Source organism: Aquila chrysaetos, chromosome 5 (assembly GCF_900496995.4).
Source record: "Aquila chrysaetos chrysaetos chromosome 5, bAquChr1.4, whole genome shotgun sequence".
Classification (NCBI taxonomy): domain Eukaryota; kingdom Metazoa; phylum Chordata; class Aves; order Accipitriformes; family Accipitridae; genus Aquila; species Aquila chrysaetos.
Genome location: NC_044008.1, coordinates 1 through 114,771, shown reverse-complemented (window position 1 = coordinate 114,771; position 114,771 = coordinate 1). Strand labels below are relative to the sequence as shown.

Sequence of the window (114,771 nt, the reverse complement as noted above, 5' to 3'; positions counted from 1 at the left end):
TACTCCAACCCCAAACCACCTCTATGACCTCCACAGGACCTACCCCAGTATGGCAATGTCTGGCTGGTAGAAGGGAGTTGGAAGCTCAGGATACTTGACTATATTGATGTCATAGTAAAGCAGGGTGGTTTACTATAACATCTGTTAAGTAAGTCTGAGTGTTACAACTGTGGTATTTATGAGAAAATCATACAGAACATTGCCCATGGAGATTTTTTAAAAGGGATGTTCAGAGGAAAAAGAGAACACACAGAGCTACAGTTTGTATTAAATCTCTTTGAACTACTGTTTGGATGACATCTGCGGTGGACAGTACAGTTTTAGTACCATCAAAACTGCATCAGTGACAGTCAAAATCACTGAGGGGAAAAACCAGGCCCATTGCAGCCAGCAGGGAGAAACATTGACATTAACAAACCACTAAGCTTCTGAGCCAGATATGGCCACAGAAAGACAGGGCAAATGAGGTTGCCCAGCCAGTAGAAGTGTGTGTAGAAGATTCAGGATGAAAAGTGCATTCAGCTTGCATATGTCCAAGCAACAGCAACATCAATGAAAGCAGTGGTGTAAAACTGGATCGTCAGGTTTAGAGAGTGGTGGTTAACAGGTCATCTCCACCTGGAGGCGAGTGACAAGTAGAGCACCACAGGTATCTGTCCTGGCACCTGTCCTGTTTGACATCTCCATTAGTGATATGAAAGAGATGACAGAGTACCCTCTTGTCAAATTTGCGGGTGACACCAAATCGAGGGGACCAGTCAATATGCTCAACAGCAGGGCTGCCATCCAGAGGGACCTGGCCAGACTGGAAGAATGAGCCAGAAGAAATTCTATGAAATTCAACAAGGACAAATGCCAAGTCCTGCACTTGCGAAGGAAGAGCCCCTGGCAACAAGACTGTCTGGGGATGCCTGGCTGGGCAGCAGCTCTGCAGAAAAGGCCCTAGGCATCCTTGGTAGGCAGCAAGCCAGACATGAGTGAGACGTGCCCTGGCAGCAAAGGTGGCCAAAAGCATCCTGGGTTGTGTGAACAGAACCAAAGAGAGTAGAATGAGGGAAGTGGTTATGGCCCTCAGTACTTCTGAGATCATATCCAGCTACTGCATCCAGTGCTGCATTCCCTGAAACAAGAAATACACCAACAAATTCAGAATTCAGTGGAGAGCCACCAAGATGGTCAGGGCTGGAGCACTTGCACTGTGAGCAGAGGCTGAGGGAGCTGGGCTTGTTCAGCCTGCAGAAAGAATGGCTTTGGGGGGACAAAATAGCAGCCTTCCAGTACCTATGGGGAAGTTACCAAGAAAACAATGCCAGGCTTATCACAATGGGGCATGGAGGGAGAATGAGAGGCAGCAGGCAAAATTCAGACAGGAGGTTTCAAGTTCATAGAATCATAGAATATTTTCAGTTGCAAAGGACCCACAAGGATGATTGAGGACAACTCTCAACTCCACACAGGGCAACCTAAAAGTTAAACCATACATGTAAGTGTTGTCCAAATGCTTCTTGAACACTGACGTGCTTGGAGCCATGACCATTTCCCTGGGAAGCTTGTTCAAGTGCTTGACTGCCCTCTCAGTGAAGAACTTTTGCCTAATTTCCAATCTGAACTTCCCCTGACACAGCTTTAAGCCATTCCCTCGCATTTTATCACCGGACACCAGAGATAAATCAGATCTCCCTCCCCACTGCCCCTCATGAAGAAGTAGATAGCAATGAGGTCACCTCAGTCTCCTCTAAGCTGAACAAACCTAGTATCCTCACCTGCTCCTCCTAAGTCATGCCCTCTAGTCTTTTCACTGCCTTTGTTGCATTCCTTTGGACACATTCTAATATTTCTATATCCTGCTTACATTGCGGAGCCTAAAACTGCACACAGTACTTGAGGTACAGTTAAGTATAGAGGGACAATCACTTCTTTTGACCAGTTAGCTATACTGTGCCTAATGCACCCCAGCATACGGTTGGCCCTTTTGGCCACCAGGACACATTGTTGACTCATATTGAGCTTACCATCAACCAAAACGCCCGGAGGTTTCAGAGTTAGAAGTTCAAGAGGTTTCCTTCCACCTGGGTGTAAGGAACAACAGTCACTCTGAGGCTTATTAAGTAGTGGAGCAGGGTCTCAGAGAGGCTGTGGGATTTCTGGCCTTCAAGGTTTTCCAGACCTGACTGGATATAGCCCAGAGCAACTTTGACATGGAGCTGGCTGTACTTTGGGTAGGGGTTGGATCCAGCAAGCAGCCTGCCACCCTGAACACCATGAATTGCACTGTTTTCCTTGTCTGTGTCCAAAGGAAGCATTTGTGCACATGTGGAGACCATTAACAGTGAGCTGGCAGTATTGCTGTGGTAAGCTGTGATACAAGCGATGGTGGATTTGCTTGAGAAAGAATTCTTGAGCTGGAAGAGTGCATCTCTTAAAACAAGTAGGGAAACATAACTTGGAGAGGTTCCCAGTTCTACATCAGTACACTTGATTTTTTGGAAAGTGCAACACTTATGCTTGAAGAAGTTAAGGGCCCTGCACCCAGTTAAGAGTCTGATTTCCAGAAGTGCTAAGTACTTACAGGAGCTGGGCCCAATCCTTATGGTTACACACCCAAATTTAGGCATTTGGTTTAAAAAAACAACTCCCTTAACACTTTACAAATTCATGGAGATTTTGATTTCTCACTGGACCCCTAAGGCTAGATTTGATATGCCTCAGTAGACCAGAGGAGGACACAAACATTGATATTTCTTCTCATAAAATTTGTCTTGAACATTACCACAGGAAGTGGACATGGATTACCAGAACTGAATACCAAGTTTCTGGCATCTGGCAAGATTTCAGTATATTTTAATATTTGTGCTAAGTGTTGATGGTCTCAGCAAAGCTCTAGTTCAAATATCAGTGTGGGAGGGGGTTTCTCCAAGTGCTGCCAGCATGTGCCTACATCTAAAATCCTGCGAGAGTAGCCAGGTTATATTGGAATGTCATGCCACTGAGTTTCTGTATGAAACAAACAAGGAAATGTTCATCATTGCCAGAAGAGAAAGGTGTAATTTTGTAAACTCAATGCAAATAGCTGTGTCACAAAGTCCTGTTATCGTGGTCCTTCTACCCTGTCAGCCCAGCTTTCCTGAAAACACACTTTTAGACATACAGGCCTCATAATTACTGCTATTCATCCTTTACAACCCGAGACATCCTCTCGGACACGAATTTTCTCCTCATTGAGGTAGTAGCCCCCTCTAGTGTCTATGTTGAATTTGAATACAGCGTATTGCTTCCCGTGTAGGGTTGTTGCCTATGCTTTCCCTACTTTCCAAACGATGCTACTGCTCAGCTCCTCAGCTCTTGAAATTTCAGATACAGAGCTTATTATAGGATCAGCTCCTATTGCCCGACCATCAGGAAAAAGAGGTTGCAAAAAGATTGCAATAAAGCAATACTGTATTCCTGCTGCAGAAAGAATCATGTCTCAGTCTTGATCTCCAGGTGCACTCCCTGTTGCAGTCTTCACACTTCCTGGGTTTCGCACTTTATATTTCCATGGCAGTATGTGGTGAAGTCCAGCTAAACCTGCTGTTTCTATCAGGAATGGCTCCAGGGTCAGAGCAGGCAGCAATCACCCTGTGTAAATCCATGTAATCCTGCCGCCTCACTCTTCAAGAACTCACAGGGTTCTACTTGGTTCCCTAAGTCCAATCAGAGCTGCTCCCAGATCACAGTTCCACAATGGCCATGTTCTCTCCTATTCCCCTGGACCACACTCGCCACTCCAGAGAGCCCTGCACAGCCTGGGCTGAGTGATCATGGTTACTGTAGATGGTGGGAGCATGGATGTGGTGCAGATACCACACAGTCACCTTATGGCTGTGTTGCCCACAGGTTTGTTGCTGCAAGTGTGGCCAATGGCCAACCCTCCTCATTGCTGCCTCTCTCCTGGCACTGGCTGGTGTAGGCACCTCATAGTCCTGCAACAGATAAAACAGGGTCATAAAGAAGGACTTAGGGCATGGGGACTGCAGCTCTCAGCCTCCCCAGCTGGCCACCCTCCTATGGCCCGGGGTGCCTGGCATGGTCAGTGGTGCCGGAGACCAGGCACCCCAAGAGCTGCCACAGGGCTGGAGCAGGAGGCCAGGGCTAGAGAGCTCTGGCTGGTCAGCACTTGGCACAGCCTGGAGCAGAACAGGAGCTCAAGGTGGGTGCTGTGCCAGAATGGCTTTGTCCTGTGGGCTCAGATCCCACTTGTGCAGGCTGATCAGGGGAATGGTCCTCTGCTCCTTGCTCCTGCCACTGAACAAGAGCTACCTCTGGAAGCCTCTCCCACAGGGCCCTTGGAGGGTTAAAAGCCTCTCCTCCGCTCGCAAGCCTTGAGGACACACAGGCTTTTCCTCCTGCAGGTATGACAAACTGGACAGCACTTGGGGACATTGCTAGTTTTTCCCTCTTACCAAGCACTGGATGCCGTCCACTGTTTGCTCTTGGACATCAAGGTAAGGGAGGGCTGGGAGGGCAAGACTGCTGCCCATGGTGGGGCAGGGCCTCACTCATGGTGGGACACTCCCAGGCGTCCCTATCGGCACACTACCTGGGGGCAAACCCAATACTGGCACCCAGAGCTCCTGGGTAGTCTGGGCATGCAAGCAGACTGTGGCTGCCTCAAACAAAACAATCCAGTCCTTGTCAGGAGAAATTAATCCTGTGTTATTGCTGGCTCCCTCAGTCCAGCCATCACCTCAAACTGGGACTGAACCATACCCAAGGCTCAGGACCTTACCTCCCATCGCTATATGCTCCAGGCTATCTAGTCTGCTCACCTGAGTGTAAATAGGATGTGGTGGCTTGGAGAGGAAAGCCACATCCTCCTGCAGGAGCAGCTGGCTTCCCTGGGTGGGCACAGCACACGTATGGCTTCCTGTAGGAGGAACGGTGACCTATTGCACCCCAAAATGCTGGAGCTATGCAGAAGTACACAGTGGTGATGTATGGCACCCTGCTTGAGGGACTGCACCAGAGCTGAGCTGGGTCTCAGATTAGTGCATCACCATCGCACCGGTCAGGGGTACCTTCCTTCTCCTAGGGGAAATGACAGAAACCAGCTGCCTCAGTGGCAGTGGCATCAGTGCTTCCTCTCTGCCACCCTATCCAGCCTTTCTGGACTGGTCAGCGTTGTGCAAAGGTGTAGCTGCACTGGGAAATACTTGGTAAGTCATTAGTTACCATGAGAAATCGCCTTCAGTGCAAGTGAGAGAGAGAGAGGAAAGGAGCTGAGGCAAGGTGGAGACTCGTTCAGGGCTCATTCCTGTGCAGTCCAAGGGAGAAAGGGAGATTTTCCTACCATGTCTTCCTATTTCATTGTGTACAGGATGTCTGAGGACAAAGAGTTTAAATCTGGCATTTCTTGTCATGTGGCTGTGTCCACTGACTGCTACATTGCTCCAGACCATGGTGAAAAATTAGGGTCATTCATCTGCATGACTCCTACAGCTGTACTGTAGCCCGGTAGCTCCATGCCTAATCCAGCCTGAATTTGTCAGCATGGGGAGAGCATCATCTGCAGCTTTCCAGAACTCGCTCTCCCTCCTACAGTGGAACTAACAATTCCTTGCTGCTGCTGCAAATACAATGACTTTCATGTCATTGCTGTGTACCTACATCAAACCAAGGGCTCGTTGGTAGCGTGCGATGGGCTCACACACCTCTTGCTCACCTGCTCTTACTTCCAAGTGTTGAGCCTCAGTTCAGAGTATAAACAGGTGACTAACCCTTACATGCCTAACCCCCTACCATTAAATTTATTCTTATTTTTATCATGCTGATTCCTGAGGTCCCCTATTCCTCCTGTGTAACAGGCAAGTCCCTGCCTTCACTGGTGCTGGCTTCACCGTAACTTGTCAGCAGACTTCTGCCTCTGGCTAACAGATCAGTAGTAAAAGCAGCCAACAAGATCCTGGACAGAGGTTTCCCCTCTCACACTTACACCATGGAGGTACTTGTGCCCTAACAAAACCACTAACTGACTTAGCACTGTGAAAGTTCACACATATATGATTTTGAATTTATACAGATCAACGTGCACATTATGCAGCTTTGCAGACAGGGACAGCTGGAGTCGGGAGGCGATTCCTAGGGAACATTGCTGTGGTCTCTCCCAGCTCTAGCCCCTGCTCCTGCCTGCAATGCTGGGCCAAACAAGTTAGGCTGTTCTTGCACCAAAATGCCCACGGCTTTGGCTGGGAGCTGGCTGCAGGAAGAGCGATGGTTCGAGATTTCCAGAATGTTGGATGATATAGTCCTTAGGTACCTGTCTAATGTATGCAGAATTAGTAATAATAAAAAAAAATATTAAAGAATATGTTGATCTGGGAGACTGCTGGAGAGCTTGCCCAGGCAGTGGTTTCTCAGCCTTGTAGCACCTATGTCCAAGATAGAGTAACAAGTTTGGATGTCATTATGCTATACACAGAAGAATTAATTTTTTGACTGAAAAATTTCCTCTCAATATTAAAAAAAAAAGTTGAAAAACTGGAGAGTAAAAGAGAACTTAATCAGAATTTAGCTCTTCTTCTACTCAGCAAACACTGATATTGATCACAGTGTGCAAGTAGAAGCAAGGAGAAAATACCATTAGATTAGAAGGTCATTTATCTGGAAGAGAAAGACCTGAAAATTATGAATGAGACAGAGCTGACATTTGCGCAATTCCAACAGGAAAAAAAGCACAAAATTTTTAACAGTGCTTTGACAGATTCTTGCGGTAAGTAGCTGTAAAAAAACCCTCCCAACAGAAACAGTGAATTCTCCATTGCTCAACGTTTTAAAATCATGCCTGATACGTAGCTACATGCTTTAGACAGAGACATTAAAAACAGATTAATGGGTGTAAAGCAAGGGTACCAACCTGAATTTAACCATGTTGTTTAATCTCATGAAGAGACATGACAATTAACCTCAGTTGCTAAAAACACATTTTGGTCATGTTTACTTTGGCCTTATATAATGGCAATGGGCCCCTGCATAGCCATCAGGTGACATCTTTAATGTTTAGTAAATGGAGAGTGACATGAATTAATAGCTTGTCTGGGAACGCTGTTGAATCCTGACCACGGGAGTTTTGTCAGTGTTACCCATAAGGAAAAACTGCTCACAGCTGCCCTGTACTGAGGGAGGCAGGCCTTGTTTCAAAGTGTACAATTTCCAAGTCAGAATAGCAGGGAACTAAATACTTCAGTTCAGTGATATGCAATCCTCCCTTGCACCCCAACCATGCCCCAGTGCTGTCAGTGAGAACCGGGCCAGAAGCCAGCACTCGTCCCGCCGCAACTCCCGGCAAACACTTGCTCAGCGATGGCTGGCACCCTGGCCAGTTACCTTATTCTCTGATTCAGGACTAGTTGAGAGCGCTAACGTCTGCTGAGGCAATCAAATGGAGCCAAAGAAAAAGCTGCATAGGGAGAGCATGATTTTGTTATGCACAGCCCCAAGATGACCTGTGGTTCCCCAAGATGCCCTGTATTGTCATGCAGCCACAGTCTGCCCTGGTGTTTTCCAGCCTTGTTTGCCCCCTTATCATCATATATGTGAGATTAAGCCTCTTGGATCCTTTTCCTCACCCAGCCGAGAGTAGCCCCTGGTTTCAGACTGGCTTAGTGCAGTGTGTGCCTGTGTCGAGTGCTGGCTACGACAGATCTGCACCCCATGACAAGGTGATGGCAGGTGGTTTTTAACCTCTCACTCAGCCCCATTTCTTCAGCAGCCTCACAGAGGCTGCTACACCAGGCCGTATTTGCGCATCAAAGCGCTAGCCTACATCTGGCTGTGCTTCGTGGTACTGGCATGGGGGCTCCAGCAGCCCTGGCCGCAAGCACCACCTTCAACAGCCCTTGGCTGAGGTTTATGAGCAATAACTGCTTCCCTATGCCTCGTCCATTGTGTGGACATGGTGATTGTAGCTTCACATGCTGGTAAGCAAAACGCTTGTGTTGGGGTGAAAATTGAAATAGGCTCATGGAAGAAAGGTCAGGAGGCCCAGGACAGTGGAGATCCCTGATGGCTTAGATTTGCCTGTGGCTCAACAAGCACCATGTGGTGAGTCACCCTCAGTTGGAACCCGTGCTTTTTTAAGTGCTGGTTATCACAGAGCAAAGCACTCCAAACATGGCAGAGCAGGAGAAGGATAAAGAAAAAAAAAATTCTTTTAACTGGTGCAGGGTGATGCCACATCACCAACGCAGCAGCTGGGGAAGAGCAAGCTTAGTGGCTGTGGCACCTAAGGAATGATGTGACCATGTCTAGGGGGCAGGGAAGCATGTAGTCGCCATAAGTGCAACCAGGAGGAAGAGAGACGTGCTTGGTATACTCATAAAGACAGGGGTTGGGCTGGCAGGAGAACTCAGGAGGTGTGGGTTAATCCAGATGCACAGCATTCTTGGTTTCTTCTGTGTGATTCTGTTGCAGTCACTTATCCAACTCTGGATAGCAGCTCTCGGGACTCTAAAATCCTCGTCTGTGAAATCTCAACATGGGAAGCTTTCAACCACTATGGAGATAGTGGTTGAAAAGCCATCCTACCAGTGAAACCCTTGCCTTGTGGGTGGTTGTGCTGCAGTCCCATGGCTTATAGTCACCACCTTCTCCTCACAGTACTTGTTTCTGCCCACAGACCAACCCAGCTGGCCCCATGGCAGGTGAGAACCAGACTCATGTGACAGAGTTTATGCTCCTGGGCTTTTCCCATGGCCAGCCCTTCCTCTTTGTTCTTTTCCTGGCTATTTACCTGGCCACGCTGCTGGGGAACTCTGCAATACTCACCCTCGTGTTCCTGGATCCCCATCTCCACAGCCCCGTGTACTTCTTCCTCAGTCACCTGTCCTGCTTGGACATTTGCTACTCATCAGTGACGGTGCCCAAGATCCTGACAAATACCCTGCGCCCGCAGGCCACCATCTCCTACCACGGGTGCCTGGCACAGATGTTCTTCCTGATGGGGTGCGCAGGGGCCGAGTGCGCGCTCCTGGCTGTCATGGCCTACGACCGCTATGCAGCAATATGCCAGCCCCTGCACTATGCCCATGCCATGAGCTGGGGTGTCTGTGTGGCGGCAGCCACCAGCTGCTGGCTCTGGGGGATGCTGGACTCGGCCATTCACACCCTCCTGGCCTCCAGGCTCTCCTTCTGCGGGGCTCCCCAGCTCCAGCACATCTTCTGTGACGTCCCCCCACTGCTGAGGGCCGCGTGTAGCAACACCCGCCCCAGCGAAGTGGCACTCCATGCTGCCAGTGTCTTTGTGGGCCTCAGCCCCTTCCTGCTTGTCGCTATCTCCTACCTCCGCATCCTGGCCACTGTCCTTGGGATGCCTGTGGCCACCAGCCGGCAGAAGGCCTTCTCCACGTGCTCTGCCCACCTGCTCGTGGTCACCCTGTACTTTGCGACAGCCAACCTGAACTACAACCGTCCCAGCTCCGGCTACTCCCCGGCAGCTGACACACTGGTCTCCGCACTGTACTGCATCGTCACCCCGATGCTGAACCCTCTCATCTACAGCCTCCGCAACTGGGAGGTGCGGCGGGCCCTGCGGAAGGCTGTGTGGGGACGGGGCATGCCGGCCTCCCCAGGCAGCAATGCATGAGCAATACCAGGGCTGCGGCAGAGTGCTGGTGTGGCACCGGTGCAGCATGGCCCGTCTGTGGGAAATCTTTGACGGCAGCAGTGGGCTCAGAGCTCCCTGCCCAGGCAGTGGCTGCGTGTGGCGCACTGCCACCACTTGTCTGACCCTCAGCACATCACTGATGGTAGAATGGCAAAATCAAGTTGGGAACAAGGCTACAGTTCCAGGATTACGTCTTTATTTTGCAAGGGTCATGTGTTGAGCTCAGCACAGGACCTGTTGTAGCTACGCTGCTACCGGGCAATTTCCTGTGGTATCAGACAGGTGCTGGCACCGAGCAAGGCCATGAGCTCTGTCTCGGGGCTGCCCAAGGTGCTGAGCCAGGCCCTGCACAGGACGAGGGGCAGTGTCTTGGACTGCAAAATCTGGCCTCTGCAAAGGGGCTGTCACACCATCCTCCTTCCATACATGCTTTGGCACTGAGTCTGGTGTCTGCTGGGTTCCGACAGGCTGCCATAAAAGCTCTGTAGCATTTTGTACATTAGCACAGCAGCCAGCAGTTTAAACAGGCCACCCATTATTCTCAGTGCTTTGGTCAAACAGCAAGTTACCAGCACTGAGCTGTGAGCTGGCATTGCTTAAATCCTCACCACAAAAGCTTGCTTTGCTTTACAGCCATAAAAAAAATCAAAATGCAGTTGTTGTGAGTGGTGTGGCTGTGGATGATAGTAGCTGAGGGCTGGCTGGTGACGTGGGGCAGCCAGCTTCGTCCAGCTGCCACTGCCTCAGCTTAACCTCTTCTTGCAGGAGCTCTGCAACCAGGTCCAAGCTTAAATGATTGCATGGGTGTTGGGGCAATCCCGCTGCTGGCCAAATCTGCAGGCAGGTACACAAGGGCTAGCAGTGTCCAACGCCATGGCACAAGCCAGGAGCAGCCAGCCACCAGTGCAAGGGTCTTCCCCCAGGCAAGGGAAGCTGTCACAGGCTGCGCATGCAGGTGCACACCTGCAGCCACAGAAGCAGTTCTGCAGCTGTGCCACAGAGGTGCGCGTTGGCTGGAAGAGGCCAAAACATGCTTATCCATAGCTCAGTTACCAAGAGATACCCAGCAAAATCCAGTCTGTTCCCAAAGAAACCTACTGGAGAGTCAAAAAATGGGCCTATGAAGCATACAGCTTGTTGGGAGCAGCTTGCCAGCTCTTCTTAGTGGACAACATACATCGATTTTATTCTTCAGGGAAAAAAGTGTCTCTGTAACCCATGTGTAGGGATAGCCTGTTGCTCGTACCGAAACAGGCTGCAAGCCTCTCAGCCAGCTCTACTTGCTATACACTCTTCTTGACTGTAAAAAATTATTGAAACACCCCTAGTTCAGAGTCTCACTAGGACACATAAGAGAGTCTGCCACAATGAGGCCCATTCTGGAAAGCCCCCTGGAAAGGAACATCAGGAAATAAAGGGTGAACTGCATTGGGAAAAAATATTTGGAAAGTTATTTCAGAGAAAAAAAACCCAAAGAAACCAAACCGAAAACCTCCAGCAAATTTACATTAAAATTGATAATTTCTAACCTGAATCACGATGTGTCTTTCCCGTGATTGAAAGACACAGATCGTGATTTTTCTCAGTATAAAACACTGAACAGAGATGCTGTACTACCTTCTAGGTAGTACAGTCTTGTTGAAGTGCAGGATGGTCCAGAACCAATCTGTGAGCCACAGTGAGCTCTAAAGGTGTCACAGTGGGACCAACTGGCACTGCACTGGGATGTGCTCCTGCAGCTTCTCACATGCTGTGCTACTTCGTGTGTCCCTGATTTATTCCTATTGTGATAGTACTTGCATAACACAGAGGAACAACAACCAACTCCTACAGTGGCATGTTGAGCATTTAGTCTGGAATATACTGGTTCAAGGGAGGGCTTCAGTTTGCATTAGATTATTACTGAAAACTGCTTTAAACATTAGAAATAAGAAATTTGCTCTTGTCCTGCTTCCCACCTACTCAGCCTTTCCCCCACATCTGTGATGAAGGAGGGCTAGAATCAGGGGCCCTTTTCACTGTGCAAGGAACTGAGCCTACAACAGACACAGGGGACGTGCTGTCACTGGGACGCAATTTTAGTCAGGCCAGAACAGAAGCAGTTTATTACTATAGCTATGAGGGAGAGCACAGTGCAGTGGAGTGACAGACACTGACTGCTATTATGAAGTCTGCCCAAATGGGGAAGTTACAGAGTTTATATACCTTTAGGTTATGTAATTCATTCTTCACCAAACTGTGTCAGATAAGCAGGATATTGTAAATAACAATAGCATTCTTCAGATAAGGAGGGTCTAGCCAGCACGCCCTTTAAAAAATAATTCTCTCCTCTGTTAATTAAACTGGTGAGACCATTACCTGCAAATATTTCTTAACTAGTGAGGTGTTAACTGTTTTACTGCCACACTGGGGAGGCCTGACCAGCACAGGGACTCAAACCATCCAACAGCAGAGAGAACCAGCTGAACCAAACACTGGATGGAGGAAACTACCTTTAGCACTGACTGCAAAGCACACTGGAGCCCTTAGGCCAGAGGCAAGCTGTGGGACTGCTCTTCCCCTCCCACCTGCATCTGTATGCTTATTTATACTCTCAGAGCAGTTAACAGGGAAAATGGAGCTCTCTTGAAAGTATTCTACTGCCAGTATCAAGCAGGACTTATTCTGATTCATTTGCTAGATTGAAAGGATTTCCCTAGCAGAACATTCCTCTGATGGTCTGCCTGGATGAGGACCAAGACAGTTATTAACGTAGTCTTTGTTAAGTGAAGCCTTTCAGTATTTTTCTCTTGCTCCAAGACAGGTTTTCCAGAAAAATTTTTTCTCAGAAAATAATCTAATTTTTACACATCCTTTTTCAAGGTTTAGCCCAGAAATGACACATCTCCCAACAGCATTCTTGGCACACAGAGGAAAAGCAAGCGAGTAATCTCCTACTTTAGCAAGATCATCCTATATTTTCATTGAGTCAGCACACACTTCTCTTGTTTAATGGAACAGCTCACTACAGCCAAGCTTGTGTCTGTGTGCAGGAACAGTCAGCAGTGTTCACTGTGATGGTCAAATGTTCCCAGGTCCCAGTCCTGAAATCTGCCCAGATAGACCAGGTTTATGTTTCTCTACCCTGTGCTGCAAACACAGTTCATCATGCAAGTGTGATACCGAAAAGCCGGTTGAAGAAACTCTCTAAGACTCATTTTGGAGTTTTAGAAAGCAGGCATTCTTCGTTGCAGCACTGGATGCACGGGGGATAATTCCACCTAGCGTGCATACCACAGCTTTAGCACTAACAGCTTATATAGAATAACTAATTGCATATTAATCAGATTAGTATACATATACATAAAAATAATTGCAACTGATTATCTTAGTACTGCCTACATCCGATCATGCGCAATGAAGGATCCATTACAGTCTAAGGGCTGCTTTTGCGACCACCGGCCCATTTGAAGTTCTTGCTGGCTATCCTTGAAGTCTTTATTCTTGTCCTTGTTCTTTGATCTTGAAGCTTAATGCAGTTTCAATCGCATGTGGTCAGTTTCAGCATTGTTCTCATCTAGCGTACAGGAACATCTAATCATAAGAGCAAAGAACTGCAAAACTTATGAATAATTACTAGTTAGTCACTTGACTAGACTTTGTAATTATCTCCCCGGTTACCCTTTGTCTATTGTTTCAACCATAATGTTAATATATGATCATTTATCAAATCTCACTTGCACAGTCACCTACCAGCAAACCAGTTTTCATAGAAGGTACAAAATATTAAAACCATAAAAGTTTGAACAAACCATACAAAATGTATGGACATATGCTATCAGTTCAGCCTGATCTTCCCTCATTTACCTACCCATCAACACTAGGATCACACAGGGCCTGGGCTCTCTCTGCAGAAGAGAAAGGGGTAGGCAACAAGCTTGGCTGGTCTCTTACACACATCGCGTTAATTCTCTCTTTTCTCCATGTCACAAGGCATCTCACAAAGAAGGTAGTGGAGTCCAAACACCTCAGGGGCATCTTTCTTTGTGGTGGGGAGACAGGCCAGTTGCCCACTGGTCTCTGAGAGCAGGACATTGTAATGAACATCAGGGGCAGACCCCCTCCAAGTCTGTAGGAGAGATAGAGGATGATGAGACAGCTAATTAAGGTCCATGATGTTTTGGCAGCTGCATTCCTCCCTGCTTTCTGTCTAGTCAAGAAGTTTCCCAGGTGCTTTCTCCCAGCCCATCCCTGCTAGTGAAGGAACTCTCCTGACCAGGACAAGAGGAAATCTGTTCAATGCTCAGAGTCAGGGAGGAGTAATCTGAGCTGAAGGTCTAGATTTTGACGTGAAGGCATTTTTTTAAGCCCATTTCCACCACGTCCTGGGGGTAGGTGTTAGGCAGGGTTTTTAAGTGATCCTTGAGGATGTGACATCTCCATGCTGGGTCCTTTCACCATCACCCAACATGGTGGCCTGAGGAAGGGGACACAGGCAAAAGTATTTCAAAGGCTCATGGGACATACCTTCACTCCACACACCCACAATCACAGGGCAAGTCCCCAAACCATAACAACCGCAGGAGGCCTCATCCCCCACCTTTACCACATAAATATCTGCCCATCTGCAGCTCCTACATGCCAGAACCTGGCCCTTGGCCAGGGCCACAGCCTTGGTGCAGGTCTCAGGGCTGCATTACCACACAGCACTGCACCTCCTGGGACAGGACAGTTCAGGAACTGTTCCAGCACCACCAGCTCCACGGTGGACTCTGTAGTCCCAACCAGTGCTGGGACAGCTCCTGCAAACAGCTTCCAGAGCCCTCTCTCCCTCCAGATACATGAAGCACTAACCCGTGAAGTTGAATGATAAACCTGACCCCTAGCCTTTAACTGTACCCCAAACTTCAAATTCTAACCCTCTCTAAATCCTAATCCTAAATCTAACCCCTACCCCCAACCCAAACCAAATCCCTAAACCGTAATCTGAATTTTAATTCCTAACCCTTAAACTACCAACATTAACCCAAATCCCAAACCTGAGCCCAAGTCCAAACCTAAACCCCTAATTCTAACCCCAGCCTGAACCCTAACCCTTGACCCAATTCCAAATGATAGCTTCAACACTTAACATCCTAACCATATTCCTTAATCCTAAACCCCTAACTCCAAACCCTCACCCTAACCCAGAGAAGTTGTAGAGTTCCCATCCTTGGAGATATTTGAAAACCCTAATGTGCTGAATCCAAATCATAGCTCTAGATTCTATCCTCCTCTCAATTCTTCTATTCTTCTATCAAAGAGAACAGTTCCAAGATATGTTTATTCTACATTTTTTTAATCTTAACTGTACAAATAAAGCCAAGTAAGTCAGAAAACAATTATCTCCTCTTTACAGAGATTTCCTCTCCCTCTCCCCAGTCTCCCTTCCCATAGCTTCTGACAAAGGCACATATACTGCCAGATCGGTCTCTCAAAGAACACTCTGGCTGCAGAGCCAAAACCCAGTGAAGTCATTCAGTAACAGAAGAACAGGAACATTAAGAACAAAACACACATCTGCAACTTAGTGTAGTGATAGCATGATGTGGTTTTTTTGTTTATTACAAATGTCATAACTGCATCTTAGCTAGGAAATGTTCCAGCATCATCAGCAATGACAACTAAGGAAGAATCAGTTTTCTGTAACATCTATTAAAACAAAATTAAAAATTAAACTCTGCTTACAAATATTCAGGATTATTATTGAGAATGTACTGTGTACATGCCCTTCTCATTTATATACATCAAGAAGATTCTGTACAGCATGTATAGCAGCTTGCTGCAACACTGCTGGCAGCTACAACTTCTTGGTGATTTAATACATCAGCTGCACTTTAAAAAGTTCTTTACTTTCCTAAGAACTAAAAAGCAGGGGGGTGGTGTATGTCAGATGATAATGAAAATGCAGTTTTACATGTAACTGACCAACGAAACAGCAGGAGACTGAGGACTTGTAACAGGTACAGGACAGGTTCAACAGAGTCTTGAAAAAAAACCCTGCCTTCCTCAGTCCAAAGCAACAGCAGAGTCCAACAGCATATACTCCCTATAATCCTCTGGAGAACTGAGCAATGTTTGCCAATACCCAGGTTGTGACTCCTCTCAGAAGCTCTAAGACTGCAAAATGTGTACATGCCAGTGGGACCTGAAGTATGAGCCCCCCTGGCAAAATGTTGGTGCCTGCTCTAAACGTGATCACTCACTCTCTCAAGATCCAGTGACAATACTGACTAAATCTCCCTTGACTTAGATGAACGCCTAGACACTTTGTTCGGTATACATATGTACATCACAGAAACTTAAATATAAGCAAGGTTAAGTCCACTCTAAAGTATTCTTGTTACAGATCTGCAAGTTCTTCCTCCTGCACAGGGAAAACATGCCCAACTATGGCATAGGCACTCTGCTGAACTTTTCCTGCATTCTTCTTACCTTCTGGTTCTCTCCAGATTCAAAGGAGCTTCTGATTGTGACCTTACCTAATGTTAGTGAACAAGACACAGTTTGCTCAGTTTCTATCCATGCTACATCACTCTTCCCATCACGTACAGAGTCATTTTTAGCAGCACTGATCTGGAGTATCAACTTCACTCCAGTATTCACATGAACAGCAGAATTCACAAGTCACCTTGCTGAGTTGTTTCTTTTGCTTCTTAGATCTTCTCCCCAAGAATAAAAAGAAAGACCAATAAAGGATGTGTGAAGAAACAACACTAGGATCATCTTCACATGCTTCATTTATTCCATTGTATGAGAGGAGAGTAGTAGGACAACAAGTGTAAAAAAGATTTGATCTCTCAGGTAATTCTTCTGCTTTGGGAAACTGAGCAGCGTATTTTCTCTAGTTACAGAAGCTGCTTCTAAACTGTTGACTTGTTTGCTAAAGAGTTCTTTGATCACAGAAAGCTGCAAACAGCAGCATTACTGACAGTGCAGCTGGGAACAGATTTGCCACTATCAGCCTTAAAGACTGATTTTTCTTTCAGCTCTTGAGATCTTATGAATAAAGCTACTTCTGTAGAGACTACCAAATCCAAGCACATCTGGTATGGAAAAACATGCTGGTGTTTATGATCTAACACCATGACAAGAACAGTGGAAGTTACATTCTTTTGATACTTCTCTACATTGATAACAGTTTGAAGCTCTTCTTTTGTACATGTCAGAAATTTTCCACACTCCATCATCCAGTTCTGCTACTGCTCTTCACAAACTTAGCGTTACTTTTAGTCCATTGCAAAGTGACAATCTGGGACACAGAATAAGGAGGAAATTTGTGCCCTTAAACTTGGCCTTTAAATTTTAGGAACTCAAGTCAAATACTGCCACCCAGATCCAGTTTTTCTGAACCCGCCTTGCATGTATGTGGCTGAGCTTCAATATTTGTACAGAAACATGCACTCAGATACACAAATATAGCAGTGTCTTTCTGTTCCCACTTCCATATGTGTGTTTATGGCAATTCTGTTTGTTTTAAAAAATGCTGTCTCTCCTTTCTGGTGTGTGTACACCGTTCAGTCTATTGGCACAGTGTCTTGTCCTAGCTTGATTTATACACTATGCCGACGGTTGTTGATCATGGCCACAATGTGTGACAGGTCCAAGCTTTTCATCATCACCTCCATGAACTCCTTGTCTTTCCTTGCTCCCTCCACAAATTCATCCAGAGAAAGTTCACCTGTGTCAGACACAGACAGAAGGCATCAGAATCATGCAAATCCACATTTAAACAAGAAAAGGAGTACAGTAATCTAACTTTAGAGACCACTTACTATACATGCACTGTTCTAAAGCACCAAGAGGCCTCAGAGAGTCTTTTTAAGCTTATATGAAACTTCCCTGATATCCAGGCAACTCCAGCTTCCTTTTTTTTTTTTTTTTTTCCCCACACAAGGGGAAAGGTCCATAGGAAAGAATAGAGGAATTGCATAGCTAAGGAGTGGGATCATAGATTCCTATAAATAAGGCTGGATTAGGCGCCTCCTTTTTGTACTAATTTGTCATAGTCCTAATCTGCCCCATACTTGCTGGTTTTCATGTTTAAAAGAAGTGACAGAAGGAAGATGTGACAGGCAGAAATAGGTTTTCTGTGCTAGGCCAAAAAGTCCTTGCGCAGGGAAGCAGCTTGGCAGAGTTCTTCTGGAATAACAAAAGGGCACATCAGAAGGTAATGAGCACATGAAGTAGCAAGGAAACAAATATCTGTCAGGGACATACAGTGACTACAGTGGCGTTGACCAGCTTTTGACTTACTGGTCCATAGCATTTCATGTGCTTGCTGTACTGCCTGTAGCAGACCCAGTGAAGAAATTCGGAACTTCAACATTAAATTCCAGTTCTTCCTTTCCCTGCTGCTGAAATATTTAGGAGCAGCTGGGACAACAGATTAATATCTGTTAATATTTCCCACTTCTAACTGACATAAGCTACACAGCAACATACAAAAAGGCAACCCCCCCCCCCCCATTCCAAAACCCCCCCACCAAAGTCGTGGACAGAACACAGGTGAGATGTAGTACAGGGAACAAATCCTGTCATATTGATTATGTATGATGTAAGGAGAAAAATGCCTTAGCAAAATTCACGGAGAATGCATTACTGGGTGAGAATTCATCTAACAAGCAAATATAAAATGAAGAGGCATAAAGTTCAATCAAGAAAGGAAGACATAGATATCTCTCTGTAGCACAGAGACCACCTGAGTTGGATGACTAAGACAGGAATCTTACCATCTCCATTCACATCAATTTTGTTGAAAACTCGGTTGGTGAACTCTTCTGCACTAGTTTCATGGTCACCACCATTAATAGCTCGAATAGCCTAGAAGAAAAAAGCAAGAATAGGAAGCTGCCTAATGGATCCCAAAACAATAGACTGATTCCACTGCAGCCTGTCAGTGTAGATTCAGAACAAGACAATCATGCCTGGTACCTTCCCCATACAAACAAACCAACATCAATAGGAAAACACAGCAGAAATCATCAGGCCTTACAGCTGGCACTGAAGGCTGCAAAGGGAGCATGGGTTTGGAGCACAGAATGAGCAGTGAAACTCAGATGATCATCCTAATTCTGCTTAGGTGGAGGTTAAGCACTGTAGAAATGGCAGAATCAGGATCCACTTAACTGATCCACTTTCTATTACCTTATGGTCCACCAAGCCCAATAAATACTGTCAAACACCCTTGGCATTTGACATTATGAAATTCCTTTCCTATATGTTATGGTCATTTATTTCTATTCTTGCTCTCCCTATTTCCATTTATATACTGCTTCCTGTATGTTCTGCTTCTCCCTAAAGCTCAGTGGAAATTAATTTTCAGCTTGAGAAAGTTTAAGCATTATTCACCACTGTTTACCACTATTCATCTTATTCATAACCATATAGTGCAGGGTTCTCTTTTCTTTCCATGCCTAATTGTTTCCTTTGTTTAAGGATGTCCACAAAATATGTGATTCCAGAGCCTTCATATTGATTGTAAGACTATTCACTTTCTAGTTTTTACCTTCTGATATTTGGTAAGTTTCTTCATTCTTTTTCAAATGCCATTTTACTAAAACTAAGTATCACCTCAGCAACTTCCTAAAGCTGCCAAGAAAGACACTGAACTACATCCACAAAATTCAAAGGGCAGTAAATGGGTTGCCACCAATTATCACCCACAAGACTTGTTTCTCAAGAACTCTGTGTTAAACAATTACTATCTGTTGCTTCACTGTGATGTCTGAGTATTTCTAGTGCAAGTTATTGGTAGGAAGCTGTATATTATTACAGTTACTGATATGGTTTGGTCTCTTCAATGCCCAGCACTAAGATTCATACCCAGGTGAGAATGCATTACTAACATCTTATTAGTGGTTTTATTGGTGGACAGGTCAGGCTTCAAATCTTAATCAAATGCATTTTCTGACTTTTCTTATTCAGAAATGTAAATTATTTAGGGTCATTGAATCTTTCCTGCATCTTTCTAGTTTCCCAGTCTTTACAGAATAATCTGAACTTCCAGCATAATTCATTCTGAGCTATTCATAAGATCATGTTTATGCCTGCAATTCCAACACCTTCCATAATAGCTATTTGCATACAATCTTTTCCATTGCCAGTCATTGTTCTTCAAACTATTTGCTAGAGTCAGAAATGTTTTATTACATTGATGTTTAGGAGCTGGTTCTAGAAAGCAAACTGGACTAACTCTCCAATTACTATTCGCATGGGGAAAAGGACATAGGAAGGACATATTGCAGAGACTGCAACTGACAGTCATGGAGTCTGAAATCTTGGAAAGTGCAATTTAGGTCCTAGGCAGCTAAAACAATTTTATGGAGTTAGCTATGCTGTTACATATGCTGTGGTGGTAAAGAAGAGTCTGTCAAGTCTGCTTACTGGACCATGAGATCGTGAGGAATTCTGCTGAAAGAAAGAATACTGTTAAAGAAGGTCTCATCCATGATCATCCATATGGGGAATAGCGAAAGTCTTACTTGTGTGGTGCCTTTGTCTTTAAGGAAAGAAGAAAGAACACACACCCCTGGAGACTCACCTTAATGATGTTGAGCAATTCATGTCGATCAATGCAGCCATTGCCATCTACATCATAGAGCTTGAAATACCACCGCAATTTCTGCTCCATCTTCCCACGGAGAACAAGGCTGAGGGCAGCCACATACTCCATGAAGTCAATATATCCATCCTGTGGGAAAACAAAAAACAAATTGTGACAGGAAAAAACTGAGGGAGTTATGGCTCTGGAGCTGTTTTGTCTTATTGCTCTTTAGATTCACAGCTAAAAGAGAAAGAAAAACAAATGGCACAGAGACTTGGACTTGGGAAAAAGCTTTAGTGTACACGCACACTATTTCTCTGGCCACCTTCAAGATCTCCTAAATACCTGGATTCCTGAAGTTATGATCTATTACATGTCTAGGCTACTCTGTGCTCACCACCTGCAGAGATGGAACCTGTCACTCCTCATGGCCAGGATGAACGAACCCCTCTCTGTCCACCAGAGCTGACTGCCTATGGCCTGCTGGGAGAGAAAATTGATCCAGAGCCCTGGCTGCAAGAGAAGTAGAAGGTAATTCTACCTTGGGTTTTCTGTACTAGTCTGCTTTGTCTTTGTGGGAAACTACTGCTATTTCAGTAAGCTGTAGATCTCCTCCATTCTCTGACAAAAAAAAGTGATTGAAGATTTTTTTTTAAAAATACATAAAACATGATTTGACAGCTGCAAAAATTGTTCTGTATTTAGGTTTTTAAACGTTCCATTTCTTGAATCTATAAAGAAACCCAAAAAGCTCTTGGTTCCTCTGCAAGAGAAATGCCAGACAGTAAAGGTTCGTAATCCCTAGATTTAACACTGACTAAAATTTGAAGTAGTTAAAAAGAAACAACAAATAAAGTGTGTATCTCTTGTCAAAGATTCTGAATAACTACTTCAACAAATTACAGAGCAAAAAAAAAGAAACTTTCATTTATTGAGGTATTTAAACAAAGTCAGATGCCTTTCTGGAATGGATGATAAATATATGTAAAAGGCAAATGTAGGCGGACTAGCAGAGCACTACTGTTTTACAGCAAGGATCACAATATTTTAAAATATTCATTCAGGATCATTGTAGTACTCCCCTTATGTGAGTTTTTCATAACTTCATTGAGCAAAGTAACAGAAAACAAAGATAACCAGCTCTAAAGCTGGGAAGGAGGGCATGATTGCAATTTGTAAAATAACTCTATTGAAAATTTATCCTCTGTCCTCAGCAGAGTTCTCAGAATCTGAAGGTCCGGAGGGCAGATGATTCCATTCATCATCAGTGTCTGTATTACTACAGGGTGCTTCTTCCTTTGGGTGCTCTTGTTCCTTGCCTTTGTTTATAAAAGGAGCTTAGTGGCTAACTATTAACAGGCTAAGATTAACTGGTGTAGGTCCATCTCCACTAGTTGCCACACTCTTACTTCATTCCCCTTGAGATGACTATCACTTTATTTAGAAGATAGCTTTTTATCTTTGTATGACCAAATTTGATTTTGAGAGTCTTCTTAGAACACTGTTTACTGCATAACGTGGGGCTCACAGGAGAACTTGGGAGTGCGTAACATCCTTGAACAAATTTTAAAGTCCTTAAACATCCCAAGAAATGACAGAGGTAAAGGGAAAGACTGGTGCAAGAACTGTAAATGTGTTGGTTTAGTTTATAAAACTGCTTCTCATCACTATCCTCATCCTGGGTCCAGAGAACTTCAGGATGAGAAAGGATATTCTTTGAGATCTGCGGTCATTTCCAGTCATTACATCCACCACAAGACCTCAGCTACCCTAATGGAGCCTAGCTGCTCCTCTTTTACCCTCAAGAATTTTGTAATATTCCTTATCATTCCTTAACTTCTTATGCCTTCTCACATATTGTCCAAACCAATGTTCTTTGCTCAGTCCCTAGGTTTTCCTTCTTCAAAACTGACGCCGTGATTTCCTACCTGTTTCACATGTATCTGTGACTAGTTCCTCCCTAACTCACAGACATTTGCTCCAGCCATTTCAGAACCTTGGAGCAGAGAGCAAAGCTGAATTTTCCCAGGCTGCCATAAAACCAAATTTCTCTATCATTGAGATTACAGACCCGCAAGCATAGGCTTAATTATATATGGATAAAAAACAGGCAAAAGTGAGGGGCATTGCATGCTTAAAGGAATTATGGGGGCTACTGTTTCCTACCTTAGAGACAGCCACTGATTGCCTGTCACAGTGAGGAATACTACCTACCTGCTAGCTACTGCTGTATGCTATACCTCCTAGAACTGAGGAGAGCCACATAGATCATCTGTCCATGCAGTATTTATTTCAGCTGCCAAATACCTGGAAATTACTTCCTCTGTGAATGCTACAATGATTTCTATTGTGTTTGATTCCTGTAGTCTCTACTATATAATACAGAAATATTTTTTAATAATAAGAATAAGAACATATAAGAATAGGAATTAAATCCTTTCATTAGTATTTTGCTAGTCAAACAAGGCCAAGCCAATTAATACACAATAAGGAATTCTGAAAATTCAAAGATGAACTTGCACAAGGTAGTTAGATAATAAGGTGTTATTACCTGTGGTTATGTTATCTATGTCATTATCTATGCACATTAATTTGCTCCTTGCATTTAGCTACTTTACGTTAGTGTTCCTCAGCAGCTTTCAACACCAATGTTTGTAAGAGGAAACCAAGGACTCTCAAAGTGCTGGAGTTGGTTCACTTTTAAGCAGTATGAGGCAGTTAATTTCCTTGCCAGAGAACTCACCTTGTTCATATCAAACGTGCGGAACATCTGCTCAATGTACTCATTGGCCTCTGGATCCAGCCCTCGAAGCCCAAAGAACTGTTTAAATTCATGCTCTGTCAGCTGTCCAGAAGGACACTCCGTCATGAACTTTTTGTACCAGTGGTGGATCTCGATAGCCTGCAGATCATCCACTGTGGAGCTGCTATTGTTCCCCATGCATATGCGTGGTCAGAAGAATGATGCTATAGGAATGATCTTCTTCCTCCTGTTGCTCTCACAGAACTGCCTGTCTGCTCCTGTCCACGTTTGACATTACTGTCAGTTAGGTGAGGGATCTAACTTTCCAGAAGCCAATTATGAATGTTAATCTGCTTAGAGGCTGATTTACAAACCTGAACGTTTCAATGATACAAACAGTCGTCTTAGAATGGAAAGGAGGTGCAAAATAATCTAGCAAATCACTGCTATTTCAGGAGCCAAATCAGAAAGGGTGAGAAGGTTAATCAGACACTGGCATTAGCAGCTATACTGGTTTGGTATACCCTAGGACACTACCCTATTTTTAACCTTGATATAATTATACATGAAGATAAGAAGAAAAGGCTACAAGATGTGGGATTTGAGGTGAAGTAAAGGTCTGCTCCTCTAACTGGATTTAAGAGTCTTTTTTCTCAAATACAAATGTTGGATAACTTAGCGTATAGGACCAGAAAGTGTTACAGAAGTAGCCTATCATAAATGTTAGGTTATGTGGGAAAAAGCTCATCTCCACACACACAAGGCAGATGGGGGAACCCAAATAATCCCCTGACCTGGCTAATCCCAGAACCACCACAGAAGTGCAATCAACCCATAAAAGGCTCATCTGCACAAACAGGAAGGAGCAAAAAGAGACAACCACGGGCTGGGGAACCCAAATAACCCAGTAAAAGAAATGAAGCCCCTGTTCCAGCTCCTTCTAAGGCTGTCATAGGGGACCCATCAGCCCCATGGGCCTGGAGGTGACACTCATCACAATGAGTCAATGGGAGAGGTTGTCAAAGTACCCTACAGACTGCGTGGGGTTACTGCCTGGGGAAAACATTGTGGGGTGCAGGGGAAGAGCATTTGGGGATTGCACAAGACTTATAATGGGATGTTTAGGGGAGGAACCAAAGGTGGGGAAACGGATGGGTCTAGGTGGTTTAGGGATGACAAGCATGGGAAAATGGAGAGAAAGGGCATACTAGGGGTTGTATGGTCAAAATGGTTGCTGGTCAGTATGAGTGTCTAGCCATGCCCTGTGCCTGATCACCACAGTCTTTCCTGTCTTCTAACACTTCTAACCCTTCTTCTGGCTGTGCAGCTCCGTTCTGTGTGCATGTGTATGCATGGGGATTTAAGTGCCCACAACTGGAGTGGGGACCATGGGTCACAGGAGCCTGCATGTATTTGGTGTCAGCAACTGGAGTCAGTGAGGATCTAAGTGCCAGCAACTGGTGTCAGACCACGGATCACATGGTCCCACATGTCTTGGGTGCTAGCAACTGGAGCGAGTGAAAGTGTGTATGTCAGTATATGATCACTAGTGACTATCAAGCCAGACTAACCAGCAAATAGGTTAAGTGGTTTGGGAACCAGGCGTGTGTATGTCTCAGTGAGAGAACTGGAGAAGTTGACTGACCAGGGGTCCAGCCCAACTGCTGGAGAGACTGTAAGGTGTGGGGTTGAGGAAGACCCACTTGTCTGTGTGTGTTTCTCTGTGCAGGAGACAGAGTAAGACAAAGCAAGGATCCTGAGAGTCTCATCACAGTTACTGAAGGGACCCACAGTGTACATGTCTGTGTCTGCTTTGGTGTGTGCAAGGGGATCTGTACCAGCAACTGTAGTGGGGCCGTGGCCCTTGGGGGTCTGGCATGTCCAGGTGCCAGCAGCTGGGCAGACTGGACATCCAGAGCCAGCTACTGAGTAGATCAAGTGTCTAAGCCCAGCTACTGGAGCTACCTGCATTGTGCATATATGTATATCTCCCACTGATGGATCTTCATCCTTATCTGCCAGAGATGGGGACAGGATGCAGTCACCAGTGCTGTTTGTGTTTGTGTGCATGCTGGGTGCTGCCGTCTGTATTGCTGTGTTGCTGGCTGGTTGCATATGTATATATGTGTTGTATACATGTGTTTGTGTGTGTGTGTGCCTACTAAGAATACATTCTCAGCTTTGCAACTGGTTGGACCTGGGAGAATGGAGCTCTTCCCCAGCCTGGGGTCCCTCCTGTGGGAGACAGTCCTCCACGAACCTCTCCGGCATGGCTCCTTTCCACAGGCTGCAGTCCTTCAGACACAGACTGCTCCAGCACGGGCTTTCCCATGGAGTCACGGCCATCTTCGGGGACATCCACCTGCTCTGGAATGGGGTCCTCCCAGGGCTGCAGGTGGGCATCTCCTCCACCGCTCACCTCCATGGGCTGCAGGGGGACAGCCTGATATCTCACCACGGGCTGCAGAGGCATCCCCTCCTCCGGCGCACCTCCTCCCCCTCCTTCTTCACTGACCTCAGTATCTGCAGAGGTGTTCCTCTCACATCCCACTCCTCTCTCCACTGCAGGTTTCCCTTCTTAAATACGTTCTCCCAGAGGTGCTACCACCATTGCTGATGGGCTTGGCCTTGGCCAGCGGCAGGTCCGACTTGGAGCCGGGGAAGCTTTGAGCAGCTTCTCACAGGAGCCGGCCCTGCAGCCCCTCCCCCGCTACTAAAACCCCACCACACAAACCCAAAACGAGCACAGATGAATCAGAGTCAATCACCATCTTTATTTAGGAATAGCTGTCATTCCAATGTTTTATCTTCACAAACCTGTATCTGTTAAAACGCAGTAATAGTTTATTTTTGTAGCATAACTTACAAAAAAAAAAATCCAAACCCATAAACATTTTATAATAAAATAAAGACAAGCAATTTTAGATGCTGAAACAATGAACAGTGCTAAACAGTGCATGTACTTATCTTTTGTGGCCAGCATCATATAACAATGTAAGTAGTACTGCCTCAAATTCACTTTCTCCAGAGCATATTAAGTCAATGCAACAAGACTATGTATCACAAATGCTTCAGTTACTTATACTGAAGCTGCAGATAAACATTATTAAGACCATTAAAAAACTGTTTGTGTTAATGAAACGTAGTGAGATACTAGTGTAACTGAGCCTTGAAAATTATCACCATTAATCCATTTAAGAGGGACAGTATGTAAAGGAGATGGAGTATTTCTATCATCTCTGTTAGACACCATTACTAAACATTCGTAAACTAAGCACTCAGAGTTACGTTCAAAATCTTGTTTATAGACAAAGAGGAAGTATACCTTACACATAGAATCATAGATAGAATGGTTTGGCCCCCTTTAAGTACTGAAAGGCCGCTATAAGGTCTCCCTGGAGCCTTCTCCTCTCCAGGCTGAACAACCTCAACTCTCTCAGCCTGTCTTTATAGGGGAGGTGCTCCAGCCCTCTGAGCATCTTCATGGCCCCCATGCTCAAGCAGGTCCATGTCTTTCTTATGTTGGGGGCCCCAGAGCTGAACGCAGTACTGCAGGGGAGTCTCACCAGAGTGGAGTAGAGGGACAGAATCACCTCCCTCGACCTGCTGGCCATGCTCCTTTTGATGCAGCCCAGGGTACGGTTGGCTTTCTGGGCTGCGAGTGCACGTTGCTGGCCCATATTCAGTATTTCATCCACCAACACCCCCAAGTCCTTCTCCACAGGGCTGCTCTCAATCCACTCATCGCCCAGCCTGTATTTGTGCTTGGGATTGCCCTGACCCATGTGCAGGACCTTGCACTTGGCCTTGTTTAACTTCATGAGTGTCGCATGGGCCCAACTCTCTAGCCTGTCAAGGTCCCTCTGGATGGCATCCCTTCCTTCTAGAGTACCACACTTAGTTTCTATGATTTTTCTGGTGTTACACTCATCTGACTACTGCTCCTCTGGATATTAAGATCTGTGGTTCACTCTGATGTTTGTGGTGGAGAGGTGTCATGGCAAGTTGTCAGCATCTGGAGTCCTTCACCGGGAGGAATGTGCTGTTCTTGTTAATGGTTTCCTCATCCTCTCTTCTTTTGTTTTCCCTTTCTTCTCTTTCCTTCCACTTAGGCTCATGTATATATGTTTGCTAACATAAATTTATACCTTTCTCTTTCTTTTTACATTTACATTTGAATTTACTCTATATGGTGCCCTGTACATATCTTAGATACATTTACTTTGTTACCCCTAAAACCGGTTTTGTCCAGCACTGGGTCTGCATTTTTTAAACTAATCATTAGTTAGTTCTTTATAGCCATGGGGTCTCCAGCACAAAGCCTGTGCCCCATCTCTTATCATTCCGTTTCTGTTCTCCTCTATGCCAAATCCTGTGTCTCCACTTCTCAAGACCTCAGCTGTTTTACCAGGCCTATATTTCTCTACTCTACATCATTGTGTTAGCGTTGTAAATATCTCCTTCTACCTAGAATAACTGCTTGTTAATACTACCTATATAAAAACGTGGTTGTACCACACAAGGAGAAATAAGTAAAATAAATTAGCCATAGACACCTGATAATTAGAGAAATTGCTCTCACAGCTAAGCGAAGTGAAAGAAAACTGCAGGCAGGTCATGAAAAATCCAGAGCAGGCCTGGTGAGCCTTAGTCCTGAGGCCTTGCGCACTCAGTGCAGAGCCTATGGCAATACCCAATGACAGGACTACACAGTCACATCGGAAGCAGGAATACGAGTGCATTTGAATGTATATGCTAACACATGATGAAGACAGCCGGGAGGCGAGGGAGATTGCGCTGCTTAGACTTCATGAAATCTTCATGAACTTCATGAAGTTCAAAAAAGCCAAGGCAACGCCCCTGGATTGGGGCAATACAGACTAGGAGGTGAAGGGATGGAGAACAGCCCTGTGGAGAAGGACTCGGGGGTACTGATGGATTTAAAACTGAATATGAGCCAGCAAGGTGTGCTCACAGCCCAGAAAGCCAGCCGTATCCTGGGCCTCATAACAAGCATGGCCAGCAACTCGAGGAAGGCGATTCTGCCCCTCTGCTCCGCTCTGGTGAGACCCCACCTGGAGCACTGCATCCAGCTCTGGGGTCTTCAGTATAAGACAGACATGGACCTGTTGGAGCAGGTCGAGGGGGCCACGGACATGACCGCGGGGCTGGGACACCTCTCCCGTGAGGAAAGGCTGAGAGAGTTGGGGTTGCTCAGCCCAGAGAAGGCTCCAAAGAGACCTTACTGCAGCCTTTTGATAGTGATATACAAAGGGGGCTTATAAGAAAGACAGAGAAAGACTTTTTACCAGGGCCTGTAGTGACAGGACAAGGGGCAACAGTTTATCAACTGAATGAGGCCAGGTTTAGATTGGACATCTCTAGAAGCGTTCAAGCTCAGGTTGGACGGGGCTCTGAGCAACCTGATCTAGTGGAAGATGTCCCTGCCCGGGGCAGGGGCGCTGGACCACCGCGTGAGCCTTCAACCTCCCTTCCCACCCGAACCACCTCCAGACTTGGCAGCACGTACGGCGCAGCCCGCGCACGCGCAAAAGAGACACACTACCTCAGCCGCCGTGTCGCCACACCCCTAAATATGCTCCGAGAGCCTTGGCTGATTGGTTGCTTCCTTGTTAGTGGGCGCGTCCCCAAGACCTATTGGGGATTGGTGATTTTGTGCCATGTTGCAGGATAACCACGGCGCCGAGGCGGCTGCTTCGCCGCCATTAGCTGATGATCACGTCGATCTTCCTGTCTCCGTAGCTGACCGGCTATGCTCCTGCTGGGAGGCGGGGCCGCGCTGGAGGCGGAAGCCGCTGCGGAGTGTTCCGGTGCTGAGGTGGCTGGGGGCGGGGTTGACGTTACAGCAGCGGAGCCGTCGCTGGGGTCGTCGGGAGTGGGTCGTCGGCAGGTTAGTGTCTCCCCTCCGCCTGTCGGTGTTCTTTTCTCGCTGTGTGGGCTCGGCGCTGTCGCCCTGCTCTCGGCAGCGGTCCCAGACCGGGCTCCTTCCGCCGTGCAGCTCCGGGACACGGCTGGCAGCCCCGCTGGGAGCGGCCCCGCGGGCCTGCGGGGCCCAACAGGGGCGGGTCCGCAGCTTCTTGGGGTCCAGGGGGGTGAGGAACAGTGGGGCGGGCTGGGCCGGCGACGGCCCTCTCTCTCCCGGGCTCTGTGGTCCGGCGGGCCCCGCCACGCCGGTGCCCACGCTGCGAGCACGCTGCTTTTCGCCGGCGGTCTGACCGCGGTGCCCAGACGTAAGCGGTAGCGGAGCCCGTCCTGGGAAGGTTTCTGCCCTGTGAGGCCCGCCGGAGGCATTGAGGTCAACTAAGCTCTCGTCGATAAATTTGCGGGACTGGCGGGGCAGCAGTGCGTTCCTGTAGCTGTATCGGTGCTGGCTTCCCCTTCCCTTTGTGGAAGGTTGTTCCTAGCTCCTGAGGCCTGGGATTGTGGATGACAGCAGTGGTCAAGATGTGATGCGCTCCTTTGATCCTTGTGTCTTTCAGAGCACCTTTGCACAGTGTGAGAAGTTTGGTCCAGGGCTTGTGTACGGCAGCAGTGCCTTCAATGCCCGTTTGCCTTCAAAAGAAGGGAAATGCAAAGAATTAAACTTAATTTATGTATAATAAACTTATAATAGAATAAATTAGGGCAAAAACACTGTCAAGTCTTTCTTCCCTGTGGCTGATACCTAGGTGCATGGATTTATGCACTGCTTATTACTCTGAGGCAGACAGTGCTGTGACTAGTAATGGACTTAAGCTGTTTGGGTCAGTAAGGGAAGTATATTTCAGAGTAAAGGAGCCTCTTCAAGAACACCACTGGTAGTCCCAGTGTTCAAAGTAAAGTCTCATGAGCAAAAGTTCATTAGTCATAGGAATGCTGAGCGAAACATTATTTTCAACTACAGCCAGAACACAAACTATACCGGCTTACATCATGAACACAGTGCAGGTCTTCTGTGTTCTGCTATTAATTACAAAATTGGAAATCCATACCAAAGTCAGTATGACTCTGGAAGAGCAATAGTCTGTCTTGTCTCCAAGAGCTGTACTGTTTACTTTATTTGGGTGAGGCAGTGGAACAGTGAATAACCTCTGTCCTTTTGTGTTTGTCTACTTCTGTTTATGATGAAATTGGCCAGCATTGTATAATGCTTTCCTGCTATAAGCTCAGAACTAAATACGAAGTGCACACACTAGGGTATTCCTGCCACAAGTCCTTGAGGCTAATTCATATGACAGCTACCACCTTGTGCGTGGACTGTTGGCTTTAGGACAGTATTTAAAGCTATGTTATGCTTGTTCCTGGAATTATTCTCAGGGAGGGTTCAAAGAAGACTGAGCCAGGGTCTTTATAGTGGTGTCCAGTGACCGGATGAGAGGCAATGAGCACAAACTGAAACACAGGAGGTTGCCTTTGAACATCAGGAAATGCTTTTTTTACTGTGTGTGTTACAAAGCACTGGCACAGGTTGACCAGGGAGGTTGTGGAGCCTCCATCTTCGGAGATATTCAAAAGCTGTCTGGACACAATCCTGGGCAACTGGCTGTAGGTGGCCCTGTTTGAGCAGGGATGTTGGACCAGATGACCTCTGGAGGCTTCTTCTAACCTCACCCATTCTGTCATTCTGTGATAAGATCCTCCCTGAGCCTTCTCTTTGTTGTCTTTCACTGAATTTGCTCCAACAAGTTCCCACCTCTCTTGTTCTGGGGAGCCCAGAACTGGACACTACTCCAGATGTAGCCTCACCAGCGCTGAGTAGAGAGGAAGGATCGCCTTCCTCCTGGTAATGTTCCTAATGCAGCCCAGGATGCTGTTGGCCTTTGCTATGAGGGTGCATTGATGGCTGTGGTCGGCTTGTTGCCCACCATGATTCCCAGGTCCTTTTCTGCAGAGCTGCTTTCCAGATGGTCTGCCTCCAGCGTGTACTGGTGCATGGCATTATACTTCCCCAGGTGCAGGAGTTTGCATTTCCCTTTGTTGAACTTCATGAGGTTCCCATTGGCCCATTTCCCCCGCCTGTTCAGGTCCCTCTGGATGGCAGCACACCTGTTTGTGGGGCATCAGCCACTCCTAGTTTTCTGTCAGCTGCAATGTTGCTGAGGGTACACTCTGCAGTGGTATAAGCCAGCTGCCTCTGCACTTCTGGGTGCATCCTGTCAGGCCCGGTGGACTTGTGTATGAGCAGTTTGTGCTCCCTAGCCTGGTCCTTTTCCACATAAGGTAAGTCTTCTTTGCTCCAGACTTTCCATCAGGTGTCGGTGGACTGGGATTCCTGAAGCCTGGTCTTGCTGCTAACAACTGAGGGAAAGAAGACAGTGAGAACCTCAGTCTTTTCTGTGATCAGGGCCACATTTAGCAGTGGGCCTGTGTTTTCCCTGGGCTTCCTTTTGCTGTTATAGAATCACTTTTCATTCCCCTTCACATTCCTTGCCATATTCAGCTCACCTGAGAATACAATTTAGAAGTGATTTCAAAAGACATGGATTTTTAAGCCTTGAGTTCAGGTTATTAAAGTCCATGCCTGTGCAAATAGGTGCAGACAGGCCTCAGTTCCTCTATTTGCATTTTGAGGAGGCCAACTGTGAGCCAAGCCCAGCAAGGCATATTAGCTTGAGCTCAGTATCGGGTTAATATAGCCAGCCTGGACAAAGGCCAGGTAATTTTTTCGCAACATAGTCCATGTACACATGCTTGAAATTGTAATGCCTGTATCATGCAGGTATGTGCTGAGCCCCGTACATATTTCTGGTTACAATGGATGTCTGCAGATGCCTAGATTCTACTTTTTTTCCATATTTCTAATACCACTTCTAATAATTCATCTATTGGTTCTATCAGTCCTGAATCATGTTATCTTATATTACCTTACGTCACATCTCAAGCATATATTGTACATTTGTGACTTTAAGAAGCTGTGGCCTAATGCTCAATAGGAAGATCAGATCTATCCTCTTCAAATATTGGCGACAGTCAGAAAGAGGCATTTTTGCATTTGAATGACTGTTTTCTAAAATGTGCTTTTACCACCGCCAAGACAGCAGGTTCTGTTCCTCCTTGGGGCATTGTGGGAGTGGTGGTTTACAAAACTATAAATACTTTATTATTCTTATAATGAACCAGGGATTCCAGGTCTTTAAATTAGTCTTTTATATTACCAGCTTGGTGAACAGTTGATGTTGACAGAAGGAATTTCTCTAGTAGGAACTGTAAAACTATATTATTCTGGAATTCCATGCCTCAGTCTCACCCAGGACCAGCTGAGAAGTAAGCAAAGTACTAGTACTTTTTTCACTGGCTATTGTATTGATACAGAATGTGGACAGTCCTGGCTTTCTGACAGTATGCTTCTTGAGTAGTTTCATCCTCTGGAACTCTTTGCAAGAGACTTTCTGAGGCCCAGCTTCTTCTCATGTCTTTTTGCTTCACTAACTGCTTCTTGAGCATTTTGTTCTGTAGGCTGAAGAGACTAAGCCCATGCCATAGAGCATAAGAAACCAGGGCATGTCTCTGCAAGAACAGGAAAAATCCGGTTTCCCAAACAGGGAAGACTTTTCACTTTTTATGCTTATTGCAAATGACTGACTGTAATAATCCTAAAGTGTACTGTGTAGGATGAAGAATGGGCTTATTTCTTTACTGTTGGATAAATTATTTTCCTCTGTTTTTTTTTTTTTTTCTCTGTCAAGAGCCTTGGTTCATGCAACCCGTCGGTACCCAAGAGATAAAAAAGAATGACTGAAGGATCTGCGTATGACTGCCCTGCCTTGGAAACCTCTTTACTACTGAATAAGCAGACCTATGAGCTACTGAGTGCATGAAAGAGGTTGGTGTTCACATGCCCTTTTCTGCTATTGATACTCTAATGTGCATTGTGGACATTTTCTACTACTGCAAAATCAGGTGGCTAGAAGGTGTGACTGCTACAGAAAAATAATGCACTACTGTTCTCTCCATTGTCAATATTTCCACAATTACTAAGATAAAGGAGGTCAGGAATGAGTGCGTCATTGTAGCCAGCTTTAGAAGCCTACTTCTAGCTAAACAGAGACATCTTGTCAACAGTAAAAGATTCCATTTGATGGAGATAATTATTGTAATGTAAACCTGATCTTATGGCTAATGTGAGTTTGCCTAGTTTCAGTTTGCACTATTGGTGATTCTTTTAATTTGTACAAATTATTTTGCCATTTACGGGCATGGACTTACAGTTGCGATAGATTTATAGCTTTTCTCTTAAGAGATATGTCAAGTGTCACATGTGACCCTTCTTCATAGAGTACTAGAATGATTTAGGTCTTAAGGGACCTTGGGAGTTCATTTGGCCAAACCCTCTGCTCTTAGCTTGGCTAACTTCAAAGTTAGATCAGGTTGCTATGAGCCTACTCCTATTTTTTATCATCTTCCCTGTGCATACTTCTTTTTTCTGATTGAAATTTCTTATGCTGCAACTTGTGTCCACTGCATCATGTCCATCTGCTGTGCACCTCATAAGAAGTGTCTGGCTCTGTCTTTAGCTACCTAATAGGTGATTATAGGGAAGACAGCAATTATATCCCCCTCCTTACCCACTGTACTCACGGCTGAACAAGCCCAGCATTCTTAGCCTTTCTGTATATCTTATAATCCAATCCCAAACATCCTGGGGGCTTTCTGCTGTACTTGCTTCAGTTTGTCCCTGTTATTTTTGTGTATCAGGGAGCTTGAAAGTGGACCCTGTACTTCAAATGTAGTCTTACAAGTGCTGAATAGAAAGGAATAATTGCTTCCCTCAACCTGCCGGTTGCAGTCTTACTAATACAACTCAGTATATAGCTGACCTTCTCTGCTGTGAGAGCACACTGCTGACCGATGTTGAGTTTATGCACCAGCATCCCTAGGTTGTCTTCTGCAACACAGTTTTACAGCCATTTGGTCCCCAGCATATGTTTGTTCCATCCCAGGTGTATGGCTCTGTATTTGCCTTTTCTGAACTTCATGATGTTTCTATCCATCTGTTTCTCTAGCCTGTTGAGATCCCTCTGGCTGGCAGCTGTCTGCTTAGGCTTATCAAATGCTCATTACAATTTGGTGAACTTACTGAGGTGGATTGCATCCCATTGTCTGGGTTAATAATGGAGAACTTAATCAGCCACTCTCCCCAAAATGTAAAATTACGTATTGCTGGCTGGTACTGCTGCATTTTTCTGGTTCTTCACCTCCACTTGCTGGATCAGTCTGGCTCCTGAATTTCAAGAAAAGCAAAGGTATGCTAAGCAGCAGACGGGGAATATATGCTCTCTCCAGACTATTCCCCTATGTCGAGGTCCTGTCCTGTCACATATGTGACATGCAGACATCTCATCATCTCTCTAATGTGATACACTTGCATCTACTCGGCAATCAGGGGTGAGTTCACCATTCCCACTACTTAGTAACAGAAAGCTTCTTTTATGTATTTACAGGACGTGTTTGGCCTGTAAAAAAGTGACTTCATTTAAGAATCACTTACTCTTCTTTTGAGTAAACTGAACAGATCATGGTTCTGTAATGCCATTGTTAAGAAAGATTAAGAATTATCTATGAGGGTGACTTAAAATCTGGTATAAAAATGTATTTTTCAATCATACATGTAGAGTGGTAAACGTATCTTCATGTGTCTTAACCAGCACATCCTCTGCTTTTATGTTCAGAGTCTGGCTGCTTTTGTTAACATGATCATTTCTTTATTACTGAGGTTTTACTTTTGCTTATCTCTCTTGGCAGAGGAGATTTATTCCCTGTAAGCCTGGTCACCTCTATAACATTAAAGATCAGCATGAAGAGATGCTTATTCTTCTTAGCAATTTTGACTCTGTATTCTGACTTTTTCTTTTGTTTTAGGCTGAAGATGCTGAGCCGTTTGTCGGGTTTAGCAAGTACTGTTTTACAAGAGCTGTCAGGTGATGATGGAGATGCAGTTACTGAATCCTCTATTGCTGTAAGTACAGTGTTATTTAAAGACTTTCAGATCTTACTGAGCGCTAGTTTGGGGAATGTGAATCATTCGACTGCAGTGAGAACTGTTTCCTGCTTCTTCATTGCTGAGCACTAGACTGAGCTGTCATTCCACTCTGCTTCTCCTATATTCCTAACCTCTTAAGTCAGCACTTTTGTGGGGCAGACCATGATCTCCTTAGTTTCCACATCTCAAGATGATCCTAGAAAACAAACTAGAATTAGGGTGAAGAAAGACCGTTATGAGTGCTAATGATTCTGTGTAGCAGAAAGGGGAGCTCTGCATGATTGCGTGACAGTGGAAGGCTTGATCTGTATGTTGCCCTTTGGCACTTGAGATGGTGGATAGTGTGTGAGTGGTAGAGTGTTTCCAGTGCCACTCTCTTCAGATTTGCTCATGTTGTGTTCATCAAAGGTGCTCTCTTTTTGTGTATTGGCTCATGGGTATCCTGAGGTTTCCTCCTGGTATCACCTAATTGTGTATAGTTCTATAGGCTGCATGAAATGCTTGCAAGTAACAGAGTGCAGCATTTGGGAGTATGAAGATATCATCTGGATGCTATGCTGCAGTCTGTTTAGACTTTTTTCCTCCAGAGCACACATTTCACTGTTGCAGGTACAAGCTTTAGAGCCAGAAGCAGAAAGCATGGAGGAGGCACCTGAGGAGCTATTGGAGCGCCTAGCCCAAACAGAAAAACTAGTTGTTCAGCTAAAGGATTTGATCCGAGAAAAGGATGCCCTGCTCCAGCAAAAAGAAACTGTACTCAAGGTATCATTTCTTTCACCGAGGACCTGGGAGCAAGAGTAAAATGCTGCTTCAGCTTTCTGTGCAAGCCAGTCTCTAGTTTCTTTTGAACATCTGAGACACCTGTGCTACTAAATGCATCAATTCCAGAGAAGTATTGGAATCCAAAGAATGGACCCTAACCCAAGAGATGTAGTATAGCATCTGTTCATTTTTCTGAGGGGTAATTCCTTCTAGAGTGGATCAGTTACATCCAAGTTAGGTAGCATTCCGTCTTGGAGCTCCTCAAGGCCCCTGCAGATTCCTGGTGGCTCTAATAAATACTAACATCTTTTGTGTGAGGTTTTTCTTTCCCCACTTCAGAGTGTTTGAGACAAAGAGTAGGCTGTGCTGCAGTCACCCAGCAGTCCAGTGGTTTTATGGCACATAACCAAAGATACATATTGCTTAATTTGAAGTGTGACATGAAAGAAAGTGCAGTTACTTGAGATAGTGTTGAGGGACTGCATATAGTAGAGGAAGTCAGACTGACTTTGTACTAGGTGCTAGGAGAAGTCCCTTGTGGGATCTATTCCTTGAAGAGAAAGTACTAGAGCAGAAGCTAACTATTTTGCTGTGTATAGTGTTTCAGAGCAAATTTGTTTCCTGGATGTGTTTTAATTAGCACTGTTACTGGGGAGGCAGGTTTGGACGAAGAACAGCAGACTGTCAAATTATGTAACTTTTCCAAGTGGTGCTTTCAGGTTGATAGCACTGGAATTTTAAGTGCAGTCAGTTTGTATCCTTCTTTTACAGGAAGAGCGAGAGGCTGCAGATGCTAAGCTGATGAAGCTTAAACTTCAGGCCAAAGCCAGATTGGCCTCTCTGAACAAACGCATTGAGGAGCTGACAGAGAAAGGATCACCATTGCCTGCACAGACCTTGTCAGAAGATCAAGAGTATACCAAGGTTGGGAGAACAGGGCTACTTAAAAGATGTTAGCCTCTACTGATAATCTGGTGCCACCCTACAGTTTAGGTCCCAGTGAGCTAGCAGGTCCTATCTCTCTTGTTAGCAGGACATTTACAACTCATAGTTTCAGCAAGGATGTCTATGCTGTAGGAAGCCAGTCTGTCCAGCTTCCTTGTACTGCAGATGCCCTTGGAGTGCACAACTTGATCTCCTCAAGGGTATGAGCTGGTTTCACTTTGCATACCTTCAGTAATCTGTTGTAGCTAAGTTCTTTCCTGCAGAAATCACATGTCTATCTGAGCTGTAAGTTTCAAAATATTATGTGTCATGTGAGTACAGTGAAGGAGAAGGAAGGTTGGCTGAAATACAAGAACAACGAGGTAAGGAGGTCATTAAAATTGAAAGGCAGGAACTTAAATGTAAATATATATTTTTTTTTTTCCAGCCATTTAGCTTCCTGTGCCGCCACAAAGTTTTATGGTTAACAAGCCATAATTGTGTAAATCTATGTAAAAAAAGAGGGGAAGGTGTCCTGTATGAAGGCATTAAAGAAGCTATTAGCTACTATCTAGAAATTCCCGTTGAGGCTGGTAATTTTTGAAAACTTAAAATTGTTCTGCTGACCACATAGTTTTCTTTAAAAAGTTAGTAATATTAGGCAAGGGAAATGTGAGAGAAGTCCAAACAGATTGCAGGGCATCAGATGATGTTCATTAAAGCAGAGAAGGTAAGGGTTATTTGAAACATTGAAAAAAAAGATTAAAAGATTAAAGGAAACATTAAAGTGTGACTGTGAGAGCTGTCAGGTGAGAGGTGACTACTAATGGAGTAAAGATTGGTTCCGTGACCTGTGCTTACTATTTTTGATTGATGGCATCATAAAATCATAGAAATGTGCTACTGTAATTCACTTTACAATACAATCTTGAGAATCTTTCTCAATGCAAAGCAGCATTTGGTTTTCACACAGGAAGAATTGGATGATCTTGAAGATTGACACAATATAAAAATAAAGGGAAATTTAATAAGTGCAAGATCAAGCACTTGTGGTATCCTGCCACTGTGTACTGCAAGGCCATGAAAAAAAATCCCCCAGCTGCAGAGGACAGTGAAGGCCCTGGAGGCTGTTTAGCTATGTCACTTTGCATTGCTGTCCTGCTGCTGAGGCTTTTTTTTAGCTTATTCAGACGTAGCATGTGTAGAGCTGTGTGCTGTTACATTATTTTGTGTAGACTTGCTGTTAGGGACTAGTGAGTGTTCTTGCTTCAAAATTCAAATTTATCAGTTGAAGAAGGCAAAATGAGACAAAGCTTATCATCAGTTAATCAATGTGATGTAGATTTTAAAAAGAGGCCTACTCTTTTTATGTAAGGCAAACAGTTATCCTTACAACTATTGTACTAAGAGTGGCAAGGCCTTGTGTGGAGTGTTGTCATGTTCTGTTCACCTGAAATTAGGAAAGATAAATTGAGAGCAGCAAAAGAGTTTCCATTCTCTGGTCATGTTAGTAGCTGCTTTTACTAGACACTCAAAATAGCTTGGCTATTTAGTCAACCAAAGGCAGAGAGGAAACATAATTTCTGTCTACAGTTGTATGAGGAAGGTAAGCACCAAGAAAGTGGGAGGACTGTTAAAGTGAAAGGACAGTACTGACAGGTGAATGGATGGAAGTAAATTAGCCATTAAGAAAAATGGCCTTCTAATTAGAGGAATGAGGTCTTGATACAGTCTCCAGTGGAAATGGTGTGGACCAGAGCCTTATTGGTTTTGAGTTAGAACATCATTTAAGAGGTATGATGTTAGGGCAGTTACCTGCAATATTATGTATTTGACCCAGAAAGCACTTTTTAGATACTTTCTTGTAAGGTTAGACCTACTGAGAAGCTATAGATTCCTTTATTTACTTATGATTATTTCCCTAAGTAGATGCTGTCTTGAGTAATGGTGATGTTTCCTAGACAGATACCCTGTCATTTGAAGATGAAAAATTTAGGTTAGGGCTTTTTTTTTTTTTTCTTCTTTTTTTTTCCTCCCTCTCCATGATGGGGTCCCCATGGGAAGGCTGTATTTTAAATATCTAATTGGTACTATTACTTCCTGGGCTTTTAACAGAGTGCCTCATTTTCAGCAGAATCAAAATATCAGCTTATGTCTTTTCATTAAGCAGTTGGTATATGTATACAGAACAATTGAGGCTCCTCTTAAACTTTTAAAGTGGGTAAACACAAATTATGTTCAGATGTAAGAGTTTATACATTTTGGAAAAACATGATATTTGAAAGCTTGGGCTCTGGGAACTTTGTGACTGTGCTACTGTCCTTAATTGTGGTACTCCATGTAGTGGCCAGTGTGCAAGGGCTTTATCAGAAGCTTTTCCAAATCCGACTGTAAATATCAGTCCTGAAAGCTAATCCCAAGTAAGCAAACTAATCCACCCATCCTTCCCCCCTAGCAACTGCTTTGCCCCAGCCTTATAAATTATGAATATCCCTGGCTTCTTAAAGCTTCCTGCACTTCTGTTGTTTCTTTGTTTTTCCTGTCCTACTTCTAAGCTTAAGTGCAATTAAAGCTTTCCTTGTCTGTGTATTCAACCTGCTTCCAAAGACCTTGTCTGTAGGTGACATCTTTTGAGGAACAGTAGCTTTTTACTTATTCTTATTTCACTGACCTGTAAGTCCTTCTAAAAGCCTTCATAAATTTTTCAGAATGGGTTTAAAGGACATAGATACTCTGTAGACTCCATATGTTAATTGGTGATCTTTGATTCAATACCTGTAACAAGGAAAAGGAAAGAGATACATTTTGTATATATTCAGTTAAAAATCCCCAGCACTAAATGCTTGAAGTAGTTAGGAGTGCTGAGGTGGTAACAGTAGAAGGATTCTTTTCTTGCTTCTCAGTGACAGTGTTGATACGCTGGACCTAATATCTGACTCTGTGTTAAGTAGGTGTGCAGCTGTGGCATTAGAGAATTGCCTGCCACACAGACAGTCTTTGAGGGACAAAAAAAGAGTGCAGGCGTAGTGTGATAGTATGTCTGAGTAGACATAGCCTAAGCATATTTTATGGGAAATGTTGTCTGAGTTTAAATTTCATGGTCATAAACGGAGTATTTTAGTGCCTCAGAGTGGAGTAGAACTGATGATAGTTTGCATGTTCCCTTTGCTTATTTCTAACAAGTTTATTACTATAAATCCCTTTAGTCTAAAGAGATTTCCATGAGCATTTTCTGTGGTCTAGAATGTTTAATGTCTGCCCCTTTGTCATGTGGAGAATATTCTTCTATTGCTAATTAAAAAATGTTTCATTTCTGGTATTAGAGAAATCTGTGAAATTAAAAAGCCTCACAAATCAAGGGGGTCATATCGTAGATTATGTGTTATGTTTTATTTAATAATATGATTTACCTTAGTTTATATGGTAAGCATTCATGGATAATTGGCCATTCCAAAGTGATTTGACACTTCCCAATTAAAGATGTCTTGTGCATATCTACAAAGAAATAGGGAAAATAGTTACTTAACATAGGACAACTTCATTTAAAGAAACAAAGAAAATGTAAAGTTAAGAAATTAAGAAATGTAGTAGAAATAAGCATCTGGTTAGGAGTCAAGAGTGCACTAGCGTTCTAATTTTTTTTTTTTAATTGACCAGTAATACTGATCAGTTTACTTTCTTCTGTTTCTTTTCTTCTCACTTCTTTCCTCTTGCAATGTCAGAATAACCAAAATACAAGTGAAGGGCATAGAGATGAAGCCGAAGCACTGAAAGAGCAGCTCAGGGAGCAAGAGGAGACTGTTCAGGATCTGAAGGAACAGCTGGCTCTAGCCAAAGTGAATCTGAAAGGTGCTGAAATCAAGTATGCAACACAGGTACAGAAAAATGTTTCTATTCATCAGTTTGTGTATGTGTCTGTGTTTCTCACCCCACCACTTACACTAGCATGATAGAATAGAATAGTTCAGCTGGAAGGGACCTACAGTGATCATCTAGTCCAACTGCCTGACCACTTCAGGGCTGACCAAAGGTCAAAGCATATTGTTAAGGGCATTGTCCAAATGCCTCTTAAACACTGACAGGCTTGGGGCATTGACCACCTCTTTAGGAAGCTTGTTCCAGTGTGTGACTACCTTATTGTTAAAGATACGTTTCCTAATGTCAAGTCTGAACCTCCCCTGATGCAGCTTTGAACCATTCCCATGCATCTTGTCTCTGGATAATTTGAGAGAGACAGTTGTTCCTGAGGACATGCTGCTGCTAGGGAATATGGCTAAATCCTGCAGCCTGACAGAGGCAAGGTTGCCAAAGCTCCGTGCCCCCCCAGTTCAGCCAGTAGCGTGGCTGAGAATGCGTTCCCAGCACGTATGCATGTACAACTCCTGCATACCTGTATAGATGGCCAGCCACATAGGTAACACAGACAGAAGCACCTAGCACTCCCATGAACACAAACAGCGCCAACAGCCTCATGCTGTTCCCCTCTATGGCAGCTCGGATTAGAGAATAGTAAAAATATATACAAATGTACATTCTGGGTCTTGCCAGCGGCTGTGCTTAGACACAGTCTGCCCATAACTGGCCCCTGGATCCAAGTCTCCCCAGTTGCTGGCATGTAGACACGCAAAGCCCTGGGGCCCACAGCTCCACTCCAGCTGCTGGTACAGACACATTGTTCACACGCATGTGCACAGAGATGGGTGGGACTCCCCTGGTCCTTCCAATGGCCAACCCTCCCGTGCTGCTTGCTTTTAGAAAAATGCGTGCATGAGTCCACACACGCGTGCGCACACACACCGCCACACCTAACCAGGGCTCCCCTGCCCCCTTCAGTAGCCAACCCCCTGTGGTCTTATCCTTAGAGAGACACAGACACACATATGCACCCTGACCAGGACTCTCCTGGTCCCTTCTGGTAGCCAGCCTCCCTGTGTTCTCACTCTGAGACACACAGGCATGCACATGCACGCAGCTGACCAGGACTCCCCTGATCTCTCTGGTAGCCAGCTTCCTTAGAGAGTCACACATACACAAAAGCAGGTCTTGTCTTTAGAGACCCCCCAAGACCCTGTGGTCTCTGGCAGCTGGCCAGAACTCCTCTTGTCCATCTAGTAGGCAAGTCTGCCTGCGGTTTCACCCTTGGGCACCATCCCACCTCTGTCCTGGCTCCCAGGCTACTTCACCCACTTGCCAGCTAGTCCAGCTTCATACTTGCTAGCAATCATACATTCACTTGCACACTTGTACTTGTTTGAGTTTCTGGCACTATGTACACACAGGTCCTCTGAGGTGTGGTTGACTGCAGTTGCTGGCACTGAAGTTCACTTGCTCTAATCTCTCCAGTTGCTGGCACCATGGACACACAGGCCTTTTGACCCACAGTCTCATTCCAGTTACTAGCACTTAGACCCCCCCCCATACACACACAAATGCACACTGAATAGAGACTCTCTCCCACAGTGAAAGAGTTAAAAATGGTGTTCAGTAAAAGGACAGGACAGACTGCTGATCAGGTGCAGGGCATGGCCAGACAAGCATATTGAGCAGCCACTGTTTACACAGGTGGCCTTTTTTAATTCCCTTATCCTCTATTTTTTCGGTTTTGTTCCTCCCCAAATCACCTAGGTCCATCCATTTCCTTGCCTTTGATTCCTCCTCTAAACATTCCAGAAGTCTTTCGCAATCCCAAAATTCTCTTCACCTGCGTCCCATAATATATCCTATACCCTTAGGCAGTAACCACCCTTGGTGCAAAAGGTGCTCTGCTGTTAATTCATCTTAATGGGTTTCACACTTGGACAACGGGACTGGTGGCTCTCTGAGGAGGGGTGGAACAAGCCCCTGGAAGGACCTGGACAGGGTGTCCCTCTGAGTCAGAATTTGGGTTCTTCCCTGCCTGCCATTGCTGTTCTGTGACAGGCTTTGGAATAGCTAGGGCAGAGTGTTCTTTCAGCTCCCAGACCTGCTGTTGCCTCTCTGTGTTCTACTGTGGATGTGCAGAGGGACTTTTTATCACATAATATAACAGCTGTTATGTTACATTGTATTTATTTATGGAAAGATTTTTGTTAATACTCTGAATTGCAGGTTTAGCTTTTGATCTGTGACTTGGGCTGCGTCCTATACAAATAAAAACCCAGAAGTTTTATGAACTTGTAATTATAGTGATCGTATCTTTTATCATGCTGCATATTTGTAGATGAAATTCTATGGTTTTTGCTTTCTGGGATCTGAAATATTATCAGTTAACATATATGTATTAGTAGGACAAAGTTACCATTTGACCAAAGTGACATATAGGATTATCAAGCTGAAGACCTCATCACACACATAATATGCTGGTGCATGTTGAAAGCAAGCCTGCATGTCTGTCAAGCTCATAACCTTGGGTTTTTTTATTTTGTGGCTTATGTTTTCAGCTGAGCTCCTTGCAGGAAGTGATTCGGGAGAAGGAAGCTCTCCTGGAAGAGCAGGTTCACCAGCACCAAGCTGAATTACGCAAGATAGTGGCCCAGTCAGATCTGGAAGTAGAGATGCAGCAGGTATATTTGATATAATAATCTTATTACGGGAGGAGAAAGGGAAACAAATTTTACCAGTCTCAAGACACCCTGAGAGAGCACTTCTCATCAAAGTAACTCAGAAGGGGTGAGAAGAGATACGATTTGATTGTTTGGTGGTTTTTGGGATGCTAGTTTGGACTTTCAGAGTCCTGGCTTCAATCTGCTGATTTGGTATCAGTTGAAAAGAAAGCATAGTTAAAAAGAAGTATTAAATTATTGTGCTCCAGTTCCCTGTTTGTAGAACAATGGTGAGCTCTTCCTACTGCACCAGGGCTCCAGAATAGTGTCAACAAAAATGAAGTTATTCAGGCTATTAAAGTAACTGTGTTATGAAAACTAGGTGTATGGATGAAACCAGGAAATCTAGCCTTCTTATGTGTCGTGGTTTAACCCCAGCCAGCAACTAAGCACCACGCAGCCGCTCACTCACTCCCCCCCCACCCAGTGGGATGGGGGAGAAAATCGGGAAGAAGAAGCAAAACCCACGGGTTGAGATAAGAACAGTTTAATAGAACAGAAAAGAAGAAACGAATAATGATAATGATAACACTAAGAAAATGACAACAGCAATAATGAAAGGATTGGTATGTACAAAAGATGCGCAGTGCAATTGCTCACCACCCGCTGACCGGCACCCAGCTAGTCCCCCGAGCGGCGATTCCCCGCCCCCACTTCCCAGTTCCTATACTAGATGGGACGTCCCATGGTATGGAATACCCTGTTGGCCAGTTTGGGTCAGGTGCCCTGGCTCTGTCCTATGCCAACTTCTTGTGCCCCTCCAGCTTTCTCGCTGGCTGGGCATGAGAAGCTGAAAAATCCTTGACATTAGTCTAAACACTACTAGCAACAACTGAAAACACCAGTGTTATCAACATTCTTCACATACTGAACTCAAAACATAGCACTGTACCAGCTACTAGGAAGACAGTTAACTCTATCCCAGCTGAAACTAGGACATTATGTTAGCCTCCCAGATACTGGTATAGCACTCTCTCTCTTGCAGAACCTGCGTACGCTTCAGAGAAAGCTAGAGGAGCAGGAAGCAGCTCTGCTAGGACGAACTGAGGTGGTAGAATTGCTGCAGCAGGAATTACGTACTGCTGAACAACAAAACCAGGTACCTTTTCATGCTTTGCTTATTGCTTTACTCTCATGTGCAAGTGGTGGATGGGGCTTTTGTCAGTAGCTCAGAAATCACCAGATTAGCTTATTTCTGGCACCAGGTTTCCAGAATGAAATCAGCCAGGGGGCTCCCTCAGGTCAGGTTTTAGAGCTGCAGGTCTGTATGCATAGCTTGTAGTAGGTCCAGCCAAACAATGGGTATAGGGACGCTGTAGCAACCATCTCTAGTAACCCAGATTCTGGGCAGGTGGACAGGGACAAAATCTATCTATACTCCATGCCGCTGACTGATACATTCGAAGCCATCAAATACACGATGCATCGCCTAAGACAGAAGTGCCTAACACAGCACTGCTGTAGCTACACTGTTTCTGGAATGCAGTATCCAGACCAGATCAGAGCATAGACCGATATTCTTTGGTACGTCTTGCCAGAAACTTACTAATATGATGACACAGCTTCTGGAGTGGTATTGGCTCTCACTTAATCATTTTGCAGCGTAAAGAGAATGAGATCAAATCTGTGCATATATGACTATATATACATGTGCCCCTTGAGACAGGGTTTAGTATGCAATCTCTTAAAAGGCTTGTTTGCAGATAAAGGGTGAGTGTATTTTTAATTTTTTCCAATATCTGAACTTCTGAAAATAATTCTCCATCCCTTTAGAAGAGGCTTATACTATATCAGTCTCATGTTAGTAGGCTGCACAATCTCCAGCCAGTCTAGTGCCGAACCTCACTTTGATAACTTTTACGCACTTATGCATCACTCTATTTTCTTTTCCTGTGTGTCCCAGCCAGGCACAGTGGTGGGACTTCTTACCACCAGGAAGAGGTGAAGAACCTCAGTGAGCTGACTTGTACTCACTACTCGTTACATTGCTCACCAGTGTGTTTCATGGAGTGGTGGCATGGATATTTTCATGGCTTGGTTGTTGGGGTCCCCAACTCCTCCCTTGTGTCTTTGACTCCCCTCTTGCACATTATGTGGTCAGAGGGAGACCTTGGTACACATATAAACTTGAGGCCATGTGGCTGAAGCTCTCTTCCTACCTATAAAGGAAAGCGAGCTCCTCATCAGCCACCTGCTGAAACTAGCTATGCTGACCGTCCACAGCTCCAGGAGAAGTTTGACAAAAGGAATTCTGGCAAGTGTAGGGTCTGTTTCTGTTCCTTGGTTGTCTTAAATCTCTGGTCAGTGTCGACCAGCTTTCTGGTATCTTTCTTGAAACAGTGGGTACTGTGTGGAGCACTCTGTTACCTCCAGTTTCCTGTTTCAGCATTTCTGACTCCCTATGACATACATGCTTTGGTTCTGTTTTTTAACTGTACTCTCTAATTGTTGAGTTCCCCCTATTTTGTTGTAGCCCTTCCTCTCCCTTTTGGGAAGCTTTCTTTCCTCCAAAAGAGAACTCATGGCCACTGTTCTATTGTTTTGTTCCTCTGCATTCCCCTGCTCTAAATTAAGACTTATCTTTTCTTTACCAAAATTGAGTTCTTGTTTCACCCAGCATTGCTTTCTTGCAATTTGCAAATAGTAGGGCAGTTTCTTTCTAACAAATTGAGATTTCTGCCATGTTTATTTCCTCCTTTCTGCTACTTAGATGTTTGAAAAGGATTTAATGACAATTTAAAAATATAATTCGGGTACTTTGCTTTGGCAAGGTATTGAACTAGTTGAGAGTTGAGTTCATTTCCATATCCTTTTACAGATACTCCTAGATCAGTGCCAGAAGATGGAAGTGGATCTAAGCTCCCTGAGGGATGTGCTAGATGCAGAGAGACGAGAGTCTCAGGATCTCAGAGAGAAGGTGGAGCTGGAACTAGCTGAGAGGAAGCTGTCCTCCTATCGCTTTCAGGAGGAGGTGCAGTGTCTCTCGGAACAGCTGGAAGAGGCAAGAAGAGCACAAGATGAATTCGAGGTGAAGTATAAAGACCTGGAGGAGAAACAAAGGCTGGAGGTGGAAGAGAAAAACCTGCAGATCCGTTGTCTTAAGGTGGCTGAGCAAGAGCTGCAATCTAGCCATGCTGCCCTTGTAGCTGAAAATGATCAGCTGAAACAGGATGTTGACCGGCTGTTGGTGTTGTCTGGTGAAAACAGTGCTACAATACAGAAACTACAGGGTGAGCAAGCACAGCAGTTTGGTGAAGCACGTTCTTAAGAGCCTAAGGATTATTGGGTTGCCTTCTATTTGGCTTTGTTTTAATAATAGCTCATGAGAAAGTCTTGGTATAACAATTCATAATTGCCTAGGAACATAGGAGTGGTTGTACTGTATCAAACTAAAGGTCTCTAGTGCGATCCCACCTTTCTGTCTTTGGCAGTGACTAAAGCCAGTTACAAGAGGAGGAGCATAAGACTAGGGCAGCATATGTGGTGCTTGCTTTGTGCACTGTCCCAGCCTATAATTTTTTGAGGCTTATGGATTTCTTGAGTCAGATGTATTTTTTAAACTAATTTTAATAACTCATTGGATTTTTTCCATCAACTTATGTAAGTTCTTTTTAGATGTGCCACATTCTTCAGTGTCTGAATTTCTACTGAAATTATAAGTAAAACAGCCAAGGAAAACAAAGTGTACCATTTTCTCTGTAGGCTTGTATTTGAACTAATAACATTGATCTTGCCTCAAGCTATTCTTTCAAATTGATTTTCTTCCAGCTCCTTTACAGCTCAAAACTGAAGCAGTGACTAAGAGATAAGGGATCTCATATACTATTGTGCATATGTGTAAACTGGATATATTTCAGCAAAAAAGGCAAGAACGCACCTTAACTTCCTTTTTTCCCCTCCATTAGATGAACTTGTACAGAAATGTGAAGAATTTGTCTGCTATCAGAATGAGCTGAAATCCCAGTCAGTAGTGCAGGTCTCTGACTTGAAGAAACAGGTACAATCTTTTCTTACGAGTCTCCTGAAGTTTTCTTGTATGTTAAGGAACTGAAACAGAATGGAATGTTTGGAAGTCCTTTTTTATGATGTATTAACAAAGGATTTTATGGGTTCTCTCAGCTGATGGGCAGACATGTTATGACTATGGAAGCCAGGAAAGAGGAGTCAATTTGAGTAATTTAAAAGTTGCCAATTGATTTGTTAAAAGTTTAACTGAAAGATCAAAGACTAATGTGTGTTTATAAACTGTACTGAAATTTATCTTTCTCCCCTCCATCCTGTGTTTAAACAGGATAGAAAAACTTCACAGGAAAAAATAATAGATCAGGAAGATAGGAATGGGACTTCACTCCTACCCACAGAAAACTTGGAAAGACAGAAGACTGAAGGTAGTATGATTATCTTACCTATTTTAATATTCTTCAAATATTTAAGAATTATTCTTGCCTATTTTTAGATAATAAACATACCCATGGTTACTGGTTCATTATGCTTTTGTTGCCAAGATCTTAAAAAATACTATATAATTCTTTCCAGTGGTTAAAGTGGAGTTTAATTCTAAAGGGAAAAGGAACTGTTTGAATCTCAGACAGTGAACAGACTGACAGAAACAAATAAGTAAACTGTCTGGAATTATTAGAAAGACTGGGCTGTGCATCATAGGCCTGCCTCCATGGTGTTGTCTTGTGATATGAAGCAATGGTTGGTGTTTAGGCCATGAGACAAAGTGGGCAGAACTTGTTACCTGTATGGTTCACTTGCTTCATGTTCCTGCATGTATGATCCATAGTGATAGGTGCAAAGAGTGTGGGGAAGACATGAAAAAGCTAGGGTGAAGGCAAGGATGGTAATATGGGATTGCAGGCTTTTCCAGAAAAGGGTGCCAAGGTTAGCTTCATTGTGATAGGGCATATTAAGTTCAAAGAATAGTTTTGGTTTATTGGATTTTTTGTTCCATTAATGTTGGTTATGCTTAAGGATGGTAGAATAAATTTTGTATTCCAGGACACTGTGCACTTGCACATTCTTAGATTGTGGAAAACAAGATATAACTGAAGTAGTAACTCCTCCCTGATACAAAATGCTGACAATCTGCAGGTGGTGCTTCTGGAGGCATTATTTTTGATAGCTTTTGCTGAAACAGTAAAGGGCCCATACATATGCCACATTAAAAAAAAAGACAATTAATTTGGTTTTGAGTGTCTAGGCATGTAGACTGGTAGCAGTAATATCGCCACTCTATCAGAATTATAGTGCAAAAAGAGGGTTCCCACATTTTTTGACTTTAGGGTGTGGTGCGCTATGGCAATAGGCTGTCTTGATTTTTGCAGAAATAAGATTCCTTTTGCTTCCGATCATTCAGAGTTATACCCTCTTCGTAAGAATACTGGTGGGGGAATAATCACCAATAAACCAGATTCCTGCAGTCCTAGAACATCTCCCTTCTCTTTTTTTTTTCCATGAACTCAGAAATGCAGGTCTTTAATGGAGTTCAAGACATCATTCAGACTCATAGAATGGTTTGGGTTGGAAGGGACTTTCAAAGATCATCTAGTCCAACCCCCCTGCCCTGGGCAGGGACATCCTTCACTAGATCAGGTTGCTCAGAGCCCCATCCCACCTGACCTTGAACACTTCCAGGGATGGAGCATCTACAACTTCTCTGGGCAACCCAAAGAGAAGAAGCCCTCTTGAAAGGCTGCAATAAGGCCTCCCTGAAGCCTTCTCTTCTCCAGGCTGACCAACCTCTACTCTCTCAGCCTTTCTTCATTGGAGAGATGTTCCAGCCCTCTGAACATTTTTGTGGCCCTCCTCTGGACTCACTCTAACAGATCCATGTCTGTCTTGTACTGGGGGACCCCAGAACTGGACACAGTACTCCAGGTGGGGTCTGACAAGAGCAGAGTAGAGGGCAAGAATCGTCTCCCTCGACCTGCTGCCCATGCTTCTTTTGATGCAGCCCAGGATATGATTGGCTTTCTTGGCTGCAAGCTCACATTGCCAGCTCCTGTCCAATTTTTTGTTTATCAGTATCCCCAGGTCTTCTCTGCAGGTTGGCTCTCGATCCATTCACCCCCTAGTCTGTATTGCTACTGGGGATTGCCCCAACCCAGGTGCAGGACCTTGCACTTGTTTAAAGCCCTTACCCCTTGTCCTGTCACTACATGCCCTTGTAAAAAGTCCCTCTCCACCTTTCTTGTAGACCCCCTTTAGGTACTCGGAGGCTGCAATAAGGTCTCCCCAGAGCCTTCTCTTCTCCAGGCTGAACAACCCCAACTCTCTCAGCCTGTCTTCATAAGGGAGGTGTTCCAGCCCTCTGATTATCTTCATGGCCCTCCTCTGGACTCGCTCCAACAGGTCCATGTCCTTCTTATGTTGGGGGCCGCAGAGCTGAATGCAGTACTCCAGGTGGGGTCTCACGAGAGCAGAGTAGAGGGGAAGAATCACCTCCCTCAGCCTGCTGGCCACTCTTCTTGTGATGCAGCCCAGGATACAGTTGGCTTTCTGGGCTGTGAGCACACATTGCTGGCTCATACTCAGTTTTTCATCCACCAATACCCCCAAGTCTTTCCCCACAGGGCTGCTATCAACCCACTCATCACCCGGCCTGTATTTGTGCTGGGGATTGCCCCAACCCATGTGCAGGACCTTGCACTTGGCCTTGTTTAACTTCATGAGGTCCGCACGGGCCCACCTCTCAAGCATGTCAAGGTCCCTCTGGATGGCATCCCTCTAGTAAATCAACTGCACCACTCAGTGTGGTGTCATCCGCAAGCCTGCTGAGGGTGCACTCAATCCCACTGTCTATGTTGCAAATGAAGATAGTAAATAGTATTGGTCCCAGTATGGACCCTTGAGGGACACCACTCATTACTGGTTTCCACTTGGACATTGAGCCATTGACTGTAACTCTGCACACAGCCATCCAGCCAGTTCCCTATCCATCTAACAATCCATCCGTCAAACCTGTGTCACTGCAATTTAGTGGTAAGAATGTTGGGGGGACCATATCAAAGGCCTTAGAGAAGTCCAGCTTTTAATCTGATATCATGCCCTGAGTTAAGATTGAGTATATCCAAAATGTACCTGGAAGGCTTTCATCAGCTTTCTTAAAAAGCAGGTCCTTCCTCCACTGAAAGGAATTCCACCTGAAAAATACAGTGACTTTTAGAGCTTCACTGTCGTGTTACTTAAAAAGTCTTTCCCAATGCATGTTTACCTGAATGTTTACTTCAAAACAAGCTTTTTTTGTTGTAATTCTGTTTCCAGTACATGTGTTGAACACTTGGTTACTGACATTTTTTAACATTTTAAACACTGGGAGATGTAATTTCTTAAAAAAAAAAACAACAACAACAAAAAAAAAAAACACCAAAAAAAAAATCATCATCTTTCAAACCTCCTCTGTAGGTTTTTGTAATGGTTTAACTGCAGCCGGGAACTAAGCACCACGCAGCCACTCACTCACTTCCCCCCCACCCAGTGGGATGGGGGAGAGAATCAGAAAAAAAGAGGTAAAGCTCGTGGGTTGAGATAACAACAGTTTAATAGGATAGAAAGGAAGAAAATAATAATTATAATAATAGCAATAATAAAATGACAATAATAATAATAATAATAAAAGGATTGGAATATACAAAACAAGTGATGCACAATACAGTTGCTTGCCACTCGCCAACCGATGCCCAGTTAGTTCCCGAGCAGCGATCTCCCCTCCAGGCCAACTCCCCCCAGTTTATATACTGGGCATGACGTCACGTGGTATGGAATATCCCTTTGGCCAGTTTGGGTCAGCTGTCCTGGCTGTGTCCTCTCCCAACTCCTTGTGCCCCTCCAGCCATCTTGCTGGCTGGGCGTGAGAAGCTGAAAAATCCTTGACTTAGTATAAACACTACTCAGCAACAACTGAAAACATCGGTGTGTTATCCACATTCTTCTCATACTAAATCCAAAACATGACACTATACCAGCTACTAGAAAGAAAATTAACTCTATCCCAGCTGAAACCAGGACAGTTCGAAATACTTTTATACTCCTCTTGATCTCCTGATGACTTTCTAATTTGTTGGTCTTATTTAAAGTGTGATGCCTAAAACTGCCCACAGTACTCCAATCCTAACTTGAGTAGAATGAAATAAGGATTTACATATAGTTACCTTGTATTTTGATTTGCTAAGCAGACCTCAACAAATGCTTCCAAACTACTTAACTATCATTTTCTAAAATATAAGCACTTTTGAAATCTTTGTACGGTCTTTTAATTTTCATGGGCTTAGCAGTACGTTATACCATTATATTTGTCGCTTTCTTTACTAGTCACATGGATTCCTTAAAATTCTCTTGAAGCAGCTCTTTGAGTGATTGAATGTCTCTCCTCCTGCTACATAAGAGACCTTTGGGTTTATCTTTTTTTACTTTGCCCTCTACACTAAGAAGATAGACAAGAATTAGGTTAACAGTTGGACTTGATGATCTGAAGGGTCTTTTCCAACCTAAATGATTCTATGATTGTGTCATCTTCAGGAAAAGCCTATGAAGTTCAGCCAATTTCAAAGAAAGCAAACATCTGGACTGAGAGCTAGAGATTGCTTTTCAGAGTCAATGTACAGATAATTTAACATTAGATATAAGGCTTTCCCTAGTTCACTTAGTGGAAGAAAACGTTGTTCAAAGACTATAGTATGGTATGAATTGATAAAGGAAAGCTGTTATCACAGAAAACGGACAGACTGCTTTTCAGATGTTAGAATTCACAACAACAATTAATCTGAACCTCCTCAAAATACATAATACTTTTAGCTTAGCAAATACCATTTTGTATAGTCGATTGTATATAAAAAAGAGTTTAAAGGGGCACAAAAGAAAACCTTATATCATATGTTAATGCTATGTTCTCTCTGCATACTCAGAATTGGAAAGTACAAAAATTCTTATCAGAGAGACAATTCTAACAGAGCTGTTTAACTTGATCCTGAATTTTATTTTGCATATATATTAACATATGTTTCATATCTATCATTGATAGTTACGCGTTCAGAAAAGTGGGGGCTGTTTTTTAATGCTTCTAGGTAGGTTTATATTTCTGGGGAAGACAGACGTATAAGTTGTTTTACTGGCTCTTATACTAAAAGGCTGAGGCATCATCTCTAATAGAATTAGCTAGAACTGAGATGAGTCACAGGGTAATTTACGTTGGAAGGGATTAAAGGCAGATTTTAGTGCAGCTTCCTCCTAGAAGCAGGATCAACTGTGAGATCAGACTGGGTTGCTCAAGTCTTTATCCAGTCAGGTCTTGAAAACCTCCAATGACGGTGACTGCACAACCTCCCTGGGCAGCCTGTTATGACACTTGACTGTCCTCATGGCAAAAAAAGGTCTTCATTACATCCAGTTGGAACCCATTTTGTTTCAGTATATGTGTGTTGTCTTTCGTCCTCCTGCCTTACACCATTGTAAAAAGCCTGGCTCTGTCTTCTCAATAACCTCTTCATAGTTGGAAGGCTGCTTTTAGGTCTCCCCAAAGCCTTCTATTCTCCAGGGTAAGAAAGCCTTGTTCCCTCAGCCTCTTCACATAGGGCAAGTGCTCCAGCCCTGTGACCATCTTGGTGGTCTTCCGCTGAACTTGCTTCAGATGATCAATGTCTTTCCTATATTGTGGGTCCAAAACTGAATGCAGTACTTGAAATGCAGTCTAATGAGTGCCCAGTAGAAGAGGATAATATCTTTGATCTGCTGGCTAGACTGCTATTGATACAGTCTAGGATGCTGTTGACCTTGTTTGCTGCCAGGCACACTTGCTGGCTGATGTTTAGCCTAATGTCTAGGAGATCATCTTCAACCTGTCTTGCAGAGCTGGTCCCTAGCCTGCATTCCTGGGGTGGAACTTTACGTTTTTCCTTGCTGAATTTCATGAGGTTCCTGTTGCCCCATTCTTCTAGCCTGTCTAGGTTGCTGTAAATGGCAGCCCTGCCAGCAAGGGTATCAGCTGTTTTCCCCCATTGTGCTGTGTTCTCCAAACTTCACTGTGGACTCTGCCACCTACTGCACCACTTGGACAAACACGTCTGTGGGGCGGAATGGGATCCACCCAAGGGTACTGAGGGAGCTGGCAGAAGTTCTCACCAAGCCACTTTCAATTGTTTACCAGGAGTCCTGGCTAACTGGGGAGATCCCAGTTGACCGGAGGTTAGCAAAATGTGACACCCATCTACAAGAAGGGCCAGAAGGAGAATCTGGGGAACTACGGGCCTGTCAGCCTGACCTCGGTGCTGGGGAAGGTTACGGAGCAGATCATCTTGAGTGCCATCATGCGGCACACACAGGACAACCAGGTGATCAGGCCCAGTCAGCACGGGTTTATGAAAGGCAGGTCCTGCTTGCCCAACCTGATCTCCTTCTATGACAAGGTGACCCGCTTAGTGGATGAGGGAAAGACTGTGGATGTTGTCTGCCTAGACTTTAGTTAAGCCTTTGACGCCGTCTCCCACAGCATTCTCCTGGAGAAACTGGCTGCTCATGGCTTGGACAGGTGTACTCTTCACTGGGTAAAAAACTGGCTGGATGGCTGGGCCCAAAGAGTTGTGGTGATTGGGGTTAAATCCAGTTGGTGGCCGGTCACAAGTGGTGTTCCCCAGGGCTCAGTACTGGGGCCAGTTGTCTTTAATATCTTTATCAGTGATCTGGACAAGGGGATCAAATGCACCTTCAGTAACTCTGCAGACGACACCAAGTTCAGCAGGACTGTTGATCTGCTTGAGGGTGGGAAGGCTCTCCAGAGGGATCTGGACAGGCTGGATCGATGGGCTGAGGCCAGTTGTATGAGATTCAACAAGGCTGAGTGCTGGGTCTTGCATTTGGGTCAGAACAAACCCATGCAATGCTACAGGCTTGGGGAAGAGTGGCTGGAAAGCTGCCCGGTGGGAAAGGACCCGGGGGTGCTGGTCGACAGCTGGCTGCGTATGAGCTGGCAGTGTGCCCAGGTGGCCAAGAAGGCCAACGGCATCCTGGCTTGTGTCAGAATTAGTGTGGCCAGCAGGAGCAGGGAAGTGATCATCCCCCTGTACTCGGCACTGGTGAGGCCGCACCTCGAATACTGTCTTCAGTTTTGGGCCCCTCAGTACAAGAGAGACATTGAGGTGCTGGAGCGTCTCCAGAGAAGGGCAACGAAGCTGGTGAGGGGTCTGGAGCACAAGTCTTATGAGGAGCGGCTGAGGGAACTGGGATTGTTTAGCCTGGAGAAAAGGAGGCTGAGAGGAGACCTTATCGCTCTCTACAACTACCTGAAAGGAGGTTGTAGCGAGGTGGGGATCAGTTTCTTCTCCTAAGTAACAAGGGATAGGACGAGAGGAAACGGCCTCAAGTTGTGCCAGGGGAGGTTTAGATTGGATATTAGGAACAATTTCTTTACCAAAAGGGTTGCCAAGCACTGGCACAGGCTGCTCAGGGAAGTGGTTGAGTCACCATGCCTGGAGGCATTTAAAAGACATGTAGATGTGGCACTTGGGACCATGGCTTAGTGGTGGACTTGGCAGTGTTAGGTTAATGGTTGGACTTGGTAATCTTAAGGGTCTTTTCCAACCTAAATGATTCTATAATTCTACAAAACTATTCTGAGTCAAACAGCAGCTCAATTCTTGTACCAATCTTGACTTGGACCGTAGCCTTTGAGTGTTTTATTCTTCTCTAATTTTAACAATTTCTCATTTCATTTTTATCCAAATGAAAATTGAAACATTTTGCTACAATATTTCCTTCTCTTCCCTCCTTTATAAAATGTTTCTTAAAACTTGAAACTATCAGCTGTCCTTTAATTTTAGTCTGTATAACAACATTTGTTCTTTTCTAAAAGGTGCTTAAAACAGCATGTTGTTTTGGTGGTTTGCCTCTTAAAAAAAAAAAAGAAAATACATTATCCAATGACAATGTTAGATATCTCCACTATATAAGTGTTACTAACAGTCATGTGCCCTGTTCTCTAAAGCTCCTGGAAGAATATCCTGTTACTTTCTAAATTAGAGTTTTAATTTTCAAAGAAATTGTTTGTGTTTGAATATTTCAGAAATACCACACTTGCAACTTGTTCTCCAGGAGCCTCAGCAGGAAGCTGTGGTGGTCGCAGAAAATGTAAAGCAGGTAATGATTAAGTAGCTGAAATAAGCTAAAACTAAAATAGGTCAAGGACTGGCCTTAAAACAGCTAAGCTGTTATGGTCTTTTTTAATAATCCTCTTTGGAAGGTTATTATTAACTGGATTAATGGTGAAAGACAGAAATAGCTTCCAAATACTGCTTGTACTGTGTTCTTATCAGGCTGTATTTCCCTTTGCTGGCTGTGTGGAATTCTTGTGTCCGTCATCCACCCAATCCATATTTGTGCTATTTTCTGCCTCTTGTGAGTTAGTTCTTCAGCAAAACCATAGGCTAAACTGGGGCAAGACTCAGGAAATACAATTCCAAAGGCCCAGCTGTCATTATAGGATGCCTTTCAAACCAACCCTATTCATTCCCCCTGCCCTGATGGAGATCTGGCAGACTGACTGGAGGAAGCTGTGTTCTCCTTGTTAGGTGGAAGACAAGTAGATTCTATCCTTACACTCTTTCACTGTGAACAACTGCAGGTACAACTGCAGTCAGTCTATTGGTGAGAAGAGTGCAGGATTAGATACCTGCTGCTTTGCTTTATACTCGGTCAGCAAGGTGATGGAGATGACTGCCTCTGTATATCTGTACTAAGAATTTGTTGTAGAATTGTTTGTTAGCTTAGAGCAAGGTCTGGGCTCTTTCCAGGCTGCTCCACACTGTTCCAACCTGCCAGGAGGGGGAAGAAGATGATGATGTGTTTTGTCTAATACATTCCTCTCCAACAGAGAGTTACTTGGATGCATGCTATACATTCCATTTCAGTGCTTGGAGCTTGCAAAGGCAAAGTGCTCTAGAACTTGGGGCTGGAGATTGTTACCTTATGATTGTGAGACTCGTTAGTGCCCTGTACTTACGTTTAGGTAGCTACAGAAAATGTTAATTCTGAACACTTCATTTTGTTTTCAGTCTTTAAATTGTTGGGTTGGGGGTTTTTTACTTGCTTTTTTGGGGATGGGAAAGAGTAGCTTTTTTAAGAGACACTTAGTTCTGACTCATAGTCTCTTTGTACTCTAGTTCAAACCTTCTTCCACAACAGTAGTACTAACAGTGCCAGTTGTTTCTTGAGGTGATGGACAACATGTGTTGGGAACTAGCCAGAAATATTGGCATTAATTTTAGGTGCATGTTAACTTATAAGTGGACTTAAGAAATTAGTAGATGAAGTCTTAGTTCTTGTATGGATGTCAACAGCAAACTAACCAATTTCCTGGGCTTTATTCAGCATCTGTGTGTGGGCAAAAAGGACTGCTGTGAAATAGCAAAATCTCTTCTCTCTTTCTGATGTGTTCCATCTTCTTCAACAGTCAGGTTCAGTCCTGTCTGACAGAGAAGCGGGAGACCTATAGCAGTTAGTAGATTGTTGTGGGGTGGTTTGTTTGTCTGTGTGGTAGGGCCTAGTGTAACTTTCCTGGGAAGACTGCACATTCTTTATCTGCTGCAGTAGTGAGGCATACAGTGACCAGCACATGACTTCTCGCCTTCTCTGCTTGGGTGGTTCGGTGAAAGGTTATGAATCTGTAGTTAGTCCCTTTGAAGCAGTGAAGACAGAAGAGGAAGCATCTCAAGGTGGGAAAGAAGTTGTTAGAATCATTGCATTCATTGATATCCTAATCTGCTGAGATATGTCTTAGTCTCTTGCTTAATATCAAAACCAATCTATTTTTTTTTTACTTTTTCATTAGGCATCAGAGTTGTGTCTAAAGTTTGGACTGATAGTTTTTACTTAAAGCATGGCAGAGCAGCAGGCAGCTAAGATAGCTGTCTTCTAATGCAAAGATCATGGCTCAAAACCAAGTATTTTTTCTTCAACCAATAGAATAAGAATGTTGGACCTGAGGTGAAATTGCAAGACTTGCAGACTCTGGAAGCTCCAGCCTCTTATGTAGACTGCTGTTCTACAGGTGAGGATACAGAATAAGGCATGTGACAAGAAAATTGTTGAAATTTGAGAAGTCTCTGGGTCAAATCTAAGGTGATTTGGAAAGAGGAGCTTTGAGGTCAGAATCTGAAGATGTACAGGAGATCGAAAGGGTGCACATGACGTAGGAGAGAACATTCTAATGTGGGACAGATAGGATATATCAGAAGAGAAGAAAGAAGTGGTTCCTAAGATGAGAAAGAGAGAAGGATTGGAAGGAGAGTGTGTTTGTAGATGCAAAGGCTGATGTGTAAGACACAGAAGAGAGTTAAGATAAGATGAAGAATTGGGTTCCTCTCCACAAGCTAGTAAATTTCTTTTTGTGTCTGGAATTACCACCACCACCCCTGCCCCCAAATTATTAGAAAAAAAAAAAAAAAAACCAAAAACAAAACCAAACCAAAACAACCTGCTACCTAGTTCACTTGTCTCTTTGCCTCTTCATTCTTCCGTAGAGGTTAGATATAGTGTAGACTTAGGGGATGTCGGCATGCAGCAAATGCAGGAGGTTTTGCATGTGAAGAGCTATTGGGGATGTCTAGGTGCAATGCATAAAATGCATAGGCTCAAACTTTTTTTGTTGTTTTTCTTTCTCACCTTGGAAACTAGAGAAGCTCCAGTCCCATATATTGTCTCTCCACTTACCTGCTGACTTTACATGCAACTCCTTATGCTGATGGTGACAAGTGTACCTTTTATCACTAGGTGTGTCAGGAAAGCTGGTGAATTCTGAAGTGCAAAAGCCTTTTGACGACACTTCGGTGCTCTCTGAGGTACAAATTTAGTCTAGAACTTTTTTTCCTCTCAGTATTGTATGCATCTGTGGATATGAAAACTTTTAATTTAGTTTAAAAGCCCCAAAGTTGTTTTTTTAACATCCTGTAACTTAAAGTGGTTGTTGCAACTCTGCAACAGGCTTTAAGAGATAGCTGTCTTTTAATGGTTCCCCATAAATTGTTTCTGCCCTCCAAACTGATGAACAGACAGCCTTTAAGACATAAGATGTTGACTTATTTGTGGGCTGCTGATCCATGCTTTCTGGGAACGATTTGTGACTGCTTTTCTTTTGTAATCTGTTTTTGGGGGTGGGAGGAAACCTTAAGACAGTTATTTGGAAAAAGCCAAGCGCTTTGGTCCAGATGCTTTGTCTAGTGCTGTCACTTTGGAGATGGACACAGACTGGAATATGGGCTTCTACACTGTTTCTTTGCTGTGTTAAATGGACAGATAGAATAGGGGACAAAACCTCCTCATTCAGAGACTATGGATAGGATGCCAGGAAAGTGCGGCTGGATAAGTACACTGGAGGGCTTGTGAGAATCGCAGGAGAACTGAAACATTTCAGAATCGTACTATCTTGTAATCAAGAGAGAATGGGAAATAAGGGAATAGGAAGTTACATGTATGGTCTAATCCTAAAGCCAGAATCATTCATGCTGCAACTTCAGAAACTGAAATGAACAGAAATGACCTGAGGAGTCCTCCTGTAATTAATGAGGCTACTGTTTATTGCAATAGCCAGCTGAAGAAAGGGTATCCTTACAGTACAAAATGTGGAAAGCAGATACTTCCAAAAGTGACCCTTTCCCAGGATTCAAAGGAAAATTGAAACCTATTATTTTCTTTTAGGCAAGAGCAGATGGCTTTCCCAATGGAAGCGAGGAGTTTACTGAGGAAAGTTGTCCGCCTGGAATTCTAGAATATCTTGCTGCAGAGAAACAGAAGGAGCTGTCAGTTTTGCTGCTGGAACTAAAAGAAGCCCAAGAAGAAATAACTTTTCTGAAAAGGCAGCTAAAGGGCCCAAACGGCCAAACTTCTACAGGTAACCAAACAGGAGAAGCAGCTAATCAGCTGGAAGATAATTCCCAGATATGGTTTCTTGAGAGGGAAGAGCAAAAGGCTTCAGATACACAAAATGAATTGGGCAGTAGCTCATTACTGAGAGAAATAGAAATGCAGCAAATTGGTGTGCTTCAGGAAAACAGAATCAGTCTTCGGGAAGTGCCCCAGGGGACCACTGTCCCCTGCAGAGGGGAGATGGAGGCAATGCAGGAAGTCTCTACAGCAGATCCAGAGCCTGGCACCTCTGAATCTCAAGAACTGATAAAGTTACAAAACCAAATTATAGAACTGCAAGTAATTCTGCAGAAATCAGAAGAATCCTATAAGAAAGATCTAGGAGAAAAAGGTGCAGAAATAAATAGGCTAAGCCAGTTGGCTGAGGAATACAGAAAAAAAATAGAGGATTCTGACAGTGCATTTTGTGTTTTGACTGAAGAACGTGATCAGCTCCTGTGTCAGATGAAGGAACTTTCTACCATAACAGAACTGAAAAAGCAACTGAAGCAACTTGAGGAAAATTTAGCTCTTTCAGAAAAGCAGAGACTGTCGGACAGTGAAAGCAGTCTTCTGAGAGAACAAATCCAGAGCCTTAAAAATGAATTTAAATCCAAGGAGATAAAAATCGAAGCTTTGCAAAAAGACTTGGATGAAGCACAATTTCAGCTTTCTGACCAGGACATGCAACTAAAAGATCTGAGAAGCCAAATCAAGAAGAAGGAGTGTGAAGTACTTGATCTGGAACAACTCTTGAGGAAGAATACAGCTGAGATAGAAGAGCTTTCTCAAAACTTAGCCTCAAAGAGACACGAAGCAGCAAGCCTAGAACAGCTTGTTGCTGAACACACCAGGTCTATAGAGAGCCTGCAACAAACCTTACTGGAGAAAGACCAACAGATGACAGAGATCAGTGTCAGCATGTCTGAGAAAATGGTCCTGCTGAATGAAGAGAAATTTTCTCTAGGAAATGAGCTGAAGAGTCTTAAAGAGCAAACAAGTCTATTATTAAAAGCCCAGGAAGAAAAAGACCAAAACATTGAAGCAAATCATATATACCTGAAATGTGAGGCATCTGAGCAGCAGTATGAGACAGATGCAGCACATAAAGAAAGTGAGGTATTAGTAAATAAACTTGAACTTCTGAAAAAAGAAAACGAGCAAGTAAAGCGGAAGCTGCAAGCAGCACTTGTTAACAGGAAGGAGCTTCTGAAGAAGGTTAGCAAATTGGAGAATGAATTAGTAGAATTGAGAAGAGAACATGAATCAGAAACCTCAGTGGCTCAAGAAGCTGAAGGGGAAGAAAATATGACAAGCATGATAAGCAGACAAGGGAAACTTGAAAGCCAGCCCAGTGAGGAGTATCTAATACAACTGCTTTCTGAAAAGGAATCTGAGTTGCAGAGCATCCGGAAGGACCTGCTGGATAAAGAAACTACTGAAGCACAATTGCAGGCAGTGATTGAGGAAATGAGGCAAAGTTTGCAAGGTAAGACAAACATTGTTTCAAGTAGAGACGAAATCATGGAGAGTCAGCCAACTGCTGACAAAGTAACTGAAACCAATAAAAGCCCAAAAGATTATGAAGAAAAGAAAGAAAGTAGTTCAGCAGCTACAGATCTCGAAGAAAACCAAAAGTCTGCTCTGAAAGAGAGGATTTCAACTCTTGAACAAGAAAAAGAACAACTTCAAAAAAAACTTCAGGAAGCCCTGTTATCTCGCAAAGACACTATAAAAAAGGCTCAAGAAAAAGACAGGCATCACAGAGAACAGCTGAAACAGCACAAAGATGATTACAACATCCTACAAGAACAATTTGATAAGCAAAGCAAAGAGAAGGAGAGCATCCAAGCTCAGCTCAGGCAGCTCCAAGAACAGAAAGGATCAACGGAGAGTGTTCTTGGGAATCAAGGTGGGTTGGATTCTTCATGCATGGAAGCAGAAAATACAACAAATAACAAGCTTGTACAAGTTGCAGATGTTTCTGGGGAAGAGTTTGAGAAAAAACTTGAAAAATTGCAGATGGAGAAAGAGGAATTGGAATATAATGTTAGCCATATGCAAAGTGAACTTGCTTGCAAATCAGAATTAGTCTTTCATTTGCAAGAGCATATAGCACAGCTGTTTCTGGAGATAGAAGGGCTGAAGAGAACCTCTGACCAAGCTGAAGCTAAGGCAGTAAGTCTTCAGACAGAATTGGAGGAGAGTCGAGCAAAAATTTCTAGAGAGGGCAGTCTGGAAGACCTGAAAACACTTATGCACCAAAAGGATGAAGAAATGGAGTTTCTTAACTTGCAGTTAAGGGAGAAAAGTGAAGCTCTCAATAATGTGCAGGCACAGTTGCTGGAAAAAGAGAATTCAGTCAAGAGACTATGTAGTCAGTTGGAAACTCAAGCTCAGGTACATGAGGAACAAAGCAAGCGACTGCAAACAGAGTTGCTTGAAATTCAGGAGAAGCAAGATGAGGGTGCAGAAGCAGCTAAACAGAAGAATCAAATGCAGAGAAAGTTGCAAGCTGCACTTATCTCTAGAAAAGAGGCGCTAAAGGAGAGCAAATCTCTAAAAGAGGAGCTGGCTAATGCTAAAACTACTATTGAAGACCTTTGTGTCAAGTTGACAAATATGGAAAGCCAAATATGTGGCCATGTTAAAGAAACAGATACTTTAACAGAAAAGTTAGCACGCCTCACTGAAGAGCGAGAAAAACTTATTGCAGAAGTCGATAAAGTACTTACAGAAAATCAGAATCTTGATGGATGCTGTAAAAACCTGACATTTACTCTAGATAGGGTTGTTCTAGAGAAGGAGAAGCTGGAGAAGGAGATCGAATCCTTGAAATGCTTTCAAGCTGCTGAGAGTTCTGAGTGGCATGAGAAATACAGGGAGCTTCAAAAAGAATATGAAACTCTCCTGCAGTCATACGAGAATGTGAGTAATGAGGCTGAGCGGATTCAGCGTGTTTTGGAAACTGTTAGGCAGGAAAAGCAGGAAATTTTCATTAAGCTGAAAAGTGTTGAAGCAAAAAAAGAGGAAATAGATAAGCAGCTACAGGAAGCTGGACAGGAAATTGATGGAATGAAGGAGAAAATGAGGAAATTTGCAAAATCAAAGCAACAAAAGATCCTGGAACTAGAGGAGGAGAATGAGAAGCTTAGAGCAGAAATGCGTTTTACACATGGAGAGCTGCACAGGACTGAAGATGTCTTTACAAATACTAGCCTGAAAGAAGATCTGGAGAGCTCTAGAAGGGATTACCAGTCTCTTTCTACTCAGCTTGAGACAGTAATGGCTGAAAAGGAGTCTCTTAATCAAGAGATCACAGACTTAAAGTGTCATTTGCAGTTAACAAAATCTAAGCTTAAGGAAAGCAGAGAACTGGTAGACAGGTATGTTGCTCAGAAGACAACAGGGGAAGAAGCAAATCAGGCAGTTGCCGCACCACCACCAATGGAGAGGACTGAAAACCAAGTGGACATAAGTTTTAGACCAGAGTCTCCTACTGCAGAGCTGGAACAAAAAGCATTTAAAGGTAGTAGCCCTTGTGAAGACCTTGGTACCTATATACAGCAGATAGCTGAGCTCACAAAGCGAATCACAGAACTAGAAAGTAATAGGAGGGCTTCAGAGCAACAGCTGGGTGACATCCGCATGTGTGTTGAGACTTTAGCAGGTGAGAAAAGGGCTTTAGAGACCCAAATGGAAGATAAAGTCCATGAATTGAATGCTCTTCAGGACACAGTAGCAAAGATGGAACAAACAGTCCAAAAAACCAAAGATGACCTTGTCAGGATGACAGAACTGAAGGACACACTAGAGGCTGAGAAGGATGATTTGGAAGAAAGGCTCATGAATCAGCTGGCAGAACTTAATGGGAGTATTGGAAACTATCAGCAAGATGCAACAGACTTCCAGATCAAAAATGAGCAACTAAAACATGAGCTTCAGAGTTTGCAGAGAATGATGCATGAACTTGAGGAGGAGAAATGTCAGATGGCAAAGGTGAAAAGTAAAGAAAGTTCAGAAAAGCAAAAGGAGTTTGTAGAAAAGCTAAAATGTAGTTGGAGGGCAGACAGCAGCACACATGTAAAGGAGCTTCAGGAACTGCTGAAGCAGAAACAGCAGGAGATTAAGCAGCTGCAGAAGGACTGTATTAAAAGCCAGGAAAAGAACAGTAGTTTAGAAAGAACTGTTAAAGCTCTGGAATTTCTGCAGAGTGAGTCTCAGAAAGAGGTAGATGCAGCCAAAGAGACTTTAGCTAAAGCAGTTGAAGACACCAAGAAAGCCCAAGCAGAGCTTGCTCTCTGCAGAGTAGTATTGGATGACACCCAGAGTGAGGCAGCAAGGGTTCTAGCAGAGAGTGTCAAAGTGAAAGAAGAGTTGCAGGCAAACAAAGAGAATATTAAAATTCAAATGAAGAAAAAAGATGAGGACTTTGAGAGAAGACTGGAACAGGAAAAAGATAAGCACTCAAAGGAAATTAAAAACCTGGAAGAAAAGCTGGCAACTTTGCAGAGGGAGAAAGACCGTATGGAAACAGCTGTTGGCAATCTTCAAGACTCCTTGAAGACAAAGGATCAAGAAGCTGAGCAATTGGAAGGCAGCCTAAACAAAACACTAGCCCAGCTTGCAGCCTTCACCAGGAGCATGTCTTCCCTTCAGGATGACAGGGATAGAGTAATAGGTGAATCAAAAACATGGGAGAAGAAATTCACTGAAACTATTCAAAAGAAGGAAGAAGAAATACGTTCAAAAGAGGAAACTTGTGTTGTGCTAAAGGACCAGATGAAGCACATGACCATACGTGTGGAAGAACTTCAGACTCATATATTCAGGTAAAGAAGATGATAATGACTCAGCTGGTATTCTTGTATTTCCTTTTGACAAGGCAGCAGCCAGAGGTGAGGTAGGATTCCCCTTTCCTTTTGCAGTATACCAGAAAGAAAGAATTGTGAGTATGTAAATATGCTAAATGTGACATGTGATTGGAAAAACTAATGAATGCCTAAGACGGAGAGCAGAATTAGTCTTCCTAATAAAGCCATAAACATAAGGCTCATCTCCTGGTTTGCTTATGTTTGGATAGAAAAGAGGTTTGGAGTTATGTTGCTGGGAGTTACTATGTACTTGTCTGCACAAGGAGATCAACACTGTAAAATATTCCTTCTCATCATTAGAGTACTCGTGTTAAATCTGTTCTCTGTGACAAGCAGTAGCCATCTGAGTACTATCTACAGTCTTTATTAATCTGAAATTTGAAATAGATTTCTTTGCATAGAGTTGTTGCATTCAGAGATTAAACTTGGCATGTCAAGAGAACATTGGGATACATAATTCCAATTTAATCCCAAAATAGATTTTGATGGAAAGATGAAGCTATGGAAACGTACCAAAATGTAGATCTGGGAATTTCCAAAACCAAACTGTTCTTACATGAGTAAAAAATAATGTTTGTGATCAAAATGCTATATCTTTGCATGCTAGAACATAAAATGAACATCAAGCATATGAGAACAGTGATTTCACTGATTTTTTTTTTTTTTTTTTTTTTTTAGCTACAAAGGGTGAGAGAAGGAATTATTTTAATGAAAAGGAGGTGATAACATTCAATGCTTAACCTCCTCCATTTTTTCAATATTGACAGAAAGATTTATCTCATTGGACAACTTTTAAAAAATATTCCCCCAGCACCACCCCCTTCAGACAGTAGTGCAGTCAGAACTTTAAAAGATGCCTTGAATTTTAAATTGAGGGAAAACTAATCATCTGGATATTTCTAGCTTGCTTTCTTAAAGTAAAACTAATTTTGTGGCTTTTCTAAATTAGTATAATCAATGAAAACTATTACTGTGGTTTTGGATACTGTGATACTTCATTGATTTGTGACTGACTTTCTCTTCTCTGTTTTCAGGCTGGAACGCAACAAGAAAGACTGGGAGTCTGAATCCAGGAAGGAGATTCAGCATCATCAAAAGACATGTGAAATGTTGCAAGAGGAAAAAAAGGAGCTTCTGATGCAGCTTGAAGGGTCTCAGAAACTGTACAGCAAGTCTCAGAATGAACAGCAGAAACTGGAGTCAGAAATCAGCAGCCTGAGAGACCAGCTTGCTGACTTACAGAATTCCTTCACCAAATGTGAAATGGTCAGAGAAAAGCTGGGGAGTGTGGTCAAACAACAAGAGACCACTATCCAGAATTTTAAATTCAGCTATGAACAGCTTGAGGCTGATCTGCAAGCTTCCAAGGACCTAACAAATAAGCTGCATGAAGAAACTAGTGCCAAGGATCAAAAGATCATTAGTTTGTTATCTGCCAAGGAAGAAGCAGTTATGGCTGCTCTATCTGAATTACAGCAGCAACATTCTGAAGAGATGAAAGAGTTGGAGCATAGGCTAAGTAAGGAGGAAGAAGATAAAAAAGCCTTGGAAAATGAGAAGAACAAATTTCTTGACAAACTTGATCGTCTCACTGAAAAGATGAAGATAAGCAGAGAAGAAAGTAAGCAGCAGAAGGCACAGCTGGACTCCTTCACAAAGTCCATGTCATCTTTGCAAGATGACAGAGACCGCATACTGAGAGACTACAAGCAACTTGAGGAACGTCATCTTGTTGTAATCTTGGAAAAAGACCAGTTAATTCAAGAGGCTGCTGCTGAAAACAATAAGCTCAAGGAAGAAATCAGGAGTTTTCATAGCCAGATGGATGACCTCAACTCTGAGAATGCCAAGCTGAATGCAGAGTTGGTGCGGTATAGAGAAGACCTGAACCAAGTGATTTCAATAAAGGACTCCCAACAGAAACAACTTCTCAAAACACAGCTTCAGCGGATCCAAACTCTGGAAAAGGAGAAGGCAATCATAGAAACACAGCTGAAGGAGTCCAGGCATACTCAGGATGATCTCAGGAAGTGCATGGAAGCCTTGAGAGAGGATAAAGTCAGTATGTCTCAAGAGATTGAAACCCTTACGTCCTCTCTGTCTCGTGTGCAGAGTGAGATGACAGCATTACGTGACGGGGGTCCTATCATGGAGTGTCAAGCACAGCTAAGGGCCCGAGAGGAAGAGGCACAAGAACTGAGTCATAAGCTTTCCCTCTCACAGGAAAGGATAACAGAACTTGAGGGGGAGCTAGTATGTGTTCAAAGGGATGCAGCCAAGAGAGTGGGAGAGGCTGAGGACAGGCTTCGAAAGGAACTGAAGCACCTACATCATGATGCAGGGATAATGAGGAATGAAACAGAAACAGCGGAAGAGAGAGTAGCAGAATTGGCACAGGACTTGATGGAAATGGAACAGAAATTTCTTGCAGTCACAGATGAAAACAAAGATCTCAGAGCTCAAATTCAGTCTTTTGGGAAGTCCATGAGCTCTCTTCAGGATAGCCGAGACCAGGCCAATGAAGAACTTCATGTTTTGAAACAGAAATACTCTGCAGACTTAGAGGAACAGAAGAGTCTAGTGCAGAATCTTCAGAAACAGATGGTTCAGCTACAAGAGGAGCAACATTCTACTGCCAGGGACCGAGATACAGTGCGGTCTGAGCTGACAGAACTGCGGAAAGCCACTGATGAAAGAGGTCTCTTGGCCCAGATTGAGAAACTTAATCAGAAGCTCAGAGCCAAAGATGATGAGCTTCTCCATTTGTCTTCGGAACTGGAAGGCTCTTCCAACCAAGTCAAATCTTTCTCCAAAGCTATGGCAAGCCTGCAGAACGAGCGAGACCATCTGCTGAATGAATTGGGCAAAACACGTAAGGTTGAAGAAGTGAAGCAACAAGCGGAAGGGAGCACTTCCACAATTCCTTCAGAAGTGCAGAGTCTTAAGAAGGCACTGTCCTCCTTGCAGAATGACAGAGACAGAGTAGTAAGTCCTTGTTCTCTCTTCCTGCTCTTACTTAAAGCCCCACAGGAGATTTGGATCTTCAAATCTTAAAATTCAGCACACTTAGATCTGGTATTTGCAATGTGAAACACAGATAATTGTCTTCACAGAATCACAGAATAGTTGAGGTTGGAAGGGACTTCTGGAGGTCTAGTCCAACCCCCCTGCTCAAACAAGGTCAGCTGGAATAGGTTGCCCAAGGCAGTGTCCAGTTGGATTTTAATGTCTCTATTGGTAAATATTCCACTTCTCTGGGCAACCTGTTTTTTCATGTATCTGGAAATGGTTTCTGTAATTAGTTGCTCCATCACCTTCCCAGGGATGGAGATGAGGCTGACCAGCCTGCAGTTCCCCAGTTCCTCGCCCTTTTTGTAGGTAGGGATGACATTTGCTTTCTTCCAGTCTTCAGGAACCTCTCCCAGTCACCATGACCTTTCAAAGGTAATTGAGTTGCCTCCCAATGACCTTAGCACTTGTGGGCGCATTCCATCAGATCCCATGGATTTAGTATGTGCCATCTATGTTATCTTCTCTGACATACGGAAGCTGTGATTTCATTGTTAATTTTGGAGTGTGGTTTTTCTTGTTAGCTTGATTTAAAATATGGAATCATAGAAATAAGATATGGGTTCCCTGTTAACCTGCTTAGTCCACAACTGTGGAAGCTTGTGCATTTGATTTGTCTTAGATTTCTAGAAGAGACTAGAGCAGACTTGGGTCTGTTTCTCCTCTTGGCAGCGGATTGTCAAGACAGGTACAAGGCATTGCAGCTTCATTTTGACATCCTTGCTTGCATACATAATGTGTTTCTTTGTAGTCTCTGGCACAACGCAGCTCAGCAAGTTTCAGAGTTCTAGTTGCTGGTCAGACTTTTACAATCGCTTTCCACTGTCACTTTGTCTTAGTTTTCCCTTCTGTGAATTCACAACAGACTTTGTGATACTGTCTTAAACACATCTTCCGTCTTGTCCGTTTTTTATCTCAGTTATTTGTAGATTTATGTCTCCTCTACTGCTGTTTTTTTGAACTTGCATATCTGTGTAGCGGTGCTAATACTAAGATAGATCCTCAGTAGAGGGGTCTACTGACTGTCTCCAGAGTCAATCACGTTGTCTTGTCTTCAAAAACTGATTGCAGTGATGGATGTGTAATGACAACTTATTTCTAATTCCAGTCTGAGTAGACTGTCAAAAGGATTTTAGTTCCTTAGTTCCCTGGTTTACAGCAAGTATCAACTTCAGGAGTTATTCTTACCCAGCTCCTTCTGTCTCACTTTGTCTTCCTCTGAATAAGGGAATTAATACTGTAGTCTGGCATCTTTTTGTTACTGTATGTCAAATCTTCATGGAAGGTCTCAAAACTCACTACTCTCATTAACAATAGAATTCTCTGAGGTTTTTTTTCTGAGCAGTTTTTAGTAGACTGTTGTAATCACCGATTCAATTTCTAGTTTCTCTGTCATCTGAATGTGACTTTTTCTCCAGATGGCCACAGTGAGAAATGCTCTTAAACACTTTAAAGTAATAAACCTAGCTGCTTGCTCAGTTGTCACACACTCTGATATTTCCCTTTAATTAAAGGTAAGAGAGCTGAAGAATCTGCAGCAGCAATACATACTAGTCGGGGTAGAATCAGCTGAAAATTCTCGCTTAAAGGAACAACTGCAGGAATATCGGCAAGATGCAGATAAACAGCACCGTCTCCAAGAACAGCTGAAGCAAGAAAGTATTTTCTACCAGGAGGAGCTCCAGCAGCTTAGGTGAGAATTGTCTGTCTTCTCACTGCCTCAGAGGTGCAAATGTGCTGTTTCTTTCCTTCAAAGAGCAGTTGTGGGCAGAAGGCAAAGAAGGCATTGAGAACCTCAGCCTTAGCTGTTTCAGCTATCACTAAATCACTTTGCCCTGTTCAGGAGTGGCCACACGTTTGCCTTGGACTTAGGGTAAAGGATTACAGCCCGACATATTGGAAGGAAATGACTGTGTGAAATAGATCAATGAGCTTTTAATTTTTATTTCCTTCATCCAGTGGTGGCCAGCATCATCTGTTTGAGAGGAAACTTAGGCTGTTTCTTGTATTGGAGCTTATGTATATAATTACAGAACTCTCCATTCCAAGCTGATGATGAACACCCTTTATTATCACACTGATTTCGTTGTTTAGAAAATACTCATTTTGTATGACTGTCTAATCCTTTGTTTCATTTGCTTTATGTCTTCTATTTTTAAAAAAGTCTGTAATTCAAGTCTAGTAAATTGTCATCTCCAACTGGACTAAAACTAGTCAGCCAAATATGCTCTGTTCTAAAAATGGGGGGAAAACCCTTTCGGGTACTTCTAAGAATGGCTGAACCTGGAGTGAAAGGGGTGGAATTTTTTTGTGGAAAGATATATGGCTTATCTTTGTCCAAAGTGATATAAAAACTTGTAGTCTCCTTCCCCCTCCCCTTGCCTCCAGTCTGACCCTCAAACTAACTTCAGATCTCGTACAGTTTGAAGCAGCTTACAAATTCTATTTATCTCCTGATAAAAGAAAAGGAGATTTATTTCCTGTCTAGCTTCTACAATGTAAATAAGTTAAGGCCTTAAGTTTCTGTGTTGGGAGCAATGCTATGGTTCTGGTGCGTATTTGACTGAGGCAGTCATAATGTTATGATGACAAGTGGCATTGTCAATTACTTACTTGACAAAACTCTCTGTACAGCAAGATCAAAACAATGTCCAGGAATACCAAAAGTGTGAGCATTGAACAATCTGCAGTGTTGAGCCTAATACTGAATACTTCCTTAAACCTGCTTTTAAGGTTCCTGTACTTAAGTGGGTTGTTTTGGTTTGGTTTAATTATAAAACTTTTCTGGCGTGGAGTAATGATAGGAAATAGAGTCATCCTCAGTTCATTCTGAGATGGATACCTGGATATCATAAGTGATACTGATTACTTCCTGGTAATTTCCTTTGTGTCATATTGGGCAGACAAGAGAAAACTACCTGGGAAAAGCAGAACAGCAGCATAAAGGAGCAGTACCTGATGGTCATAGCAGAAAAAGACAAACAACTGAGCCATTTACAAAGGATCATGCAAGAAACAAGACTGCCCCTCAGCAAGTCTCAAATTGTAGAGGAGCAGTACCAAATGAAGGTGGGTAGAAATACACAGATTTTTTGTTGCATGGAAATGTGAGGTTTGAAATTCAGCCAAAGTAGCCTGTGTTGCTTGTATTCAGCTTGTACAGACTGCAGTATCAGATTTTGTTGTATAGCCTCCAAGGACTATAGCAACATTGCAACTTGGATCATTGAAAACCTTTAGAAAACTCTGGCATACCCTTATGTGCTCTTCCCTTAGTTCATGGTTCCTAATGTTTCAAAAAAGAGTAAGAGACAGAGTTTCCTAGGCACCTTAGGTCCTTCTAAGCAGTATGGAACTTCTCAGGTCTTTCTGCCTATTTTAGAATTGCCTCTTGCACTGTGTTTGAATCTAAGATCTTCTGATTTAGTTGTCCTTTTAATGTCATGTTCTAATTTTTTTAAGTTTCCTGTTGAATTTTTCTTCCTGTTTTTACCGTGACAGGGATCTACAATCCTGACCCAAGCCCCAAGAGGCTGAGAATTGAACATGACACTTTCTGCGTTCTTTCCCCTGTATCACAGTCCTAAATGTGGAGTGAAATACGTTGAGTATTTTGCTTGGTCTAGGGAAGGATGCTTGCCTGCTGTATGTACAATACCATTACATTATGAGCAAGGAAAGAACTCTTCTGCCCACATCTGTAATGTTCCAGTGGGAAGCTTTTATGTCGGTGGAGGAGGGAGGAAATCTCCCCTTATCCCTTTGACACACACACACACATATATGCAAAGAAAAAGCTAGAACAATGTGCATGTGATGCTTTCCAGGAGAATGCTTCAGTGCTAACCTTTCAGTCTGTGTTGAATAAGAGCAGTGTGGACATTGCTTTGGTTTTTTGTTTGTTTTTCTTGTTCTCATTCATACGCTTTTTTTTCCTTCCTGTATTGTAGACAGCTTTAAGACAACTTTTGAGAAGCACTCATCGTATGTGCAAGTTCAGTGATCTTTCATAATTGTTTGGATTTTCAGATGGCTTTTAGGATATTCTTGCTCATTCCCTATTTGCTGTTTTGCTTGAGCAGATCAAGTTCCAGGCCTAGGAATAATGTTGGGTTTGACCTTGGAATAGTAAACAGAGAGGACTAATACGAGAGTGGGTTGTCACATGTGCAGTATATTTTTCATTGTTGTTTCCCTGGCAGATTTCTTCAGAACTTCTGAGAGGGGACTTTTCAAGCCTAGAAACAGAGACAAAACATCTCCAGGACCAGCTAAGTGACAGCCTGAAAGAACTTCACCAAAAAGAGCTCAGAATTCAGCAGTTAAACAGCAAGGTACTGATTATATCTTATACTTGCTTGCAGAGTCTGGGATGAGGAATGTGGGGAAGAGGGTAGGCTTGAATAGGGCTCAGGGAGCAGGAATGAATCTTTCTGTTCTTGTGGACATTCAGTGAAGTAACACAAATTCAGAAATATTAGTTAGAAGAGACTTCTGGAGATGATCTAGTACATCCTTCTGCTGCTCAAAGCAGTACTGTCTCCAACATTTGATCAGGTCAGCCATGACTTTACCTAGCTAAGTGGTGAAAGAATAGAGATTCCAAAACCTCTCTGGGCCTTTGTCCAATGTTGCTCTACACTTTCCATGCAAATTTTTTTCTTAATGTCTAGTCTTGCTCTTCCAAGCCACAGTCTGTGTGGCTATGGCACCTTATTACATTTTCTGCCCCTATAAAAAAGAGTTTGGCTCTGTCTACTTTATTAGTCCTTTTAATTTAATTGTAAGCTATTGTAAAATGACTATTTAGCCTCCTATTTCGCAGGCTAAAGCAGCCCAACTCTCATAGGCATCATCTGCTCCAATCCCTTGACAATCTCAGCAGCCTTTTCCTGGACTCCTTCCCATTTCTCTATCCATTTTAGAATCATTTAGGTTGGAAAAGACCCTTAAGATTACCAAGTCCAACCATTAACCTAACACTGCCAAGTCCACCACTAAGCCATGGTCCCAAGTGCCACATCTACATGTCTTTTAAATGCCTCCAGGCATGGTGACTCAACCACTTCCCTGAGCAGCCTGTGCCAGTGCTTGGCAACCCTTTTGGTAAAGAAATTGTTCCTAATATCCAATCTAAACCTCCCCTGGCACAACTTGAGGCCGTTTCCTCTCGTCCTATCCCTTGTTACTTAGGAGAAGAAACTGATCCCCACCTCGCTACAACCTCCTTTCAGGTAGTTGTAGAGAGCGATAAGGTCTCCCCTCAGCCTCCTTTTCTCCAGGCTAAACAATCCCAGTTCCCTCAGCCGCTCCTCATAAGACTTGTGCTCCAGACCCCTCACCAGCTTCGTTGCCCTTCTCTGGAGACGCTCCAGCACCTCAATGTCTCTCTTGTACTGAGGGGCCCAAAACTGAAGACAGTATTCGAGGTGCGGCCTCACCAGTGCCGAGTACAGGGGGATGATCACTTCCCTGCTCCTGCTGGCCACACTAATTCTGACACAAGCCAGGATGCCGTTGGCCTTCTTGGCCACCTGGGCACACTGCCAGCTCATACGCAGCCAGCTGTCGACCAGCACCCCCGGGTCCTTTCCCACCGGGCAGCTTTCCAGCCACTCTTCCCCAAGCCTGTAGCATTGCATGGGTTTGTTCTGACCCAAATGCAAGACCCAGCACTCAGCCTTGTTGAATCTCATACAACTGGCCTCAGCCCATCGATCCAGCCTGTCCAGATCCCTCTGGAGAGCCTTCCCACCCTCAAGCAGATCAACAGTCCTGCTGAACTTGGTGTCGTCTGCAGAGTTACTGAAGGTGCATTTGATCCCCTTGTCCAGATCACTGATAAAGATATTAAAGACAACTGGCCCCAGTACTGAGCCCTGGGGAACACCACTTGTGACCGGCCACCAACTGGATTTAACCCCAATCACCACAACTCTTTGGGCCCAGCCATCCAGCCAGTTTTTTACCCAGTGAAGAGTACACCTGTCCAAGCCATGAGCAGCCAGTTTCTCCAGGAGAATGCTGTGGGAGACGGCGTCAAAGGCTTAACTAAAGTCTAGGCAGACAACATCCACAGTCTTTCCCTCATCCACTAAGCGGGTCACCTTGTCATAGAAGGAGATCAGGTTGGGCAAGCAGGACCTGCCTTTCATAAACCCGTGCTGACTGGGCCTGATCACCTGGTTGTCCTGTGTGTGCCGCATGATGGCACTCAAGATGATCTGCTCCGTAACCTTCCCCAGCACCGAGGTCAGGCTGACAGGCCCGTAGTTCCCCAGATTCTCCTTCTGGCCCTTCTTGTAGATGGGTGTCACATTTTGCTAACCTCCAGTCAACTGGGACCTCCCGGCTGTAAATGAGTGACCTAAAACCAGTCCCAGTATTCGAGTTACCGTCTTTTTGGTACCATGCAGAACAGGTTATGACTTCCCTCAATCTGCTGGCCTTGCTTCTCCTAATGTAGCCCAGTAGACAGTTTGTCTTGCTCACAATGAGGATGTACTTTTGGCTTTTATTCAGCCTGGCAGCTGCTGTAACTCGCCAGTCCTTTACAGCAGAGCTGTTACCTCGGCAGTCTCTTCCCATCCTGTATTGATGCATGGGTTTTGCCTCAGGTGCAGAAGTTTACACTTCTCCTTATTGAACTTGTGATTTCTGTTAGCCCGGTCCTCAAGCTTCTCAAAGTCCCTCCAGATTGAAGTTTTGTCTTTGTCATGTCAGCCACTCCCGAAAATTCAATATTGGCTGCAAATTTGCTGATGCTATACTCTATGTCATAACTTATATTGCTGTCAATGTTGAGCAATATGTGCGCCAGGTAGGCTCCAGGAGTATTCTGCTCATTGCTGGCTGTCAAGCCATTGATCATTGCCTTTGAGTCCAGTGGTCCAGCCAATTTTTGACTATGTAGCAGTTCATTTGTCTAGTTTCAGACATTGGAATAGGCTGCCCAGGGAAGTGGTTGAGTCACCATCCCTGGAAGTATTCAAAAAGCGAGTAGACAGGGTACTCCAGAACATGGTTTAGTGGGCATGGTTGATAGTTGGACTTGATGATCTTGAAGGTCTTTTCCAACCTAAATGATTCTATGATTCTATGATTCATAGCTCCTTCTTTTCCAAATGCAAATACTGTGAGTGATGATGTTAAAGCTTTGTCTACTGGAGCTGGCTGGGACGGAGTTAATTTTCTTCATAGCAGGCCCTAGGGTGCTGTGTTATAGATTTGTGACTAAAGCAGTGTTGATAACACACCAATGTATTAGCTATTGCTGAACAGTGCTTGCACAGCGTTAAGGCCTTCTCCATTTCTCACTCTGCTCTCCCTGCAGTGAGTAGGCTGGGAGTGGGCAAGAGCTTGCGAAAAGTCACAACTGGGACAGCTGATCTGAATGGACCAGGGGGATATTCCAGGCTGTATATAGATCACATTCAGGAGGATCAGTGACAGTAGTGTCTGAATCAGCAACTTTTCTGCCACTGAATTTTAGTGCCTTTTCTCTAAAGTGACCAGAGGGAGAAAGGAGGAGGGAGGAGGGAAGAGGACAGAAGAGGGGAGGGAAGAAAGAGAGGAGAGAGGGGGAGAGGGAAGAGAGAGGACAGATTTGGGGCGGGGGGGGGACGATGACAATGGGGGAAGGATGAAGGAGAGAGAGGGAGACCAGACAAAGGGACCAGAGAGCGAGATTATGTGAAGAAAGTTGTTTCCAGGTTCCATTTCTACTGTCTGGAGTTCTTTCTAGCCTCCTGCTTTCTAGGCTCCTGAAGGAAGTCCCTCCTTCAGAAGGCATGCTTGTGATCTTCAGTGCTGCCTGCGATCTTGAAAAAGTTTCTGCATTTCAGTACAGAATCACAAGCAGTCCGATTCCCACATTGAAATGGAAGACTCAGAATTTAGCAAACTTCAGAAAGAGAGCTGAATTCAAGGAGAAAGCAAGAATATAAAATCATAATTTATTGATGATGTTTCTGAAAGGTTTAAGTCAATCTCAGCACTTACAGAAATCTTGTTTTGGAAGCGTGTTATTCTGTACGTTGTGTGGATATTTTGGGACTCTGTTCTGGAAACCTTAGCAGTCTGGAAACCTGTTGGAGATTATCACTGATGTTTGGACCTTAGTAATGTGCAGTGTGGCAGTTCCCATGTTCTCAATAGAATTCTTACCCTCAATTACACAGAGAACAATTTTGCTTTCACAAAAATATTAGTTCTTTACTTAGCAGTTGTGTTCTCTTCTCAGCTATCTCAGGTCTTTGAAGAGAAAAATGCCCTCTCCCTCCAGCTGCGTGGTAACAGTCGGAATATCTGTGAGAGCCATCAGCACTACAATGAGGTTCTGAACCGCTGCTTGGTGCTTGAGAGGCAGCTCCAGGAGCTGCAGTCTGCAGACAAGGGCATGGTAAGGGTGGGTGTCTTGGTGCAGGGGAGGGGAAAGCTTATTGCAGGTGGCTCCACTTAACTGTGCAGCATTGTAGCTACTTTCTGTCCTCTTCATTCATTGCTATCTGCTATACATTCATGCTTTCTTTCAGGAGTTGTTTGCAACAGATGCTGCACCAGGAGCACCCCAAGAAAAGAATGAGCCTCAGAGAGGCAGTTACACACCAGAACTGCAGGAGTTGCAGCTGAGGTAAAGAAAGCCTGAGAAAACAGGGGTGGTGATGTTAGTCGTGATGGAGGTCTTTGGGCTGGTGATGAGCCTATTTCTGTTACTCTCTGTCAGAGTGTTGGAAAAACTCAGTTCCACACTAGGACCTTGTGGAAGTGGAGGAACTGTTATATGCACTTGACAGCTGTCGTTAGTTATCTCTTTGGATAGAACTTCAAAAAATGAAGAGGCAACATGCAGCAGCAATTCCAGTTGACCATCACCAGCCAAACTAGCATCTTTCATTTGATAGGCTGGGTCCTCAGTAACTGCTTAAGTATATCAATAGTCTGGGTCTCAAGGCTGTTAGCCTGAGAGTGTCTGGAATTGAGACCTAGCACATGATTCCTTGTAACCTTCTGGAACTAAGATCTAGCACGTGATTCCTCATACCCTTTCAAAATAATTTTCAGAAGGTGGGGCCACGGGTGACAGAGCCAAGGAACAACTTCCTGATGTGACACAAGCTTCAAGAGATTTATCTTCTCTCTTGCTTTCCAAATAATTTAAATCCATTAATAAAAGATAACTAAGTCTTCTCTGTGAAGTGGAAGGATATTGGAGTCTGTTCACATACTGCATCAGTGAATACAACAGAAACAGAATAGTCCATGAATTAGCCCTTTTCTTGGCATATGCTTTGTTATTTTCTGACAGGTTGTCCGAAACAGAACATTTACATAGCAGCACAAAGCAGGATCTGAGATACTTAGAGGAGCAGCTGGAGGAAGAACGGGACCGTCGTCTTGCTGTAGAGGAGGCACTTTCTGCAGCACAGGATCAGATCAGGAGGTGAGTGAGCTTGAGCAAACAGGCAGTATCACCATAAAAGTATGGTGATCCTAGATCTGTGTTCATCTGCACTTCACTACATTCTTCTGTAGAATGTCACTGGGGGCATAGAAACGCCTATACCATGTCTGTCACAGAATGGTTGAGGTTAGAAGGGACCTCTGGAGGTCATCTGGTCCGACGCCCCTGCTCAAGCAGGGCTACCTAGAGCAAGTTGCCCAGGACCATGTCCAGCTGGCTTTTGAGTATCTTCAAGGATGGAGACTTCACAACCTCCCTGGGCAACCTGTGCCAGAGCTCAGTCACCCTTACAGTAAAAAAGTGTTTCCTGACATTCAGGCTATCCTTCAATTGTAGACAAAGATAGAATGAGACAACTGAGTAGACTTTAAGACAAATTCTGACTAGAAATGAGATGCCAGCTTTCTCAATGAGTTAAATTAACTACCGGAAAATATAATTTGGAGACTGGGAATTGGGTGAAGGCAGAAGAGGAGTTTTCATACTTCCAGGGGATTTGTCTCCTCAGTAAGCACCTATCTGTCATGGCCAAAACAGTCTTGACTTGAAGAGTGTCACTCAAGTTTAATGTATTGCCAATTAACATAAACTTTTAATTACTTTGGGTATTGAGAGACAATTAAACACTTAGCGAAAACACTTCCCCCCGCCTTTCCCAGGCTCAACTTCAGTCTAGACACCTCTCCTCCCTGCTTCCTACTATCCAGTCCCATTGTTTGCACTGTACATTACACTCAGTCCCTTTGGTGAGGCAAAGGGCAGCGTAGGAGGCTGGGGTTAGTATGTAGTGATTTCTCTCTGCTGTTTCTTGTTTCTTACTCATTTCTTCCTTCCCCTAGCAGCTACCACCCTTTGTTAAATGTTTCAGCAGAGGCACCATACGCTCCTCTAGTTGTAGTTGTGGCACACAGTGAGGCATCATCCATTGCCAAGCCAGCTGGAACCAGCTGTGACCTGGTACAGGGCACTTCATGGCCTCCTGCCACACAGCTCTCCCTTGCAACTCCCTGTTACCAAAACCTTGCCGTTTATACCCAATACACTGTGTATCTTGGGTTACTTGACAGAAGTCCTTATAGTCAGCAGAGAAAAGGAGGCTGACCTAGACTAGATGTTAGGATTAGGATGCATGTTAGAAATGCCTGTTTCTCCTCATTGACTACAGAAGTGGGTTTTGTCACTACTTGATTGTAGGCACTTGTGCTGTGCATTTCCTGGCAGTTAAAATAAACCTCACTATTGGAGTCTTTTACGTGAAAACAATGGCTTTCTTCTGACACGTTTGCTGATTCAGCCAAAAAAATAATGGTCTGTATGGAAGAATTCTGGATGAAGTTCCCTGGTAATTGCTACACAACTCAGACAACTGTATCACCTTCTAGCATTAAAGTCTATGAAAGCCTCCTACAACTGATTTCACTTCACTAACTAATGCTAGCCTGAAGATTTGACAGTGCTGCTTCTGCATTTTATCCTGTAATAGCATCTTACCAATCTTGGATATCTGTCACTAGAAAACAGTTAGCAAGAACCAGCACTATTGGGACCAGAGTTGGCTTCCAAAATAATTTCAGAGAATTTAAAATATACAGTTAAATCATTTGCCCTGGCTTCTTTCAAGTCACACACGATGAAATTTCACTCGAAAGACCCCATGTAGAACACAGAGACCTCAGTTAAGGTAAAGAGTTTGAAATTCCTGAAAGACAAAATGAAAAAAACAGCACCAAAAAAAATCATGAGTTTTGAAGTGGCAGGATATAAAGTAGGTAAGAAAGGACTCCACTGCCAGCAGCTGAATTGTCCTCTCTACTGGAGCGGAATGGTAATCTGCACATCATGCAGTATGGAAGTTTTACTTTTCTCTCTGTGGCTATGGGCACAGGAAGTGGCTGGCACAGAGCAAGTATAACTTGTGTAGAGAGCACAATATGCCTGCTCAGTTACAGTTTCACCAGTCTCCTGGTGGAGGAAGGGAGGACTACTGCTAGTTGAATCACCCAGTCCTTCTGCTGAGCTTGAGCTCAGGAGGCACTACAGTTGTAGTTGAAACCAGTTCTTGTCAAGTGAGGCCATGGCTTGCTTGCAATGGTTGATTACTTTTTGAAGAAATACCTCCTTTCCTAAGCTTGTCTACAGTGTTGGTTTGGGGCATCATAAGAAACTGAATTTAACTTCATGTTTTTTTGTGGCAGGTTGCAGTCAAGTGAGTGGACGTCTTCCTTAAGTGCTAGCATTGATATGACTCCAGGTCATGAGCATTCCTTGCTGATTGACTCCATGGATAATAATTTCATCAAAGTAAGAATTCACATTCACGGCTGTCAATGATGTGAGCCCTGGCTGATGCAAGAAAATGTGAACTGAAAACTGTGAACCTATAGCAGCTAAATCCTCCTGTAGGCACATTTAAATCTGTTTGGATTTTTGTAGGTTTCTGCTCTTGTCTTGCTCTGTTTTCTATGCCAAAAGCCACATATTGTTCAGCTGCAAGGGTGAAAGAAGGCAACAAATAAGTAAGAATTTTCTTCTTCTAGGCCAGAGAGTGAATCAGGATTCCTAGTAGCTCGAGGCTCTAGCAGAAAAGTACCATTGATCCATTTGTTTATATTTCACTCGGGGAGGCTAGAAATTCATAGGGACCAAATGTTAGGGAGAAATGTTCTGCATTCTGTTGCCCTTTTTCAAGCAGAATTGGTTAACGAGAAACCTGCAGAGAGTCGGGGAAGGGGAATGTTTCACTGAGGATTGGCTCTAGAGGTCAAATCTGACAGTGGAATGGGTTTGGGAAGGTTCATGCTGATTAGCTTAAACAAACTTACCTTCACGGTCTGGAGAGCTCTGGGTGAAGGCAGCTGGGGACATACCCACTCCTGGTACTGACTGGTCTCTCTTTTACTCTTCCAGACTCGGAATATCCTTGGACTACGACGCCTGTTACGCTCTGTCTTCTGTTCTCGGACTCACTTGCCTCTGCTAGTGGCCATGTATTTGCTTGCTCTCCATGTCCTGCTCTTCCTGTGCTTTACAGGCCACCTGTGAACAGGAATAACAGCCTTTTTTTGAGCCACAGCCCTCTGTGTAATGAGGGCCTGCATTCCCTATGACAGGGTAGCACCTTCACCCAGCTGCTGCCTTTTTCCTAATCAGCCCTTAAAGAGCACCCGGCAACTTGCACCTAGGTTGCTTGCTGTCTAAGTATGCAGCAGCCAGTGCTGATGCTTGGGATCTGTTTCCAGGACATCTGCCATTGCTTTGGTGTTTTTAAATGAGTGGTACATTTTCTGAGCTAGGGTCCTCATGCTACAAGCTTCAAGGACAGCATCTGTTCCTGTACCTGGAGGTAGCACCACTCATTTTATATAGTATTGTGCTGGTAGGAATAAGAAAAATATTCTTGAGTTACTGCAGTACTTCAACACTTCTAGGAACTGCAGGAACTTCCCCCTCTTAGACTGAATCAGTGAATTGGGCTGGGGAAACCCTGTAGCTAGATATGAAAAAGAGAAGCTTCTTCCCTTTCTTCCATTCCTTAGATTTGCTCCATGGCTCAGTGCTGTTTGAAATGCATATCCTAAGGAAGTTGTGGACACTTCAAAGAACATTAATTGAATTTCAAAATCGTGTTTCCTGCTCAGTTGTATCTCCTATTGAAGAAAGGCCAAAATTAGTATATCTGGACCTGCTGAGCATTCCATGTAAAAACAGTCATATGTCTGCCCTGACAAGCCTGTAAAATAATGTCAGTAATTTAGTTATTGAAAAGGAATTGGAAACAAGAAACTTTTTAGCTATAAGATAATAACCTTGCTCTTTACAGCATTTGTGCACCTCTCACAATGGAAGGTGCTTGCATATCTCTTGAAATGAGAGCAGCCATGCTCCTGCATTCTTGTCCACTGAACCCTTGTCACAAGATTAAACCTGTGCAGACTGTGTTGAAGGGTTCCATAATGTGGTATGTGGGCCCAAATCAAAGGCAGAAGCTCCAGAAATAAACTGTTCCCCCCTATGGTGAGAAAAGGACTAGAGTTCTGAAACGTTCTGGCATCTCTGCTTTAGGAAAAGCCTGTTGTAGAAAGCTAGTGCTGGTCATTGGACTTTTTGAATCTAAAACAAACTGATGCAAATGGACTTGATCTTACAGGACATATGGAAAGCTGTGTTTTCTAAAGAACTGAATATGTCCTGGAATTGACACTGCCCTTTTGCAAAGGGAGAATGCTGAATGCAAAGAAGATAGTTCCAGTCAAGTTCCCTGTCAGAGACCAAGTGGTCGTTCTGTTCAGAGTACTTGTCAGGATTGTATCTGCCTTTTGCTAGAGTATTAACAGTCACATTTTTCCTGTGGGAAAGAGGTAGTAGTTCTTTTGATATTGCTGGTAAACTAAGATTCTCTAGCCAGTGAACAAAGCCTGTTTGAGGATGGATTGATTTCATCATGGTAGCTAAAATAACTGGATCTCTGGCAGGTCCAGAATATTGGCGCTATATATTCATTTGTGCGGTACCCTTGATTACCTGTGTGGACTTCCTCAACTATATAAAATTCAGTGACCAAATACTTTGCCTATAGCTTCCTGGGGCATGTGCTTCTGTATATATAATAAAGATTATTTTTCAGATGGAATTTGTGTAATGTTGTCATGTAAATGTCAGAGGTCTCTTGAGGGCATAGTACTGCTGAATCATACCTTTTACAGGACCACCATGGGACTGTAGGTCACTTTTGTGTACGCGTCCTTGTATGTTGATTGCAGAAGCTCTGTTTCTTCATATTTTTTGAATGCCTATGGAGATGACCTTTTTCCACTATCTCACCTCTCTCAGCCTTTTCCAGCTTTTGCTGCAATGACAAAAGAAGGAAATAGCACTTTAATAGTGAAATCAATTCCAATAAAACTAGATCTACTTGGGTTTACTTTTCTTTGCATTTAGGCACATTTGACTGAACACTGCATGCTGTTAAGTGTTGTGCAACCCCAGGAAAGACACAGGAGTTAGCAACAGCAAGCTGGAAGCACACTACTAACTTAGATGGGGCTAGTTAAAACATACTGTCCTCTTCCAACTTTCTGTAGCCAAAGATGGGTACCTTTGTTCATATTCACTACTACAATCCACCACCACCATTAGAACAAAAGCTAGTAATGGGGTATTGTAAGACTGAAGATAATGTTTCCACTGTATTTCATGGGAGCAAGAATTACTGTCGTGGTTTCAGCCCAGCCGGTAACAAAGGACCACGCAGCCGCTCGCTCACTCCTCCCGCCCCCCTCCGATGGGATAGGGGGGAGACGGAGGAGAGAAAAGAAAAAAAAAAAAAAAAAAAAAAAAAAAAAACAAAAAAAACCCAAAAAACCTGGAACCTCGAGGGTTGAGATAAGGGCAGTTTACTGGGACAACGCAAAAAAAGTTACAACAACAACGACGGTACTAATGAAAGAGTATACAGAAAAGAGTGATGCACAGTGCAACTGCTCACTACCCGGGACCCGACGCTCCGCCACTTCCCCCACCGAAAGTCGAGAGCAGGAGAGCCCTCCCCCCGGCCCACTCCCCATGTATATACTGAGCATGATGTCACATGGTATGGAATAGCTCCTTGGCTAGCTCAGGTCAGCTGCCCCGGCTATGCCCCCCCACCTCCCAGGTTCCTGTAAAAATTAACTCTATCCCAGCTGAACCCAGGACAAATTATGAACAACGTATGTTTTCTTAAAGTCCGTGATGCAGGTTTTCTTCAGCTGAAATAAGACAAGCTTCTGCTGGTTCAGATACATTTAAATATTTCATACTTTCAGATGGAACAATTACAGTTTAGATTAAATATATAAATAAATAAAATAAAACCTCAGAAGGAACTCCTGATCTGATAATCATAGTCTAACCTAACAGCTTTGTGGTTTGACCTAATGAAAGATGTGGCATTGTAGCTGATGTTTCCTGTTTGAAACATGTCGCCTTTTTGTTTCTTCTCTGATGGACCTGTCTTGCCTAGTTTTTTGATCTATCTGCAATAGAGTCTGAGAAGGAGATTGAACAATGGAGCTGTGCTCTGCCATCTCAGGTACACACAAGCCAATTCAGCATGGCCACTACTGAGGCAGGTCCAGGATCTGTTTCTGTGTCAGGAGGAAGGCAGCGTTACAAGGGATAGGGAGGAGTGGAAGCAGGTTACTGCACGGAACTGTAAGGGGAACCCCTCCTTACCTTCTCAGCTACCTTTACAGAATAGGTATGAGGCTCTGGGTATGGTAGACAAAGCGCGTGATGAGATAGAAGAGGAGGAACCTATGCAAGTACTCTCACCAAAGTCAGATCAACTGACCCCTTGCAACAAGAGCCGCATTATGACCAGTGCTGAGAAGAAACAACAGTGAATTACGGTCACAGGTGACTCCCTCCTGAGGCACCCATTCACAGACCACACCCTCTTTTCAGGGAAGTTTGCTGCCTCCCTAGGGCCCAAATCAGGGATGTCACCAGATGACTGACAAGCTTACTACAGCCTTCGGACTATTACCCACACCGGCTCTTTCATGTGGGTACTAATAATGTTGTAACAAGAACATTATTAGTTGGTCATGTTTTCCTTAATCCTCCCAGCAATGGAGAGAGATGTTGGAAGAAACAGGTGTGCCCAAGACATCAATACTTGGCTCCAGCACTGATGCCTACACCAGAACTTCATTTTTTATAACCATGGGAGAGTCTTTAAAACACAAGGTATGCTGGGGCCTGATGGGATCCACCTGTCCTGATGTGGGGAAACACATCTTTGCTTGTAAACTGGTGGGACTCATTGAGAGGGCTTTAAACTAAAATCAAAGAGGGGAAGGGGATACCAACAGGAGAGCTGAAGGTAAGCCAAGGGTGAGCATGGCATCACCTGAAGGTGGCAATGCTAATGGGAGCATCTACACTGCTCCAGGGAGCACTGAGGGCTTAGGAGCACATCTGAAATACTTGTACACCAACACATGCAGTATGAGAAACAAGCAGGATGAACTGGAAGCATTGGTCAGTTCCCAGAGCTACGTTATCATTGGTATTAGTGAGACCTGGTGAAATGAGTTCCACAACGGGAGTGCTGGGATGGAGGGCTACAGGCTGTTCAGGAGGGCTAGGCAGGGCAGGCGAGGTGGAGGAGTCACACTATATGTAAGGGAGAGGTTTGACTGTACAGCCCCTACAGTTAGGGATGACGTGGTTGAGAGCCTCTGGGTGAGGATTAGGGGGATGGAAAACAAAGCAGATGTCATACTGGGTGTATACTATCAATTGCCCAGCCAGGATAGCACTGATAGCACTAATTCTCTAGGCAATTAGGAGAAATCTCTGGATCAGTAGCCCTTGTCCTTATGGGAGATTTCAACTTCCCAGACATCAACTGGGAAGTCTGTATTGCTGTGATGAGCAAGTCTGGGAAATTCCTGAAGTTTGTGGAAGATAACTTCTTGTCACAAATACTCAGTGAGCCAACTAGGAAAGATGCCCTCCTGGACTTGTTTGTCAATAGAGGAGGGCTCACAGAAGATGTGATGGTAAGTGTCCGTCTTGGCCACAGTGATCATGAAATGGCTGAGTTTAAAATTTTTGAGGTAATGAGAAAAGAGGTCTGCAGAGTTGCTAGCCTGGATTTCAAGAGAGCAAACTTTAAGCTATTCAGCGAACTACTTAGCAGTGTCCCCAGGGAATCTGCTTTTGAGGGCCTAGGAGTCAGCAAGTGCTGGTCAGTTTTTAAGCACCTTTTAGAAGCACAGGAGCAGGCAATTCCACTGTGTCGAAAGTCAAGCAAGCAGGGCAGAAGACCAGCTTAGCTGAACACAGAACTCCTCGTGGAGCTCCAGAGGAAAAAGGAATTGTACGATCTCTGGAAGCGAGGACAGGCTTTGCAAGAATAGTAGAGACGTGGTTCACATATGCAGGGAGAAGACGTGAAACACCAAATCTCAGAGTTGAAACTGGTTAGTGTTGTGTCAGACAACCAGAAAGGTTTTTTTAAGTACGCTAATAGCAAGAGAAGGTCTAAAGAAAGCATTGGAGTGATCCTTGTTGAAGATGGTCACCTGACTAATAGGGATGAAGAAAAAGCAGAGGCGCTCGATGCTTTTTTTGCCTCAGTCTTCAATTATATTGATAGACATTGGGCTGCCCAGTTCCCTGAGTCAGAGGACCATGAGTGCAGGAGAAGTGATTTTCCATTTATGGACACTGAAATTGTAAGGGACCAGCTATAGCAGCTGAATGTTCACAAGCCCATGGGGCCTGATGAGATTCACCCCAGAGTACTGAAGGAGCTAGCGGATGTTATGGCAGGACCCCTCTCGATCATGTACCAAAGGTCTTGGGGATCTGGGGAGGTGCCCCCTGACTGGAAGCTAGCCAGTATTATTCCAATTTACAAAAAGGGTGTGAGGGAAGACCCAGGAAACTACAGACCTGTTAGTCTAACCTCAGTTCCTGGAAAAAACTATGGAGATCATAGTGGGTACTATTGAAAGACATTTAAAGAACAATGCAATCCCTAGGCACAGTCAACATGGGTTCACAAAGGGAAAGTCCTGTTTAACTAAGTTGATAACCTTCTGTGATAAGGTCACCCACCTAGTGGATCAAGGGAAGGAGGTGGATGTAGTTTTTCTGGATTTTAATAAGGCTTTTGATACTGTCCCTCACAGCATCCAACAGGTCCATGTCCTTCTTATGTTGGGGGCCCCAGAGCTGAATGCAGTACTCCAGGTGGGGTCTCACGAGAGCAGAATAGAGGGGAAGAATCACCTCCCTCAGCCTGCTGGCCACTCTTCTTGTGATGCAGCCCAGGATACAGTTGGCTTTCTGGGCTGTGAGCACACATTGCTGGCTCATACTCAGTTTTTCATCCACCAACACCCCCAAGTCCTTCCCCACAGGGCTGCTATCAATCCACTCATCGCCCAGCCTGTATTTGTGCTTGGGATTGCCCCAACCCATGTGCAGGACCTTGCACTTGGCCTTGTTGAATTTAATGAAGTTTGCACGGGACCACCTCTCAAGCCTGTCAAGGTCCCTCTGGATGGCATCCCTTCCCTCTAGTGTGTCGACCACACCACACAACTTGGTGTCGTTGGCAGACTTGCTGAGGGTGCGCTCAATCCCACTGTCCATGTCACTGACAAAGATGTTAAACAGCACCAGTCCCAGTACTGACCCCTGAGGAACACCACTCGTCACTGCCCTCCACTTGGACATTGAGCTGTTGACCACAAGTCCTTGAGTGCGACCATCCAGCCAATTCCTTATCCACCAAGTAGTCCATCCATCCAATCCATGTCTCTCCAATTTAGAGATGAGGATGTCATGTGGGACAAGTGTGGAAACATTTCTTTACCAAGGGGGTGGTCACACACTGGAAGAGGATTCCTGGAGAGGTGGTCGATGCCCCATGCCTGTCAGTGTTTAAGAGGCATTTGGACAATGCCCTTAACAACATGCTTTAACTTTTGGTCAGCCCTGAAGTGGTCAGGCAGTTGGACTAGGTGATCGTTGTAGGCCCCTTCTAACTGAACTATTCTACTCTATTCTATTCTAAGCCCTATATACCTTGTCATTATGTCAAATGGAAGTGACTACTCTAGGAGCTTTTCTTGCTTCACTTGACTCATTCAGAAAGGAAGTTATTTTGGTTTGAGATGTTTATCTAGTGTCAAACTAGTGTGAGTCATGCTACTTATTCCAAAGTTGTGCACTTCCCACCAGTAAGCAGTGTACCAATGTACTCTTGCAGCAAAGAGTTTGATCTGTAAGTGCTTAGGATTCTTTAACTACATGCTTTCCATCTTCCTAGTTCAAGCTATTTGCCCTTTTTTTTTTTTTTAATGGAAGAGTTTTCATGTATGTATGTGTATATATATGTGTGTGTATGTCTGTGTGTTTATAAACATTTTTAATTGTGCTGTAAAGCACTGAGTCAAATTTCACAGCAATTTCTGTAAGCAGTAGCTTGCCTTCTTCGGATCTCATTGTAATGGTCAAGCCCAGGAGCTTCAGCCTTTTAACTTTTTTTGTACTTTTATGGCATAATGGGTTTTTGGAAGAGATGAAAATGGCAATCACAATCTGGCTTTGCACATGAAGAAATGTAACTGCGCCCCATCAAGCGCTATTCACAGAGTCCACAATTTGTATCCTGGGTACACACCTTGTCCGTGTCCCAGAGCACCGGCAGCATGCAAGGGAACTGCAGCACACTAGGGCACGTTCTGGGACTCAGGACTTGAGCAGTGAGCTGGGGGCTGGGACAGAGGAAGTGAAGATAGCTGCACTTAAAACAGGAACTCGGAGCACACAGCAGTCCACAAGCTGCCGCTAGCAACAGGTGCCTGAGCAAAAAGCAGCCAGTTTGCCAGCAGGAGCTGTTGAGCCCTTTAAGGTAAGAAAACTGAGTGGGTTTGGGGAGTGGAAAGTGAGAAACAACAACAACAAAATGTCGGGTTTTGGTGGGCAGACAACTCCTTCCTGACCCAGTTTGTGTGAGTTGATAGCGCTGGGCATTGGCTTCTCGGTCTGTTCTTTGGTCATTGTTGTTGCTTTTGTATTTGAGGCTCTGAAGAACGATGTTTCCAAATCAACTAGCATGACTGTGCTAAGTGTAGTAGGCCCATATTTGTGCTGTAGTGGATGTTTTCAAGGGGGGAAAAATGGGACAAACTAAAGGGTTGAGATCCTACTCTGGCTGATATTCGTCTTTATAGAGGGTGTCTGGAGCCTTGTGGTGTGATTACAGTCTGTGCTTTGTCATGGGTCCCAAGTTGCATGGTGGATGGCTTTGGAGAGTAGGTGGTCAAGAACCATTTACAGCAGTATTTAAAACCCTGAACAACTTGCATTTGAGCTAGCTGCTCAAATCAGCTGCCCTGTTGAACAGCCCTGAGATAGCTAGTTATTGCTGCTGTCTTATCATTAACAAAAATGAGGCACAAACTTCAAAAATCTTTGGAGTGAGAGATGCTAATAAATTAGGGAGGGGAAAAGGAGATTAAAGGTATTGTTAGATTGTGCTATGTTGTTCCACATGTGTCTTCCTGCTTCCCCTGCTTCTATTTGCAGTTAGCTATATTGAGTTTGTCATAGGATTACCGTCAGTGCATACAAGCACAGCAGAGTATGTCACAGACCTGCTGTGTTCCGGAGTATGACAATTTTTTTTTTTTTTTTCCCTTCCCCCTGAGACATCCTGGGGAAGGCCTAAAGCCAGATCTTCACAGTAAATCTGCCTTGGTCCTAAATCCTCTCCCTTAGCTAACTATCTGGCTTTTGTTTAACAAAAGAAAGACTCATCCCTTCTATGCTCTTTCAGTTTCTGTAGTCTTTGCTCCCTGGTCTTACAGTGCTGATTCTCTAGACAATTGGTAAGGGCAGCATGAGGCTGAACTGAACACTGCACTGTGCTGAACTGGAAGGTTATTATTCACTTAACAGCTTTTTGTGTTGTACAATTAATTACTTGTTCAGCATAAACATTTTGCTTGCACAGAAAGCAACTCTCCTGGGCACTTGGGGCGAGTTTGTAGGCTACTGTATGGTTGTGGGATTGTGGGGTTAGTGCTGTTGAGAAGCATATAATAGAAGTGTGCTGTTAAATGAGGATCCACCACAAAGCCGTTCTCTTCCCTCCTGTTGGTTTGTTCACAGGTTTATGTGATGTTTGCAGTAGTGTGAAACATGGCCCAGCAGCCCAGTCTTTGCTGCACATTCTGTTCAGTCTTTCTGCCCCAGTGAAAAGCTGCTTTGGGCGACAGTAAGAACAATTTCGGGCTCCTCAACACCACAGGCAGTATTACTGGTGGTGGGACGTGAGAGCTCTGCTGAGAATGATTGCTCTGTTGTGTAGGGGCACGCAAGCCATGTAATCTTTCTTCTGTCTCTCATTTTGTAGAAACTGTGTTGTTTGGGAGGCGCTTTTTCGTCACCTTTTTTCACAGTCACCTTGAAAATGAAATGCAGGAGTTTTAGATTTCACATTACTTTAACTTCCTCTTCCTGGGCCCATCACTTCCTCCAGGCCTCTTTGGACAGCCTGTACAAGCCATACTACCGCAGCTTCAGCCTTTTCAGCCCTGCACACTTAATTATTTTAGCTCCATTTCCTGTTTTTACCATGTAACAGACCTAAACACCACACAGTGTACTGTACCAGCACTGTCAGACCAGCGTACAGCTTTTCTGTGAAACTTCTCTAGCACACTAGGCAGTGATTAAAAGGTTGGAAAACAGACAAGAGAATTGAGGAGTCCGACCTCAGGTAGATAAGCATTGTATCATGGTGGCAGAGCAAGCCACAGCCTCTGGTGGTGTGCCGTGACTGTGCTTAACAGAAGGGAGCTTAAAGCAGGGAACAGTCTCCCACAGCACAGAAAATTAATCTATGTTGGAAAAGCAGAATCTGGAAGTTGGATGCTAGCACTAATTTACATTAAAATAAGGTGTGCATTTTAACTGCGGAATCTATGTGCATGAAGACTGTGGTTTACACTTAAAATTCCTGTGTGTTTTGCTGAAAGAGGTGCTGGGGCTCAAGAGCAGCTATTCTGGGATGCCCTGTGCTGTATGAGGGACAGAGAGTTCAGCAGGGCAGATGGCCTGCAAGGGTCCCTTCCAGCCCAAGTTATGCTTATGACTGCTGTGGTCTGATGTGCCCATGGCCGTGAGCCAGTAGTACCCACATGCCAAGCTCTGGGTGATACCGTGTCCTCCTTCTGCAGATGTGGAAAGCAGTCGTGGGACATGACGTGTCTGTGAAGGTTGAGGCTCAGGGAGATGACTGGGACACTGACCCTGATTTCGTGGTGAGTGTCTGGTGTGGTAATCCGTAATACTGGTGGTGGTGCTGTAAAGGGTTCACTGGCCCTAGGCAAATGCTGGTCAACCCGACCAGGGCTCGGGGTGAGGCATGGCATGCAGCACCGCTGGCTGTGCAGGATCAGCCAAGTCTCACCAACCCCTCACAGGTACTGCCAGGTCATCTGTCTAAGCCATTTCTGACCCATATCTATGTCTCCAGAACTTCCTACATCAGTGTACCCCACATCTGACTACAAGTAGTAGCACTTAAGGAGTATAGAATATTCAGTTTCTTTTAAACCTGCTCCCTGGTAACTTCACTGAGTCCTCCCCATGACTTATGTTACAAGAGATAGCAAAGACTTGCATTTTCTCTTTCCCACACTGTTTGGAATTTACAGGATTCCAGCATTGTCTTCATTTTTTCCAGACGGAAGAATCCCACTCTATTTATGGTCACCCTGTGCAGATGCACCTCCATGCCTCTGAATAGTCTTGTTTTCTATGCAGTCCAGTTCTCTAGGTGAGGTGTGGGAACCCCATGCATTCACACAGTGTCATGATTTTCATTTTCTATTTGATTCTCTATTCTTTTCCTAGTTAAGTCACACACTTCGGCTTTTTGGCCAATTCTGTATTTGCTACTCTTCCACATAATCGCACATAATTCCGTATTTTGTACTCCTTCCTGAATGGTAAATATTTTGGAACCATTGTTGTGCAGATATAATTCAGTGTATTTTTTTTTTCCATATGCCTTCCTTTTGTACTTATTAACACTAACCTTCATTTACAATTTTATCACCCACTGATTTGGCATCACAAGACTTTCCTGCACTGCTTTGTCTCCTGTATTTGGTTAACCTAGACAGTCCTTTACTATCTCAAGACTTTGACATCTCATTCTTCGCACCCTTTTTCTAAACCTCTTAGGAGCACATAGCACAGCAAAAGTCCTGCTTCTTCTGGTGCCAAGGAGCGGCAGCCATGCTTTACAGCCACAGGTCTCTCTGAGCTCTGCTGAGATTCTGGTTTCCTTTGCAAGACACATTTCTTGCTGGACAGCCTCTTCCATTACACAAGAGTCCTATGTTTTTGAGGTTCACTCTTGCCTAGTTATTTCCAGTAACAAATTCTAGTTTGGGACTGAAAAGCAAGTCCCCTCCTCAAAGTTCCAAATTATTAATGCTTAAAGAAAATCCTAGGCTGTCAAAATTATTTTTTTGTTTTTTACTTCATTTCTTCTCTTTGTGGAAGCATTTAAAATAACCCTCAACAGAATAAGGCTTTGTATTAATTTTTTAAATTCTGTTTTGTATGTACATATTTTTAGCTTTACCTTCTACTAGGTAAGCGTTTATCGATCCTTCAATTTATCGAATACACGTTCAGACCTTCCAAAAAGAAGACAGAACAAGTGCTGTCGGAACAAAGCTGAGGCAGAGCAGTGGACCTTGGGCAAAGCGCTCGCTTCAGCGCTCTTCCAGTCTTTTCCCAAACGACGGGTTTCCGCAGCATTTCTGTTCGCTAGCTTCTCCCTGAGGAGGAGGGACGGGGCTCCCCGCAGCCCCGCGCCCTGTCCCCGCGGACCCGCCGGCCCCGGGCGCCCGGCCCTGCAGGCCGCCGCCGGTCGCCGCCGGGGATGGGGCGCCCGGGCCCCCGGCCGTCCCCGCTGGGCCTTGCCGGCCGTCCCCGCTGGGCCTTGCCCGCCGCCCGCTTCCCGCCCGCGCTCGGGAGCCGTCCTCGTCTCTTCGCTCGGCCCGGGACGCCCGGGCTCGCTCGGGGCCCGGCCTGGCCCGGCGGAGCTGCACCGAGCGCCGTCCTCCGGGAGCGCGGCGCCCGGGGCGGGGGGGCAGAGCCCCGTTTCTGCGGGGCGGGCGGGCCCCGCCGGCCGCTGACGGCTGCGGTTCGCTCTGCAGAACGACATCTCCGAGAAGGAGCAGCGCTGGGGAGCCAAAACCGTCGAGGGCTCCGGACGCGCCGAGCACATCGAGTGAGTGCGGCCCAGCGGGGCGCGAGGGGCGCTGGGCGGGCGGGAGGGCGGGCGGCCCGGGCCGCGCCGCGGCTCCGACGGGCGTCTGGGGACCGGGACGTGCGGGCGGGCCGTTACCGCGGCCGGGTCCCGGTCCCGTGCGGGGGAAGCGGCAGCGCCGGCCGAACCCAGCCAAATAAGGCGCTCGTTGCGCAGCGGGGCCGCGGCGGGGGCGGAGCGGCCCGGGGTGGGGGGGGGGGGGCCTGGGCCGCCCTCCCGTGGGGCGCGGGGAGAGAGCTTTGCGGGCGGCGCGGGCTGCCTGGCGGCTGCCCTCGGGCTCGTCCCCCGCGGCCCCTCTTCTGGGGCTCCCCGCGTGGGGTGCTCCTCCGTCCCGGCAGGCAGCGGGGCGGCAGGGGAGTGGAGACCTCACGCCGGGCGAGGAGCGCCTCGGGGCCGCGCTGCCCCCCACCGCGGGGCTGCGGGCTGCCCGGCAGGGCTCTGCCGGCTGCGTGCAGGCTCTGGGCTTGGGCTGCGGGTGTTGCACCAGAGGCAAAATTCGCAGGCCGCCTGTGATGCTGCGAGGGGTTAGCTTTCAAGTACCTCCAGAGGGCGGCTGTCCCTGTGGCAAAGACTTTCTGCTCCTTCCCTGTCTGAAGCTGACCCTATCCAGCAGCTCCCTCGGTACATCCCAGTACTGCCCTGCACAGTGGGGCTAGTGCAGCGCACACAAAAAGGAGAGCGTGGGCTCCTGTTGAGGATGGGGTATAGCCCTGAGTGGGGGCCTGCGCGATCCCACGGGGACTTGCCCTGACTCTCTGTCTCACCAGCATCCATCAGCTGAGGACCAAGGTGTCAGAGGAGCATGACGTCATCAAGAAGAAGGAGCTGGAGACTGGCCCCAGGGCCTCCTATGGCTATGGGGGCAAATTTGGAACAGAGCGGGACCGAATGGATAAGGTAACAGTTGTAGAGGGCTTCCTTGGGCCTCAGTGGAAAAGGCTTTTTCTCATAAAGGAAGGAGCATCCCTGTTTCCTGGTCTGACCCTAGAGGGATAGAATGGAGAGCTGGCAGGGCTGCACAGATTCACACATACCTAGCCAGCCCATAATCTGTCTCCAGGATCTCTTTGAACCCATTTGTATAACTTGTCTCTGCAACTTCCTTGCAACACTCCTCTTAGCTGTGAAGAAGGACTTTCTGTGGCTTGTTTCAAACCTGCTGCATAAGAATTAAATTAGGTGCCTCCCTGCTTGTGCTTGGAGAACTAATGAATAATAATTCCCTCCTCACATTCTCCATTACAGACCTCTGTCTCATCTCCCCAGGATGAAGCCCTAGTTCATATTCTCTGTTCTCACATCAAACCTGGTTTATGTTTTCTGATAATCATCATCACGCTTCTTCCTGTACCTTTCAGCATTTGATACTTCTTTTTTTTCAGAAGTGAGATGGTAAGATTGCAGTAGTATTCAATATATGGGGTCACTGTGGGTGTGCCTGATACCAGGATGGCAGGGGGAGAAACAGACATTTCCAGGAGGCCAAAATGGAGCAGCCATGCTCAGACCCTTCTGCCAGAGCAGAGTGAGGATGTTTTTGTTGAGCAACTCTTCCGCCTTCATCCAGTCTTACCAGGATGTTGCAAGCATTCAGCCTCTGGCCCTTCTCCTGAGGAGTGTGTGCAATACCTGGCCACACTGCCTCCAGCAGGGAGCAGCGGGACCCTGGCCTGGCCTGTAGTAGGCATAAAGGGTGATCCCAGCCAGGTCTGCTGACCCTCACTCTCAGACACAGAAAATAGGGAGCAGGTGCCGGACCTGCTGCCTGTGGGTTTTCAGTTGTGCATGTCTATCCGTCCTTTTCTCCTCAGTTTCCTCGTGTGAGTATCCACCACTCCACTGGCATTCAGGAGCAGCAGGTATTCAGCATCCCACAGTTTGCAGGATGAGCTGGCAGTGGGGCCGGTTATGTCAGGTAGCTGCCCTTGAAGCTGCATCACAGGTCTCATAGCAGAGCTGGTACTGGCAAAGGCTCTGCGGAAGGCATCGCCACCACCAGCACAGTCAGTGTGGACCTGTCACCTCACGGCCGCAAGCATCTCGGCCGCGGGGCAGAGCAGCTGTGTGGTGCCTATATGCCTCTGTCCACCCTGCCAGTTTGACTGCGGGTGCTCATGTCATGCTGTCTCTCTTTTCAGTGCGCAGTGGGCCACGAGTACGTTGCTGATGTTGGGAAGCACTCCTCACAGACGGATGCAGCCCACGGCTTTGGGGGGAAGTACGGAGTCCAGCGGGACCGAGCTGACAAGGTGTGTTGGACAGGGCGACTGAAATATGTGCTTGCGGCCTGTGCTCAGTGCTGCCTGTAAAATACTGTGCTATCTTAGGATTGTGGCTGCAGTTTTCAAAGTGCTGGTGGGTGCAGGTCTAGGTATGGCATGCACCACGGTCTCCACTGAAGCACGTGTGCAGGATGATGACTGATGACAAATTGCAGGGCACTTGTGAAGGTTAAGTCTCTGCATGCTTGCACTGTCCTGTGTTTGTTTTGGGGCCTGTGGTGTTTTACATCTCCAAACCCCCAAGCTGTGCCATGCACAGTGACTGGCCCTGGCAGGACTGGATGGGGACAGCAGGATGCCATCCCTCCTATGCACATCCTGGTGTGAGATGCTGCCCAGCTGCCTTGCATCATGACAGGGTGTGGGCTCAGGATTGTGGCCCTCTTACCTGGAGTGCATGGGCTTTTTTGAGGGCCCATTCCTGGGCACGCTGCCACGTGGACAGCAGGGGTGGTATGAGAGGCTGAGGAGGCCTGTACCAGCCGAGGAGGGGCCAGGCACCTGCATGTTGCAGCACAAGGCAGGGAGCAGGGTCCCAGCCCAGACCCTGGGGGAGGGAGGGTGGGTGAGACCTGGCTTGGCCCTCAGGACAACTGACATTCCTCCCCTTTTTTTTCCAGTCAGCACTGGGCTTTGAATACAAGGGTGAGGTGGAGAAACACTCGTCCCAGAAAGGCAAGTCCATGTGTACACGTGGCCCCTTGACACTTTGCCCAGCTGCTCTTCTGCTCCCAATATCCTGTGCTGTCTGCTGTGGCACAGTCTCCTTTGTTATCCCCCTCCTGTCACTTGTTTCAGATTCCTGTTCCCAGTCAGTCACCCTTGCGGCCCCATTCTCTGCTGTCCTATCACCACCCTTCTGTTGTAAATTCCTCTTGTCTCTATGTTTTGCTTTGATGGAAACCACGTCATGGCTGAGCAGAGAAGACACCCCCCACACACACGCACCCCCATGTATATCCTCTAAAAGTCCTTCTGAGCAACTGCTCCAGAGGGTACCCAAGCACTGTAGGACGTAAGAAGTGATTTCTGAAAAAGCAGCATAGAAGAGAAGGTACAACAATGGATATGGAAACAAAAGCCTATACAGCACCCAAACTTTTGCAGAATTCTGGAGATGATTCAACCAAACTTTGACATGTACATGCAAGCAGCAATATTCATTAAGAACATTGCAAGAACTGAAACTAAAGATATTTTAAATATTTTGCAACCAAGAGAAGGTGAGAGGGCAAGGTCTGTTACTGTTTCAGATAAATGTGAGGAATACTGCATTACCAAGAAAAGAACTGAATCGTGTTCATTTCAGAGGAAACTATAAAAGAAGGAAGATGTTTTGAGGCATTCTTGCTTTGCCTTGAATTAATGAATCACATGCAGTTGTGCTACATTAACATATTCCTGTATAAGAGATTATATACTAGATCGTAGTCATAGAAATTCATCAGGCTGTGTAAAACCACAGAAATCTCTCAGGACAAAATGAAAATATTAGAAATAGGGTAAGGTGTTTGCATTGTTTTTCATAAAAATGTGTCCATAGTGGAATCTCCAGCATCAAGGTAACAGTCATAAAATCTATAATTGCTGAAAACAGCATCCTAAAAGGTCCGTTTCGTAATGGCCTAATGGGTAAATAATAGTTTAATCAAGATAAGTTTAAGAAATTTCTAGGACTTACAGACTCATTCTTAAGTGACTGAGCTTCTATGAAACAGAGAGCCATTCTTCAATACAAAATGTTTTCATGCATATTTCTCTAGATCACAATCTTCATGGATTGATAAGGCTGAAGTTGCTGGAGAAGCCCCACCTCATTCCTGTGAAATGCAGACCTGTAACAATAGGGTCAGGGAACAAAGAGAGGTAACTGTGATTTACTCCTTCTGAAGGGTAGGATTTGGAGCTGGCAGAGCTGGCAGACCAGGTCCTTGAAAGGAAAGTGTCTCTCTACGGCCAGCGGCTAGGATAGAGGCTGAAATTTCTTAGGACATCAGTCAATAATAGCAAGGTAGTCCTTAGAGAATAACTGAACACAGTTGAAGTGGTTAATACATTACTAGTTTAGAAGATGGATAAAAGGGAGGCATAAGGAAGATGTGCTGTGCCTCTATCACATTAATGATCGAGCGTGCCAGACACAGGCTGGGGGGAGAGCTGGAGCAGGTCTCTAGAAATGTGGGTTTCAGCCTTTGCAGCACCAAGAATCAGTGGCTTCCTTGTAGAAGTTGAGATTCCGTTACAGCAAATGTAAGCTGTACAACAAAAGTTTGCCATTTCTTCTGTACTTTCAAGGGCTCAATATACTTAGAGACCTTTTCAGAGACTGGCAGACCACAGGCTGAAATCCTTGCTCTGGAGATGCGTGAGTGGGTGGATGCCCAGGCTGTCGGTGCCCAAGTCTTGCCTTGGCTTTGCATCCTTGGGTGGCTGAGCTCACACTGCCTGCCCAGCTGCCCTTGGCATGTCACTTTTCTTCCTTTCTGTCATGGTTTAACCCCAGCCAGCAACTAAGCACCACGCAGCTGCTCTATCACTTCCCCTCTCAGCTAGACAGGGGAGAGAAAATATAACAAAAGGATCGTGGGTCAAGATAAGGACACGGAGAGATCACTCAGCAATTACCGTCACGGGCAAAACAGGCTCAACTTGAGGAAAATTAACTTAATTTATTGCCAATCAAACCAGAGCAGGGTAATGAGAAATAAAACCAAATCTTAAAACATATTCCCCCCACCCCTCCCTTCTTCCCACGCACAGCTTCACTCCTGAATTCTCTACCTATCGCACCCAGCAGTGCAGGGGGAGAGGGAACGGGGGTTGTGGTCAGTTCATCACGTTGTCTCTGCTGCGCCTTCGTCTTCAGGGGGCAGGACTCCTCACATTCTTCCCCTGCTCCACCGTGGGGTCCCTCCCACAGGAGACAGTCCTCCATTAACTTCTCCAACGTGAGTCCTTCCCATGGGCTGCAGTTCTTCATGAACTGCTCCAGCATGGGTCCCTTCCACAGGCTGCAGTCCTTCAGGCACAGACTGCTCCAGCATGGGTCCCCCGCAGGGTCACAAGTCCTGCCAGCAAACCTGCTCCGTGGACTCCTTTCTCCACAGATCTGCAGGTCCTGCCAGGAGCCTGCTCCAGCGTGGGCTTCCCATGGGGTCACAGCCTCCTTCGGGCATCCCCCTGCTCCGGCATGGGGTCCTCCACGGGCTGCAGGTGGATATCTGCTCCACCGTGGACCTCCATGGGCTGCAGGGGGACAGCCTGCCTCACCATGGTCTTCAGCAGGGGCTGCAGGGGAATCCCTGCTCCAGCGCCTGGAGCACCTCCTCGCCCTCCTTTGCTGACCTTGGGGTCTGCAGGGTTGTTTCTCTCATATGGTCTCACTTCTCTCTCCAGCTGCAGTTGCTGTGCCCCAGCAACATTTTTTTTCCCTTCTTAAATACATTATCCCAGAGGCGCTACCACTGTCACTGATGGGCTCGGCCTTGGCCAGCGGTGGGTCTGTCTTGGAGCTGGCTGGCATTGGCTCTGTCGGACATAGGGGAAGCTTCTAGCAGCTTCTCACAGAAGCCACCCCTGTTGCCCCCCCCAGCTACCAAAACCTTGCCATGCAAACCCAAGACACTTGCCCTCTCAGCCTGCTGTGTCTCCTGCAGCCCATGGCCTTCAGGTTCTCTTGTTGCCATGACCCATGCGCACCCATTCCCATGGGCCCTCATCCTCAGTGGCCCTCATGGTGCTCCCTGACATCCACTCTGTCCCCTCCAAACCCCTTGCTTTTTCTAGTGTTTTCGATTGTCACTGCTGCTCTTCTTCCTCCCTGGTGCTGCTCCCCATCTTTACCCCCTCCCCTCACCAGCCCCATGCTCAGGGCAGCATTTCACTCCATGCATCATCTCAGATTACTCCAAGGGCTTTGGTGGCCGTTATGGTGTGGAGAAGGATAAGGTGGACAAAGCGGCAGTGGGATTTGACTACAAGAGCCAGGCAGAGAAGCACGACTCTCAGAAAGGTGAGCTGGGGGGGGCCAATGCAGCAGGCAGTGTCAGGACTGGAGCTTGGGACTATACCCACTGGGACTGTGGGGCACTGTGCTTGGTTTTTTGCAACCTGCTGCATGAATCGTGGAAAAGCTATGGGGAGCTGTTGGGTGCCCACTGCTTGCAGCAAGGGAATGGGTCAGGTGAGGAAAGCCATTGCACGATGCATGACTGCTGGAGAAAGTTCAGGCTAAATGAAGAGGAGCAGCAGATTTCTATGGGCATAGGGATCTCCTGGGCACATGGCACCAAAGGAAGGGTACAGGGGAAGCCCAGGCAGGTGCTAATAGCAGGTGGACTGTCCCAGGGAGGAGGGAGGGCTATTGCTGCTGCCACCAGTGGGGAAATCTGGCCTTGCTCCATGTCTTCCTCCAAGTCCTGGGAAGGGAAATCTGTTGCCCCTGTGAGGACAACCTGAGCTCACGGCGCTGCCACTTTTCTCTTTCCCTCCCTTGTCTGTTCTCTTCCATGCCATGATCTGGATCCCTGTGGCTGAAGACTATTCTGTGGGCTTTGGTGGGAAGTTTGGGGTGCAGAGGGATCGTCAAGACAAGAGTGCCCTTGGCTGGGACCATCAGGAGGAAATGCAACCCCATGCATCCCAAACAGGTACAGCAATGCTGCCAGACGTGGCAGCACAATTTCCATGGAGCACACATGGACCTAGAGCTAGTGGTTCATACTTGACAGAGATCCAGCTGCAGAAAACTGAATGCATATGGCACGTTGTGGAGCAGCTGGGACATTGTGAACCCCCAAAGCGCAAGGGTAAACTCTGCCAGAGTAGGTGCATGCTTGGATCAGTGGGGTACATTGAATGCAAGTCCCTGAATCAGCTTCCCAGATTATACTGTGCTTTCTCTGTGAGGTACATTCCTGATCATAAGCTCATTTAAAAGGTGAGCACATGGGGATGAGGCAAAGCAGATTCCAGGAATGGCTTGACTACTGTATGTTTTACTTCAGTGAACAAGGCCACATTGCACTCAAATGGCATAACTGGCTTCTCACCCCAGTGCCTTGGAAGCAGATTTGCCAGCATATAGCACTGAACACCTGTGCGCTTCGCTGAAAGGGGTGAAGGATTAGTCTTGAAAGCTACTGTCCAGAGCATTCTGCATGTATTTTTCTCCATTTATTTCCATATGTGATAAGAGGCAGACAAAGCTAACTCATTTCACTGGTCATAGCATACTGAAGTTGGAGGTGCACGCAGAATATAAAACATCATAAAATAGCCTCATTTTTTTCCATACAGACTATGCCAAGGGGTTTGGAGGCCGTTACGGAGTCCAGAAGGACAGAGTAGATAAGGTAAGACTGCATGCTGCAGCCTGCAATTGCTTCTTGCTAATCACTGCTCTGCACTGCTGCAAGAGAAGAGACTTCCCAGATGGAGATGAGGTCCCACTGCTCAGTGCATAACTATTGCAAGGGTGAGGGAACTGGCCCAGTGTAAATACCAGAGGGTGCAGAGGAATGCAGCCTGGGGTGACCATAATGCAAGGAAGAAAAGGTTTTTTCCGTTCTCAGCTGCTTTTGAATCATTCCACTCTTGGACTGAACAGTCATGCACCTGCTTTCTTTTGGGGCAGAATTTAATAGCAGAGCCAGTGAAGAGCTTTCTAGGGACATCACACTGTGCCCTCCTGGATATCTAGTACCATTTGAGATACTGGGATTGTTCTGTGTGGCTGCTTGCCATCACTCCTACAGGCCCTGTGTGTACCAGTACCATCAGGATGAGCAGTGATAGCTCCTTGGAGATGAAATTTTGTGAGAGTGCAGCCTTGTGAGAAGTCTGAGAGGCCACAGGCTATTGCACCATGCAGGAACTGTCTCTTACACAGGGGAGGTGCTGGATCAGACTGAAGGCCCATCTGGTGTCAGGTCCCCGGCACTGACTGGTAGGTGATAATAGTGCAGAAAGCAGTATGCATACAGAGTGGTTGTTGCCTTGGACTGCCTCCAGCGGGAAGGTGGTATCGCTGTGGCTGCCATTCCTCTAGCTGTTCTTACTCAAGGCATAAGGTTTGTTAGCTGTCACACCCACACACAAACAAGGCTTCCCAGAAGCTGGCTTAAATCTTTGGTCCCTCAAGTAGCCAACTTGCAGACCTCCCTGGTCTCTCCAGTATCTGATGCAGATCTATGGCCTCTCTGGTAGCTGGCTCCTTGTCCTTTTATACTACTCACCAGCTGGTATGGCTTTGTGTATGAATGACTGGCCCCATATCATTCGCCCTTAACTACTGGTGAAATCGGGCCATTCCTCATGGCGCTGTCTGTAACCTTGTTTGTTAACCTTCTGCAGGTTTTTCTGTCCTGTCCAGGAGTTTCTTATGGTCTGTTCACTTAGCTAAATCTCAGGCCAGAGCCTAGTCATCTGCCTGCAAACCTTAACAAAACCCAGCAGGGATGGGATTGGCAGGGATCAACCTTGCATGAGAAGAGGTCATCCAGTTGGCTGGTTCAAGTTTTCTGTCTGGGCTGAAACCAGGCAAAGGCTCATCTACAGTCAAAATGCAGAGCGTCTCAGACACTCAAATCAACATTGTGCTTTGGCAGGCTACCCTGCAAGCTTGATCAGGAGAGGGGGTCTTGCCAGTGGATGATGGTCTGCATGGATGGGGAAAACCTAAAAGATGAGAATCCTGGATAGTGGTGGGGCTTTGCGGCATTTGGAGGAGGAAGTGAGGGTGCCTTCCCTGAACCACACTTTTTCTGCTGTTGGGCACAGTGCTAGGGGCACAGTGTTGTGCCTGGTACAGTACCAACATCGCCATACTCTGGAGCTGGAGGAAGCAGATAAGGACCTTTCTGCAGGGCCCTGAGCCAAGGAAGGACATAAACACATACCTGTAACCACCAAGCATGTTCCTTTCTATGCTGCACGTGTAGGCTGGGCCAGTAGCAGAGTGGGAATGGCATTCTGCCCATGGAAGAGATTAGCATGGTCTATGAATTTAACAACAGCAAATGGAGGTGCATGGTCAAAAGGCAAGGCATCATGTATGTGGCAGAAAAAGCATGCAAAATCAGATGAGCAGCTGTACAAAAGTCAGGGCTGTGGGTCATTGGAGGAGCAGGGTGCAGAGAGGGGCTAAGCAGTTCTTATCAGCTCAAAGTAGAACATGAATTTGTGCATTTTGAGAATATTGAAGCATAATCAAAGATGGTAAAAATAAGAGTATTTGGGCAAGTACCTAAGTTCTTGATTGCCTGGTTTTCAGACACTGGAGTAGTGCTGAATTCATTGCTCCTGAGTAGAGCGCAATATACCACCAGGCAATCTTAACTCCCCTTTGATAAAGTTTTGAATGCGAAGTGTAGGATTCAGCTCTCACACTAAGACTCCTAAATTTAAATGCTGTCGCATAAACAACATGTCCAAGTCTCTGCTGTGGTCTGTGTAGACCTGGTTCTGAGCCTGTAGTGCTGTTTGCCTGCTCAGCTGTGTTTTCTTTAAGGAGAGCAGAGCTGCTCTCTGGGCTCCACTGACTGTAGTAGGAGCTCGGGCACCCAGCCCATTGGTGACACCTGCAGGTAGAACCCTAGAAGTAGCTGTATTAGTCTGAAAGCTGGATCCTACCTGCAGTTTAGTTTCCTTTTGGTATGAAATAGTTTTCTCATGAAAGTAGATGAACCCACTCTATCTCACTTTCTTTCTGCTGCAAACATCCCATCGATGCTATTACCAGTTCAGCCATCTCTTCACACTTCATAAAGCTAGCGGTATCTCACATGTTCACACATGTTTTCACTTTGATGCTTTCTAGTCTAGGCTACTGTATACACATACTGCAGGCAACAACCTGCTGAAGGGACACACGTTGTTAGTGGTTAGGCAGCTGCAGCTGTGCATCCAATAAGGAAGTGCTTCCATGCCTCATACCACTGGGAGTGCAGGGGACGGATGTATTGGGCCCCTGCACCTCAGGAAGTGATAAGACTGCCGGGCATCCACTCAGCTATTTGTTGTGTTACCAGTGAGCGCTTCTGCCTTGAATGCCCAGCCTTGCTGTCCCATGCAGAAGTTGCCTTGCCACTGTGCAGCCTCCTCCGCTTGGCTCCATGTAACCTTTTCAGCCCTCGGAGCACCGCTCCTCTAACAGCAGCAGCCCTTGCCTTTGGCTGGAGGGCAGCAGGCACTCCCACAGCGCAGGGAGGCATCAGGAGAACAGGGCTGCAGCCAGCAGCCTCCACAGGGCTGTGGCAGTTGTACAGATGAGGACAGACACAGCTGGGAACAAAGCCTGCAGTCACCAGTAGCCAAACCTAGCAAGGGATCTCAGCACTGGCCTTGCCTAACAAGCTGGACACTTCATTCACTTTCTCTTGCAGAGTGCTGCTGGCTTTGATGAGATGGCAGCTCCCACCTCCTCGTATGAAAAAACAAGACCACTGGAGGCAGGTGAGACAACTGAGTACCAGCCCTGGGCTTAGTGGGAAGCTGTAGGACACATGGTCCCTCTGTGGCAGCACACTGGCAGGCACGTGCTGTGGTGGGATGTGGATTTAACCTGTGTTGAGGGGCAGGAGAAGGTGGCTGAACTGCAGGTTCCTCTGGGAGAGGCAGAGGTCTGGGTTTCTCCTGGATGCTTGGGGTGGTAGAAGGGAGCCATTGGGCAGGCTTGATCAGCTCTCTTCTCTGCAGGAGCTTCCAGTGGCACCAGCAGCCTGCGGTCACAATTTGAAAACATGGCTAAGTCAGCAGAGGAGGAGAGCAGAAGGCAGGCAGAGGAGGACCGGGTGAGGCGGCAGGCTCGGGAGTGCCAGGCGGCTCGGCAGAAGGTGAGCCATGGCCATCTTGCCATGTCCTCCAAGGCTTGCGAAGCAGACTTTTCCTCAGGGCCATGCAGCTCCATGTCCTTCTATCTGATCTCTTTACAGTAACGTCTTGCCTAAACTGCTTCCCTGCAACTGCCAGGGATTGCCATTGAACTTCACAGCTATCACTGGATTTTCCCTTTCGGCACACTGATCAGGACATGCCTGCACCCAGCCATGACCCCCTGTGGTTTGGCCTAGGCTCCTTCTTGCCTCTAGTGCCTGGCAAACACAGTGCAATCACAGCTCCCCAGTATCACCATCCCAGCAGTCTGCATTCAGGGTTTTCCAAACGGGAGATTACACCCAAACCCTCACGTTTACAAGACGTCCTTCTACATTGTGCTGTTTCTGCATTCAATGTGCAGATAACGTTTCACCAATAAAGCACTCCCTGAAACATTCCCTCCTTGAGGCTACTTTCTGCAGACCCTGTAGTCACTACAGGCCTGGTAGTGTCCAGTCCCTAGGGCAGGTTTATGGGAGCTGGAACAGATTTCAGCTGGAGGAAGACAGAGTTGCTCTGTGAGCTGGCACAGATTTCAGCTGAAAGAAAATTTTCTGAGTTGCTCTGTTTGGAATGGGAATGGACATTGCTCTGGATCACATTCAAAGGGATTGAGGGGATCTGATGACTTTTTTCCAGCAATGATGGGACCAGTGATGCACTGCACAGCACCTTACACCATGAGATGGGCTCTCGGAGTGGGTCAATTCAGTGGCAGTACAGTGAGCTGTAGCTAAGTATGTGAGAGAGGTTCAAATACATGAGCCACGAGGGTCTTCACAGCAATCCCAGGTACCAGTTCAGCACAGACCTAATGGCTAAGCTGTTTCCCCATTGTGCAGAGGATGATGCTCCATTTGTGTCATAGTAGCACTAAAGGCACCTGCAGTGGAGGGGGCTCCCTTGTGTTGGGTGCTGTGCAGTCATGGGAACGCTCCCTGCAGTGGATACTTTGCAAGTGACTTTCGTGTCACTTTCTCACTTCATGGCAGGAAGCAAAAAGGGAGGATGAGGAAACGCCACCCACTTTGCCACCGAGGCCGGCAGATCTGGGCGAAGAGCTGTGCAAGATCCCCAGCCAGGATCAGCCCACCTACAGTGAAAGTTTGGATGTTGGTGGAGACTATGAGGAGCTGCCAGAGCCCTCTGATTACTGTGACAGTACCAATGGAGGTGCTGACTATGAGGAGCTGCCAGCACCCTTGGGAAAGCTGGATACCAACTATGACCATGGAGGAGATGGAGGTGAGGACTATGAGGAGATCCTTCCTGAGGAGCCCAGCCAGAGCCAGCCCCACCTGGGTGAGTACTGTTGGAAAAGCCCATGTCTTGGGGAGCTCGTATCTGTCCACTCACCTCACTGGATGTATGGGACCGACTCCAGAGGGAATTTGTATCCTGAAGGCTACTGTGTTCACAGTAGCAGCCCATGATGACAGAGACTTGGTTGTCTCCCACTCCCTTGCCTGGCTCTAAGGTGTGAGATCAGCTGCATGGGATGCTGGGCCAGGCAGCAAGTATTCTGCTGGAGCAGGACTGAGGCAGGAGGACCAGAGGGCTGCCCTGGGCTCTGAGGAAGCTGGACCTGGACTGATGTTCTTGGTGCACTGCTTCTGGGCAAGCAACTGCCAGTGCTGCACTGCGGCCTGGGGGGTGCCCTCTTAATTCAGCCTGTTGCTCAAACAGCTGGTGCTCACAAGACCTGATCTGGTGGTGTCTCCTGGGTGTGAGGAGTGCAGGGTAGTCTTCCTCCAAGCGCATAAGCAAACTGCATGGGCTGCTGTTGATGTTTCTGTCATAGCTTCGCTGGTACTGGAGATGGTAAGTGGAGAGGCTGGAGTTATGTTGGGAGAGGAGTATGAAGAATCAAGACCCCACCTCTCTCTTTGCAGAAGGGGAGAGAAGTCATGCCTTGCTTTGAGCCATGGTACACCTCTCCCTGTTGATAGGGTTTGGATGTGATTCACCCCAAAGCTGACAGCTGGGTGGAGGGTGGCACTGACCAGATCTATATGGCTGCTTTCAGCCTCTTTCTCATCTGCTTGTCCTGTCTTCTGCAGGGGAACCGGGCAATGTTTATGAGGTGGAGAGCCCTGGGACCTGTGCAGTGGCTCTCTATGATTACCAAGGAGGTGGGTCTGCCATCCAGGCTGCGGGGAGAGGCACTGGGAGCTGTCCGGGGTGGTGCGACAGGGAGGTGGTGGCTTATACCATCAGCAGCAGTGAAAAGGTTTCGACTTGGTGGTTTAAATTTCTTCCTCTTGGAAAGCAGAATGAGACCTGACTTGGGAACAGAGAAGCTTCATATTTCATCTGTGAAGTCTTGCTCTTTCTCTGCTTTATCTGTGTTGTTTGATGGGGGTTGGATGAGAGGAACTCTGAGGGGAGGGTTATCAGAATACTTGTTCTATGTTCTCCTCCTGGGGGGGTGGGAGGAGGGATGTAAAACCAGCTCTCTCTGGGGTTATCTTTGCATTGTGACTATCTTTTCTGAACAATTTTTGCAGATGGAGATGATGAGATTTCTTTTGACCCTGACGACACAATCACGCACATTGAGATGGTCGATGAAGGCTGGTGGCGGGGGCAGTGCCGGGGCAAAGTAGGCCTCTTTCCAGCAAATTATGTGAAGCTTCTGCAGTGAAACCAGCATTATCCAAGCTGCTTCCTTCCAAACTTTTGCCCCTCTGCTTCAGTCTTTTACATGTTACTAGCTTAATTTGGCTCAGCGTGGCGTGTCTACATGCAAGAAATACCAAGAGGCAAACTGGCAGTGTCTGAGGGAATGTTTTGTCCTGTGCCCAAGAGGACTTTGGTTCCTGTTGACTTCCAGATGGGAAAGGTGGGATGGTTTAACAGCATGTGAGTGCAATATAAGACATCTTTTCTACCTAAGCTGTCCCCCATGTCCCACACAGCAGAAGTGTGTCCATTCCTGTTCCCAACAGGGCAATTCGCAGAAAAGAAACACCAACCCTAATCAGTCAAGGCAGAAGGGACATAAGCTATGGGATCTTTTTAAGTTGCTGTAGCCCTGGATCTCACCCTACCCAGGGGGCAAGGAAACGAGCACTGTGACGGCCAAACTTGCCTTTGTTCCCAAGAAGGGTTTCCACTTGATACCGAAAAGCCGGTCAAAGAAACTCTCTAAGACTCATTTTGGAGTTTTAGAAAGCAGGCATTCTTCATTGCAGTGCTGGATGCATGGCAGATAATTCCACCTAGCGTGCATACCACAGCTTTAGCACTAACAGCTTATATAGAATAACTAATTGCATATTAATCAGATTAGTATACATATACATAAAAATAATTGCAACTGATTATCTTAGTACTGCCTACATCCGATCATGCACAATGAAGGATCCGTTTGAGTCAAAGGGCTGCTTTTGTGACCACCGTCCCATTTGAAGTTCTTGCTGGCTGTCCTTGAAGTCTTTATTCTTGTCCTTGTTCTTTGATCTTGAAGCTTAATGCAGTTTCAATCACATATGGTCAGTTTCAGCATTGTTCTCATCTAGCATACAGGAACATCTAATCATAAGAGCAAAGAACTGCAAAACTTATGAATAATTACTAGTTAATCACTTGACTAGACTTTGTAATTATCTCCCCGGTTACCCTTTGTCTATTGTTTCAACCATAATGTTAATATATGATCATTTATCAAATCTCACTTGCACAGTCACCTACCAGCAAACCAGTTTTCATAGAAGGTACAAAATATTAAAACCATAAAAGTTTGAACAAACCATACAAAATGTATGGACATATGCTATCAGAACAAGGCTGGGAAGTGCCCTCTCTCCTTACCTTCAGAGAAGGTGGCTGAGGCAGGACCCTGGCCAACAGCAACACAACCAGTGAGTTGTAAGCCAGAAGGCCCACCAATCCTACCTGGGAGTCAAACTACTCACAAGCATTTTCTCCCTGTGGGAACAAGAGTAAGACAGAAAGGTCACAGGTGGCCCCAAAGGCCACTCACCCTCTCATTGCTGTGCTGGCCCTTGAGCCATGGCTGAGGAGTGGGACAGACAGCAGTGCAGCCCTATAACTGCAGCAGACCAAAACCCCAGAGCACAGCACTGGGCAGAGATCCCTGCCAGGACTAAAGCAGACAGGGAGGGGAGACGTGGTGGTTCCAGGAGCTCACCCTCACCATGGACTCAAGTCAGTCCTTGCGAGTGCCCAGCAGCTGGGCATAAGCCTGCAGGGTTCTCCTTGTCCCATTCGTTGGCCAAGCTGAACATTGAGGGCCTGAGGGAAAACAGATCTGTCTCACAATGGGCATCTTTCTTTCCCTGACTTCCCTCTCCATTTTCACCCCATTGATGACATCTTCCCTAAGAGCCACAATAAAGATCCAGGTGCCTCTGTGCAGGATGGCACACCCTGCTGTGCAGGGATGCCTGGTGCCTGCAGCAGGTCTCTCCCCCTGTGGCCACTTCTGTCCTACTGACAGTAGTGATGCGGGGAGGTTTGTTCAGCAGCCACCACTTGCTCAGGCTCCCACCACTGGCAAAGATCTCTTCCTGCCTACCAACATCCCAAATGTCTACCTGTCCTGTGCAGAGTCTCACTAAGGAGTGTAGGACCTCAGCAGCTGATGGCTCTAGGCCCTCTCTTTAGATCTGATGTAGTTGCTCACCCACCACAGATGCTCCCCCAAACCCACTGGGTGTTCACACTGCTGACTCCACAGCCCAGATCTCCCCACAATCACTTCATCCTTCATCAAGATGTTTCCTCTGCAGGGATGTCCTTGCTCGAGGCTTAACCCAAGCTGTTCTCTCAGAGTTCAGAGAAGCCTCTTGGGTTTCCCTCCTACAGCGCCTATTTCTTTGCTTGCCTTGAAAGCAGCTGTGGCCTGATGCTCCCTTCCCCCAGCTAAACCCTTTACCTCAGCCAGCTGCACAGTCATACTAGCAAGGATTTGCCAAAGCTCTGCCATGGGCTCTCTTGCAGGCCTGTGCCTTGGTATCGGCAGTCACATTGACATCGCCGTCACTCACCATGAGCAGGATGAACTTTCAAACTGCCACTTTGCCAACAGCTTCAGCTGTGGAGGAGGCCTAGCTGATATGTCAGGCTCTTAGGGATATTCTGACCTTGTTGAAATGAAGCTGCTGTTGGTAAGGGTATGTGGAAGGGAGTATTTGCTCCTTTAAGGGTATCCAGTCAAGGACCCTTCTCAATGCAAAACAAAGGGGGGTAATAAGAAAAGGAAGAAGCCATAGACAAGAACATACAAGAACACCAACCTGACCACCAAACCCAGTCAGTCACTCTATTGGGTCTGGCTGAGATGGAGTTAATTCTCCCCATAGCAGCCCTCGTAGCACTGTGCTCTGCATCAGTAGCTAGAAAGGTGATGATAACACAGCAGTGTTTTGGCCATTGCTGAGCAGTGCTGGCACAGCATCAAGGCTGTCTCTCCAACATTTTTGTGCCCCCCTCAATGGCAGGCTGGGGCAGGGCAAGATCTTGGGAGAGGACATAACCAGGACAGCTGACCTAAACTAACCAAACAGATATTCCGTACCATATGACGTCAGCTCAGATATAAAAGCTAAGTAAAGGGAGACGGAACGGGGGCATTTTTGTCTTCTAGAGCAACCACTACACGTACTGAAGCCCTGCTTCCCAGGAAGTGGCTAGACATCGCCTGCTGATGGGAAGTAGAGAATAACATCATTTGTTTTTCTTTGCTTTCGCGCGCGACCTTTGCTTTCACTTTATTAAACTGTCCTTATCTTGACCCACGAGCCTTTTGTTATATTTTCTCCCCCCTGTCCAGCTGAGGAGGGGGAGTGACAGAGTGGCTCTGGTGGGCACCTGGCACCCAGCCAGGGTCAACCCACCACAGTCACACTAATTGATGAAGGCATGTGAGAGGGTGAGAATGTTTATTCCACCAAGCTTATATGATCAGGGACCTTGTCAGCTGGGAAACTACGGGAAAAAGCAGGAAGACAGAACCAAAGTATTCAGAGACATAGACCTGACAGAACATGGAGACAATGACAAGAAACAAACCTCGCCTGTTACACTAATTGATGAGCTATCAAGAAACTACAGGTGCCACTTTCAGGAGCAGACTTTGCGAACCAGGAGAGATGGTGGACACCGGACTGGCAAGGGGGTGGAAATGCTTCCAGTCAGCCATGCTGGTCCACCTGGCACGTTGGGAGCTGTATTCTTTCTGCATGGGGCTGCCAGAGAGCCATGTGGGCCCCCTGGGCGTGCTGGGAGGCGTAGCACTGCTGCCAAAGTTGCTACCAAGGTTTGGTGCTGCAGCTCAGACTTTGGGCATGCACAGTTCTTGGGAGTGGGCTCCGGCCCCTCCCTCATGCCGTCAGCTCGGGCGCATGTGCAGTGCCCAGGAGCAACGTGAGACACGACTTACCCATTCTTCCCGTGTGGATGTCATTGACGGCATCTGGCTTTGGTTCCCTCAGTTGTCTCCGATTTGCCTTGTTATCATGTAAGTGTTTGTGAAAAGCGAAAAGTCTAACAGTCACTTGCTTTTTAGAGTAGCTGTTGTGGCTGAAGTTGGAGAGACCAGAAAAAGGTAAACCAGCTGAAGAATAAAATGAAGTTGATTGAATTGGAACCTGTCTCTATCTGCAGATGAGAAACCCCATCTCTCTGGGTGAGGAAGGATTCCTATTAGTAGTCTTCAGCAGACTAGATCACCAAAATACAAGCCGAGGCTATATGTGTAACCAAAACTATGATAAACCCCTCCCCTGAAGCCTGTGCTGTGGCCGCAGGCAGCCCCCGAGCCCTGTCGTGAGGGCAGCAAGCCGGCCCTGCGGTGTTCTCGAGTCTCCCTCAACGTGGGTGCCGCTAGCAGCGGCGCGGGGAACGAGCGGCGTCTGCGGAAGCCCCTGCGGAAGGAGGGGGCTCCGGCCAGGGTCGAGCTGCAGTAATAACGGTCACTGCTGCCTCTTTCCCTCTCCCAGAGGCCACGCTGTGGGTGCGGTTGTCCGTTCGTCCCCCAGGGATGCCGTTGAAAGCAGCAGCCTCAGGCTTGCGTGGGCTGTCTCTGCCTGGCCTCCCTCTCCTCGCGGCGCGGGAGCGCAGAGGGACAGGCGGAGCGCTTACTGGCTGTGGGCAGGAGCTGCTGAAGCTGGAGAGGCCACAGAAGGGTAAAGCTGCTGAAGAATAAAATAAAGAGGATCCAGCCAGCACCTGCAGACAAGAGACAGCCTGCCTCTCCAGGTGAGGATGGATCCTTCTTAGTGTAGTCCTCAGCAGATCCGATCACCAACGTGCACAACAGGGTCTGTATGCATAACCAAAAGCACAGTACAGCCATGTAGTGTGTGTGCATGTGAGGCTGTGTTTCTAGGAAGCCTCATATTGTAAGAGCTGTAAGACACCAATCTATTCTCTTAGGTGGATGATAGTCAAGTGACTGCAGCTACAGAGGAGGAAAGGAGAGGGAGAGAGAGACAGACATGTCTGAACTGTCAAATTCTCCCAGCAGCTCCAAGAGCGGGAGGTACAGTGAGTCCTGGACCCCTGGGGCTGTGTCACCCCTCTTCTGCATCCCAGTCCCTCCCTGCCCCCACCTTCTCTTTCTCTCACTGCTTTAATTTTTTTGTTTTTTCTTCTTGCACCTCTCCCTCTCTTGTTCTCCAAGTCCCCCTCTTTCTCTGTTGTTCTGCCTCTGTTTTCTTTTTCTCTCTGCACTTCTGTCCTGTCCCATCCCTCTTTTTTCTTATCCTCTGTCTCTGCCCTGCAGCCCATCACTACTTTGTCTTTCTCCATCTATCTGTCTGTCTTCTTATCCCAATCTTGTTAATTCCTCCCTGTCTGCCCTTTAGCCCTTCACAATTCCTGCCGCTCTCACCTGTCTGACGCTGTGTCTCTATTTTTAATTTCCTTTCTCTGCCCTGTATTCTAGATACACTTTTACTTTCTTAGATTCTCTTGTTCCAGGTCCCTGTCCCTATGTTTTAACTTCTTCCCTCACTGTCCCATAGCCCATTTTTGTCTTTATCATTCTCTCTCTGTCTGGCTCCCTGTCCCTATTCTTTATTTCCCCTCTCTCTCCCCTTTAGATGATCAATGTTTTTGATATTTCTCAGTCTCTCTCATCCACCTCACTGTCCCCTTTTTTAATTCTTCCTTCTGCCCTGTGGCTCATCACTAATCTTTGTTTTTCTCCATCTCTCTGTCTGGTACCCTCTCCCTTTTTATTAGTTTCTCCTCTCTGTCCTGTAGCCCATTGCTATTTCCCTCCCACCCTGCCTCTCTCTGTCTCCCTTTCCCTACTTTTCAATCCCCCCTCTCTGCCCTGTAGCCAATCACTGTTGTAGTGAGTTTGTGTGGCAGGCTGGGGCAGGGGAGTGGGCAGGGGCTGCAGGGGTGGGTTCTGTGAGAAGACACCAGGACTTGCCCCCATGTTGGGCACAGCCAGTTCCAGCTCCAAGATGGAGCTGCTACTGTGCGGGCGCATAATCATGGACTCAACGACAGATCAATATGATCATAGTTGAAGAACCTTTACTAGAGCATCAGACATCATTTTATACATTGGTTACATCCGTACACGCGTTTAGCTATTTTACTATTGGTTACACACATTATTCACGCATTGTCCACGCGCCTAGTTACACTTAATGATTGGTTATATCAACACTGTACACGCGCATAAACATAAGACATAATTGGTTATACTAACTAAAACATGTGAGACTTGTCTCAGTCTAATTGGTCAAGAGAAACTGCCAAATTGAGGTTCTTTGTGCCAAGTTCCCTTTATCGTGGAATGCGCACCTGTGTTCTTCTAATTGGTATCTTTCTTTTTTTGTTGTCTTGTTTATTCTGTTCAAGGCCTTCTAAAGGCGTCTGGAATGCTCTTGTGACCGTTAGCTAAATGTGTTCCCACACTACTGGTCAAAGCTGAGCCAACCAGCAATCCTGGTAGCACCTCTGTGATATTTAAGAAGGGCTAAAAAAATGCTGTGCAGAAGCTGTCAGTCCTGCAGATGCCAAGGTCAGTGAAGAAGGAAAAGAAGGAGGTGATCCAGGTCCTAAAGCAGATTCCCCTGCAGCCTGCAGTGAAGACCATGGTGAGGCAGGCTGTCCCCCTGCAGCCCATGGAGGTCCATGGCGGAGCAGATATGCACCCTGCAGCCGATGGAGGACCCCTCACCAGAGCAGGCGGATGCACCCGAAGGAGGCTGTGACGCTGTAGAGAGGAGCCCACACTGGAGCAGGTTTTCTGGCAGGACCTGCGGCCCCATGGGAGTGACACCACGCTGGAACAGAAGAAGAGCATGAAGGAGGAAGGAGCAGCAGAGAGAACTTGTGATGAACTGACTGCAACCCCCCGCTCCCTCTCCCCCTGTGCTGCTTGGCAGGAGGAGGTAGAGAAAGAAGTCAGGAGTGAAGAAGAGCCCAGGAAAAAAAGAGAGGGGTGGGGGGAAGGTGTTTTTCAGGTTTGTTCGTATTTCTTGTTATTGTACTCTGATTTTGACTGACGATAAATTAATTTCCCCAAGTCGAGTCTGTTTTGCCTGTGACAGTAATTGGTGAGTGATCTCTTTGTCCTTATCTTGACCCACAAGCTTTTTTGTTGTATTTTCTACCCTCCTGTCTTGTTGAGGAGGGGGAACGATAGAGTAGCTTAGTGGACACTCGTCAGCCAGCCAAGGTCAACCCACCACAGCTTCCTTCTATCAGGCTCCCTGTCCTTATTTTTAAAATCTTGCCTATGTTTCTTGTATGTCGTCACTTTTGAAACTTTCTACCTCTCCATCCCTATTTAAATTCTTGCATGTTTCTTAAACCCAGTTGCTTTTTAAATTTTCTTGCTACTTTTCCCCCTCTTTGTCTCCCTGACCTTATTTTCTCACCTGTGTCTCTTGTACCCTGTTGCTTTTCAAATTTCGTTCTTACGTCTCCCTCTATGCAGCTCCATGTACCTACTTTTTGATTCTTGTACCCTGTTGCTTTCAAAATTTTCTTTCTATGTTTCCTTCTATCCATGTCCCTGTCTCTAGTTCTTAACTCTTCCCTCTCTGTCCTGTACCCTGTCACATCTTACATTTTCTTTCTACATCTCCCTCTTTCTATCTCCCTGTGCCTGTTTGTTCTTGCCTATGTTTCTTGTATGCTGTTGCTTTTTTTGCAATTTTTCTCTCTACCTGGCTCCCTGTTTCTGTTCTCTAGTTCTTGCTGTTTCTTCTCCCGTATCACTTGAGAATGTTTCCCTGTCCCTTGTCCTGTCTTTATCTTGTTGTCCTGCCAGTCCCTTCCCCTTCTCTCCCCCGCTTCCTATTATTTATTCCTCCACCTCCATCCCTGTTGTTTTGCTCATTCTCTCTGTTCTTCTCTCTCTACACCGTTTTCCTGCTTCTTGTCCCTCTCTTGTTCCCAGCATCCCATTTTCTGGCTCCCTGTCTTGCACCTCTGTGTCCCTCTGTCCTTCCTCCTGCTTTTCTCTTCCCTTTTATCCCCCCATACTGCTGCCTTTGGGCACTGAGCCTTGTAGCCAGCTCACTGCCAGGATTTCTTATGTGAATTAATAAATAAATTTTTCCTGCCTCCTCTGTGTCCCTGGATGTGGGTAAGTGCAGGGGCAGGGATGATGTGCTGTGGGGCTTTGGCAATTGCCTCTGTTCCTGATGGGCTCCTGCTGGGGCTGGGACAGCCCCAGGTGTGGCCAGTGAGGCTGAGGATGGGGCTGGTCCTGTGGTGTGAAGGGGCTCCAGCTGTAAAGGGGGCTGCCGGGGCAGGGGAACTGGCTGGGGAGGGGAGTCCAAGGGGGTCTGGTTGGTCGGTGGCTCTAGCAAGGAATGGCCAGTCCCTGTGGCAAGGAAGGATCCCTCTGAGCTGTCCCCAGTCTCTGTTGGCTACATGTGTGAGCCACCATGTATCGAGGAAGCCTTGTGGATGAGGAGCATTGAGGCGTCCACTGCGTGCTGCTGAGTGGGTGAGGGTCAGGGTCAGGCAGCCGGCACTGGGGAGGAGGAAGGGGCAGAGGCAGAGAGAGCAGCATCGGGGCGGTGAAGTCCTCCTGCCGGCACCAGGAGCTGTGGTGAGTCACACATTCTCTCCTCTATGTCCTGGCCCACCTCTGCCACCCTTCTTTAGATGTCTGCCTGCCTCCCTTCCTCCGTCGCCCTCTCTGCCTGCCCACCTATGTGTATGGCTCCTCAAAACTTGTTATTCTTCTGTCAACTCTGCCCAGTACCCTGTTGTCTTTTAGATTTTTAATATGCCTCTCTCTAACCAGCTGCTTCTCCCTGTTTTTTATTTTTTTCCACACCACCTTGTACCCTGTTACTTTAAAAACTTAATTTCTATGTCTTCCCCTATCTGTCTTCCTGACCCTATATTTTATTTCCTCCCTCTCTGTCCTGTACCCATTTGCTTGAGACTGGCTGGGCGTCGGTCAGTTGGTGGTGAGCAATTGTTTTCATTTGCGTTTTTTTTTCCTCTTACAACTTTTTAAAAAAAGGTCTTTTTAATTATTAAACTTTTTATATCAACCCATGAGTTTCTCACATTTACCCTCCCGATTCTCCCCCTATCCCACTGTGGGGGAGTAAGTGAGCAGGTGTATGATACTTAGTTGCCAGCCAGGGTTAAACCACGATGCTGCATCTACTTTTATGAAGCTGCTTATTGCTATTTTTTAATTATTTCCTGTCCGTTGTGTACCCTGTTGCTTTGAAAATTTGCTTTCTATGTCTACTTTTATCCAGTTCACTGTCTTTATTTTTTTTTCCTCTCTGTCCTGTGCCCCTGTGTCACTTTTAAATTTCCTTTATATTTCTCAGTTTTAGTTCACTGTGGCTGTTTTTTAAAATTTTTTTCTGTCCTGTACCCAATCACTTCTTAAATTTTCCTTCTATGTCTACTTGTATCGAGCTGTGTATCACTGGTTTTTAATTCTTTCCTCACTATTGTGTACCCCATTGCTTTTTACTTTTTCTTTCTATGTCTATTTTAACCTATTCACTGTCTTTAAGTTACTCCTGTCTGTCATGTAGCCCATCACCTTTTAAATTTTCTTCCTATGTCTGTCTGTTTAGTTAGCTGTCCCCATTTTTTAATTCTTTTGTCTCTGTCATGTACCCTGTTGTGCTGGTTTTGGCTGGGATAGAGTTAATTTTCTTCCGAGTAGCTAGTATGGGGCTACGTTTTGGATTTGTGCTGAAAACAGTGTTGATAACACAGTGATGTTTTTTGTTATTGCTGAGCAGTGCTTGCACAGAGTCAGGGGGGCTGTTTCGCTTGTGC

At 45.5% G+C, this 114,771-nt stretch overlaps 4 protein-coding genes and 1 long non-coding RNA gene across 14 annotated transcripts; 4 read left to right on the top strand and 1 right to left on the bottom strand.

Annotated features, from left to right (window-relative positions):
* Positions 1–8,671: 8,671 nt before the first annotated feature.
* Positions 8,672–9,619, top strand: LOC115342247 (olfactory receptor 5V1-like). The gene has a single exon (XM_030016298.1). It carries the CDS (start codon positions 8,672–8,674, stop codon positions 9,617–9,619), a length of 948 nt encoding a protein of 315 aa, XP_029872158.1.
* Positions 9,620–15,541: 5,922 nt separating this feature from the next.
* LOC115341542 (guanylyl cyclase-activating protein 1-like) lies at positions 15,542–23,261 on the bottom strand. Its single transcript, XM_030014760.1, has 4 exons — positions 22,948–23,261; positions 20,202–20,351; positions 18,391–18,481; positions 15,542–17,339 (listed from the first exon to the last, which is right to left on the bottom strand). Exons 1-4 carry the CDS (start codon positions 23,143–23,145, stop codon positions 17,212–17,214), a joined length of 567 nt encoding a protein of 188 aa, XP_029870620.1. The 5' UTR covers positions 23,146–23,261; the 3' UTR covers positions 15,542–17,211.
* Positions 23,262–28,644: 5,383 nt separating this feature from the next.
* Positions 28,645–81,124, top strand: GOLGB1 (golgin B1). 7 transcript variants are annotated; one of them, XM_041123447.1, is made up of 25 exons: positions 28,811–28,858; positions 30,972–31,167; positions 32,634–32,770; positions 34,807–34,903; positions 35,537–35,689; positions 36,461–36,613; positions 40,336–40,488; positions 43,033–43,155; positions 44,180–44,293; positions 46,013–46,424; positions 47,100–47,191; positions 47,486–47,582; positions 55,253–55,326; positions 57,151–57,235; positions 57,958–58,025; positions 58,882–63,920; positions 64,997–66,947; positions 68,546–68,724; positions 69,935–70,100; positions 71,234–71,365; positions 75,274–75,432; positions 75,566–75,663; positions 76,339–76,473; positions 78,690–78,795; positions 79,402–81,124. In XM_041123447.1, exons 4-25 carry the CDS (start codon positions 34,814–34,816, stop codon positions 79,534–79,536), a joined length of 9,714 nt encoding a protein of 3,237 aa, XP_040979381.1. In that variant the 5' UTR covers positions 28,811–28,858; positions 30,972–31,167; positions 32,634–32,770; positions 34,807–34,813; the 3' UTR covers positions 79,537–81,124. The 7 variants fall into 7 exon arrangements, with proteins under 7 accessions (XP_040979382.1, XP_029869717.1, XP_029869714.1 ...); XM_030013857.2 differs by lacking the exon at positions 30,972–31,167 and having other exon boundaries at positions 28,761–28,858; positions 57,157–57,235; XM_030013854.2 differs by lacking the exon at positions 30,972–31,167 and having other exon boundaries at positions 28,761–28,858.
* A 5,633-nt stretch (positions 81,125–86,757) lies between these two features.
* On the top strand, positions 86,758–105,709 carry LOC115341885 (src substrate protein p85-like). 3 transcript variants are annotated; one of them, XM_030015458.2, is made up of 14 exons: positions 86,758–86,908; positions 89,241–89,324; positions 91,239–91,312; positions 92,119–92,248; positions 93,490–93,600; positions 94,254–94,308; positions 97,535–97,645; positions 98,172–98,282; positions 98,932–98,987; positions 102,018–102,087; positions 102,331–102,467; positions 103,503–103,812; positions 104,571–104,642; positions 105,018–105,709. In XM_030015458.2, exons 2-14 carry the CDS (start codon positions 89,241–89,243, stop codon positions 105,152–105,154), a joined length of 1,458 nt encoding a protein of 485 aa, XP_029871318.1. In that variant the 5' UTR covers positions 86,758–86,908; the 3' UTR covers positions 105,155–105,709. The 3 variants fall into 3 exon arrangements, with proteins under 3 accessions (XP_029871318.1, XP_029871317.1, XP_040979702.1); XM_030015457.2 differs by having other exon boundaries at positions 102,018–102,096; XM_041123768.1 differs by lacking the exons at positions 86,758–86,908; positions 89,241–89,324; positions 91,239–91,312 and adding an exon at positions 91,615–91,972 and having other exon boundaries at positions 102,018–102,096.
* Positions 105,710–108,311: 2,602 nt separating this feature from the next.
* On the top strand, positions 108,312–112,027 carry LOC115341886. Of its 2 annotated transcripts, XR_003923558.2 has the most exons (4): positions 108,312–109,349; positions 109,476–109,734; positions 109,912–110,017; positions 111,618–112,027. It is a non-coding gene; the product is annotated as an uncharacterized LOC115341886 (long non-coding RNA). The 2 variants fall into 2 exon arrangements; XR_003923559.2 differs by lacking the exon at positions 111,618–112,027 and having other exon boundaries at positions 108,313–109,162; positions 109,912–110,978.
* Positions 112,028–114,771: the final 2,744 nt, after the last annotated feature.

Coding starts and splice junctions, on each gene's coding strand:
- LOC115341885 (XM_030015457.2), top strand. CDS start 89,241: ATGTGGAAAGCAGTCGTGGGACATGACGTGTCTGTGAAGGTTGAGGCT. Junction 98,988..102,017: donor AGAAGGACAGAGTAGATAAG/GTAAGACTGCAT, acceptor TTTCTCTTGCAG/AGTGCTGCTGGCTTTGATGA. Junction 104,643..105,017: donor TCTCTATGATTACCAAGGAG/GTGGGTCTGCCA, acceptor CAATTTTTGCAG/ATGGAGATGATGAGATTTCT.
- LOC115341542 (XM_030014760.1), bottom strand. CDS start 23,145: ATGGGGAACAATAGCAGCTCCACAGTGGATGATCTGCAGGCTATCGAG. Junction 20,352..22,947: donor GCACGTTTGATATGAACAAG/GTGAGTTCTCTG, acceptor GTTTTCCCACAG/GATGGATATATTGACTTCAT. Junction 17,340..18,390: donor AATTGATGTGAATGGAGATG/GTAAGATTCCTG, acceptor TGTCTGACACAG/GTGAACTTTCTCTGGATGAA.
- LOC115342247 (XM_030016298.1), top strand. CDS start 8,672: ATGGCAGGTGAGAACCAGACTCATGTGACAGAGTTTATGCTCCTGGGC.
- GOLGB1 (XM_030013854.2), top strand. CDS start 34,814: ATGCTGAGCCGTTTGTCGGGTTTAGCAAGTACTGTTTTACAAGAGCTG. Junction 40,489..43,032: donor AAATCAAGTATGCAACACAG/GTACAGAAAAAT, acceptor TTATGTTTTCAG/CTGAGCTCCTTGCAGGAAGT. Junction 58,026..58,881: donor ACACTTCGGTGCTCTCTGAG/GTACAAATTTAG, acceptor ATTTTCTTTTAG/GCAAGAGCAGATGGCTTTCC.